Here is a 121,896-nt window from a genome sequence, read left to right on the forward strand (position 1 = left end):
AACAAGAGAGGCCACGACAGTGAGAAGCCCACGCACCGCAATGAAGAGTGGCCCCTGCTCGCCGCAACTAGAGAAAGCCCTTGCACAGAAATGAAGACCCAACACAGCCAAAAATAAATAAATAAATTTATTTTTTAAAAAAAACCCACGGTCTTATTTATTAGCCATATAGCAAAGATTAACTACCTTCTCTTAACTGTATAATTTTTCATCCAAACCAAAGAAACATTCAGCTTAGTCATGAGAAAGGTTAAAAGACGGAAGCTCCTCTTGCCAAGAATGAACAGTAAAATGAATCAAAAAATATTGATTTAATAACAGGAACCGGTGTTCAGGTGGATATGGCTAGAAGTCAAATACAGGAGGACTTCTGTTTATGGGGAGAGCTGCAGCTTCTCTCTCACACCTATTTAGCATCAAGCTGTACGTTAATACAGAAATTTATAAGAGCAAGCCAAAACGGTGACAAGGAAGTCTGTCGGACATAAATTAGCATTGTGTCTCTCATTTTGAAATCAGTGCAAAAAGTAAAGATAAGAATGAAGAGCTAAAGCCTTTTATCAATTAATTCAAGGGCAAACACTTGAAAGGTAACTGGAACGAAGGTGAATCAGTTCTAGGAAGTAAATTGGGAACTCTAGATTTTTTTTTAAGGCATCTCTGTCACTGATTCATTTGTAAAGCGAAGTGGGCTTTCTGCAATTATAGGATGAATGTAACTATGAAATGTTATTATTCAAACAGCAGAGTTTCTGTCCTAGTGACCCAGGACTCTCCCTTGGCTGTATCTGTGCAAAGTCACTGCATCACTCTGGCCAAGTAAATTAACATATCTACATCTCGTTTTGCTTTTCTGTAAAATGTTGGTCTCCCCAGAAGCTTCTGGAAGAATGTATTAGGCAGTAATTGTAAAAAGCTTTGCAATCCTGATATACTAGTTGCATGCTAAGTAATACTGATTACAAATGAAGTATCCTTCAAAAGAAACTTAAGGAAGAAAAGAAACTACTTTGGGGTTCCTCTGAGAATGACTGAGACTCAGAAACTTTGACTCAAATGTTCTTCAGCAGCTAGCGTTCAGGGGAGGAAGCTCTTTTTCAACTCTTTTTAGAAAAATACTTGGGAAAGACAGAATATAAAGGAAATTATTTATACCCTAAATAATGATGCTTCCTACTAATGCCAGTGCATATGCATATATATTTATATATTTTTATATAAAATATAATATTTTTTAAAAATAAGATGATTTTAAGTAAGACTGTATTTTAAACTTTTTTGGAAAATCACCTTCATTCTCTAAGTGATTTTGCTGGTTTTGACCACATTGGGATATGAGAAATTAGTTCAGATAAGTTAGGATTATTATCATAAGAGGAATATCAATATTAATTAAGTCAGTGAGAAAGGTCTACAGAATAGGTTGGGATGGAAGGAGCATGGACTTTGGAGTCAGGCAGACCTGAGTTGGAAAACTGGCTCCGCCTCTTGCTGGCTTTGGACAAATTACTTAACCTCTTGAGTCCCAGTTTTCTTGTCTGTAAAATGAATAGTAATATCTCCTTCTTAGGGCTGCCGTAAGGTTTAGATGAGATTACATTTGAAAAGTACCTTATTCAGAGCCTGGCTGTCCACTAGGCACTTGTAAACAATAACTATTCTCTTTCAACTGAATCCTGTACTTAAACGTGAGCCTAAATGATCCCATTTGAGAAAATCTCAGTTCATTAGCACGTTTACAGAATGGAAGCATATCAAGACTTCCACAACTACAAGTGCTGTAGAAAACTCTTAAGGGATAATTATTCATTTCATGATTGATTTTAAGGTTCTACTAGTACTTCATGAATTTTATACAGGATACCCATTTTATAAGTTTCTCAAAGCAAATATCATTTGGATGTGTATCTGTATGTATATAAATATACACACATATAATAAATATGTATGTTTATTATTCTTTTTTGATAGAAAACCACTGACAGCCTGTGGGATATTTCCTGTATTTTCAGGATGTTAGGGATGAGACATCTGAGCTCTCACCCAGTCTAACTCTTTACAGATGAGAAAACTGAGACCCAGAGAGTTTGAATAACTTGTCAAAAATAACAGAGTGCTAGGATTATGAATAAAACTCACGTCTCTTGATTATCAATCCAATTCTTTTTTTTCTTTTTTTTTTTTTGTGGTACGCGGGCCTCAGTGTTGTGGCCTCTCCCGTTGCGGAGCACAGGCTCCGGACGCACAGGCTCAGCGGCCATGGCTCACGGGCCCAGCCGCTCCGCGGCATGTGGGATCTTCCCGGACCGGGGCATGAACCTGTGTCCCCTGCATCGGCAGGCGGAGTCTCAACCACTGCGCCACCAGGGAAGCCTCAATCCAATTCTTTTAGTGCCTTTATTTTTTATGCTTTTTGAAGTATGATTTACATATTCACAAATTTTAAGTATATAAATTCATGACTTTTGACAAATGAATGCAGTCTACATGTCTACCACAATAAATATAACCATAAACATACCATTCACTGTTTCTTAAACTATTTGTCGTATCTACTCAATATTTTGCAATTAAAGTATGCATATTTATAATTATTAAATCTTTTTTTTTCTTTTTACAATTTAAAGTTATACTGAGGCAGGCGATAGATGGGCCCCCAGAGCAAATGGTTTGAGTTCGTTCCTTGTGGACCGATACTCTGGGCCGGGAATAACAGGACAATTGAGAGAGGAGGCTGGGCCCTGCCCAGATAGAAAATAAGAAACCACATATTCCTCATTCTCGAAGTCAGGAGACCTTCCCGACTACACATGCACAGAAAGGCTCCTTGGAGGTCAAAAGGGGAGGGATGCTAACTGATGTCAACTGATGCTCACTACCCATAGACCTCTTCAGTAGACTCCATCTTGGCTAAGATGTGTGTGCACACATGGGAAAATCCTGAGCTATACCAAATATGGACTTTGAACCAGGCAAATCAAAATGATTGGCCGAAAGAAACCTGGAAGAAATGCCCCATAAAAGTGATTCAAACTGCCACAAGGGTGTGACTCTCTCTCTGAACCCGCCTGTGTGTCTATCCACACGTACAGTGTTTCTTTTTTCCCTAATAAATACTTTACTTGTTTCATTACTTTCTGCCTCTGTGGGAATTCTTTTTCTGCAAAGCTGTAGGGCCAGGGCCTTGTCACAGGTCTAGTGGCTAGGATTCGGTGCTCTCACCACTGCGACCCAACCTCAATCACTGGCGGGAACCGAAACCCTGCTTCAAGCCGCTGCAGGCCTAGGCCACCCAAGATCAATAGGAGTATGTAAAATAAAAGCACACCTTATTCCACTCCCTGTTCTGTTCCCCAGAGTTAGCTCTTAAAAACTATTGTAAAGCCTCAAACAAATACTTTACGTCTTCTTTTTGTTTCCTTTTTTTTTTTTTTTTTTTTGGCCGTACCACATGGCTTGTGGGATCTTAGTTCCCTGACCAGGGACTGAACCCGTGCCCTTGGCAGTGAAAACATGGAGTCCTAAGCACTGGACCGCCAGGGAATTCCCATGTCTTCTTAAGATAAATGATATTGTATTATACAAATTTTGATTAAAAACTTGATTATATCATCTATCATATATACACATATACATACATATATATACACACATAGATACATATCTATTTTGCTCTATTAGCACTAAATATATATCGTTTCCTAAAGAGTAACACTGATTCTCTCATTTATGTCTTTTCTAAGCTCCCATAGCCTGGAAACTTATTTTTCCCTACCTTTCTTTGTCTAAAACAAAGCTCAGTTTGGTTTAAATTTTATATACCAAAGGGAGCACACTGTGCCTAATTATAAAATAATAGTAAATGATTTTTTTCTTTCTTTTGTCTCTTTACTTCCTAAATTACTCTACTTTATATAATCTTCTTTTCAGCAAGTATTTTATTATTCTTTATATTCCCCAAACCTAGAACTGTTGGCAAAATAAATACTTGCTGGTTTTTTTTCCCAGTTTTATTGAGCTCTAATTGGCATACATACTGTGTGAGTTAAAGATGTACAACATAATGATTTGACTTACATACATCATGAAATGATTAGGGGCTTCCCTGGTGGTGCAGTGGTTAAGACTCTGAGATCCCAATGCAGGGGGCCAGGGTTCGAAAACTGGTCAGGGAACTAGATTCCACATGCATGCCGCAACTAAGAGTTGCATGCTACAACTAAAGAGCCCACATGCCATAACTGAGGAGCTCATGTGCTGCAATAAGGAGCTGGTGAGCTGCAACTAAGGAGCTCACCTGCTGCAACTAAGACCTGGCACAACCAAATAAATAAATAAATATTTTAAAAAATTAAATGATTATCACAATAAGTTTAGTAAACATCCATTATCTCATATAGATACAAAATTAAAGAAATAGAAAAAAATGTTTTTCTTTTTTCTTAATGCCTTTAAATAAAACTTAAAAGGCAATACGATACACTGCTGCTTTTTTTTTAAAGTTCCTGATCAGAGATTTTAAGTGTCTCCTTGGCAGGCAGTATGTGTTATACATCTTTGTGTTCACACAGGGCTTAGTAGAGTTCTTGGAAATAGTGAGCGCTCAATACAAAAATTAATGGATTTTTCTTAAGGCTATTAGTGTGTGTGACATTTTCTTTTTTGAAAGGGAGGGATAGTTCAACAAAATTGGATTTTGCTGTATGTAATGGTTGGAAACTACATTAAATTTATGATGACATAAGCAAATGAATAATGAAACAGTTGCTGGAATTTTAAAAAATTACCTGGCATTATATAAAGACTGACTACCGGCATGGATGATACATACTAAAAGTCCCTTTTTCTAAAGAATGAAGATTGTGTTTTTGTACTTAAATGAAACAATTGCCTGAAAATTTCATCACATTTCTTTCCTTATCTGCATTGGGTCTTGGACGGTGTCTCTGTGAGGTCACACATCTTGATGAAAATTGGAAAATAAGGTAACCATCAAAATGTTAACATAATCACAGCATAAATGAAAGAATAAGCACACAGTTGTAACCAGAGAAGGTATACCTATTGACTTGCACAATATTATATTTACCTGGTAAATTTACATAGCTAAGCCATTCTAACTGTTGCAATATTGCACAGTCACTAAAATTCATGGTCTTGAAGATAATGTGGCAACATGGGGGAAAATGTTTGTGTTCTAATATTTCACTAAGAAATCAGTATTCATTGTCAAATAATTTTATAGAAAAGAATTCTGCATAGAAAAAGAGCAAAAAGGAAACATACCAAAATAATAACAGTGGCTATGTTAGGGTAATGGAAGTCTGAGTGCTTCTTTCTTATCTCTAGTTATATTACTTCTGTAACAGAAAACAAATTGACAAGTGCAAAGAAAATGAGTTCTATAAAAGAAAATATAGTAAACATTTGTTATTCATGGCAGCCTCAAATCTGCTCAAACCCCACATCTTATAGTTCCCCATGTGAATTCTATCCTCCTAAAGTAAATTCTAAAATTTAACATTTCATAATCTCCCTAGCCTCTGAGTCTTAGATGAGGTCCTATAACTTAGTTTCTGCCTCTCAGTTGTACCTGTCAGAAACTACCTGTAGTGCAGACAGGGCCCAGACATCCATTCTGCTGGCACAGTTGGCTTCAATGTCGTGGTTCTGGGGTCAGCAGTGGGTATAGTATCTTCCCCATTGCAACAAAGACTGGTGGGTTTGGGGACTGGTGGTAGCTTGGCCTAGAACCTGTTCCTCCAGCTTTTCCCATGATTCCCTGGGCTTTCTAATCTCCCTTCATAAATCCCTTCTCATTTAAATGACCTAGACTTGATTCTTTGTCTATACCTAAGAATGCTAACAGATAGAGGAGGCTAGCAAAAGTAAAATTCACCTAAGAAAAGAAGAAGGGAGCTTCCCGGGTGGCGCAGTGGTTGAGAGTCCACCTGCCGATGCAGGGGACGCGGGTTCATGCCCCGGTCCGGAAGGATCCCACATGCCGCGGAGCGGCTGGGCCCGTGAGCCGTGACCGCTGAGCCTGTGCGTCCGGAGCCTTTGCTCTGCGGTGGGAGAGGCCACAGCGGTGAGAGGCCCGCATACAGCAAAAAAAAAAAAAAAAAGAAAAGAAGAAGGAGGGTTGACATAATTAAAGACAAGATCATTCTGAACTTCAAAAGAACACTGTGATCAAATAAAAGACCTTTTTAGCAGGTAAATGTCATGAGTGTCATTTCCGGGCAAAGCATCTAAGAGCTGGTGTGAGACCCTGTGGCTCTCTCTTGTGCTAGCAGCCATGGGGCCTCATGTTCTGATGATGCAGCTACAAGATATCAGATCTCCCATCAGCCCAGGTACCTGAGAGACTGTGTGGAAGACAGCCCCCCACTGGCCCAGAGAGCACAGCTGATGTGAGCAAGAAATAAATCTCTGTTAGGTGAAGCCACGGAGATTTGAGAGTTAATTTGCTACTATGGCTTAGCCTAGCCTAACCAAACCTGATTAATACACAGTGGTATCAAAAATGGGATGTGTTTAATGATCAAAATAAATAAATACATAATTTTAAAAGCCTTGTATGATTATAGAACATTTTATCTAATGAAAGTAAATCAAATAAAGCATGATTAAGAATTTGTTGTCATTTTTCATCAAGTAAAGATATCTGGGTTTACCTGAAAGTGACAGCAACAAAAATGTCACACACTGTAAAACCCCCTAAATATTTAATGGTCTTAAAAACAACAAATAGGTTATGCATTTCAATTCTCATATTATAAAAAAAATAGAATTTGTGATGCATGTTAATTTTATTAAAATAACCCCCCCAAAAGCAGTATGCAATAATAAAAAAGAAAATCTTATTTACTTACTGTGAAATTTTTGATGTTCTGCAGAGAGAAGTGTGAGAAAATTGCTAACAGGATTTATTGAAATTGCTTCTGGCAAAATTAAAGAGACACGAACGCAACATGCATTGGAACAGATTCATCAGTGTCTGCTTGCTTTTGCAGCCCTTTTCCTTTTCAAGTGTCTGTTTCAGCCTGTACAACAGTAGTTTTTTCTGCTCAGTAGTAAATGACCTTTATTTCATAAAAGGTATGCTATCCTTTCACGTGAAATAGCCACTGACAAGGTTGTTTTCTATCTGTCTATTATAATCAGCACCACCCTGTCTGCACTGAGTGATCCGGGCCACTGGGCCAACTCTGGCAGAAGTCATCATCACAGTTCTGTTGTTTGAATGTTCCCAGTGTTCAAAGGCCCTAATAAATGATCCTTTACTACTTCTTAAAGACTAAAGGGGTTTTGAAAGAGTTGGCTTTGTTTTGTTTTGTTTACAGTACAGAAGATCAAATAAGAGAAAATAGGATTAAAGTAAGAGAGATTTCTATTGGACATAAAGAACTTCCAGACTACCAGAATAAAAAGATACTGGAATGGAGTAATGAGGGAGAATGCCTGGTCTTTTGTCAGGCACATGATTTAAAAAGACTGACTTTCTGGGCTTCCCTGGTGGCGCAGTGGTTGAGAGTCTGCCTGCCGATGCAGGGGACACGGGTTCGTGCCCTGATGCAGGGGACACGGGTTCGTGCCCCGGTCCAGGAAGATCCCACATGCTGCGGAGCAACTGGGCCTGTGAGCCATGGCCGCTGAGCAAAAAAAAAAGACTGACTTTCTAATAAAAGGAAAAATAAACAAATGGGACCTAATCAAACTTACAAGCTTTTGTACAGCAAAGGAAACCATAAACAAAATGAAAAGACAACCTACAGACTGGGAGAAAATATTTGCAGATGATGCGACCAACAAGGGCTTAATTTCTAAAATATAAAAACAGCTCATGCAACTAACTCAATAACAAAAGAATAACAACTCATTTGAAAAATGGGCAGAAGACCTAAATAGACATTTCTCCAAAGAAGACATACAGATGGCCAACAGGCACATGAAAAGATGCTCAACATTGCTAATTATTAGAGAAACGCAAATCAAAACTACCATGAGGTACCACCTCACACTGGTCAGAATGGCCATCATTGCGAAGTCTACAAATAATAGACTTTTAATAATAGTCTACAAATAATAGAGGGCATGGAGGAAAGGGAACACTCTTACACTGTTGGTGGGAATGTAAATTGGTGCAGCCACTATGGAAAACAGTAGGATGGTTCCTCAAAAAACTAAAAATAGCGTTGCCATATGATCCTACAATCCCACTCCTGCACATATTCCAGAGAAAACTATAATTCAAAAGATACATGCACCCCAATGGTCATAGCAGTACTATTTACAATAGCAAAGACATGGAAGCAACCTAAATGTCCATTGACTGGTGAATGGATAAAGAAGATGTGGTACATATATACAATGGAATACGACTCAGCCATGAAGAAGAATTAAATAATGCCATTTACAGCAACATTGATGGACCTAGAGATTATCATACTAAGTGAAGTAAGTCAGAAGGAGAAGGATAAATACTATATATCACTTATATGTGTAATCTAAAATATGACACAAATGAGCTTATCCATGAAACAGAAACAGACTCACAGACATAGAGAACAGATTTATGATTGCCAAGGGTGGGGGGTGGGGGGGAAGGGATGGACTGGGAGTTTGGGCTTAGCAGATGCAAACTATTAAATATAGAATGGATAAACAACAAGGTCCTGCTGTATAGCACAGGGAATTATATTCAATATCCTGAGATAAACCATAATGGAAAAGAATATGAAAAAGAATATATATATGTATAACTGAATCTCTTTGCTGTACAGTAGAAATTAACAGAATACTGTAAATCAACTATACTTCAATAAAATTAAAAAAAAAAGACTAACTTTCTATAGGCAGAAGGCTAGGTCAGATACTCTCTCATAGTCTTTTCCAGTTCTGTGGTTTCATGATTGTTTAAGACTAATATCACAGCAGAATTCTCTTGGCAGGAATTCCCTGGTGGTCCGGTGGTTAGGACTCCACGCTCTCAGTGCCAAGGGCCCAGGTTCAATCCCTGGTTGGAGAAGTAAGATCCTGCAAGCCACATGGTGTGGCCAAAAAAAAAAAAAAAAAAGAATTCTCTTGCCTTCTCTTGCTTTCATTTATACCATTCAGTGTCTCTGTTTGACTGGTATTGCTAGGGTACAGTCTGTCCTTGTTCTCTGGCCAAGTGAACACACACACACACACACACACACCACAGAGGAGGGTCAAATAGTTAACTCAGGTATTCCACAGACAGATTCCAAACTGCATGAGTCTAGTAGAGGAAAGATGTTCACCATTGCCCTCCATATTGATCTGATTCGTCTCTGAGCATGGTCCATGAGCACAGACCTCACTGGTCTGACTTTGATCGTGTACCCGCATGGTTGTCCTTAGCACTGGAAAGTGTCCTCATCGACCCCCTTGTCTCTCATGGCACCATGCCCTTCTCCCCCAACCTCACTGTGCTTTCACTTATTTCTTTTCTCCCCCTTTTCTCCCCACTTTCCCTCTCCAAGAGTGGCCCTTCCCCAACATTAGCAAGTCTTTGGCCTCTTGCTTTGACCTGGAAATTCTCTCAGTCCCTGAGTCCCTGCTTCAGGCTATGAGTAACAATTTCTTTCTTCCACCTGTTCCTGCTGCTGGATGGGAGAAGAGGGAAGGTTTATATCCTGAGGTGAAGATGAGGTCAGAAGGACATGGGCTGGAGAGACTTGTTTTCTATTTCTTTTCTTTCCTCTCTGTGCTTTGGCCATCCTATTTAAAATGCAGACATCTTGCATCAGATGGGTAATCCCCTGCCAATAGCTCTCAACAGGTCCATATATGGGAGTCATATTCTCCTTGCTACTCTAACTTAGGACCTTATCAATCAAACGAGCGCTGCTTTCCTCCCAGTCTTGTGTAACATTGCAAGGTCCTCTTTTATTAACCAGCCTTGCGACTACCCATTGCCCTCTACTAAGAGTTGAAGGAAACGCAATCTCTCCATACGTGTAAGGTCTTATGAAGTTGCAGAGGTCAGCAAACTGTGGGTATGTCTGTGAGCCCAATGCAGCCCACCGCCTGTTTTATAAGTAAAATTTTATTGGACATAGCCATGCCCATTATTGTCTATGACTGCCTTTGCTCTCTAACAGCAAAGTTGAATAGTTACAACAGTGACCTTGTTACCAAACACAAGTTCATGTGCCTGATGCACAGTGAGACAAAATAAACTGAAATGTCAGAGTTTGGAGCAAAGAAAGGTTTATTGCAGGGCCAAGCAAGGAGAACAGATGGCTTATGCTCAAAAATCCTGAATTCCTCGATGGTTTTTGGGGAAAAGTTTTTACAGGCAAAATTCGGGGTAAGGGCTGCATGGTGTGTGACTTTCTTCTGATTTGTTGGTGGTGAGGTAGCAGGGTGGTGCTCCAGGAATCCTGCGCTCAGCCTGAAGTGACCATCCTCTACCTGGATGGGGGCCTTAGTTCTGCAGAAGAAGTCAAAGATATTGTTATGTAAATTCCTTGAGGAGGAACCAGGACCCTGCCACAAGGCTGTACTATTGTTTCTTTCTTTTTTAATTTTTATTTTATATTGGAGCATAGTTGATTAACAATGTTGTGTTAGTTTCAGGTGTTCAGCAAAGTGATTCAGTTATACATATACATGTATCTATTCTTTATCAAATTGTTTTCCCATTTAGATCATTATAGAATATTGGGCAGAGTTCCCTGTGCTATACAGTAGGTCCTTGTTGGTTATCTATTTTAAGTATAGTAATGTGTACATGTCAGTCCCAAACTCCCTAACCATCCCTTCCCACAACTATGGTTTCTTGACTGCTCCTCCCTTGTTTCTGCATCCCCTCCCTTCCCTGATTAACAACTGTTTGAATCTGCCCTTTTGGACTCAGGGAAGGTCAGGGAGGCTGAATGAAACCTATTTCCTACAAACAAAAAAGCAGGGGGGGGACACAGAAAGGATTTGTACCTGGGAGCCCCTCAGGGTCGTGCTCGGTTTCAACCCTATGGTCCACAAAGCCTAAAGTATTTAATATCTGGCTCCTTATAGAAAAGGTTTACCAACCCCTGATACAGTGTATCACACCTAAAAGGAGGACCACTTCAATCAAAACGATTACTCTTAGCTGCTGCTTTTAAGGGTTTTGGGTAGCTTTTTTCTTCTGAATAGGAGACTTAGGCCCTGGAGAAGTTAATCCTTTCATTTTTCTTTCCCTATACCCTGCATGCCTTCATTGTGGCTAAGTGTCATTTTTTAAATGGCAGAATCTATAAAATTAATGTATTTTTGTCACTGCCAAAAATTTAATGTGAAACTTTGGAGTTGCTCTTGACTCCCTCTCCTCAATCCTCTACCCATATCCAACTGGTCACCAAGTTCTACTGCTTCTTCCTCATAAATGTCTTCTACATTAACCCCCCTGTTTCTCTATTCTCAGTACTGTACTCGAAGCCCTTATGTCTCACCCGCACTGTACAATAGCCTCCTACTTACTTTCTTGGCCTCCAAGCCATCCTACCCCAACTAAGTCATTCTCACTATATGTAAAGTGCCCTCCCTCCACTAAATTACTCACCACATGTACAACCTTCCTCAACATGTACTAGTCATGTATACCTCACCACATGTACGCCTCTAATCTCAGAATTGGGCTTCTATATTATTAAATAGCACTACTATTTACCTAGTCACTCAAGCCAGAAACCAAGGAATCATCTTTGATTTGTCATTTTCCTTCATATGCCCCACCTGATTGATCAGCAAGCCCTGTCAGCTCTACCTCCAATAATTTATAGTAATCCTAACAGAGTTAAAGACAGTTCAATTAACATTTATGTTCCCAGGCCCATTTAAGAAACAACTGAAAGGTAAGCAGAAGTCACACAAATAGAGATCAAAATATCTAAGGGCCTAGACTCAGCTAATTATTGTTCTGACTGGCTCTCCGTTTTTATTTCTCATCTCTGCTGTGCCTTCCCTTAGAATGCCAGTTCCATAAATTTCTCTGACATGTGCCCTCTAGGTACATGCAAAACCTGTTTGCCACCTGTAATAACTGTCTGTCCCTGAATCTAACCCATATAACAGTTATTTGAATATTTTGTGCTTATCTTCCTGGTCTTCCCCTCTCAAATTTGTTCAAATTCTTTGTGACCACTTGGTATGATAACCCCAGTCTTCAAAAGATTTTTCCTGTTACTCTTACTGTGGATTCTTCATCTGCTCCTTTTAGAGGAGATCCAGTTTACTCCTGGGTCTGACTTCTTGCAGGAAGCAGGCATTGATTTAGTCAGAGCTCTTACCTCTTTTAATTTGTTTTTTAATAGGCCCAGTCACTACTCCTGAACTAGTAATAATTAAAACATCTTTACCTTTTCTAATACCCTCTTTATAAATAATTAGAACTGAGTAAACTCCCTTTTCCTTTTGTGTATATCCATCCTTGTCTCCAAGAGCTCATGCTGATCTTCCTATATGTCTAGTCTCTTCACTAAGCCCTCATTCTGTTTCTACTATGGACTGAATGTTTTTGCCCTCCCCAAATTCGTGTTATATACTAACACCCAATGAGATGGTATTTGGAGCTAGGGTCTTTGGTATGTGATTAGGTCATGAAGGTGGAGCTCTCATGAGTGGGATTAGTGCCCTTCTAAAAGGGACCCCAGAGAGCTCCCTCGCCCCTTCCACCACATGAGGTTACAGTGAGAAGATGGATGTCTATGAACCAGTAAGCAGACTCTCACAGACACTGAATGTGCCAGTGCCTTGACCTTGGACTTCCCAGCTTCCAGAACTATGAGAAATAAATTTCTATTGTTTATACGCCACTCAGTCTATGGTATTTTGTTTTAGCAGCCTGAACAGACTAAGAGAGTTTCCTAAGAGAAGTTTACTCTCCCTCTAGCTAATCATCTTGTCTCCCTTTGTTTTGATTTCATTCTTTCACTTCCTTTGTTCTTATAGTCTGAACGAAGCATAACTTTCAATTCACCCAATCCCTCCTTGATTTCTTGAGAAAACTTCATTGTTGGAAATGAAAACTCCAGGCACAGGCCTTTTAGGTTTTTTACTACCTAAGAAAGTGGCATATTATCTTTGCCTTAAGAGCGTCCATTCCTATGTATGGGTTTATTAGTAAAATTTACCATTGTTTTATGGGTGAGATTTGCAGTTTGGGTCTCCAAAATCTAAAGCCATGATAGAACTTGTGTAACAAATCCAGAGACACTTGGGGCCACATAGCAGGGCTGATTCTTGAGTCTATGGACAAGCCCTATGAATGTTAGTTGTATCATAATTTTCTCTCTGACCTCAAACCACTATAAAGCGGAACAAAATTCAGACAGCTGATCTAACACTGCCTACCTAGAGCTGGCAATAATAATTTAAAGCCAGAACCTTGTCTAACACCCAAGCCAATATCATCTCTTGACTGGATCATTACAATAGTTCCTAATTCATTTCCCTGCCACCATTGTTACCAAGCAAGGGCTTGCTGCCCAACGTGCATAGAAGCCAATACTATAGCATTGACTTTTGAGAAAAGAAAAAGCTATATTGTGAGGTTGACCAGCAAGGAGATAGGAGGCAGGGCTCTCAAGTCTGTCTCCCCCGTATGGGGTTTGGTCACACTTTTATGAGTTAGGGGAGGAGGGTTGGAATGTGGAAGCACTGGTGGGGATGGTTTGTATTGGAGGGCTTTGGAACTTGGCCATTTATGGTAAGGATGGTAAAGGGTCTTCAGCACCAGATCTTCCTGAACAATGGATCCTTCACTTCTGAAAGTGTTTCTGCATTCAGGTTCTGTTCATGTCCTGGTCCTTTTCTTCCGTGGCGGGGAGAAACTTTGGTTCCTGGTGTTATTTGAGGTAAAAAATTTCCCCTCTGCGCCTTCTTTGGCCACATGACTTACAGTTTTATTCTGTTTCTCTAAAAAAACCTCAGTATCTTGTTAGAAACAGGATAGGGCCAGTTTGGGGCTGGTTCTGCAGTTACACCATTCTAGTGCCCCCCCCCCCGCATAGTTCATCTTCCACATAGCTGCCAGAATGATCTTTTAAAAACTTATATAAGGGGCTTCCCTGGTGGTGCAGTTGTTGAGAGTCCGCCTGCCGATGCAGGGGACACGGGTTCGTGCCCCGGTCTGGGAAGATCCCACATGCCACGGAGCAGCTAGGCCCTTGAGCCATGGCCACTGAGCCTGCGCGTCCGGAACCTGTGCTCAGCAGCAGGAGAGGCCACAACATTGAGAGGCCCACGTACCGGAAAAAAACAAAAAAAACAAAAAAACACAAACTTATATAAGATCAAACAAAGGACACAATCAAGAAAGTGAAAAAATAACTCATAGATGGGAGTTCTCTGGTGGTCCAGTGGTTAGGACTCCATGCTTTCACTGCTGAGGGCCCAGGTTCAATCCCTGTTTGGGGAACTAAGATCCCACAGCCATGCAGTGCAGCTAAAAAACAAAAAAACAAAAAAACAGATAACTCATAGAAAGGCAGAAAGTTTTTGCAAATCATATGTCTGATAAGGACCATGTATCCTGAATATATAAAGAACTCTTACAACTCAACAATAAAAAGACCAATAACCCAATTCTAAAATGGGAAAAGGACATGGATAAACATTTCTCCAAAGCAGATATACAAATAGCCAATAAGCACATGGAATGACTCTCAACATCATTAGTTATTAGGGGAATGCAAAACAAAAAACAAAAAAACAACACATTAAGAGGACATCCCTGGTAACGCAGTGGTTAAGAATCCACCTGCCAATGCAGGGGACACGGGTTCAAGCCCTGGTCCGGAAAGATCCCACATGCTGTGGAACAACTAAGCCCATGTGCCATAACTACTGACCCTGCGCTCTAGAGCCCACGAGCCACAACTACTGAGCCCATGCACCACAACTACTGAAGCCTGCCTGCCTAGAGCCCATGTTCCACAACATGAGAAGCCACCGCAATGAGAAGTCCACACACCACAACGAAGAGTAGCCCCTGTTCACCACAGCTAGAGAAAGCCCACACGCAACAACGAAGACCCAAAGCAGCCAAAAATAAAAATAAATAAAAGTTAAAAAAAAAAAGTGGTGCAGCCACTTTGGAAAATAATTTGGCAGTTCCTCAAAATTTAAACAAAGTTACCATATGACCTAGCAATTCTACAGAAGAGAAAAGAAAGCACATATTCATACAGGTATATACCCAAGAGAAATGAAAGCATATAGTCATATAAAAACTTGTATACAAATATTCATAAAAAACAAAAAGTGAAACAGTCCAAATGTCCATGAATAGATGAATGCACAAAGCGTGGTATATACATACAATGGAACATCATTTTGCCATAAAAAGCAATGAAGTACTATTACATGCTACAACGTGAATGACCTCGAAAACATTATGCTAAGCGAAAGAAGCTAGACACAATAGGCTGTATTATTCCATTTATATTAGGCAAATCCATAGAGACCAAAACCAGACTATTTTTTGTCAAGGGCTGGGGAAAGGGTCAAGGGGAGTAACTGCTAACAGGTACAGGGTTTCCTTTTGGGGTGATGGCAATGTTCTGGAATTAGTGGTAATGGTTGCACTTGTTATGAACTCCTAAAAACCAATGAACTGTACACTTTAAAATGGTAATACATGTTATATATAAATCGTATCTCAATTTTCAAAACACTAATGAGAAAAGAAAAAAGTTGTAGTAGATCATGATCTTCTACTGGTTAAACTCTGCAATGGCTTCCTATAGTACTCAGATAAAATTCAGTCTCCTCACCTTGGCCTACAAGGCCCTATATGATATGATCCCTACCTGCCTCTCTTATCTCATACCCCATCACTCCCTTCACTCCCCGTCTCACACTTACATTACATTCTGGGCTCACTGGCCCTCCCATTCCCAACTTTTCACTTAACCTTCCTCCTGTTTAGAGTATTCTTTGCTTAGGGGTGCTCATGGCTGCCTCTTCCTTGTCATGGAGGTCTCAGATCAATTTCACCTCTTCAGAGAGGCCTCCCTCACCATCCCCATCACTGTCTATCATATTACCATGTATTATTTTCTTCACAGCATGTATCACTGTCTGAAATTGTTTGTTATACACACATTTTCTGAGAGCAGAGATTTTGTCTGCCTTGTTCACTGCTATCAACCAAGTGCTAAGAATAATGCCTGGCACAGAGTAGAGGCTCAAAAAATACATTTTGAATGACCTAATTTGTGAACAATGGAAATTTTGATATTTTGAAGGTACTTGGGGTGCTGAGAGCTTCAACTGATTTTGAAGAGAACCTCAGAAACCCCATTCCTGAACACACTGAGACTACATATATAGCATCTAGGGAGAGCGGTAAGAAACAGGAGGGGTGTGGAAATGTACCTCACCATCATTTCCAAATTACCAAAGATAAAATTTTATAGTTGTGGAAACCATGAAAAAAAAAACTGCCCAAAGTTTATGAAATCAGCTATATAAATCTTGCCACATAATTCATGATTCTGTCTGTTCTCTGAGAGGAGAGTTGAGGCACGCACACACTTGATCTGGGCTCATTGGAGGAGATCAAAGGGAGAATGGCTATGAGGCAGCACGGTGGGGCATCTCTGGGATTGCGGTTCAGCTCAGACTCTGGGCTCGAGCTTTGTTCCTGGGAAGGGGTAGTAATAAAGAACAGAGCCCCCGAAAAGTACAGAACACAAAGTGCGTCTGCTTTGGGGCCCAGGAAGAGGGTAAGCTGGGAGAGACGGGTGGCATAACAACCATTAAGAATGGAATTAAGGGGACTTCCCTGGTGGTCCGGTGGTTAAGACTCCATGCTCCCAATGCAGGGGGCCGGGTTTGATTCCTGGTCAGGGAACTAGATCCCGCATGCCACAACTAAAGACCCCGAAGGCCACAACGAAGACTGGCACAGCCAAATAAATAAATAAATAAGTATAAATATTAAAAAAAAAAAAGAGAGAGAATGGAATCAAGGAGCAACCAAGAATATGCCTGTGCTGGGAGGGAGGGGGATGTCAAGGTAGTGGGAACCAAAGGGCTGACCTCGGAGGGCAAAAGAGGATGCCGGGAACCAGGGAGACACGCACTGAAAGAGACGCCCTACTGTTCTTGAAGGATCTGAGGCCTGGAATTTCTATATTTTGCTGTTGAAGACTGAACCACACGCTGCTGTTTCACGTTTCATCAGTATGACCTAGGGAAATGTGGTTACACATATAACATAGGGAACGGTGCTCATATTCCCTTATCCAAATGAGGAAAATATTCTCTTTTTATTCTGAGATAATCTATGAATCATATACGTGGAATCATTAAGTGGAAGCCACATTAGGGGGAGGACCATCTGCCACTGTATATTTTAGTGAATTTGATCATGAGGTGAAATGCCTCTAACCTAAGCCAGGTGGAAGAAGGATGTAAAGATAATTTAGGTTTAGATTATCAGATGAGGAGAAAAGTTTACTGAGGTAGGAAAGAAAAAGCTTGGAGGGTTGAGAAAGTGAGGTGGCGCAAAGAAATCAAAGGCTGGTTTAGAAACAATAACCAATATTATGAAATGGGAAGAATAGGTTTTTAAGCTTAAAAAGTTAAGGCTTAAAAAAATTTTTTTAATGAAAAAGGTAAGGCTTTATTTTAAATCAGTTTGAACATTTACATGCAAAGTATTGAAAGTAAGTGAAAGTGATTTTTAGAAAGTTTAAATATAAGAAAGGAAGCAGAACATGATGTGGCCCAGCTTGCCCAGACACACTGAGGTAGTACCTAGGGATGACTTCCATCGTGAATTGGATGCATGTCAGGTTATAAGAAGGAACGTACTGCTGGCTTGCACAGATCTGAACTTCCAGAGCAGCCTGCGGGATGGCCTCTGCTGTCAAGCCATCCCGCACACTCTGTCGCCCAGCTAATCTGCCTGAAGTAAGACTTTAATCACTCTAAAGCCTTCACTACCTTCCCATCCATGTCTTACAGACTCTACCCTGAATTCTACCTGGATGTCTAGCCCCACCCTACCTATTTTTTTATTGTTTTTTGCGTTACGCGGGCCTCTCACTGTTGTGGCCTCTCCCATTGCGGAGCACAGGCTCCGGACGTGCAGGCTCAGCGGCCATGGCTCACGGGCCCAGCTGCTCCGCAGCATGTGGGATCTTCCCGGACCGGGGCACGAACCCATGTCCCCTGCATCGGCAGGTGGACTCTCAACCACTGCGCCACCAGGGAAGCCCCCCACCCTACCTATTTAATCTTTGCTTTTAGTTCTCTCCAGAACACATCCCTCTCAAGGCCTGCCTCTCCACTTCCTGCATCTGGGCCTTTGCCTAAGAGGCTGCCTTTGTCTGAAGTGTACACTGTCTCCTGTCTGCCTAGCCACATGCCACCCTTCTGTTAAGGTGGAGCTTACATTTCAGTTCCACCATGGGTCTTTCTTGATGGCCCCTATCTTTGAACTCCTCAAATACAATTACTTAATTACATACTGTCGTGCATTATTCACTATTCTTGTACATGTAGTAGCATCAGGAGCTAGCGGAAAGAGAAGAGAGGAATTAATAACAGAGGGGAGTGAATTCCTCATTTTAGATTCGGATTTGGATGTGGCTGTCAATAAAGGATGGAGGAAGTACAGCAGAGTGATCCCAGAGGCTTTGGTGCAAGAAAGAAAGTAGGGTCAGTTTTAATGAGCCCCTTGCTTTCCCTGTCACTTGGCAATAACATCTTCAGTTTTAAGTTCAGCATCATGAGGAATGAGAAATTTATCTGGATGTTCCAGCTAATGGAAGCTTACCATGCAAATTCTTGGGTTCCACCCTACCTAGTGAATCAGAATCTCCGAGGGTAGGGCCCAGCAATGTGTGTTTTAATCACACTGAAGGTAATTCTGATGCACGGTAACATTAGAGAACCACTGCTTTCGAGCATAAAAACTTGAAAACTACTTGCCTTTTGGAACAGAACAGACAAAATATAAAGTGGTCCTTTCTTGTGGAACCAGAGTCGCCATATGAACACGACTTCTTGCCCAGTGCCGTTGCAACAAGCAGCACACCAAACTAAACACTCAGGCACCACGCTGCCAGGGCAACAGTCCACCTGGTCACCTCATTCAGGCAACCGACTGCACTGCTGTTTGGGTCCACTCAGCCCTGATCATTACTTATAATAATACTGGAGGGATTCTTTCACTTGGGACTTGATAAAAACAATACAAAGGCTAATTGAAGCTGAGTGAACCACAGGATAAAAGAAAATGCATGCCGTTCACTAATTATACCCACACAGTGCTACAGAACAGACACTGTGCAGTGGCATTCTGATGTTATATTCCAATGTCTCCACTAAAGAAGTGGTGGAAATTCTTAGGCAACTCTCAGGAAATGTTTCTGTTCTCAACTGGATTTCAGATTTTACATTATTCAGGCTTTACTGATTCTCTTCTGAATAACTGACTCACTCTGTTCTTGCCACACACCAGTTTGCCCAGGAATGACAGCTGCTTTACAAGTCCTTTAAAAGAATTCTCAAAATCTGCATCTGCAATTGCTCAAAGTTCAGATTGACTGAGATACCTTCCCGGACAATGGCTATGGGGGTGTAGCTTTCCTTGAAAGCATTGTGATGAGCCTGCCACCAGCTTCGCACCGCTGGGAAGTGGCCCCTTTTCCATACTCACAGCTTTGCATCTATCTCTGACCATCATCTCTGTGCTCTGCCTATATCGAGCTTTACGAGATTCATAACCAGTTCAGTGCCTTTTGGGAAGAAATAACTTCCAGATTGAGTCCAAACTGAAGAGGATTTCCTTGGACCCATATGAAAATTTGACAGATGCTGCCAAAATGACTCTCAGAGGGGTTTACCAATGTGCCCCAGAAATGTAGGGGATGCCTGTTTCCCTACAGCCTCACTGGCAGAGACAGAAATTTCTTTTTCCTGTGGATGTCTTAGTGTCCTATGACATCTTCCCATGACAGTCGCCATGAGAAGAACTTAATCATCTTTCTTCAGATGATGCTCCTTCCTCTCGGATGCAATTTTCATTTTCAATTTAGTTCAAAGAATTGAACTGAGAACTTACTTTGAAACTACTCCTCACAAGTATAAAATCACAATGCTGGCTATGATATTTGTAATGACCTCTATTCTTTTTCTGTTTGAAGACGAGTCAAGAAGGAAAAGAACATTTTAAACGATCCTGCCCCTTTTTGTATAATAGAATTTGCGGTCTCACGGTATCTACCTCCATATTCCAAGATTTGTCTTTTTGTTTCTGTTCATAGAAAAGCACTGTTATTTATTGGGAGTCAAAAGTTTCCCTTACCACACAGTACTGTCCTATTCTTAATTTCTAATAACAGCTGAAGTTCAAAAGTTAATCACTAATGCAGAATGTTAATTATAAGGGAAACTGGGCAGAAGAGAGGAGTATATAGGATCCTTCTGTGTTTTGCACTCAATTTTTCTGTAAACCTAAAACTGCTCTAAAAAATAAAATTTGTTAATTGTAAATTACATAAATCAATTTTTATTACTGCTCCATTATTATAATATTTGTGAGATAAGATAAAACCAAATACAACAAACTGTCCATTTCAATTTTAACTCACTACAAATACTTTCCTACCTGAAAATTAAATACCATTAAAAGAAAAAGAATAAAATAAAGTCTATTAATTTTTTAAGGTAAAAAATAGAATGGGCTATGTAACAAAATGCTGTTTTTTAAAAAAAATAAGTTTATTTATTTTATTTTATTTATTTTTGGCTGTGTTGGGTCTTCGTTGCTGTGCGTGGGCTGTCTCTAGTTGCGGCGAGCGGGGGCTACTCTTAGTCGCGGTGCGCGGGCTTCTCATTGTGGTGGCTTGTTGCGGAGCACAGGCTCTAGGCATGCAAGCTTCAGTAGTTGCGGCACACGGTCTCGGTAGTTGTGGCGCACGGGCTTAGTTGCTCCGTGGCGTGTGGGATCTTCCCGGACCAGGGCTCAAACCCGTGTGCCCTGCATTGGCAGGTGGATTCTTAACCACTGCACCACCAGGGAAGCCCCAAAATGCTGTTTTTATCATTGAGAAATACATACACAGAAAACAACAAAACGCATTTTACAAAGACACATACAGAAAGAAGATACTCATTTAATACGTTAGAATGGTGATCTTTGGGGGCAGTGAAAATGGAGGTGGAATATGATGATGAAATGGAATTAATAAGAGAGGGACATTACATGGACCAACAATGATAACATGCCGTGAGCTGAGTATGATCAAATCTGTCCTATGAACTTGAAATTCAGAAAGGAAAAGAAAGTAGTGGTTCTCAGTCTGGGTAGGGAGGTAGAGTTCAGAGAAATTTAAAAAGAACATACATGCTTCAACCCCATTTCTGACCAACTGCATCAGAAACTCCACTTGTGAAGCCCAAGCTTGTGAATTTTGCAAAAGTTCCTGTATTAGCCAGGAACTTTTAGTTACGAAAGTCCAACTCAAGCATAAGCAATAAAAGGGACTGGGTTGGCTCACGTGACTTGGAAGACTGGGAAGTAGTCTAGCTTCAGACACAGATGAATCCAGGAGCACAAGCGATCTCATCATGCCGTCTTTCACTGCTCTCAGTCTCCCCTATTGCAACAGGTTCTCTTTCCATGTGATAGGGACATTTCTGGTCATGTGGTCACCTTTGTTCCCGAGGAGAAGAAGGTGGGGTAAAATGGAGCCCTGTAACTGACAACCCCACAAGGGCCATGGGAAGTGAAGTAGGAGTTCCCCAACAGAAGGGAAAGGCTAAACACACCAAACAAGAGATAATTACCATAATTTCCCAGGCAGTTTAATTTAGAATTATTTGAACGTTCCCTTATAGGGCAGTATGGATCTTCATGACTTAAAAAAAAAATCACTGGAAACATTTTCCAGGCTCGTCATCCTGCCATCCTGGTCTTTTGCTCATCTGGGGTATGCTGCCATGTTCAGTCTGGTCATGAAGATGCCATCATATTCAGTTATACCATGCTTTGTCCCAGGAATACAAAAGCATTCATTTGAACTTGCTGTGTGTCTGGCTTACAGCTCTCCTAAGTGGGCTTGGAATTAAAAAATAAAGATATTTAAGGCACCTGGGTGTTCTGTGCTTTTCCATATGTATTATCTAATTCTCACAATGTAGATGATGAGTCTAAGATGGAGACAGACTGGATAAATTAATGTATCCAAGGTCATTGCATGTAGAAATGAACCCAGGTTTTATAATCTCCAAACCTTATCTCTGTCCAAGGTGCAGTGCTGCACAGGAAGTATTAATAATAACAATTGCTACTATTTATTGAGTCTTTCCTATGTGCCAGGCAATGTTTTGCAAATATTATCTCACATATTCTCACAACAGGCTATGAAGAAATTGTTATAAACTCCATTTTACATATGGGAGAAGTTAAGTAACTGTCCAAATCACATAGCTCTCTGGTGGAGCCAGGACTTAAAACCAAGTACATCTAAGAAAAAGGAAAATTTCAGAAGGTCATAGGCTGCATGATTTCATTTATATAACATTCCTGAAATAACAAAATTGTAGGAGTAGAGAGCAGATTAGTGGCTGCCAGGGGTTAAGGATGGTATAACAGATTATGAAAGAGTAGCACAAGGGAGATCTTTGTGATGATGGAATAATTCTGTACCTTGATTGTGATGGTGGTTACATGAATCTACACGTGATAAAATGACACAGACTTATACACATACATTATACCAATGTCAATTTCCTGATATTGACATTGTACTATAATTACATAAAATGCAACCAATGGTGGGAATAAGGTGAGACCTCTTTGTACTATCTTTCCAACTTCCTGTGAATTTCAAATTTTAAAAAAACTAAAAATTACTTCAAAATTAAAGTTTTTAAAAAGTACACCTGATTCTAAAGCCCATGTCCTTAATTGGTGTCCTATATTATGGTTTCATTATTTGAGGATGAGACTAGCAGTCGAGCAGAGCATAGCACATAAGAAACTGAACATGATTATACAAATGTAAGGTATCATTATCATTTGGTAGCATTAATATGGAAATGTCAGTTCTCCTAGAAGATAACTTCAATATATTTTGCTTCCAGTAAGTCAGAAAGAGAAAGACAAATACCATATGATATCAGTTATATGTGAAATCTAAAATATGACACAAATGAACCTATCTATGAAACAGAAACAGAATCATGGACATGGAGAACAGACTGGTGGTTTTGAAGAGGGAGGAGATTGGGGGAGGGATGGAGTGGAAGGTTGGGGTTAGAAGATGTAAACTTTTATATATAGGATGGATAAACAGCAAGGTCCTACTGTATAGCACAGGGAACTATATTCAATATCCTGTGATAAACCACAATGGGAAAGAATATTTTTAAAAAAGAATATATATCTATGTAAAACGGAATCACTTTGCTGTACAGCAGAAGTTAACACAGCATTGTAAATCGACTGTACTTCAATAAAAAATTTTTTAATTAAAAAAATTTAAAAACATATATTTTTAACATCTTTATTGGAGTATAATTGCTTTACAATGTTGTGTTAGTTTCTGCTGTATAACAAAGTGAATCAGCTATACGTATACATATACATATATCCCCATATTTCCTCCCTCTTGCATTTCCCTCCCACTCTCCCTATCCCACCCCCTAGGTGGTCACAAAGCACCAAGCTTATCTCCGTGTGCTATGCGGCTGCTTCCCACTAGCTATCTATTTTACATTTGGTAGTGTACATATGTCCATGCCACTCTCTCACTTTGTGCCAGCTTACCCTTCCCCCTCCCAATAACCTCAAGTCCATTCTCTAGTAGGTCTGCATCTTTATTCCCGTCTTGCCCCTAGGTTCTTCATGACCATTTTTTTTTTTTTTTTTAGATTCCATATATGTGTGTTAGCATACAGTATTTGTTTTTCTCTTTCTGACTTACTTCACTCTGTATGACCGTCTCTAGGTCGATCCACCTCACTACAAATAACTCAATTTCATTTCTTTTTATGGCTGAGTAATATTCCATTGTATATACGTGCCACATCTTCTTTATCCATTCATCTGTCGATGGACACTTAGGTTGGTTCCATGTCCTGACTATTGTAAATAGTGCTGCAATGAACATTGTGGTACATGACTCTTCTTGAATTATGGTTTTCTCAGGGTATATGCCCAGTAGTGGGATTGCTGGGTCATATGGTAGTTCTATTTTTAGTTTTTTAAGGAACCTCCATACTGTTCTCCATAGTGGTTGTTATCAATTTACATTCCCACCAACAGTGCAAGAGGGTTCCCTTTTCTCCACACCCTCTCCAGCATTTATTGAAAAAACAAATATATTTTGCTTCCAGATTGTTTTTTTAATTAATTTATTTTTGGCTGCGTTGGGTCTTCGTTGCTGCACACAGGCTTTCTCTAGTTGTGGCGAGCGGAGGCTACTCTTTGTTGCAGTGCGTGGGCTTCTCACGGTGGTGGCTTCTTTTGTTGCAGAGCACAGGCTCTAGGCATGCGGATGTCAGTAGTTGGGGCACGTGGGCTCAGTAGTTGTGGCACACAGGCTTAGTTGCTCTGCGGCATGTGGGATCTTCCCAGACCGGGGCTTGAACCCATGTCCCCTGCATTGGCAGGTGGATTCTTAACCACTGTGCCACCAGGGAAGCCCGCTTCCAGATTTGTAATGCATAATCAATCTAGGCATAAAACTTGCTTTGCTCCATATGTGAGTAACCAGACCCAGTTATGCACCTTAGCAAATTTACTTGGCCTCCACCTGTGCCCCTCCCCCTACTTCCGCTACTTGCAATTACTACCACCCCATCTCCTAACATCATCAACTTCTCAGCTTCCCCTGAGGATAAGGGTTGGGCTTCAGCAAGGAGCCCAATAGATAAATTCCTTCCCCTCCCTCCATGGACTGTTCTGAGTCTCAGGGGGTTTTCTTTCCATGCCTTCCTCATTTCTCTTTTTCCCTCACTCTTGCTGCCCTGGGATTGCACCACCAGTGAACCCAGAGTAGGTAAGTTTTGTTTCAGGTTTTGTTTTCTAGGAAAACTGGACTAAGGTAATGTGTGTTGCCAAAAAGTTCTGCTCAAATTAAATTTTGTCAGATTGAACTATATTTTAAATGAATTTAAGGGGATTTTTCTGTTTAAGTTTATTTTAATGGAATGAGAGCCTCTCTGTAATTCATATAAATACATTCTACTATCACAGTCACTTTTTGTAAGGTTAGATTTTTACCTATTAGTTTTTCACAATTAAGTTTATAGGACACAGGCAAATGGCTCATACTAAAACAAACACAGTTTTAAAATGTATACATTTTTAAAGTTTGTAACCAACAGCAACAAGCATTTCCAGTGTGCCCAGATTTTGAATTCTAATACATTCTTTAATAAAAACAATCAAGGCTCCTTAGGGAAATGGCTGATTCTAAAGCTGGGACAGGGAACATACAAGATGAAGCATTCTATTGTGCTCAAAAAACTAAAGAATGGGGCATGTCAAGGACATATGGGAGCCAATGTGAAGGAGCTCCCAAAAACAAACCTGGAAGAATCTGAGAGCAAAAATAACATAGCATTGAATTATAACCCCCAAAATAAATAAATGTTCAGGAGTCCATACTGGTATAAATAAATGACTGAAAAAATGAACAAGAGAAAAAGAGATGTCTTCCTTCTATTAGAATTCCAAACAATTGTTGTAGATACTTCCTCTCAAGGAGGTGGAGCTTACTATCTCTTCCTCCCTTGAGTGTGGGCTGAGTTTAGTCATTTGCTTCCAAGGAGTAGAGTATGATGAAAGGGGGAAAGTTTCTTTATGGTGAAGAAACCTGGCAAACACTACCTAAACTAAATGAGCAAGGTTAACATAACCAGTGATAAGTCATATTGATAGCATATATCCCTGATATGATGTGATGAGAATGGTACTTCACTTCTGTGATCATCCTCTCCAAAGCCCATGACCCCAGTCTAACCACACACACACACACACACACACACACACACACACACACATCAAATTGAGAGGGATGTACAAAGTACCTGACCAGTACTTCTCATCCTCAAAACGGTCAAGGTCATGAAAAATAAAGAAAGCCTAGGGCTTCCCTGGTGGCGCAGTGGTTGAGAGTCCGCCTGCCGATGCAGGGGACACGGTTCGTGCTCCGGTCCGGGAAGATCCCACATGCCGCGGAGCGGCTGGGCCCGTGAGCCATGGCCGCTGAGCCTGCGCGTCCGGAGCCTGTGCTCCGCAACGGGAGAGGCCACAACAGTGAGAGGCCTGCGTACCGCAAAAAAAATAAATAAATAAAATAAAAGAAAGAAAGAAAGAAAGCCTAAAAAATTGTCATAGATCAGAGGAGGCTAAGGAAACATGACTAAATGTAATGTGGTGTCCTGGACGGGATCCTACAACAGAAAAAGACCATTAGTGGGAAAACTAGTGAAATTCAAATAAAGTCTGGAGTTTAGTTCATAGCAATGTATCAGTGTTGGTTTTTTAGTTGTGACAAATGTAGCTTGCTAATGAAGATGTTAACAATAGGGGAAACTGGGTGAGGGGCAGACAGGAGCTCTCTGTACTATCTTGGCAACTTTCTTGTAAATCTCAAACAATTCTAAATTTAAAGTTAAAAAAACCCTAAAACATTCTAACTTACCAGGTACTTATAATGTAATTTAAAAACAGAAACCAGAAAGGAAAAACATTGCATATAGATTTAGCAGGAGAGGAGAAGAAAAGATATTGCTTATATTTCACATGAATTATTATACACTTCTTTTTTAAAAATAGTTCTCTGATGGTGTTACTGGAATATTGTAAATGAAGAGGGAAATCAGAGAAGTAAAGGAGAGCAAGAGGCAAGGTCAGAGATTGGGGTGAAGGCTAAGGAAGCCAGAGTGAGAGGTCAGAGGCTGCTGAGCAGGCATCTCAACCCCGGGGAGCCCACAGGTGAGCTAAGCAAAACAGCCTGCTTCACCTCTTCCCTGGAAACACCTACCTTGCCCCACACTCTAACCCTGTTGGAATTGAGCTCAGCAATGCAGAAAGAGACTTTTTGGTGTCTGAGGGAAGTCATTAAGATCTGGAAATCTCCATATCCCAGATTATCCAGAACTGCCTGGGTCAAAAACTGGATATTGGTGAGGGTGGGGAGAAGCTAAGCGACAGAGGGAAAAAGTCAGCTACAATTCTGTTTGCTCTTTGCCCTGCAGGAGCTCACCATGGTGCTGTCCAGTTTTCTCAGGCACAAGATGTTTTGAAATAGACAAACTGCTTCAGGGCAGAAATAGAGACACAGATGTGGAGAACAAATGTATGGACACCAAGGGGAGAAAGTGGCAGGGTGGAGGGGTGGTGGTGGTGGGATGAATTGGGAGATTGGGATTGACATGTATACACTAATATGTATAAAATGGATAACTAATAAGAACCTGCTGTATAAAAAGTAAATGAAATAAAATTCAAAAAAAAAGAAGTAGACAAACAGCAGCATCGTTTTCCCTTTCATGGGATGGTGGTGCTAATTCATATTCAATAAACTACTTATAAAAATACTCCCACCAATAACACTGATTTTAATTGATTCTTACAGCTTAAGTGACTATAAATTCTACTCTACAGGAAAACATTAAAAAAGAATTTAAAACTTAGCTTATATTTACTTCCATGTTATGAATGAATCATCATATAAAGTTTATAATTTAAACAATCTTAGCTGATTTTATTATATCAACCCACTGGTAGAATAGGTATTATTTCCATTGTATAAATGAGAAAATGTGAGGCTCTGAATAATTAAGTACGTGGTTGGAGGGCATACAACTAGTAAGTAGCTGATCCAGGTTTAGAACCCAAGTCATCTGGCTTCAGTTCTCGACCTGATGCTGGTCACTCCATACTCTCAGCCTGCCTGACACTGCCAGGTCTCTATATAGGCTCAAAACTTCCAGCTTGAATGGGGTGAAGGTAGATTCTGGTACACTTTGGGGATAGGTTGTGCCTCTCACACTGGCAGGTGAGCCTAACCTTGCAGCTCGCAATGTCCTCATCATGTGCTGTCAAGCAATGGGGAATTGGCTTTTTACACAGTCACAGCTTCACAAAACGCACTGAGTTCTAGGAAAGGCAGTGGAGGTTGCTTACATGGCATTTAAAAGTCTCCAATGAAATGATATGTTGATTGAGATTCTGACATTTACTTTAAAATAATCCAGGAGGGGACGGAGGGGAAAGAGGATACCAATGACAAAGGAATGGCCATAAATATGTAGGAAATGGCAGCACATACACATAAGAAATAGGAATGGCCTTATAACATAAACATTGAAGTTTAGGATGGGTACATAAGGCTTCATTATATCATTTCCTCTACTTTCATATGTTTGAAATTTTACAAAGTAAAAAGTTAATAAATTAACAAAGATACAGAAATAAATAACATCAAGACTAGATCCTGGGGGAAAAAATAATTTAAATAAATAAATTGATTAGACTAGACCCTGGGGGGGAAATAAGTATCTCAATTTTGAGGAACATAGCTAATTAGTTAGGGTAAGTTCATTTACTTTATAAATTTATTTATTTATTTATTTTTGGCTGTATTGGGTCTTTGTTGCTGTGCGCAGGCTTTCTCTAGTTGCGGCGAGCGAGGGCTGCTCTTCGTTGTGGTGCGCCGGCTTCTCACTGCGGTGGCTTCTCTTGTTGAGGAGCACAGGCTCCAGTAGTTGTGGCTCACGGGCTCTAGAGCGCAGGCTCAGTATTTGTGGCGCATGGGCTTAGTTGCTCCACAGCATGTGGGATCTTCCCGGACTAGGGCTCAAACTCGTGTCCCCTGCATTGGCGGGTGGATTCTTAACCACCACACCACCAGGGAAGTCCGGTTCACTTATTTTAATGCATAAACTTTAAAAGATAATCACTCAGCAACTAAGCCCGTGTGCCACAACTACTGAACCTGTGCTCTAGAGCCTGCGAGCCACAACTACTGAGCCCACATGCCACAACTACTGAAGCCCCCGCACCTAGAGCCTGTGCTCCCCAACAAGAGAAACCACCACAGTGAGAAGCCCAAGCACTGCAACGAGGAGTAGCCCCCACTCACCGCAACTAGAGAAAGCCCGCACAGAGCAACAAAGGCCCAACACAGCCACACAACCACAAAAAAGGTAATCACTCAAACACAATAGAAGTTTATTTCTCTGTAACAAAATTGTTGTTCAGGGGAGTGTTGCAGCCTGGAGGGGTAGAAAAGTGAAAGGGGGTAGAGAATGCTCTGTGAAGTCATTCAGGGACTCAGTGAGGCAGTGGTTCTGCCATCTTCAACATGTGGCTTCCAAGTTCCCTCCACTTGTCACCATATTGGCCCATGAGAAGGAGGAAAGTACTGCAATACCCACTCTCTTGAAAGCACAGTCCAGAAAGGCACATACTACTTCTGCTGCATTCCATTAACAAGAGCTTAGCCACATGAAACACTTAGCTGCAAGGGAGGCTGGACATTGTGGCACCATAGTTACAGCCTCTTTGGAAGAAAGAACAAATTTTGGTGGAAAACTAGCTGTCTTTGCCACAACAATCTAGTAGACTTAGCCATTAACATTGGCAGAGACCAATTTATCATAAAGCTTATGAGATTCAAACTTCTGGGCTTCTCACTTGCATAGGCCTCTTCCAAGCCCCTGTGAGGGGCCTGCATTAGTTACCAATTTCTGTATAACAAAGTACTCCAAAACTTATCAGCTTAAAACAATAACCTTATTATTTCACACAGATTCTGGGTCTGGAATCAGGGAGCAGTTTTCTGGGTGATTCTGGCTCAGAATATCTCATGAAGTTGTAGCCAAGTCTGTAGTTATTTAAAGGCTTGACCAGGGCTGGAGGATCCCCTTCCAAGATGGCTCACTCACATGGCTGTGGGCTGGAGGCCTTAGTTTCTCACCACATGGGCTTCTCCACAGGGCTACCTGAGGGTTCTCACAGCATGGTAGCTGGGCTCCCCAGAGTGAACAATCCAAGAGAGAGGTAGAAGTCATAATGTCTTTTATAACCTAGCCTCCAAAGTGACATCACTTCTACTATATTCTATAGATTATATTGGTCTCACAGACCAATCTCAGTACGGTATTGGAGAGGAATTACACAAGGGCATGGATACCAGGACATAGGAATGATTGGGGGAAATCTTCATAATGGGAAGCTGGCTACCACTAGGCCCCCAGCAGTGTGTTCACATGTTCTTGTAACATTTGCAAAAGTAAGATATTTTTATATTCTTTCTTTTAATGAGCCCCACCCCCACCTCCATTATATAAGTTTTTGGCCCCATGAAGCACGAATCCTTTTCTTATGTGACCTTGCTTGAAACTTTAAACATCATTTTAGAATTTGGTGAAACTATTCCACAAACCAAAGTCATAATAACTAAATTCTGAAGGAAATGAAGTAATTTTTCAAAATGTGTTTGTTTTTATTACTATTAATTTTACCTAGTTTGTGCACTGCTGATTTATTATCAATGCTAGACGAGAAGTTAGGAGATCTGGATTCCAATCCAGATTCTACCTCTGACAAATTGTGTGACCTCCTTTGGATAAGACGCAGCCTGCTTTTTAAGCTGGCTTTTTTTTTTTTTTCCTTTTGTCAGTACAGTGAGGGTTGCATTAACTAATCCATACAGGTACTTCCATCCAGCTCTTTAAAAGTTTATGATTTAATGATGTCTCTCTATGCCACACATTCCTCATCCCTAAAAAGGGACGACAGTATTTACTTCATAGAGTTGTCGTGATGATTAAATGAGATAGCCTACGTAAGGTACCTGGAATATGCCTGGCAAGCAGTGCATGCTCAATAAATATTAGTCATTTTTATTATCTTATGCCTGAAAGCTAACCAACCTCAGGAAGCCTATTTTGAGTATGCTTTTATACTATCACAGTAAGTTCAGTTTTCATCTCAGATGATAGTATACATTTTTATAAGTTAGCAAAAGGTAATGTAAAGTAATATCAAGGATGTGGAACAGCTGGAACTGCCATACATTTACTGATGGGAGTATAAACTGGTATGACTTTGGCAAAGTATTTGAAAATATAACCACTTAAGCTGAACTTATGCATATCCTATGACACAGCAAATCCTCTTCTGGCTATACACCCAACAAAATTAGTGCTTATGTCCACCAACAGACATATATAAGACTATTTATAATAGCTTTATTCGTAACAGTCTTGAAACTTGAAATAAACCCAAAATGTCCTCAATAGTAGAATGGATAAAGTACAATACAGTCATACAATGGGATGAGTATAGCGGTGAAAAAGAACGAAACTCACCAAGATGATGTTGAGAAAAAGAAGCTACTTCATTATGTGGAGTTCAAAATCTGGCAAACAAATCTGTGGTGATAAGAGGTCGGAAGCAATTACCTTTGAGAGGATGCTGACTGGCAGAGGCAGTGAGCGAGCCTTCTGGTCTGCTGGAAATGTCCTACATGTTGATCTGAGTATTGGTTACACTGGCATATACATATATAAAAATCAGGGCTTCCCTGGTGGCGCAGTGGTTGAGAGTCTACCTGCCGATGCAGGGGACACGGGTTCGTGCCCCAGTCCGGGAAGATCCCACATGCCGCGGAGCGGCTGCTCCTGTGAGCCATGGCCACTGAGCCTATGCGTCCGGAGCCTGTGCTCCGCAACGGGAGAGGCCACAACAGTGAGAGGCCCGCATACCGCAAAAAAAAAAAAAAAAAAAAAAAAAAAAATCAATCAAGCTTTAGATTTAAGATTTGTACATTTTTGGGAGGTTCCCTGGTGGTGCAGTGGTTGAGAGTCCACCTGCCGATGGAGGGGACTTGAGTTCGTGCCCCGGTCTGGGAGGATACCACATGCTGCGGAGCGGCTGGGCCCGTGAGCCATGGCCGCTGAGCCTGCGCGTCCGGAGCCTGTGCTCCGCAACGGGAGAGGCCACGACAATGAGAGGCCTGCATACCGCAAAAAAGAAAAAAAAAAAAAAATTGTACATTTTATTGTAAGTTGTACCTCAATAAAACATTTTGTTAAGTTGGTATAGAAAAACATACTGCTGGTATCCTCAACGTAGGAAAACAGGCTTGGTCATGATTTAGATTTATGCAACTCTGTTTCATTTTGGCTAAATCTTTGACAATTATGGTCATTAGGCAGTCATTAATGAATAATTAATCATTTATTACTCCCCTATCATTTACTACCTTATTAATTGTGGCAACTGTTCATTCATTTCACAAATATTTAAGTGCTGAGTACTCTGCTAGGTGATGGGGCCACCAACAATGAACAAAAGAGACATAGTTCTTGCCTCCACAGGGTGAGGTGTATTGGGGCAAAACAGAAAAGTAAATCAGGAATTACAATTGCTTGTCACAAATGTATTATGGGGATGTAGAAGGTATCTCCTGCTACTGGAGAACAAAGCAGGGGCAACAACCCAGAAGGGAAAGATCTACTGAAGAAAATAATATCTAAGTTGAATTCAGTGCCTTTAGAGTAGGAGTAGCATGCTGTTCCCCAGGCCAAAGAGAACATGGCATATCCTAGGACCTGGGCGAAGTTGAGTAGGGCTGAACACAAAGTGTGCTGGAAAGGAAGCAAGGGTTGCAATAAATGATGCTGGAGAAGCCAACCCATGGAAGACCTTGCAAGCCCTGAGAAGGTGGTTAAGATGTTATTTATTCTATGGATAGGGAAGACATGACGTGGCATGTGTTCTGGATGTAGCAGTCTGTCTTCAGTGTGAAGAATGAACTAGAAGAAGGAAGAGACTGGTTAGGAGGCTGTTGCAGTAAACTAGGCTGGAGGTGATGGAGCCTAAAACTAAGGCAGTAGAGGTCAGAGATGTTTCGGAAGTAGAAGTTGTAGGACTTGAAGTATGGTTGGTTAAGCACAGACGAGTGAAGAGTGAAGGTTGACACCCAGTTTCTGGCTTGAGTGCTCCTGTTGACAGTGGTGCCATTGCCCAGGGTAGGGAATATAATAAAGAAGTAGTTTGCTAGCTTGAGGGATTTTGATGAGGTGAGAAGAGGAAGCTAATGAGTTCTGTTTTGTCTACTTATGTTTAAGGTGCTTTTGAGTCACTGAGGTAGAGATACTCAGATTGCACCTGGTGCTGAGGAGAGGTCACTGTCCTAAAGAAATAAATTTGCGGGGATTCCCTGGTGGCGCAGTGGTTAAGAATTTGCCTGCCAATGCACAGATACAGGTTCAATCCCTGGTCTGGGAAGATCCCACATGCTGTGGAGCAGCTAAGCCCATGCGCCACAGCTACTGAGCCTGTGCTCTAGAGCCCGTGAGCCACAACTACTGAGCCCACGTGCCACAACTACTGAAACCCACGCACCTAGAGCCCGTGCTGCACAACAAGAGAAGCCACCGCAAGAAGTCCGCGCACCACAACGAAGAGTAGACCCCACTCGCCGCAACTAGAGAAAGCCGCGGACAGCAACAAAGACCCAACACAGCCATAAATAAATAAATAAATAAAATAAATAAATTTATTAAAAAGAAGAAGTCAGCATTGTACAGGAATTTTTTTTTTAATTTAATTTTATTTATTTTTTTATACAGCAGGTTCTTATTAGTCACCAATTTTATACACATCAGTGTATACATGTCAATCCCAATCTCCCAATTCATCCCACCACCACCCCCACCACCCGCCGCTTTCCCCCCTTGGTGTCCATACGTTTGTTCTCTACATCTGTGTCTCAATTTCTGCCCCGCGAACCGGTTCATCTTGTACAGGAATTAATTAAAGCTGTGAGAGTCGGGAAAATCTAAAATCACCCCTGAATAAAACGTAGAGTAAGAAGAGGAGCAGATGTGGTGTAGAACACTGAGGGATACACATCTAGACAATCAGCAGCAGAGATAGAAGGCCCCTCGGAAAACACTGAGGAGAAATGGAGAAAAAGTAAGGAAACCAGATTGTATACACAGAAGCTAAACCAGATTGTATACACAGAAGCTAGAGGGAGATTTTTCTAGAACTGTTAGGTAGGCAACAGGGTCAAATGCTTCCAAGAGGTTACATCAGGGAAGTCTTGGTGATCTTAACAAATGCAGTAGCAGGGAAGGTAGATGCCAGATTTCAGTGGCTGAGGACTGAATGGGAGGTGAGGGGGTTATTGTGTCTGAATCTCAAACACTCACCCCTTCTCTGAAATTGGGGAATCCTACTGCCCTTGCATTGACTAGTTTAGTACCATCATATTAGAGTACTAATTTTAGACAACAGAGTACACTCCCACTAGGTTAAGCAGAAAAGGATTTATTAAAGAGTATTGGTTAGTTTACAGGATGTCTGGGAAGGCTAAGGAACCACCCTTGGTTTTTGCACAGTCGTTGACAGCACAGCCAGGGGAAAGGCCCGGCCACATCATGGGAACTTTCCAGCAGATATGTCCTCGCTGCCATCACCTGCTGCTTGCTACCCATGAACCTAGGATCTGGTCACTAGAACCTCTACAACAGCCGCAGCAGAAGAAACAAAAGCCTCTACATCTGTGCTTGCCAGAAGAACCATGTGGCCTCTGCCTTGTGATGCTCACTTCTGCATGCCAAGTCTGTCAAGGGTACATCTGCCCGGCAGAATCACGCGTAACCCTTGCTACACTTCATGAGAGTCTCGGAAATACAGTCTTCAGCTTTTCAGGTGCTGAAGCCCAGGAAAGCATGCTACAATGAATTGAAAAGGTATGGAATGATTCAATCAGTAATATTGTCACTGTCCATCCCTTTGGCTATTCAGAAACAGTTCATCCTTCTCCCCACACTTAAAATTTCAAACCACAAATTGCAACAACATGCTCCTTCCTTTCCTAATGCAGTGATTTCTTGTACAAAAGAAGTTACATTCGTTCTCTCCCTTCAAGATACAGAATCTCATCAATAACTTCATTCATCTTTGGTTAATGTTTTTCCTCCTCTGGTTAAGTTACAACTCAGTATTGATATCCTGAAATCTATGGACTAAACTGTGAAGCTAACCACAAAATTAAAAGGTCAAGGGTAAAAAGAACATAGCAAGGAAGAAAATAAGGGTAGCTTCTACAGGCCACGAGGCTGTAATGGGCGATTATAACTTTCTTCTGCCCCTATTTAGTCTATGCTCCCTTTGCTCTCAGCCAGAAGCTTAAGTGGTTGGAGTCATTTACCTGATGAGATGACCCAAACCTTCTTTCCTGGAAGGTCTGAGCTTTTTATGACGCTGACGTACAGATTCCTGAGGTTTTCCATTGGCTTTTGCCACTAGGCATGGTAGTAATAGGAGGTAAGGATGCCCTAGGTCCTAGATTTGCTCCTCCTTGCCTTCATTGTATAGCAGAAACCCTATTTCCCCTTTAAATCAAAATCAAGCGCCCCAGCCAATACATGTAATCTCCCCACCTTGTTCACGATGCATGAGGAATCCAAAAAGACCAGGTGCCAGTCTCAACCTCTAGTTCAATGAAACCACTTTTGTGTCTCCTAAGGGACTCATTCCTCCCGTGGATAAGAAGACTGTCAGAGCAGCAGGGACAGAAAGCAAAAATTTTGGGAGTGGGTCAGTAGATTTATTGGTGGGAGGTGTCACTCCCACTTCACATACATGGGTTTCTGGACCCGTGTATTGTGGACATGGAAGATACGCATTTATTGCATCCTAACTGATAGCATCATACCTCCACAAAATGTTGTTTCCCAGCTGTTACCTTAACTAGATCTCCCAAAGGACTCTCTACCTTTCTGAAAGTCCATCCACTTCTAAGTGATGGGATACATAATAAGATCAGTGAATCCCAGCCATATTCTACTTCATTCATCAATAAACAAATTCCCTGGTCAGAAGCAATGGCTAATGGGATACCACAACAATGAATTAGGTACTTAGTAGGACTAGAGATAATGACGCAAATAAAAATTTGGCATTCAGGGAAAGTAAACCTATATCTATAGTAAATACATATTTACAGCGAGGAAGTATTGCTGTCCTCTCCATGATGGAAGCAGCCTATGTAATCAATCTGCCGCTAGACGGCTGGTTGATATCCCAGTGTTGGAGCTGGCTCAGGGCTCAGTTACTGATCGCTGCTGCAGGTACATTAGGTACTCAGAAGGTGAAGTAGCCCACTCAACCCCATTGGAGGAAGCTGATGTTGAACCTATGCATAATCTCCTTCCCTGCTGCTACAGAGCCTTTAAAAATGAACAAACAGATGCCTGGAGAAAGGCCATTTTGTCCACCTAATTATTGAGAACCTTCTCTGTAGGAGTCCTTGACAAGAATCCACATGGGACACAGTTATTCTCATACTCTGGGCAGAATCTAAAGATGTCCATTCATGCACTTCCTTCCTCAAATCTCCTTGTCAACAACTTTCAATCTTGTTTTTTCCATGACCTGACTTAGCACATGAATCAATATAGATCCATACCTCAGAACATCTCCTTCCATACAAAATGGACCACGAGATGTTCCTTGTAAAACTCACACATCTGCATCTGCTCGGCAGAAAGAAGCTTGTTACCTGAGAAAATCTTGATGATGATTTCTTTTTCCCTGTGAAGGGGAGGCAAGGTCATCTGCTAAAAGTGAGGAAGAAAGTGACAGAATCAGAGATATGAGGAATTCAAAAGTTTTAAAATAGGGAGAGAGCCATTTGGAAAACAAAGAAACGATTTGGGAGCAGTTTTGAAGGTGTCAAATTACATAGTTATGTGATTTTTCTCCAGAAGCCCTACTGTAAGCCACTGAGAAGCAAAAACCACCACAGTGGACAGGTACAACATGTTTACTGAAACTTCAAGACTATCCATTCACCTGTGTTTAAATAGAATTCCTGGGACTTCCCTGGCGGTCCAGTGGTTAGGACTCTGAACTTCCACTGCAGGGGGCAGGGGTTCACTCCCTGGTCGAGGAACTAAGATACCGCAAGCCGCTCAGCGCAGCCCAAAAATAAAAGTAAAAGTAAAAAATAAATAAATAGAATTCCTAGTTCACAAAATCATTTTACCAGTTCTGACTAAATCAGGGTTATTATTTACATATTAGCTTTTTAATAGCAGCTTTTGTCGATTAAGGCATAAGAGTATGTATAAAAATTATTTTTCCAAATAAGGATTATTTGGAATAATCATCTTTTAAAATCTGTAAAATCAATTGATAACAACGGTTGCCTCTGGGAAGGGGAATTAGGTGGCTGAAAGATGAGAGGGAAAAGAGATTTACTTATCCCTTTGTAGCTTTTTTGTAAAAAAAACAAAACATTCCCGAGAAATCATTGCTTTCCTGGAATATCTTGTCTTTTTAAGTCTTTTCTTTCCTCCTGGTAGTTCAGAGACTTCTAATGTTGATTTAGAGGTGAATAAAAGCGAAGGCAGGGCCGGTGCTGTGTGTTGGGCCATAACCCTCCACGGTCCACCGGGGCTTCATCTCACCCGGACAACAGCCATTTGCTCATCCCTGCCTGTCTGTCTATAAACAACAAGAATTTGAATAATTGCATGTTATTTACTTGTTTCTCTGTAAGAAGGACCTGGAGATGTGTATAATCAAGGATTTCTGAGAAGGGCTTGAGGCTGAGAATTACGAAGAACAATCTTCATTTAGGCTATTTCAAAATATTAAAATCAATAGATGAGCAAAGAAATAAAAACTGCAGGGGCTCCCCTGGTGGCACGGTGGTTAAGAATCCGCCTGCCAATGCAGGGGACACAGTTTCTAGCCCTGGTCCGGGAAGATCCCACATGCCGCAGAGCAACTAAGCCCGTGTGCCACAACTACTGAGCCCACGAGCCACAACTACTGAAGCCCACGCGCCTAGAGCCTGTGCTCCACCACAAGAGAAGCCACCACAATGAGGAGCCCGTGCACCACAACGGAGAGTAGCCCCCGCTTGCCACAACTAGAGAAAGCCTGTGCACAGCAACGAAGGCCCAGTGCAGCCGCAAATAAATAAATAGATAAAAATTAAAAAAAAAAAGAAATAAAAAATGCAAAAACTTCAACGAACTTAGAGGTTGCCAAAATCTAGCTCTGAGCTTCCTGGAGGCCAGAGCAAAAAAAGAAATACTTTTTCATTTTTTTAATTGAAGTATAGTTGATTTACAATGTTGTGTTCATTTTAGGTGTACAGCAAAGTGATTCCATGTATATATATATGTATATATATATATATATTCCATTTATACATATAATATATATATATATTCTTTTTCAGATTCTTTTCCATTATAGGTTATTACAAGATATTGAAATAGTTCCCTGTGCTATACAGTAGGTCCTTGTTGTTTATCTATTTTGTATATAGTAGTTTGTGTCTGATAATCCCAAACTCCTAATATATCCCTCCCCCCTTCCCCTTCCGTGACCATAAGTTGTTTTCTATGTCTATGAGTCTGTTTCTGTTTTTTTTTTTGTTAACATCTTTATTGGGGTATAATTGCTTTACAATGGTGTGTTAGTTTCTGCTTTATAACAAAGTGAATCAGTTATACATATAAATATGTTCCCATATCTCTTCCCTCTTGCGTCTCCCTCCCTCCCACCCTCCCTATGTTCCTGTTTTATAAATAAGTTCATTTGTACCATTTTTAGATTCCACATATAGGTGATATCATGTGGTGTTTGTCTTTCTCGGTCTAACTTGCTTCACTTAGTATGGTAGTCTCTATGTCCATCCACATTGCTGCAAATGGCATTATTTTGTTCATTTTTGTGGCTGAGTGGTGTTCTATTGTGTGTATGTGCCGCATCTTTTTTGTCCATTCATCTGTCATTGGACATTTGGGTTGCTTCTATGTCTTGACTGTTGTGAATGGTGCTGCTATGAACATGGGGGTGTATGTATCTTTTCAAATTAGAGTTTTCTCCAGATATGTGCCCAGGGGTGGGATCACTGGATCATATGGTAGCTTTACTTTTGGTGTTTTGGGGAACCTCCATGCTGTTTCCCATAGTGGCTGTACCAATTTACATTCCCAGAAAAATAATTTTTGTATTTAATTTGCATTTGGAATAAAATGGAAGATGACTGTTTTTGCAAAAAAAAAGAAATTCTTTTTTTTTTTAATATTTATTTAGCTGCGCTCGGTCTTAGTGGCTGCGTGCTGGATCTTCGTTGGGGCATGCGGGATCTTTTTTAGTTGTGGCATGCGGGATCTAGTTCCCTGACCAGGGATCAAACCTGGGCCCTCTGCATTGGGAGCATGGAGTCTTAACCACTGGGCCACCAAGGAAGTCCCTTCCTTTGCAGCTTTTGAATTGATACCAATTCATAAAAATACCTCTATAGTCCCTCAGTATGTCCAGCCTCACCAGATACAAGTACAGTTCTCTAGAGGGCTGGATTTTCATCGGAGACTTGACTGGGAAAAGATCTGCTTCTACACTTACATGGTTGTTAGCGGCATCCAGTTCCGCTCCGGATGTCAGACTGAGATCCTCAATTGCTTGCTAGCTGTTGGCTGGAGACTGCCCTCATTTCCTTGCTACGTGGTCCTCTCCTTAGGGAAACTCACAACACAGCATCTTGCTTCTTTAAAGCCAGCAAGAGAAAGTCTCAGCAAGACGGATATTATAATCTTAGTAAGTAATCACATCCATGTAACCAAGTACATCCCATCACCTTTGCTGCGTTCTATTGATTAGATGCAAGTCATAGGTCCCACCCACACTCACAGGAAAGGGATTGCACAAGGACATGAATAGCAGGAGGTAGAGATCATGGGGCCACCTTAGAGTCTGTCCTGTATCACAGAACATGGCTTCAGGATAAAAACTAGGGGGAGGTGTCACAGGGGTGCCCAAGGGATCTGTTAGGACCATTTTAGTGAATATTTTTCAAATGACCTGGAAAAGAGGAAAAATAACAAAATTTGCCAGTTTTCCAATGGAAATAACTTTCTAGAGAGTGAGATGTCATGACATTGGGAATAAGGAAAGACTGGTCAATGGAAATCACAAGCAACAACGGTAGCAGCATCATTGGCAAGCAACATGGGGACTTACATCTGAGAACCGTGACACAGAAGCAATAATGGAAACAGTCTAGTGGAGTCTATCAGCAAGACAAGGTGCCTGCCTTAAGGAGTGTCAGGTAGTGCTGCCCCAAGAGGTCAGCAGTGGTGGAGGAAAACATGCTGGTCAACGCCACAGCAGGACAGCAATGGGGGTGTGGTGAAGATTCTTTTCTCAGAGATTGAAGGGAATTCCCTGGCAGTCCAGTGGTTAGGACTCCACACTTTCACTGTCAAGGGCACGAGTGAGAGACTCTGATTGCTTTAAAAGAGAGAGAAAGAGAAAAAAACATTTGTATTCCATTTAATTCAGGGGTATTTGTCATGGGCAAAAACTAAGTAGGTCATAGTATATGGTGGTCAATGCTCAGAAAAGATAACCAACTGATTAATTTCTTACAGACCAAATTAATTAAATATGCACTTTAATATCAAAAATCCCATAATCTAAAGCTAAACTATATTGTGTTTTATGAGTATTTGCCCTCATTTGTGTTCAAAAAATATTTATTGGGCAGTTATTATGCTAGGAAGTGCTCTAGATGCTTGGAATACAATGTGAACAAAGACAAGTGAGGTCTCTGCTCTCGTGGGGCCTATAATAGTGGGAAAGATGAGCATTGAATGAATAGTTACACAAATAGCCATATAACTATTACTGATGACTGCTATAAATGGCAAGAATAGAGTGCTTTGAGAAAAATATAACACGGAGATACAATCTGGCCTGTAGGATCAGGATTGAAGGAAAAGTGACATTCAAACTAAGACCTGAATGATTGGTTTCCCTTGCAAGAGGAGGAGAAAGAGCAGGACAGCAGAGGAAACAACATGTAAGAAGGCCCTGGGAGGGAAGGAGTTGAGATGTACTAGAGGATGAGGGAGGCCAGTATGACTGGGACATGGTGACTAGAGCTCAAAATGACAGTAGCATCATGTAGCACCTGGACAGTAAGCATTTTAAAATTTTATCTTAAGGGCAACAAGAAGCCACTGAAAGATTTTGCAAGCCAAAAAAATGACTGCTATGGTCTGAATGTTTGTGTCCCTCCTCAAATTCATATGTTGAATCCTAACCCCCAAAGATCATGGTGTTAGGAGGCAGAGACTTTAGGAGGTGATTAGGTCATGAGGGCTGAGCCAACATGAATGGAATTAGTGCTCTTATAAAAGAGGCTCCAGAGAGATCTTTAGCCCTTCAACAATGTGAGGACACAGCAAGCAGTAGTCCACCCACACTGAATCTGCTGGAGCCTTGATCTTGGTCTTCCCAGCCCCCAGAACTGTGAGCAATAAATTTCTGTTGTTTATAAGCTACCGGTCTGTGGTATTTTGTTATAGCAGCCGTAACAGACTAAGAAAAATGCCATAACATGATCTCCCTTTAAACTGTCACTCCCATAGCTATTGAAGATTGGACTGGAGAAGGGGCAAGTGTGAACACAGAGTGGCCAGTGAGAAAGCTTTTCGGTTGTCCAGAGAGATACAACAGTGGCTTGGACCAGGGCAATGACAGTGCAGATGGAGAGAAGGGGACAAATTCAACACATATTTTGAAGGTAGAAAGATCACTTATTGGACGTGAAGTACCCTTCACAGGGAGATGGAGTTTTCAAGCATGACAACCATGTTTCAGGCATGAGCAACTGGGTGGACAAAGTTACCATTTACTGATAAAAGGAACGCCAAGATGTGCATAGATTTGGGGAGAAGTTGAAAAGGCTTCAGTTAAAAGATGTGAGATGGGGCTTCCCTGGTGGCGCAGTGGTTGAGAGTCCGCCTGCCGATGCAGGGGACACGGGTTCGTGCCCCGGTCCGGGAAGATCCCACATGCCGCGGAGCGGCTGGGCCCGTGAGCCGTGGCTGCTGAGCCTGCACGTCTGGAGCCTGTGCTCCGCAACGGGAGAGGCCACAACAGTGAGAGGCCCGCGTACCGCAAAAAAAAAAAAAAAAAAAAGTGAGATGTTCCCTTCACCAATGGTAGTAATAATAATAATAAGATTGTAATGATTAGGTAAGAACTGAGCCACATGATTTTTCCTTTTCAAAATAAAATATGCCTTAAGAGTTAGGAGGTAGAATATTTATATGCTGCAGAAGCAGACCAGGATGTTACAGAACAACCTTTGGATTTTGAACAACTTATTTCTGAATGGAAATGCTAATGACATTATCTTAGGTTGGCAATATCCCATAATCAACTCTAGCAAGTTAGTTCTAAGCAGACTGAGCACCCCCCAGTTGACCAATCTTACCCTTGCTGATATAGTAGCTCCCAGAAAGTAAAACCTTTGGAACTAGGACCAAACAACTCTTTCAGAGTTTGTAGAACACAAATTAAAATCATGAATGACCAAACATTTCTCTTCTGAATATGAGAGAACATTTCTGAGCTCTCGTCCAACTACCTGAGGATAGCAGGAGACCGTTTCTCTAAGTGAGAATAAAGCTTATTCTGCCAGCATTATTATAATGTGTCACTGCCAAGTGATGCCCATATTGTGAAAGTATTTTCTGTGTTAACATTTCAAAAAATTGATTTGTTCAAGTGTGTTTTGCTTTTCCATGTTGGTTGGCCTGTCAAGTCAAACATTGTGAGGCTGCTAGAAACAGCACTGTGTCTTATTCAACTTTGAGCCATAGATGATGTTCCATGAATGTTTGCTGGGTAAAGAAATGAACGTTTATTGTGTGGAATGTAAAAAAAATGCAGAAATATGATAAGTGAATTCAATATAGATAAGTGTTAAGATAAATGCATTGGAAGAAAATAGCTCAGATCGCACTAATGAAATACTAGGTTCTGAGCTATCAAAATACAACCCAAAAAAAAAAAAATCTAGAACATAAATAACTGGTTTATGGAAAATATCTATTCTGTGTTTCTCTAGGATAGCAGCTTAAAGCAATGAACTGTAAACAGAGACTCCATTCACCATGATTTTAGAAATGTAGTATTCGGATATCAAAAACAAACAGGCATTGACCATAAAGAGACAATTTTTTATGTGAAAAAAAATCAGACAGCAGTGCATACAAAGTTTCACACTTACAACTGGTTTATAAAAATAGAAAGTGGACTTATTTTGTAATACATCTGTCTCTTTGGAAACTTCTGTCAAAGATAATAATTACTTTAAACAGTCATTCAAATTCTGTGATATTGAGGGAGGAAGACTATTTCATAAAATATAAATTAAAAGGAATTGGTTCAAATCTCTGATGAATGATTCACTTATAACCATTTGTTTCCATAGTTTGGTTTCTTTAGCATGGTTAAATTGTAACCTACCTGGTACCTATTCAGTGATCCACAACAGAGCACTCTAATTTTTATTGTGCAATCATTTATAAACCTTGGATTGTAGCCACTTTACATGTAAACACCACCAATGATGACTCTTAGGAAACCAGTGCTATGTGGTTCTTTCCAACAGTGCTGAAGCTATAGCCCAACATGGTTTTTTTTCGTCCTTAAAGACTAAGATTGAGTTACAAAAGGATTAATTCACCACCTGCTCTTCAACTTTAGCTTCAGAAACTGTTGTGTTTTTCAGAGAGAAACGAAGATTGGGGAGCAGGTCTGGGAGGAAGATTTCGTTTATTACTGGATAAACTAACGTTTGATTTTCTTTGCGTATTTTTACCACATGCATGTATTATCATACGATAACCGCAAAGCCACAATTTTTTTCAAGTTAGCTACCTTTTAAAAAACTACGTAAGTAATAGTTGTTGTTGTTCAATCTCTGCTTTCCCCAAAGTTCCATAGAACTTACTGATATTCTTGCTATAAAATTCTCTATTATATTATGTAAAAAACAAAGCTGAACCTCTACATAGTCAATCGGAGCAAGTTAATTCTCTGTATTCCCAGGATCATGATACCAAAAATAAACTGAACTCTTCAAAATTCAAGGCTCTTTTAAGCAAATGTTTTGATCCCAATCCCAACAACTTTTTGTTGAAGCTGCTCATAGGAAATGAAACGAGCTGAGATGAATTGAGTTGGATTGTCTTTTATTTCTTAACCTCAAGCTCCAATCAACGTGCTGTAAGCAGAGGAAATGCATTAAAAAAAAAAAAAAAGACTGAGAATCTGGACAAGTATTGACGGGATTCAGTCACTGGGTAAGAAAGGACTGGCTGGCTGTGTCAGCCACTGACGTTAAGGTGATAGGAAGCAAAGCACGTTGAAGTCACCTGGGGTCCAGGGTCCAAATTCACCCTGGAAATGAGCCCCAGATAAATTAGCTAATGTTATCTGTGCTCATCTGTGGCTCAGTTGTATTAGTAAGTTAACTTATTAAAGAATAGTGGGCAAAGAGACTAGATCACCTCCATGTCCTTTCTTGGTGAGGTAGGCCCACTTAGGGCTCCAAAGTTCAAGTCCGCAATTGCTTTGGAGAAGTCAAAATCAGAACCTAGGGCTTCTCTGTTCACCAAAATCGGGTTTAAAAAAAAATGTTTTCTTTCTCCTTCAGCTCTATGTTGGTTCAAAAATATGGAACCAGTTATGGAGAAAAATACTTTGCTGACAAAGCCATCCTTTTTCCTTTAAGACTTTTCAACATTCATCTAGCCTGATGTTTTTGTGCAAAAAAAAAAAAAAAAAAAAAAATTTAGGCGTTAGGAAGGTTTTCCAGGATGATCTACACTAAAATACACAGCCTTTGCACATAGTCCAAATTTCTCTCTAATTAACCTTAAGATTTCATATTTGTGGTTTTCAGCGAGGGTGGGACAGGCTTGACCTGTGTACTATAGTTTGGAAAATATACCACGGTGATTTGAATATATCAAGTTGGTACCTATCCAACTCTAGTGGACACATTCACACACAAGCACAAAAGCCAGGGTCTCTGTCAGTACATCTCAGATTTTATCCCATTGCATTCCAGTGCCTTCTCACAGTAGAACAACTCATCCATCAACTGAACAGATTTTATCAAGCTTAATTTTCTTGGCAAGCTTAGTTTTCTTGGATTGTATTAGGAAAACAGTAGTCATATTCAATACACTTTTTAAAATTACACATGCTGTCCCATCATGAGAATAATTGTTCTGAGTTTACCATTCAATTCCTCTGCTAACACACCCTTTCATTAAGTATATTCCTCACACCTTTATGATGGCAAAATTCCAAATTCATAATAATGCAATGTGACATTACAAAAGATTGCTCTAATACATTTTGGGTGAGTTTCTACATAAATATAATGTCTCCATAATATATTGTGACATTTGCTGCCACTTGTTAAATTCACTTTTATGGTTTTGGCTTCCAAAAAAATTGTATTCGCTTTTCACGAAAATCCCACGTAGTAAGGCACCACAGAATTTGGATTGAAACTATAGAGTCTGAGATTTAAATGATAATTCTCTACTGAATCAGCCACAAAATTATAAAGTGAAATTTTCATATTTTATTTAAAGTAATCATCTTTATTAAAATCATTCGACATTTATTATTTTAAATTATTTCAAAGCCACTTTGAAAAGTACAGTCGGCACTTGAATAACACTGGGGGTAAAGAGTGCCAACTCTCTGCAAAGTTGAAAACCTGCGTATAGTCAGCCCTCCATTTAATTCGTTCCTCTGTATCCGCAGTTGTGCATTCTCCAACTGAACAAACTAGGGATGGGGTAGTACTGTACTATTTACTATTGAAAAAACTCCGTGTATGAATGGACCCATGAAGTTCAAACCCATGTTGTTGAAGGGCCAATTGTAAAGAAATTCCACACCTTTATTAATAAACCTGCCACGGGAAGTCTGTGGTGTGATCCTCAATGCACGAACCCTGGAGCCAGGCTGTAGAGTGGGAACCTAGCTTCTGCTATTTTAATTTCTATTTTTTTCTTGAGTTCTATCACTTCCATTTTGAATTCTAATTTATTTTGCTCTTTTATTTCTTATATATGTATTTTTAATGTATTTTACCTCATTTTGGAATAATATAGTATTTCAGATCTGCTTATTGAGTATGTCTTTCTGACGTGCTTTTAATGTCTGCATGAATGTTATTTTACTCCTTATTCTTTTTCCTTATAATAACTTTGTATAGCATCAGATCTTGATATTTTCTTGTTGCTCATTTTTATATGAATTTAGTTTTATTGAATTTTAAGAAGAAAGCTTTGTTCAGATAACTTTTATAACTTTGTTCAAAATAGGGCAGCTTGCTTTCAGATGTTTCCTGATTGTTCTCCTTTCCCACATTAGTCTAGACCTTTTTTTCCTTTTTTTTTTTAATTGAAGTACAGTTGATTTATAATACTGTGTTAGTTTCAGGTGTACAGTAAAGTGATTCAGTTATATATATATATTTCAGATTATTTTCCATTATAGTTTATTACAAGATATTGAATATATTTCCCTGTGCTATACAGTAAATCCTTGTTGCTTATCTATTTTATGTATAGTAGTTTATATCTGTTAATGCCAAATTCCTAATTGATCCCTCCTCCCACTTTCCCCTTTGGTAACCGTATGTTTGTTTTCTATGTCTGTGAGTCTGTTTCTGTTTTGCATATATATTCATTTGTATTATTCTCTAGATTCCACAAATATGTGATATCATAGAGTATTTGTCTTTGTCTGACTTACTTCAGTAAGTATAATAATCCCCAGGTCCATCCACATTGCTGCAAATGGCAAAATTTCATTCTTTTTTATGGCTGATAGTCCATTGTATGTATATATACACCACATCTTCTTAAGCCAGTCATCTGTTAAGGGGCACTTGGGTTGCTTCCATGTCTTGGCTATTGTAAATAGTGCTGCTATGAACATTGGGATACATGTATCTTTTCAAATTAGAGTTTTCATTTTTTTTCTGGATGTATACCCAAGAGGGGAATTGCGGCATCATATGATAGCTCTATTATCAGTTTTTTAAGGAACCTCCATACTGTTCTCCACAGTGACTGCACCAATTTACTTTCCCACTGACAGTGTAAGAGGGTTCCCTTTTCTCCACACACTCTTTAGCATTTATTATTTGTAGACTTTTTGATGATGCCATTCTGACCAGTGTGAAGTGACACCTCATTGTGGTTTTGATTTGCATTTCTCTAATAGTTAGACATGTGGAGCATCTTTTCATGTGCCTGTTGGCCATCGGTATGTCTTCTTTGGAGAAATGTCTATTTAGGTCTTCTGCCCATTTTTGGATTGGGTTGTTTGTTTTTTTGATATTGAGTTGTATGAGATGTTTGTATATTTTGGATATTAGCCCCTTGTCGGTTGCATCATTTGCAAATGTTTTCTCCCATTCAGTAGGTTGTCTTTGTTTTGTTGATGATTTCCTTTGCTGTGCAAAAGCTTTTAAGTTTGATTCGGTTCCATTCATTTATTTTTGTTTTTATTTCTTTTGCCTTGGGAGACTGACCTAAGAAAATATTGCTACAATTTATGTCAGAGAATATTTTGCCTATGTTCTTTACTAGGAGTTTTATGGTGTCATGTCTTATATTTAGCGGACTTTCTCTTTCTTGACTGTGCCTGTCCTGCTAGATTTTTTTTTTTTTTTTTTTTTTCCGGTACGCGGGCCTCATACTGTTGTGGCCTCTCCCGTTGCAGAGCACAGGCTCCGGACACGCAGGCTCAGCGGCCATGGCTCACGGGCCTAGCTGGCCCGCGGCATTTGGGATCCTCCTGGACCGGGGCACTAACCCGTGTCACCTGCATCGGCAGGCGGACTCTCAACCACTGCGCCAGCGGGGAAGCCCCTGCTAGATTTTGATTATGCTTCCAATCATTTATGTTCAGTGTGAAGCCCCAGCCTTGAGGCAAAACTAATGCGTCAGGTTTTTTCTTTTTGTTTATTTATTTATTTATTTATGGTTGCGTTGGCCTTCGTTGCTGTGCGCGGGCTTCTCATCATGGTGGCGTCTCTTGTTGTGGAGCATGGGCTCTAGGCACGCGGGCTTTAGTAGTTGTGGCACGCAGGCTCAGTAGTTGTGGCTCATGGGCTCTAGAGCACAGGCTCAGTAGTTGTGGTGCACGGGCTTAGTTGCTCTGTGGCATGTGAGATCTTCCCAGACCAGGGCTCAAACCTGTGTCCCCTGCATTGGCAGGTGGATTCTTAACCACTGCACCACCAGGGAAGCCCCTAATGGGTCAGTTTTGAGAATTAATGGGATTACAACACTCTGGCCTGTGGGCCTTACCTTGAGATCCTCAGTTTCCTAGCCACCTACTAGCTGTGTGACCTTGGACAAAAATTGCTGTACCTTTCTATGCCTCCATTTCTCCTTTCATAAGATGAAAAAAGTAATAGGATGATCAGTTTTCATTCAAGGTGGTTAACACATTGACACCCAGGGATCACTTTTTGAATGTTTGGTTAATAAGTAAAATATCTATTTGCTCCTTCTTTATGAACTCATCTTCAAGTTGTAGAAGATCTGAGGTCATCCGATCACAACTATCCAAAATCCCCAGTGCTTCAAGGAGTCTATTCATGGTCTAGCCATAGTTAAAGCTTTAATTTACCCACTCAACATACCTCACACCATTTGGGTTATTAATAAAAGATTCAAGAGAAAGGAAAACTGCTCAATGTCATCCTACTGAGGACACAAATGCCCTTACTTTGGTGTTGAGTCATTTCTTGTTACATTTTTTTCATTTTTTTCTTCCCTAGGCTCTCTAGAAACTTGAAGGTAACTTTATTTGTACATAATCAAATAGGACTTCTCAACACCTGGTACTTGAGCAAAAGGGGCAAACGATCTTTTTAGAATGGCCCTGGAGAAACGTTTCTTAAAAGTCCAGAGCATTTTTTTAGATGTTTCTGAAGTTTTCATTTTTTATAGCTTATGATTTACTGCTGAAAATTTGTATGATCTATAGTAAGACTGTGCCATTTCTTTAACCTGTTGGATCATATGTTTTCCCTTTTAAGCAACGTTGTTTTAAAACTTATGAATACAAAAAAGGCTAATCAACCAGATTTTTGGAATTCAAGTTGCCAAAAAGCATTTTTCTACATCAACCTAGGATTTATCTACAAAAATATGACCCCAAAAAAGGGTGTGTGGAGGAACTCATGACAACTAAATGTAATGTGTGGTCCTGGTTTGAATCCTGGACCAGAAAAATGTTTTCTTCTTTTTCTATAATTATTGGGAATTGATGAAATTTAAATAATGTCTATAGAGAGCAATATTGTATCAATTTTCCTGATTTAGATAATCACGCTGTGATTGTATAAAAGAATGAACACAAAACATCTGGGGAAAGAGGCATCATGCCTGCAACTTAGTCTTGAAGAGTTCAGAAAAAAGAGAGGATGTGAAAGCAAATGTGGTAAAATGTTAACATTTGGGGACTCTGGGTGAAGGGTATAGAGGAATTTTTTGTACTGTTCTCTTATAAGTTAGTGAAAGTCTGAAACTGTTTCAAAATAAAAAGGATTTTTAAAAGTTGGGGGGTTAAGGGCAGAAAGATAGTAAGATTAATGTTGGTAGGGGCATTTTGAGCATTTACAGTATCCCTGAATGTTGCATGTGGAAACAAAAACCTTATTTTAATAGAAAAGTTGGGGGCTTAGAATGCCTCAAATACCTTGACTAGGATTCCAGAACAAAGTCGCTCCCCAAAAGTATTCACTTCGATAGGTGCACTGATATTTGAGTCAGTAAACTGCCGTTCCATATTAGCTGAATCAGTGATATCCTAGTGAGCTAATAACTCAGGCTAAGGTCATTAGAAATAGCAGGCAGGCACTATCAGATTGGCAGACATGAAGCTGAGTTATTACGCTCAGCTAGCATGTGGAGCAACGATGGTGCTTGTAATCTGTTGTGGGATTTAGATTGGTATAATCTGGTATAATCTTTTTTAAGGAGCAATCGGGTAGTATGTATCACATTTTAAATGTTCATACCCTTTGACTCAGCAATTTTACTTCTAGAAATTTATCCTAAGGAAATAGTGGGGTAAGTGAACAAAGATGTATATTCAAGGATGTTCACTCTGTCACAGTAAAGAACAGGAGACCTTATGTGTCCATCAGTAGGAGATTAAATAAATAATGGTTAATCCATACAAGAAAACATTCTTCAGCCATCACAAAGTATGAGATAACTGACAAGGAGCAATATCTCTAATACATTAAATAAAAAGTAGGTTGCAGAATAGTATGTATAATATGATCCTATGTATATTTGCATTACTTATTTACATTTAAAGTAGAAATATTACATAGGCATTTATTTTTAAAGAGTGAAGAAACATATGCCAAAAAGCATATGGTAGGTAGAGCGTTAGAAGTGTATACATTGCATTATCCATGGCAGACTCTGTAATTTTCAAGTCCCAGTGCAAAATGAAAAGGGGGAGCCTCTCAATAAAAAAAATTAAGAATTTCAAGATAGTGACAGCAATCATTAAGGCAAATGTGGGGCCCTTCTACGTGCAGAGCCCAATGTGACTATATAGGTCACATGTCCATGAAGCTGGCCCTTCATATACACTGTACTATACACTTAGATATATACTGCACTATACTATACATTACACTACAAAGTATATGCTAAGATATACAATACACTAAGTGGTAGTGTATGGAAGGGTGGGTGGAAATATACATGTTGTCTATCCACTCCATCCACCTCTTTGTTATTTTGGGTATTATAATAAGGGCAATACTTTGTGATAAGGGCAATTCAGAGTATGTTTAAATTATTCCTAAAAGGAGCTAGCATGTTAAGGGTGCCAAGATTAACAATTTGCCAGTGTACCCTTTAGATCACTTTGCATGCCACAAGAGTGCCTCCAAGAGGACTGCCACAGATTCAATGAGGAGAGATGTGCATCTCTCAAGAGAAATGTCTGTGGCAAATCTGAATTACTTGTAAAGAGGTTCCACTTTAATGGCTATCAGGACAGATAAATGATGAGTGATTTTTTTCTTCTTGGCATGTGGCAAGTAGAAGGAAAAAAAGAACAAAAACTATAAACACGAATTTCCTATCTCTAGAAATTAAGTAGCTCTTCTAGGCTGTCTGGGTATCCATAAATATTTTTCTACTGCTCTAATTGTTCTTTTTATTTTTGGCTGCATTGGGTATTCGTTGCTGTGTGCGGGCTTTCTCTAGCTGCAGAGAGCGGGGGCTACTCTTTGTTGCAGTGCACAGGCTTCTCCTTGTGGTGGCTTCTCTTGTTGTGGAGCACAGGCTCTAGGCGCGCGTGCTTCAGTAGTTGCAGTACGTGGGCTCAGTAGTTGCGGTGCGCAGGCCCTAAGGCACGCAGGCTTCAGTAGTTGTGGCGGCGGTCTCAGTAGTTGTGGCGCTCAGGCTCAGTAGTGGCGCACGGGCTTAGTTGCTCCATGGCATGTGGGATCTTCCCAGACCGGGGATCGAACCCACGTCCCCTGCATTGGCAGGCAGATTCTTAACCACTGTGCCACCAGGGAAGTCCCTCTAATGGTTCTGTGATAGACGTGAATTAACCAAATAATAGTATGGCTAGTCATTAGTTGACTGTCTACAAGCTAAATGCTCCTCTGATACTTCTCTTTATAAGTAGAACTAAAAACCTGGGAAGTCTAATTTGGGATCAGCATGGTAGCTTATGTTCTGTCATGTAGGACATCAAGGTTTGATCAGGCAGATCCTAGGGATGTAGCCAAAAAGGCAAGAGGATAAGATATTCTAATATCTAACAGGTTTTAAATATGATGGTCTAACACTAACCAGGCCCTGATTCTCAATAGTTTTTATAGGGCCTAATGAGTGAGGGTTGGGATAAGCATGTAGGTGAAAGGACAAGGATTTCCAGGGTTCAACCAAGTGGGGAAGAGGTGAGAAAAACATTAAAAGATTTGTTAAAGATTTTATCTTGAAGTCCATCATAAGGTAACTAAGTCTAACTGACACACCAGGAGTTCCAGACCTTTGACTCTGTAGGCATCTGGAAAATTTGTTGAAACTATTAGAGAAGTTTTCCAAGAGACTTCAGGGTTTTGTATAAAATAGTGACAGAACTATAAATAGAAAGCTGATAAATCCTATGAGGTGTTATGTATTTCAAGGCTAATTTCTATGTCTTGAATGTGTTCAATCTTGTACTATTTTTAAATTCATTTTCTAGAATTATATGTGTATACATGGTACCATGTGTCACATCTAATTTATGCTCAGTAATAGGGAAAAACAACTAATAAATACATCAGAGTTCTACTTATATGTGATTCTCCAAGGCAGTCAATTGTTTTAGGGCATCAGTTCTGTCTTCATTAAAGTTATTAAAATCACTCGTATTCATGAGAATTAATTTTCACCCATCTGACTAGCACTACTATTCTCAAATTTCAAAAAAGGACCCATAATCCAGGTGTAAGACATTACTGAAGGTGGGAATCTATCATTTTCACAAATTAAAAAAAAAAAAGAGCTCCATTAATGCATCTGCCCTTTTTTGGTCTATAGATATTTAACTGCTTTGATCTTAAATATTACAATGACTTTTTCTTTTAAATGATATTATATACACACATGTGTTTGACATGAAGAAATTTCTAATGATATCCTCTGAACACTGAATGGGTTATGATTTAAGAAACATTGAATTCCCCATTAATGAATGTGTTGCCCTTGATGAGAATGTTGAAGTGAGAATTCAAGCACAAAGTAGGTGGTTGAACTAGTTAACACGTGTGCTCTTTTCCAACTCTGAGACATCATGAACGTGAAACAATTCTTACAGGTCTTGAACAGGGCAGAAGATGGTCACAGGGAGATGGGAAAGGAGGCAAATAAGAGAGACACCATGAAGATATCCTATTAATTCTATACCATCTGTTCCTGATTGTACATGGAATGGCAGGAGAAAAGGATGAAGAATCAATAACACTTAATGTTTTCAGCTCAAGAAACTAAGTAGAGTAGCACCATTAAGAGAAATGAGAAAGGATTAAGAATTAACAAGTTTTCCTTTTTTCATTGTTTTGATTGTGAAGGAATCCCCTTGAACAGGGTGACTAAAAGTAAAATTAACTCTGCATTTCTGTTTTGTTTGTTGGTATCAGAGACCGTTCTAGGAGACCAGTCAAGATGTGGCAGGAGAACCCATTCCTGACTGGACCTGCGAGGGTGTGGCCCCGAGGAGGCGGCTATAGAGGAAAACCTGGCAAACAGGCTAGAATTCAGGAGCCGAGGAAGAACAGTTAATGGAGACATGCTCTGCCTCTTTGCAGATTGACTCAGGAACTGGGACTGGCCTGAGCCTTCAAGGAGCTAGGCAAGTGGCAGAGGATATGAGATTTAACCTAACAACAAGGAACTCAGAATAGACTTTACAGGCTCAAGGGAGCTAATCTTTTAGAAGAATGTCATCAATGGTATCCGAGAAAACTCAAGGGAAAAACTGGAGGCAGAAAGGGGACTCAGGAAAGTACTGCATCAATCTATTCAGAAAGTAACATGGAATTGGATATTACTGGCCTGTAAATTCTATCCTTGAAACATTAATTATATGGTACATTTTTCGAGTAAGAGTCATATAACCGTTATTTTATATTTGCAGTACTTTGAAAATTTACATGACATATTATCATCTATTACTGTGATGCTTAATTATACTTATTTAACTCTATCCTTACCTTAGGCTGAAACCACCTTAAATGGGATGGCAGGCCAGATCTAGTAGTTCTCAAAGTATGTTCCAGGAACCAGTACAAGCAGCATCAAGTGAGCACTTGTTAGAAATTCAAATCTTTAGATGCTATCCCAGACCTACTGAATCACAGACTCTGCGGATGGAGTCTACCAATTGGGGTTTTACGTCTTGCAAGTGGTTCTAAAACACTCTAAGGTTTGACAACCACTTCTTCAGGCATTTCAGACTTAGACCTCTTTAGAGCCTGTTTAGGAAAAAAATACTCTTCTGTTTTCTGTCAACTCACAGCACTGCTCTCACTTCAGATCACCAAATGTGTGATTTTTTTTCCCACACCAAACAATTCTGCCACACCAGCTGGGTGACCTACATTTAAACTGAGTTCTGACACTACCTGGAGATAGTGTCAGATTCAACAGGTTAAAGTCTTGTGGGACTGAGCCCCACTCCCTGACATCAGTCACCAGTTGCAAGTTCAAGTTGTTACCTGTGCTTCTGACCTATAAGCAGTAAATTGGGGGTTCATATAACCCCGTCCTGGGGCTTGATTAATTTGCTAGAGCAGCTCACACAACTCAAGAAAACAGTTTACTTACTGGATTGCCAGTTTATTATAAAAGAATATAACTCAGGAACAGCCAGGTGGAAGAGGTACATAGGGTTCAGTATGGGGAAAGGGCTCAGCTTCCATGCCCTGTCTAGGCTCACTACCCTCTCAGCACCTCCATGTATTCACCAACATGGAAGCTCTTCAAACCAGTTGGTTTTGGGTTTTTATGGAGGCTTCATTAGCCACTGATTCAACCTCCAGTCCCTCTCCCCTCACCAGAGGTCCCTATCCTTAGGAGCTTTCCGAAAGTCATCATATTAACATAAACTCAGAGGTGGTTGAAAGGATACCTGTTTCATCCTGGAGCTATTTCAGAAGCTGAGAAGGAAAGGTATCCCTATAACCCTTATTGCTTAGGAAACTACAAAGGTTTTAGGAATTATGTGCCAAAACTGTGGAGGAAGACCAAATATATATTTTTTAAATCACAATATCATTGTGGTCTGGCAGAGATTTTTGTTAAAAACCAGCGAGGTGGGAATTCCCTGGTAATCCAGTGGTTAGGACTCTGTGCTTTGACTGCTGAGGGCCTGGGTCCAATCCGAGGCCAAAAAAAAAAAAAAAAAACCAGGGAGGCAAAATGGTTTTTTTGTCTGTTCAGGCTGCTATAACAAAATGTCATAGACTGGGTAGCTTACTTATAAACAACAGAAATTTATTTCTCACAGTTCTGGAAGCTGGGAAGTCCAAGATCAAGGTGATGGCCAATTCAATGTCTAGTGAGAAGCTGCTAGTGAGAAGCTGCTTCCTCATAGACCATAGTCTTCTCACTGTAATCTCATTTGGCAGAAGGGATGAGAGAGCTCCCTGGGGCCTCTTTTATAGGGGAACTTAATCCCATTCATCATGACCTAATCACCCCCAAAGGCCCCACCTCCAAACACTATCACATTGGGGATGAGGTTTCAACATATGAATTTTGCAGGGGCACAAACATTCAGCCCATAACAATGGCTAACTATAAATAGTGGGGGTTTGCAGCTGGTCAGGCCTGGAGTCAAACTGGGGCTCCAGTACTTATTAGTTGTATAGGATCTTGAGCGAGTTGCTTAGCCTTTCTGAACCTCAGATTCCTCAAACAGAAAATAGAAACAATAATATCTACCTTGAGAGGTTACTATGAACTCTGAAGTCTATGTACCTAGATGGTAATCAGGAGTGCTGACTCTGGTGTCAGACCCAGTTCAAATGCCAGCTCTTCTATTGACTGTGTGATCTTGGGAAAATTACTAAACCTCTCTGTGTTTCAGATTTCTCATCTGTAAAGTGAGTAATAATATACTTTCTTCATAGGGTTGTTGTGAGGATTCAATGAGTCAATATTGTCAATGGCTTAGAAGACTGCCTGCCCCATAACTGCTCAATAATTATGTTTATAATAATAGAAATACAAATAACAACACTGATAATAATAAAATATATCACACAGATAGAATACCTAGACCTAGAATATGGTAGATATTAAATATTTGGTAGCAATTATTATTATTATTACTATTATTAAAAATTTCTTGGCTTCACTGCATGGCTTATGGAATCTTAGTTCCCCAACCTGGACCCTTGGCAGTGAAAGCGCCAAGTCCTAAACACTGGACCCCAGGGAATTCCCAGTAGCAATTATTATTGTTGTCATTATAAAATTCTCAACAAGCATAGGGTTATTAGAGGCTCCAGTATATAGGCACCCCCTGATACTTTCATATAGTCTTTACATTCTAATGACTCCCGTCCCCTATGAATAAGCTCTATGGATTATATCAAAATCAATTTTCTAGTTTTGATAGTGTACTATAGTTACTCAAGATGCTACCATGGGAGGAGATGGAGCTGAGTAAAGGATATATAGAACCTTCCTGTACATTTTTTATTTTTTTGGAAATGCCTGTGAATCTGTAATTATTAAAAAATAAAAAGTAAAGAAGAAAAAAAAAAAGATAGGGGTAGGGAGCTTGCCTGAAGTGAGATCTACTGGGGCAAGAGGTTGGGCCCATTTCCTTATTTCTCAGCCCCTAGAATCCTAACATTCCTCTTTACCAGTTTGGGCTACTGGAAGCCATGGGAGCCTGACTAGTGAGAGCTAGCCCAGGTTCCCATAACATTAGGTAAGATATGAATTTGCAGAATCTCTGCTACATGGAATTTTACACGTAAGGAACACTGTACTTTGTCACTTCCTCACCTAGCACAGTTCCTGGTGCATGGTGGCAAAGACAAGAAAAGTGCTCCTCCCACCCAAAGTTGTAACTCCAAATACAGCATTTTCCTCATAGAACTATTGCCACATATTGTCACTAGGTTCTATGACATTCATATAAGTACTTTATAGATTAAATAAGCCCTTGTGGGTTAACTTGAACACCTACTCACTAGTCATGACCATGCTTTTATGCACACATTTCAAAGAACTAATCTTCAAGCAAACTTTTGAAATACCACCCATTTGTAAGTCACTATACTTACAAACTGGTGCTATTAATACAAAATTTTTAAATTGAAGAGGGATAGTGACTCTTCTCAATTCACTGATTTCAAGTTTCCAAATGGTGTTCTGCTTAGCACTGTCTCAAAGTTCCCACTCCCCGCACCCGCCAAGTTCTAAACTTGTTAGACCAAGGAAAGTTTTTGTGTTCGTTTGTTTTGTTTTAAGGAATACTTACTAACATCTAGATCTGGGGAACTCTCTGTTTGAGAAACACTGCTCTAAGTCATATGATCAGTCTCTCCTTGGCTATTTGGTTTAAGTGGATCCTTCTGTGCTGTTTGCTATTTAAAAATTAAAATTGAAGAGTATACTTATCCTTTAATTTTTTCAATATTTAGGTCCAAATAAAAAGCAAGTGAAGGAGGCTTCCCTGGTGGCACAGTGGTTAAGAATTCACCTGCCAATGCAGGGGACACAGGTTTGTGCCCCGGTCCAGGAAGATCCCACATGCCGCGGAGCAACTAAGCCTGTGCGCCACAACTACTGAGCCTGCGCTCTAGAGCCTGTGAGCCACAACTACTGAGACTGTGAGCCACAACTACTAAAGCCCACGTGCCACAACTACTGAGCCTGTACTCTAGAGCCTGCGAGCCACAACTACTGAAGCCCACGCGCCTAGAGCCCATGCTCCGTAACAAAGAGAGGCCACCGTAATGAGAAGCCCGCGCACCGCAATGAAGGATAGGCCCCACTCGCCGCAACTAGAGAAAGCCCGCACACAGCAACAAGACCCAACGCAGCCAAAAATAAATAAATAAATAAATTTTAAAAATTAAAAAAAAAAGCAAGTGAAAAAAGTTTTAGAAAATCTATGGATGTTTGCCTGGTGGCAATACAAATAGATATTTACCAATAATCAATGATTTGTACACAAGAATTATGAGTATTTCTCCAATTAATTAGTCAAAACTAAGCTTAAAAAAAAAAACTAAGTTAAAAGAAAAACTGGTGGCTCATCTCTCTCAGTCAGATTATTATCAACAACTATGCTTTTAATCTCTTACCATTCCAAGACTTGAGTCAAAATAAGAAGTAATTTTTTCCAGGCTCCCCAAAAGTCTGAAAAATCCTGGCAATAAAGAGGAATAAATAAAGTCCTCCACTCCCTGATCAGTTCTGTTTTCCTAAGAAAATAAAAGCATATTAACAAAGGTCCAATGTTTTTTTCTCTCTAAAAAAAAACACAAAAAACCACTCAACTATAAAAAATAGAAATTACACTTTAGTTAAGATTTAACAACACATAAAACTGCTTCTTGTTTCAGTAGATACTGCCTAGAGTTTTGCTCAAGAAATCACTCATAATTCCCCAAACAGTAACACAAACTGTAAGATCCATATTCTAGATTAAAGAGGGGTTCCACAATCTTCAAGTTAATGTATGTATCATGAGAATACTCCAAACTGCTTAAATGAAATAATGTTCAATTATAATTATTTTTGAAATTACATTTGATCAACTAAAACCCTGTATAAAGCTTCACAAATCCTCTCACAAGTCTCTCCTGCAGAAATAAATTTCTTTATTCAGAAAGTGACTCTAAGAGAATTTCATGACACATTGAAAGCTAGCATCTGCATAATATTTTAGACTTTTCTTATACCAAAATAATAACAAGTCAGGATATTATGTACCTGCTGTTGAATATCCTGTTTAAAATAGGTCTCATGTATAAGTCTTACAGTGTTTGGTTATAAATATATTTCATAATACACACAAAAAATTGTTAAATAGTCTGTGTTGAAATGGTATTGATGGCTGCATTACTATTTCCTTAGTTCAGCAAATTAAATTTCTGACACCTCCTAACTAAGAACTACCATATCTTGCCAATTAGATTGCCGATCTGCATTTAGATCTATTACCAACTTCCCGGAAAAAAAATGTACTCCTTTTATATAAATTGTGTATCTTCTATCTGGAAAGAACTGGAGCTACAGACACTAAACATGTAAAGTGAGTGGCAATGGGTAATGATAATTTCAAATGAAAAATTTAGGCCAGCAAACAGACTACCTGAGCATTATAATTAAGGACAATTGTTCGTTTTAGAAAAGTGTGTCACGACTCCTTCTAAACGTGTGTGTGTGTGTGTGTGTGTGGGGTTGCCCTGAAGCCTATGTCTGATCTACCCCCTGAACTTTAACCCTGGAGTGAGCATGATACCAGATTAAGAATTATTACAAGGAACCCAGTGTAGATTAGAAGCTGTACTAACTCAGTCAACATTTTTAATCAAGAAGTGTTAGCTTGTCTTTTAACTTATGAAACATACACTCACAGCAGCTTAGATTCAGGTCCTGCCTTTGATAAGTCACTGAGTGTACACTACCATGCCAAGTACTAGGTGTCGGGTATATATAGAAAAAAAAAACAAATATGGCCCTTGACTTCAGAGAGCTTATTGTGTAGAGAGGGAGAGAGACCTTAGACAGACATTAAACAAGTATTAAAAACCGAAATTACAAGTTGTGGTTATTTCCGGTTTGTATTGCATCTCTCTTAGTGGATAACTGTTATCACACCCTTCTTTTAGGAGTACGATATTCTAAACTGAATTTTCTTATCCTAAACTCACTTTGAAGACATCAGTGCTACAGTGTGCATTGTTACTTCTAATTGAAGTGAGATTCTTTGGGGAATAAAGATTTATAATGAACATCATTTTAAACTTAGAATCGGCACTGAATTTACATTCAAGTGAACGTTCAGTGTGAATTATTTCCAGGTACAGCTTCTGTTTGCCTAGGCAGCTCAAAGCATACAAAGTATTGAGGACTTTAAAGGTATTATACTCATTTTAAACGTTTTATCTCTGCACGTTCTACCCCAAACAATATACCGGTAAGGAAGTGGGAGGGACCAGGTGTAAAAGTTCCCAAAGTAGTTTGAATAAGGGTCTCTTCCCCCTAACTCGCCAAATTTAAACACACCCAAAGCTTCTAAACACGGCGCTTTCCTTCCGACTCCAATTGCTCCTGCATATTTGAGGAGCTATTAGTTGGATTTAAATATATTTTTAAACCATTTCCTTCTCCCGCTTTCTAAAACATTTTAGTACGTTCTTTGTAGCTTGTGTTATTTCTGCCTCTGGTAATAACATTTCTGGTAGAGATGTATATCTTCGGAACTCATTTCCTTTCTCAACAGAGTTACAATATTACATTTCCTATGCCAGGTGCCACGGTCCCCGCCTTCCATAAGTTAGTACTCTGTGGCCGAGGAGCTCCTTTAACTTTCTAAGACGAAATATCCAGGGGGTGGTATCGTCACAGGATCATCAGCGCTGCCCAAGTTCCCACCTGTTGCGAGACTTGGTTAGAGAGGATGAATCAGATTCGTCTAAAACGTCCTTTGCCTCTTCGACCCACTGTCCCTCCCGCTTTCCGCTGCGCCTCCCGAACGCACGTCACTCCTTCCAGTCCAAGCCCCGAAGCCGGGCCCCCAGAGAGCAGAGACCCCTGCCAGGGTAGGGAGCTCGGTTGAGAGGAGGGGGTTGTCCCGACCCGAGATGGAGCAGAGGCGCAGATCCCACTTCCTGTAAAGCCAGCGGAACTCGCAAACAGTGCTCTGGAAGAGAAGGTTCACCGAAGAAGAAAAGAACGTACTTTAAGTGGGCTTCGACCCCGGACCCCAGACGTCTGGGGTGGGCCGCATATGAGCAAACCAACTCGTTCCCTGGCGTCTCCTTCCCCTTCCCCTTCCCGCCTCTAATTCTCTTTCGCTTCCTCTCCGTTGCTCCGGGGGCACGTGGTCCCTCCCGGCTCTGCCCCCGCCGCGCCCCTCCCCTCCGGGGCCAGGCCCCGGCCCCGGCCCCGGCCCCTTCCTCCCAGCGTCGCCCGCTTTCCCTTTCCGTTCGCTCTTCCGCCCCCGCTCTCCATCGTTCTTTCTGATTGGTTGAACGCACCGGAGTCTGGTTGGCCAATCGGCGAGCTGGGCTGGCGGCGATGGGCGTGGCCGCGGCGCCGGGGCCCTCAGATCGAGGCTTCCTCCCCCTCGCAGCCGGCAGCACATTCCGCCGCCGTTGCCGCCGCCCGGCCAGGCAGTTGTCTTAGCGGGAGCTGCGGTCGCGCTGGGGTTAGGGCGGGGGGGGGGGGAGGGAAACGGGCGGGGAGACGAGGAGAAGGCCGCGGCGGAGGCAGGTGAGAGGAGGAAGGAAGCGACGCCGCGGCGGGCACAGCAGCTCAGGCGGCGGCCCGGTTCCTGGGAGTGTCGGTGCGGCGTGGTGGTTGGGGCGGATCCCGCGGGGCCCGGGCGGGGGAAGGAGTCACCGGCCCGGCCATGGCGGACAACGAGAAACTGGACAACCAACGGCTCAAGAATTTCAAGAACAAAGGCCGTGACTTGGAGGTAAACTCGGGGGCGCCGGAGGGGTGGGGGCTGTGGGCCTCGGGTCGATCTACGCCGGGACTCGGAGTGTGGGGAGTAGGGGCGGGAGCCGCCGCCGGGCCGCGGGGGAATGGCGCTGGGGGCCGGCCCGTCCGTGACGCCTGTGCTAACGCGCCGGGAAGTTTGTGTCGGGCCTGGTCCGCCTCCGCCGGGGAGCGAGGTGCCGGGGTACCGCCGGCGCGGCCTAGGCCTGCCCCGAGGAGCCGGCCCGGCTCGGGTGCGAGGGGCTGGGCCGCGCGGCGGGGAGGCCGGGCGCGGCGAGTGCGGAGGAGGCGTGTGTGTGCCGCGCTGCCAGGGCCGGCCTGCGGCCCCCATCCCGGTAGCGGCGGAGATTCCGGCTCTCGTTCCCCCACCGACGTCGGGCGCCGCGGGCAGGAGGGCGGTGGGAGGTGGAGGGGGGGACTAGCGTGTGGCGACCGAGTGAGTCTCGGAACTTCCTCAGTGAGGCCCGAGTCGTCTCCACTTAAAGGCATTTTCTTTGGTCTTCCCGACTCCCGCTTTACCCCTGCCTCCCCCCAGTATTCCAAACTACAGGAGTCAACTTCTCCGTTGAAAAAAAACACCCCCGGCGTGAGATGCCATCCTGGTGATGCTAACAGTGCCTTCCAGCGGCCTGTGTTTTACTATGGATATAGCTGATTCAAGATGTGGCTCACGGTGTGCCCTCTTCCAGGCAAAGGATACCCCTTATTTCAGCTTGTTCACAAATCTCTTTACCCCCTCCTGAGAGACCACCAGCTGCGTTCTTACATATAGAGTCCAAAGCGTTATACAAAGCTGTCATCCTCTAGTCTGCAGTATCCTTTCCCTCCACCTGCCGGTGGTGGTGGTAGCGGGGGATGGGGTGGGCCGTGGAGTGGCACCATCACGTTTTATTATTTGAAAAGGGTGAAAAGCAACCTTCATTATCTTAAGTAACAGCTGCCCCTGAGGTTCTTAGGCTACATAAGGTGTGTGGGTTAAGCACACACCCACATCACAGATTTTTAATAGAAGACTTCTTCCCTTCAGGTTTAGGCGTCTAGGTAAATAGGGGTTTTTGTTTGTTTCTGTTTTCCATTCTGCATCTGAATCAGGAGGTTAGCTTTTAAGAGAAAGTGGTCAAGTAGTATTTTTTATGTTGTTTCTTTGTACTTTTTTATACTGAGATCTTCAAGTTCCCATCATCTGTTTCTGAACTTTGAGCATTTGCTTGACTGAGATAGTAACTGTCTTTTGGACTTTCCACAAAGCCATTTACTTTCCAAGGCAGTTAGTGCTGTCTTAGTGGGTTTCCTAGTTTGAGGGACTATTTCCTAGTTGAAGTGAAATTTCAGCATCTTTATTGAGATAATTCATATGCTATAGAAATTGCCATTTAAATGTAGAACTTACGACTTTTATTAAGTTTACCTAGTTGTGTAATGATGTGATTAAACATTTTTTTGACCAGTATTAATATTTAAAATGAGGGAAAAAATCACAAATTACAAAAGCTAAAAACATAAATACCACAAAGTTACAAACGTCCAGAGAAATAGCAGTTAAATGCTTGACAGTCCTTCTGATCCTTTTCCCCTCTACATTTCTGGCTGCGCTTTTTTTTTTTTTTTAACATCTTCGCTGAGATGTAATTCAGATACCATACAGTTCACCCATTTGAAGTGGCTTTTGGTGTTTTCACATAGTTGTGCAGCCGTCAGTACAGTCAGTCTTAGGACATTTTCATCACCCCCAAAAGAAACCCAAACTCACTAGCAGTCACTCTTTGTCTTTTTAGATATGCCTATTCTGGATATTTCATATAAATGGAGTTATACAATATGTGATCTTTTGTGACTTGCTTCTTTTAGGTAGCATAATGTTTTCAAGGTTCATACACTCTGTAACTAGAATGTATTAGTGCTTCATTCGTTTTTATAGCTGAATATTCCAGTGTGTGGATATACTACATTTTGTTTATTCATTCATCATTTGATAGACTTTTGCATTGTTTCCACTTTTTAACTATTACGCATAATGCTGCTCTGAACATTCATCTACACATTTTTGTGTAGACCTGTGTTTTCATTTCTCTTTGCTTATACACCTAGGTGTGGAATTAGTGGGTCATATGGTAACTTTATTTATTTATTAAACATCTTTATTGGAGTATAATTGCTTTACAATGTTGTGTTAGTTTCTGCTGTATAACAAAGTGAATCGGCTATATGTATACATATATCCCCATATCCCCTCCCTCTTGCATCTCCCTCCCACCCTCCCTATCCCACCCCTCTAGGTCGTCACAAAACACATATGGTAACTTTATGTGGAGTTGCCAAACTATTTTCAGGTGATCCTTATTTTTTGAATTGATGTTTCCCCTTACTGTGTATCTCTTATTATTTTAGTCAAAATAAGATTGTGTTGATTCTATATTAGAACAATATTATGATATGTGACTTTTTAAAAAATAATTATAAATACACATTAGGTAAAATTTTTTTGAGAAGTTCATTGTGCCTTATGGGCATCCTTGTGACTTTGATAACCCTGTGTGTGCATTAGGAATATGAATATTTTCACATTTCCACATAAGGAAATGGAATATGACTTTAAGGGAAAGTCATACTCTCTCCTCACTTGTGATTTATTCTGTCACATATGCCTGCAATGAGATAGAAACATCTTTTATTATCCTTAGAGAACACTAGAAGGCCTATTTTGTGTATCTATTCATACATATATGCCTGTGTCCCTCAAAATACTAATTATGCCCATTTCCTCCTCCCTCAAAATATGGTTTCTGTATTGTGCTACAACAAATTCTAAGAAAATATTGCTTTTTGGTTGATCTTACAGTGACATGTTTCATTGGAAGGTCTTTGAAAAGAAGTATGGACCAGTGCTGTCCAGTGAAATTTTATTTAATCCGGTGTATCCAAAATACCATTTCAACATGTAATCAGTGTAAAAAAATTTAATGAGATGTTTCATGTTCTTCTTTTCATACTAGTCTTCAAAATCTGGTCTGTCTTTTACACTTACAGTGTATCTCAATTTGGGCTAGCTACATTTCAGGTTCTTAATAGCTGCATATGGCTAGTGGCTACCTTATTGGATAGCACGGATATAGAGGATAGCATGAGATAATTAGAACATTTCTTGGTTTGATCTAACATTGTTTGATTCCAAATTATGATGAGTACAGAGTCTTAAGAGTTTAGTTTAATCTAATCTCTTAACTGTGTGTGACTTTGGGAGAATCAGTTAGTCTTAGGGTTCTTTTATCTGTAAAACTAGAGGTCCTTGACATCTGCTTCATGAGTGTTGTGAAGATTAATAGGTTAATGTTAGGAAGATGCCTGGCAATTCTCTGAGCATTTATCACCTTCAGCTTTTCTTAGGGGGAGGAAGGAGATTTAATAGGATTCAGTGGAACTGATTCTCTTAACTCCCTTATTTGCAGTTGGCTCTTTGTTTTTTCTCTTTGTGCATATATAAGTTATGTTGAACTTAAAATTAATGGGAACATTTTTAATGTAGAGAGATGTAATTGCTCATTGAAGGGCAGTTTGGTCACAGGGAATTAGTGACCCTTGTAAAGTCAGAATTTCTAAGTGTTGGAATTGAAACTGATACCATAGCCTTCAGTCTGATAGTTATTCCTGTGTTAACATTCTACCATTCTGGCTCCTCCAAAATATGGTCATGCTAACTTCTTGAAAGATAAAAGCATTAAAGAAGTTATATGTCAGTATCCATTTAAAATAACTTGTAGGAACTGTCAGATGACATTCAGGGTGTGGTTCCTTTTGTGCAGTGTGGTAGAGGATCATCATTATTAGTTTGAGATAGTAACCATAGCTGGGTATGCACAGTGCAACACAGGACATGGGTAGTGACCAAATTTCAAATTAAAAAAATGTGTCAGAATAAAGCAAATTAATCTCATCTAGCTTATGTTTTAAAAGTAGAGGGGGAATTCTCTCATAGACTTAATAATAAACCTGCATAATTTTTATAGAAGTTCTGAGGTTATCCAGGATTGAATAGAGCATAAGTTATGTTAGAAAAATAATTAGATCTTATAAAAACACTACTTTAAGAAAAATACTTACCCTAAAAAATAAAAGAATACTAAAATGCTACATAATTGGAAACTTGTCATTGTCCACAGAGCATCAAATATGAAGTCAGCTTGAACTTCAGGAAAAAATAGTTGCTTGGTTGGCAAGAGTTTAATAAATTGATCAGCTGTTTTATTGTTTAGAAATGGCCTTGGTGATTTGTTAAACTGTACAGGGTGAAAAACATTGTTAAGCTATTAAGTCTTGTTAACTTTTAGAGACTGACCTCTCTCATCACAAATCTTGGAACATATTTACTATACTTAAAATAACCACTGTCTAATTTTTCATATAATAGTCCAAGCATGTGACAATATGAAATATCTGATAGAAATATAGTTGGGAATTAAATAATTGTTTTTGTGCTTCCTTTCAGCTTTCCTAGTTTATGAGGCAACCCATTTCAGAATTGCTTCATTGATAATTTTCTTAGAGATATCAAGATGTCATTTTTCATAGAGACTAGTATGTCACATGTGCATGTAACAAGATTGGGAAGAGTTGTAGGAGTGATTTAGCTTTAAAAGAATGAAACAACTTTAGGAAAAATGTGTAGGTAATTTTTAAACATTGATCTCTTATATCTGATAGTGGTTGTGGGTCCTTAAGATATTTTTAAATGTTTGCTAGAGCAGCATTCATCTACTTGAGGCCTATAATGGTGAAATGAGAGCGTGTCAAGTCTAACCTTGAACAATGATTGTGGTACTCACTGGTTTAGTTTTGGAACAGAGCAGAAGTCTGATTAAAGGGAACTAACTTCTTGAGCATCTACTGTATTTGCTTTTAATTGTATTCTCATTTCTCTCAGTCATGTAAGTAGGAAGTATTATTATGTAAAGAAAAAAATTCTAGAGTTAAGTGACATAATAGCATAACATTCAAGGGAATGGTCTTAACTCAGGAATGTCAAAGTGAAGTCAATACTATTTGTACTGTACTATATTACCTCCCTTTAACTTCTCTCAGCCTTAATACAGATCTCAAAGTTGATTAAAAGGCTATATGTGAAAGCACCTAGCATAGTACATGGGGTATAATAGGCATTCAGTAAGTGTTGTTTCCTCTTTTTTTTTTAAACCAGAGATCTTTTTGGAAATGGTGTTTTATTTGTGGACTTTAAACTAGAGAACACAATCTATTTACTTACTGTGCTTTCCATTTAGGTTTAATAAGACAGGGATGAGGGAGACTCCTTCCTTCCACAGATAAAATGAAAACAATCTTTATATTGGCACCTACTAAATAAGGATAATATATATGTGCTTGTTATGGTCTTAGTTCAGAAATTTTCAGAGCTTTGGGGCTCAAGACCCATTTATACGGTTAAAAATAAGGACCCTCAAAAAGCTTTATTTGGGGGACTTCCCTGGTGGCACAGTGGTTAAGAGTCCGCCTGCCAATGCAGGGGACACGGGTTCGAGCCCTGGTCCGGGAAGATCCCACATGCCACGGAGCAACAAAGCCCGTGCACCACAGCTACTGAGCCTGTGCTCTAGAGCCTGCGAGCCACAACTACTGAGCCTGCGTGCCACAACTAATGAAGCCTGCGTGCCTAGAGCCCGTGCTCTGCAACAAGAGAAGCCACCGCAGTGAGAAGCCCATGCACCACAACAAAGGGTAGCCCCTGCTGGCTGCAACTAGAGAAAGCCCACGTGCAGCAACGAAGACGCAATGCAGCCAAAAGTAAATAAATGTATTTAAAAAAAAATTTTTTTTAAAGCTTTATTTGGGGGTTTCTATTAATATCAATTTTTACCATTTTAGAAACTAAAAGTAAGAATTTTAAAAAATATTAACTCAAAAATAACACTAATAAAGCTGTTTTTTTAAAAAATAAATTTATTTATTTATTTTTGGCTGCTTTGGGTCTTCGTTGCTGTGCGCGCGTGGCGAGTAGGGGCTATTCTTTGTTGTGGTGTGCGGGCTTCTCATTGCGGTGGCTTCTCATTGTGGAGCATGGGCTCTAGGCACACAGGCTTCAGTAGTTGTGGCACACGGGCTCAGTAGTTGTGGCTCGTGAGCTCTAGAGCACAGACTCAGTAGTTGTGGTGCATGGGCTTAATTGTAGCACAGCATGTGGGATCTTCCCGGATCAGGGCTCGAACTCATGTCCCCTGCCTTGGCAGGTGATTCTTAACCACTGCGTTACCAGGGAGGTCCCAAAGCTGTTTCATATAAACATAAATTTCTAACCGAAGATAACTTATTTTTCAAAACCCAAAAAATTTGGTGAGAAGAGTGGCCATGTTTAACATTTTTTTGAGTCTCTTTAATGTTTGGCTCAAGTAAAGAGCTGAATTCTCATATCTGTTTCTTTTTTTTTTCTTTTTTAGATGTATTTCATTTACTTATTTTTTGGCTGCGTTGGGTCTTCTGTTGCTGTGTACGAGCTTTCTCTAGTTCCCGCGAGCGGGGGCTACTCTTCATTGTAGTGCGAGGGCTTCTCATTGCGGTGGCTTCTCCTGTTGCGGAGCACAGGCTCCAGGCACACAGGCTTCAGTAGTTGTGGCACACGGGCTTTGTTGCTATGCAGCATGTGGAATCTTCCCGGACCAGGGCTCGAACCTGTGTCCCCTGCATTGGCAGGCGGATTCTTAACCACTGTGCCACCAGGGAAGCCCCCTCATATCATATCTATTTCTGAATTCAATCTTTTGGTATGTTCTTTTGGTTGAAGTATATGAGGAACATCCAATTTCACACAGTAGGCAGTTGGAAAAGGGAGGAACGTTTAATAGCCTTTTCAGATAATTAAGGAAATTATTCTTTGATATACCATATCATACCATATATACCAAAACTCCAGAAATAACACTTTCTTAAAAGTTAGTTGCATTGTGGAATCTGAAGCCATATTAGTAAACTTTTCTTACTTTGTTACATTAAAATTCATTGGTCTGTCTTGCACTTGGACATGGCTGATTTTATAACATCATGTATTGGTCATTTGGAAAATATTAGTTCACTGAGTTGTGTAGATCTTCCGAATGCTGACACATTTATTTTACAATGAAAATTCACAATTATTAGCATTGCCACGTAGCTCATCAGAAAAATCTTAAATATTGGTAATCTGTCAAGCTCACAGTGGTAGATACAAATTTTCCAAAATTCTTATCTTCACTTGAAAGCTCAAATTTTGTCATTAGCAAGAAATACTTTAAGTTGTTTTCCTTGAAGCCATAAGTTCACTTTGCTCATTTTTGTGAAAACATCTGCCAGACACTTTCTGAATAGCCATAATTTGTCTCTCAGTTGTTCTTTCAAGTAAAAGTGATGTTCCATGAAAAAAGTGGCTAGTTCAATTAGCAACTTAAACAGTCCCACAAATACTTTTTCCTGAAACAGTCATCCTGCTGCAGAAGGGGGTATGCTGTAGAAATGGTTTATGTGTAATCCCCATTTCATCACAAAATTTTAGAAAGAAAAGGCCTTTTTTTTTTTTTTTTTTGTGTGGTACGCAGGCCTCTCACTGCTGTGGCCTCTCCCGTTGTGGAGCACAGGCTCTGGATGCGCAGGCTCAGCGGCCATGGCTCACGGGCCCAGCCGCTCCGCAGCACGTGGGATCTTCCCGGACCCAGGGCACGAACCCGTGTCCCCTGCATCGGCAGGTGGACTCTCAACCACTGCGCCACCAGGGAAGCCCAAAAGGCCGGTTTTTAATAAAAGTAATTTTTTTTACTGTTTCATCAAGGACATTATTCTTTTTTCTTAACATTTTTTTCTCTTTTTAAAAAATTTATTTTGTTTATTTTTGGCTGCGTTGGGTCTTTGTTGCTGTGCATGGGCTTTCTCTAGTTGCAGCGAGCGGCAGCTACTTTTCGTTGCGGTGCGCGGGATTCTCATTGCAGTGACTTCTCTTGTTGTGGAGCACGGGCTCTAGGTGCACGAGCATCAGTAGTTGTGGCACGCGGGCTCTAGAGCACAGGCTCAATAGTTGTGGCGCACGGGCTTAGTTGCTTTGCAGGATGTGGGATCTTCCCGGACCAGGGCTTGAACCCGTGTCCCCTGCATTGGCAGGAGGATTCTTAAGCACTACACCACCAGGGAAGCCCCTCATTAAGGACATTCTTCAGTGAACGGTCTTTTTTTCTTTTTAACTGAAACACAATGACTATTATTACAGCTTGGTGACATTGCCTTAATTCATGGTAAAGCACCAGCGGCTTTACCCATTGCAGTGCAGTACAGTGCAAATGTTAACATAATAAAAAAAAAATTAGTAGCAGTAATTTAAGAAAATAGTTTTGACCATGTGGACCCTCTGAAAAGGTCTCAGTGTCCCCACAGGGGCCCACTGACCACACTTTGAGAATCACTGTCTGTGTTATTATTGTTGCTTCTGTTATAGGTGATTGTCACTTTTAATTAATAAAAGACTCTTGAAGGGCTTTACAGTATCACAGTTAAATAACATGGACTATGGAGTCACGCCTGGATTTGAACCCTAGTTCCTCTATTTAATAGTTATGGAAGTTAACTTAATCTCTTTAAACTACTTAAATGCTTAATAGTGCATGGCATATAGTGCAGGTAGAGTGAATGGTGGCTGTTTTTATTTCTACCAACTTGCTTCATCATACATTACATCCAGATAACCCCCTGTGTTCCCTGTCAGATTAACATTTTGTTTGCAGTTCCTTTTGTACCACTGTGCACCGTAATTCACATCACATCACATGAATTGGAGAAGGCTTCTTTTTCCCTTCATTAGCACTCAAGTGAAAGCCTACTTTCTCCTGCATGCTTAACGAAATTGTCACAAAATTACCAGTTTCTGACTTCATTTCTCTAATCCTGTGTTGTAAGTAGGTTAGTAAATACTTTATGAAGATTTTGTAACTGTTGTCCTGTAAGACTGTAAATTTAACCAGAAAATAGCTCTGATTCACATTATTTGGTACACGTAATGAAAAGTGGTTTAAGGCCATAGACATTTACTGGTACTACAAGATTAGCTTGATTATTTACAATGCTAAACTGTTTTCTGTTACTGTTTATTTACTGTTAGGACAAAATTTGATTAGCTATCACTTTTACCCTAAATTTAATTTACATTGAACTTAATGTAAATTACATTTTCAATAATGGTGTATTTTGGCAAACCTGAAATTTCTTTAAATTTGCATTAACAAAAGTCAGAATCCTAAGATAATGTGGTGTTTCATAATTTGGTGATAGACATATTTTTAATATTAGAAAGCAAATTATGTTCTGTCTCAGTTTCTAGTTCTTTAAATGAAAGCTTTAGTTGCCCAGTATCTACTCGTAATACTTGTTTCAGTTTTTACAGCATGTATGGTTCCTTAAAGTAAGTGTTATGTGAATTTAGTTACAGTAGTTGTATCCTGAAGGCCCTACAGCTAGTCTCTACCTGGTTGTATTAAATGACCCTAACCTTTTTGCCACCCATCCTGCCTATTCCCCTGTTCCTCTTTAGCCACTTTCAGCTGTTGCAGGTCCAGAAAAGAAAAAAGCAAAATAAAGTCTTAAGATTTTTGAATAATTGTTACATTACTCTTGGTTCTTTAGTAATTATGAAACCCAATATTTTCTGTCTTTGTTTAGAATAGTGGCCTTAAATACCATAAACTTTTTCCATAATGTTGATATTAAAAGTTAGGTCTGATAGCTTTAGGCTGAAAGAGCTGATTTTTTAATATTATACAGTTTTGTTTTGGGGAACAGAAACCCAGCTAAAATTAGTTAAAGCAAAGTGGGGGAATCTGGCTCTCATAACCCAGTAAGTTCAAAGACATAGCTCACATTATAAGAGTTCTAATGAAAGTCTAGGGAGGACTCTGATTGATCAAGATTTGATTGCATACTTACGCCTGAATTAATCACTGTGGGCAGAGGAATGTGGTTCTGTGATTGGCCAGCACAAAGTCATGTGCCATAGGCCAGCTGTTTGTGTGTGGGGGTTGCTTTTGTTGGGGGAGGGTGTTGGTACCTCCACTTAAAACACAGGTTTCTCAAAAGAATGAGGGGTCTGTCTGTTAGAGTAAGAAGAACGGAAGAAAAAGCCTATTGAAGACAAAAGTATAAAGCACTACCATCCAATACAGATGTAGAATGGTTTCTTATTTTGCCTTTGACTATTATGTAGAGGTGTTCACAGGTATAGCTACAGAATTGAGTTCATTGTTGATCAACTGTTTTCTCAAACGTCTTATATCAGAGTCTTCACACTTTTTTCTCTTAATTTCTTGAATAAGTTTTCCCAATTCCCTTTTGTTCTCCAGCTTTAAAATGGTATTGTCTTTAAATTATGACAAAGCTTATTTAGGACCAATAAACAAATAAAATGTATGATCCAACAGCATTAGTCATTAAGCTGAAAACCATAATGAGATACCACTTCACACCTACTAGCATAGCTGTAAGCAAAAAGATAGACAATAACAGGTGTTGATGAGGATGTGGAGAAAGTGGAACCCTCATATATGGCTGATGAGAATGTAAAATGGTGCAGCCACTTTGGAATGCAGTTTGGCAGTTCCTTAAAAAGTTAAAGGGTTAATATGTGACCCAGCAGTTCCACTCCTAGGTATAAAACCCAAAAGAATTGAAAACAAGTGTCTGCACAAAAACTTGTACATGAATGTTCATAGTAGCATTATCTAAAATAGGCAAAACATGGAAACAACCCAAATGTCCATCAACTGATGAATTGATAAACAAAACCTGGATATGCATACAGTGGGATATTATTCTACCATAAAAAGGAATGAAGTACTGCTACATGCTACTACATGGATGAACCTTGAAAAAATGCTAAGAAGCCAGTCACAAAAGTTCACATATTCTGTAATTACATTTATACGAAATGTCCAGGATAGGCAAATACAAAGAGACAAAGTTGATCAGTGGTTGCCAAGGCCTTGGGACAAGGGGCACATGGGGACTGGCTGCTAATAGGTATAGGGCTTTTTGTGGTGAAGAATATGATCTGGAATTGGATGGTGGTGATTGATGTGCAACTTTGTGAATATACTAAAAATGACAGAATTTTACACTTTAAATGAGTGAATTGTATAGTATGTGAATTATATCTCACTAAAGTTGTAGCTTAATTAAGAGAAATAAGTAGGGCTTGTGGCAACTTTCTACTACCTAAGGGTCACAGGTGAACTCTTGGCAGCTCTTTTTCACTCACTTTTCATCTATCCTTCCCTGTATTGAATTCATTTGTTCAGCAAGTAATTACTCAGTTTCTGTGTCTGAGCTTCTGTTGTAAGCAGTGAGGCTAGAGCAATGAATAACACAGGCTAAATTCCTATTCTCATCGTTTTACATTCTAGAAGGTCAAGATTTCTCAGATCCCTGCTGTAAACTGACCCTGTGGTGATATTTAACCACTGTGAGCTAGTGTTGTAGTAGATCCCTTATCTTTCTTTCCTAAAGTCAAATTTATAATAAATAACATACCTTAAATTTGAAAGGAAAGGATATCCTAAATGTTTGGCATCCAATAACTCTTCCCTTAAGATTTGTGGAAAAGGTTGATTATTAGAATGAGAAGACCTAGGATTGCATCTCATCAGCTATATGCCATCAGGAAAGCTTTATAATAATTTTTTTAGCCTCAATTTCTGTAAAATTAAAATCCCACTTTAGTGGATACTTTCTTTGATTAAGCTTTTAAAAATGCAAGGAATAGGGACTTCCTTGGCGGTCCAGTGGTTAGGACTTGGCGCTTTCACTGCAGAGAGGCCTGGGTTCAGTCCCTGGTCGGGGAATTAAGATCCCACAAGCTGCGCTACGTGGCCAAAAAAAAAAAAAAAAGAGAGAGAGAGAATGCAAGGAACACCCTTATTCAGACTATGTCAAATAAGGGTGGGGTGTTAGGAACATTAAGGAACCAGTTCTCACATTATCCCAGATATTTCAGGTAGGAGTATCTTGGTAGGAATTCATGGATCTTTGCTCTACTGCTCTGCCAGCCACTAATTCAGCTACTAAATTTTATTTTTCCTGGGTACTGACTCTCTTAGTCTTTATATAATTTTCGTGTTGAATTACTGAGAGAATCTGCTTATGCTGATAAGCTCTGCCCAAACTGAGGCAGATTGTTTTTACTGCTGGCCTGTTTATGGATTGGCTTTTCCCCTTCACCTCCTCCACCAGTCAGCTGTGGTGTGGGGAAGGGGGGTGTCACATAAGTAACATCCTTTGCTGGCTTTGCAGCAACATCCCTGGAAAGAGAAGTTTCTCTATGATAAGGTTGTAAGTATGACGTTATTTAGTCAATGTCACTCCATTCTTACTTTTCTGTTCGCTTTGTACTCACTGTTAAAATCTGGGGCAAATCATTATTACCTCATCTCTACAGTGGTTGCCTTATTTCTGCTATTGCTCTGCTCTAATTCATAAAATAACCAGCGTGGTTCTTTTAAAAAATAAGTAAATCATATCAACGCTCCTCCTCTGCTTCACTTGCATCCCACCACATTTAGCTTTCAAACTCCTTACTGAGACCTTTAAGGCCTTGCCAAATCTTGTCCCTGTCTCCTTCTCCTACCTCTCTCACTTATTATCTCCTTTATACTATGCTCTCACTCATCTTCTTTTAATTCCTCTAACTCTAACACATTAATAGCCCTCTCCAGGCCTTTCACACATGCTGCTCTGTCAGAATGCCCTTCCCACTCCCTTTATCTTCATCCCCTTTCCTTCGCCTGCCTGGTTATTTCTCATCTTTTGAATCTTCAATATCATTTACTTAGAGGCCATCCCTGAAGAGGCTAGTTGAAAGTTAAATCCCCCTGTTGTTTTCCTTGAGAATACGTATCATAATTTGTTAGTGTATTTACTCAATGTTAAATTCTCCCATCAGACTATAAGCTCCCTGAGAGTATGAACCTTGTCTATTTTGTATACCACTCTATTCTTAATTCTTGTCACAGAGCCTGGCAGATAAGTGGCACTTAAATAAATACTTGTGGAAATCAAATGCAACTTTAAAAAAGAAAAAAAAAAAGAGAGTCATGTACTCTGATTAGAATTAGTGACTAAATCAAATTTTTCAAATAAAGTTAATTTTTCTCTCTTTTTAAAAATATTTATTTATTTTGGCTGCACTGGATCTTCGTTGCGGCACGTGGGATCTACATTGCAGCATGTGGGCTTCTTAGTTGCGGCATGCCGGCTTCTTAGTTGTGGCATGCATGTAGAATCTAGTTCCCGGACCAGAGATCAAACCTGGCCCCCCTGTATTGGGAGCTCAGAGTCTTACCCACTGGACCACCAGGAAAGTCCCAAGTTAATTTTTTTCTCTTGAAATAGTAATGGCATGGTAATTGTAGAAATTTTTTAGAAAAATGGAAAAATAAAATAATCCTCCATAATCTTACTGCTGTTAATCTTTTGGAATGTTTCCTTTTTCTTGTGTACATTTTGAAATATATTTGGACTTAATTTGGGTTCTAATGAGAATAACTCATAGTAGAATATAGCAGAGTTTCTTAAGTTTGGCACTATTGACATCTTGGGCCAGATAATTCTTTGTTGTGGGAAACTTCCCTTTGTGTTGTAGGATGTTTAGTAGCATCCCTTGCCTCTGCCCATTTGATTCCAGTAGCATGTCTGTCCCCTTCCCCCCAAGTTGTAAAAACCAAAATTGTCTCCAGAAATTACCAAATGTCCCCTGAGTGGCAAAATCACCCTGGGTGAGAACCATTGGGACGCAGTCTTGTGGGATATAAAATTAACCAACACTAACAAGGAACAACCTGAAAAGGAAATTGAGAGGCATACCCATTTACAGTAACATCAAAAGGAATATAATACTTAGGAATAAAACTAACCAATGAGAAGAAAAACTTTTACACTGAAAACTGTAAAATGTTGCTGAAAGAAATTAAAGGGGACACAAATAAATGGAAAGACATACTGTGTTCATGGATAGAAAGACTTATTATTGTTAAATGACTGTACTACCCAAAGTGATCTACAGATTTAATGCAAATCTACGGATTTATCAAAATCTCAGTGGTATTATTTGTAGAAATAGAAAAATCCATCTAAAATTCATGTGGAATCTCAATGGGCCCCAAATAGTCAAAAGTAATCTTGAAAAAGAAGATAAAGTTGGAGGTCTCATACTTCCTGATTTTAAAACTTAGTACAAAGCTACAGTAATGAAAACTGTGATACTTGCATAAAGTCAGACATATAGACCAATGGAATAGAATGGGGAGCCCAGAAATAAACCCTAGCATGTATGGGCAAATTATTTTTGGTGAGAGTGCCAAGACCATTCAGTGGTAAAAGGACAGTCTTTTCAACAAATGGTACTGGGAATATTTGATATCCACAAGCAAAAGAATGAAGTTGGACCCTAACCTAATACCATATACAAAAATTAACTCAAAATGTATCAAGAGCCTAAATATAAGACACAACAATAAAACTCTTAAGAAGAAAACGTAGGACAAAGGCTTCATGACATGAAACTAGCAGTGATTTCTTGGATATGACACCAAAAGCATAGGTGACAAAAGAGAAAATAGGTAAATTGGACTACATCAAACGTTAAGATTTCTGTACATAAAAGGACCCAGTCAACATTGTGAAAAGGCAACTGGCGGAATGGGAGAAAATACTTGCACATCTAATATGTGGTTAACATCCAGAATATATAAAGAACTCCTACAACTCAATAACAAAAAAATAAACCTCTATTTTAAAATGGGCAAAGGATTTGAATAAACATATCTCCAAAGAAGTTATACAAGTGGCCAACAAGCATATGAAAAGGTGTTCAACATTACTAGTTATTGAGGAAATGCAGATCAGAACCACAATGGGATACCACCTCATACCCATTAGAATGACTACTGAAAAAACAAAATCAAAAAAAAAAAAAAAAAAGACCCCAGAAAATAACAAGCGTTTATGAAGATGTGGAGAAATTGGTACCATGGTACAGTGTTGGTGAGGATGCAAAATTGTTCAGCCATTATGGAAAATGGTATGGTGATTCCTCAAAAAATTAAAAATAGAATTACCATATGACCCAGCAACTCCACTCCTGGGTTCGGAATATACCCAAAAGAATTGAAAAGGACTTGAAAGAGGTATTTGTACCCTTAATAGTCATAGCAGCATTATCTGCAGTAGTCAAAAGGTGGAAGCAAGCCAAGTGTCCTTCAGTGGGTGAATGGACAAATAAAATGTGGTATATGCATGCAATGGAATATTCTGACTTAAGAAGAAAGGAAATTCTGGCACATTACAATGTGGGTGAAACTTGAAGCCATTATGCTAAGTCACAAAAAGCAAAAATTGTACAATTCCACCTATATTAGGTACCTAGAATAGCAAAATTCATAGAAACAGAAAGTAGTGTAATGGTTGCCCCGGGGGAAGGGGAAATAGGGAGTTGATGTTTAATAGGTTATAGGGTTTCAGTTTATTGAGATGAAAAGAGTTTTGGACATTGGGTGCACAAAAATGCAAATGTACTGAACTCTTCACTTAAGAATTATTACGATGGCAAATTTTACATTTTTTAATAAAAATTTTTTAGTTAGAAATGGTTATGATAGTATGTTTTATGTCGTGTATTTTACCACAGTTTAAAAAAAGAAAAGAAAAAACACTTGACAACCAATGTTAGTGAGGATGTGGAGCAAGGGGAAGTCTCATTCATTGCTGGTGGGAATACAAATTGGTACAGCCACGTTGAAAGGCAGTTTGGCAAGGTTTCTTACTCTTACCATACAATTCATTAATCACACTCTTTGGTTTTTATGCAAATGAAGGTAAGTAAACTATGATACATTGAGACAATGGAATATTATTCAGCACTAAGAAAAAATGTTCTATCAAACTATTAAAAGACATGGAAGAAGCTTAAATATATACTACTAAATGAAAGATGCCAATCTAAAAAGGCCACCTCCTGTATGATTCCAGCTGTATGACATTCTGGAAAAGGCAAAAGTGTAGAGACAGTGAAAGATCAGTGGTTTCCAGAGACTGTAGGCAGAGTACAGAGGATTTTTAGGGCAGTGAAACTAATCTGTATGATACTATAATAATGGTAGATACATGTTATTTTACATTTGTCAAAACCTGTAGAATGTACCCTAATGTAAACTATGGACTTTGGGTGATAGTGATGTGTCATAGGTTTGTCATTTGTAACAAAGGTACCACACTAGTACAGAATGTTGATAGTGGAGGAGGGGCGAGGAATACATGGGAACTCTGTACTTTCTGTTCAGTTTTTCTGTGGGCTTAAAACTGCTCTAAAGTTTACTTTTCAAAAAGGTGTGTATGGCATGATATTATTCATATTAAATGTTAAATGTATTAAAACTATTACAGATGTGTTGATATACAGTCAAAACACTCATGAGAATTCAGAAAAATGGTTGCTTCTGGGAAGGCAAAAGGGGAAAGGGAGTGGAGAGGGTTGAGGTTGGAATGAGGTTTCAGCAGTATCTGTAATACTTAGAAATTCTTATTTCTTTAAAAAATAAAGCAAATGGGACAAAATAGTGATATTTATTGATACATGAGTATCTTATGATTTTCTCTACTTTTTTGTATATTTGACATTTCAAAAAATAATTTCATACTTATAGAAGTGGTTAATTTGGGAATATATATGTTGAAATGTAGTCTACTTCATTGACTGCATTGATGGAGGGGGAACCATTATTTACACAAATTTAGTCTTGTCCTGAAATATACGACCTACTCGGAAATAAGACTGCTTGTAGAGTGGCTTAAGGGAACAGGGAAGGGCTAGAGAGTGGGGTTTGTTTTCATTTGGAGAAATCTGTGTTGTGTAGATAACAGAGCTCACCTTTGGTTCTGTAACTTATTCAGGTACAGTACTGTAGCACAGTAAATAACATGTGGGTTAGAAGCTTTGAGTCTTGGGTAGTATTTTTCAGCTTATTAAGTGTCCAAGGATGGGAATAAACGGTAACAGAAACAGACCAGAATTCATAGTAGATTTGGGGTGGGGGTATTGTTTCTGTGATGACAAGCCATATTAAATTATAAAGTAAATATACAGTAATCTGATGGTTCTCAGTCCTCATCTTATTTGACCTGTCAGTACCATTTGACATAGTTAATTATGTATTCTTCCTTGAAAAGTAATTTTTTTTCACTTGATTCCAGCTTTGCACAGATTCCTATTGTCTTCTGTCTCACTGTTACTTCTTAGTTTTCTGCCCCTTAATATTTAAAGTGCCTGAAGTTATGCTCACTCTGTAGATAATCTTATCAAATCATCTGGTTTTAAATGCGATTTATACACAGCCAGCTTTCTAAGTTGATATTTTTAGTCCTAACCTCTTCCTTGAAACCTAGGCTCAAACTGACGTCTTGACTCATTTTGATTCATTATAATTATATTAAACTTAGCATGTTCAAAAGTCATATTACTCCCCAAACCTGCTCATCATTCAGTCTGCCCATCTCAGTAAATGGTAGTTCCATCTTTCACTTAACTTGGACCAAAAACCTTCCATTCCTCATTGTTTCCTCTCTTTCACAGTCTTATCTAGCCCATTAATTAGCACATTTTGTAGATTCAATCTTCGGAATATATCAATCTTCAGAATCTGCATCTCATTATGTCCCCTGCTATCACTCTGCTCCTAACTATTATCTCTAATTTGGACTACTACAGTTATGTTGTATTCCCAACACAGCAGCTGGAATGATTCTGTTTTAAGTCAGAATATGATGTCTCATTTGCTCAGAACCCATCAGTGGCTTTCTATCGCACTAAGAGTAAATGCCAAAATCTTTACAGTGGCCATCCATTTCCTTCTCCTCTGTTCATTGCATGTCAGCCACCTGGACTCTGCCTTTCCTCTTCTCTTATGTCTGGTCCTTTTTTACTTGCTAATTCCTCTGCCTTGAATACTTTCTGTCAAATTACCAGCATGGCTTGCTTACTTATCTTAAGGTCTTTACTTAAAAATATCCCTCTTCTTGGGACTTTCCTGGTGGTTCAGTGGTTAAGACTCCGTGCTCCCAATGCAGCGGCCCCAGGTTCAATCCCTGGTCAGGGAACTAGATCCTGCACGCTGCAACTAAGACCTGGAGGAGCCAAATAAATAAATAAATATTTTTTAAACATTTTTTTTAAAGTTAAAAAAAAATCCACTTTCTTGGCTTTATATTTTTTCTAATATTTGTCACTATCTAACATACTATATATTTTAGTTTTTTTTTTTTTTTTTTTTTTTTTTTTTTTTTTTTTTACAGTACGTGGCCTCTGACTGTTGTGGCCTCTCCCGTTGCGGAGCACAGGCTCTGGACGCGCAGGCTCAGCGGCCATGGCTCACGGGCCCAGCCGCTCTGTGGCATGTGGGATCCTCCCGGACCAGGGCACGAACCTGTGTCCCCTGCATCGGCAGGCGGACTCTCAACCACTGTGCCATCAGGGAAGCCCTATATTTTAGTTTTATTTATTGTCTTTCCCCACACTAGGTTCTGTGAAGTCAGAGATTTTTATCCTTTTGTTCCCTGCTGTGTCCTTAACACTGAGAACAGTTTATGGTATATAATGATCAGTAAACATTTGTTGGGTGAATTACTGGCTTTTTGTGTAGATGTACACATCTGTTTAGTATGTGAGCATAATTAGCGTTAATGCTTCTCAAATGGTGTTTTAGTAAAGCAATTCAGTGATTTACCTTTTAATGAAGTTTTTCTGTTGCCATTGTGAAAGTCTTTGAACATAAGTTCACAAAGAAAAATAAATATTTTGAAAATACTGAGGAAAAAGAAGGAAAAGTGGCTTATTTGAAGAGATATGCAACAGAAGGAGACCTAGAATGAAAAGGTAGTATGGTCTAGTATAAAGAACATTGGTCTGGGGCCAGGATAATCTGAGCCTTGGACAAGTCACTATAAAATGAGATAGTTTAAATGATTTCTATTTTTTCCAGTTTACAAAATCCTACAATGATATTTGTGTAGATTTTTCTGTAACAAAACCATGAATTTGAATTGATTATATTCATAAAAAGTACATACAAGGAAAATATTCCTTAATCTCCTGCCTTTCATGTTTTATTTTAATATGATCTTGTTTTGTAAATGGAAAAAATAATTGGTTTTCTCATGTGAGAATGCACCAAATAAACAGAGATAGCAGATTTCTTTAGCAGTGTTGACTTGGGTTCTGTTGACTTCCTTAACTTGGTTGAATCTCATTTGGTTTCTTGTTCTTCATAATTTTTCCCAATGTCTTTCCCGTATGTTTTCTTCAACTTGTTATTCAGTCAGTTCCTGAAATTGTATTTCTTCTATGAAGTACTCAAAACCTTTGAAGAGAAATGATCACTCTTGCCAGGATTTGATCAGTCTCATTCTAAAAAAGAAGGGAGTACCTTCCCTTTTGCTCATATAAAATTCAAACATGCATTGTTTGGTATAACAGGTGTCTCTATGTGTTGTCCTTAATCACTTTCTATGTGATTCTGAAAGTTCACCTTGCAGCATTTCCCATCTTTGAGAGGGTTGGTTATGTGTCTCACCAAACTTATGGTCATTTCTTAACCTTTTTTCTTTCCCTACCAAACACCTCCTCCTTGCCAGCAGCACGCATGCACAGACACACATACACACAGAGTTCATTTGTTTGGTAATAATCTCTGTTACCAAATCTATTGAAAGCTCAATGATTTCCATGTCCTTTTGGCATTTGCAGCATAATTTAAGGCCAGAAAAAAACCTGCAAAATGTGAAAACACAGAGCAGCTATGCCAGAGCCATACAATATCTTTTCATTGTTTACAATCTTGAGCTATGGCTTTCTCAGTATTCTTAGCATAGAAGTTATTGCCATGGGTAGTAACTTGTACTAATGGCAATTTTAAATATTTTTGTGACTTTGTTTTTTGAAGTTGATAACATTGATAAAATTTTTGAGACATAAAAGATGTTAGAATCCCTTCACTCTACAGATGAAGGAATTAATGCCCATAAACATGGTAACTTGACTAAGATTACAGTAATAAAAGGTAGAGCTGGGACTAGTAGCCATATACCAGTAGTTTAGCCATATGGTAGTACCCATCTTGGGGGAGACATGTATGTATTCTGTATTTTCTCCTCTGTTATGTGTGTGTGTATATACACCTCTTGTACAATATAGGTGAATATAGAAAACTTAGGAAATTTAACTTTTTCCTTTTCTTCTTACCTTTGTTTTCTAACTTTTCCAAATAGATATGTATAACTTTTGAATTTAATGTATTTCCCTATTGTTTGAATATTGATTAGATAGTGAAACTCTACTGTAATGCCATTCCTTAGAGTTAACAACTATTAACAGTTTCTAACATTTTTGTGATTTTTATCTTTTTTTTTTAATTTATTTTTTGGCTGCATTGGGTTTTCGTTGCTGTGTGTGGGCTTTATCTAGTTGAAGTGAGCAGGGACTACTCTTCATTGCAGTGTGCGGGCTTCTTATTGTGGTGGCTTCTCTTGTTGCGGAGCACGGGCCCTAGAGCACGTGGGCTTCAGTAGTTGTGGCTCATGGGCTCTAAAGTGCAGGGTCGGTAGTTTTGGCGCACGGGCTTAGTTGCTCCACGACATGTGGGATCTTCCTGGACCAGGGCTTGAACCTGTGTCCCCAGCATTGGCAGGCGGACTCTTAACCACTGTGCCACCAGGGAAGTCCCTTTGTGATTTTTACAAAAGTACATTCATGTAATTTAATAATTTTAATAAGTTAAATTTCAATGCTTATAATTTACATGTGGATTATTTTAAAGTATGGTATCTGTAGATTCGAAGTATTTCTTAAAACTTGTCCAAAAGCTTGCAAAGGTTAAATCTGGCCTCCTACAGTGAATTTACTTTTTGTTTTTTGTTTTTTTTTTTTTTTTGCGGTATGTGGGCCTCTCACTGTCGTGGCCTCTCTCGTTGCGGGGCACAGGCTCCGGACACGCAGGCTCAGTGGCCATGGCTCACGGGCCTAGCCACTCCGCAGCATGTGGGATCTTCCCGGACCAGGGCATGAACCCGTGTCCCCTGCATCGGCAGGTGGACTCTCAACCACTGTGCCACCAGGGAAGCCTGTGAATTTACTTTTAAACTTATACTCAACCTCCATTCATCTTTTTACTTGTCAGAGATAAGAACTTGATTCTACTTATGAAGACTTTTGTCTATCACTAGTAGTGCTAATTAGAACTTTTCTCTCCTACTGCTGCTATTAATAAATATTATTGCTGAGAAATAAATCCACAGTTTGAGCAAGCATATAACGTTAAGCATTTAACATTAAGCATTTTTTTATTGTCATAAATGTGAAGTTGGAATTTATTTGCTAATCACCTGCAATTTAACAACATATATGCTATTTGGCAAAGGCATAAATAAGCACCATAATGACTGCTGCTGGAGAGATCAACAAGTGGAGATGAGAGGAGGGAGAAATAGGTAAAGAATGGGAAAACAGACTTTTATAGATATTTATTTTTAGCATTTGGTTTACCATATTTATTGGATTAAACAGCTGTTGTACTTATGTTTAGGATGCAATGGTTATATAGGTTGAAAACACTAGTAACTCACTTTTAATTCTCTCTTTTTGTATATGTTCTATCTGCTACCTGAAATGCCTGTCTCTAACTGAATTTCCATTCAGTCTTAAAGATTCAGCTTATATTTCATCAGCTTATATTTCATCTTTATTACATAGTGTCTCTGCTGTTAAGATTAGTATGCACATTATAACACATTACATATATTTAAATGAATAAAGTCAAGTAACATATTTGGAATGGTGTTTGACACCCAGTGTTTGCTAAGTGTTAGGCCTTATTACTATTTTATTAAATTGTATTTTTTTGTCATAAGAGTACTACCTCCTTAAGGCCATGGATATGCTATTCTGGTCCATCCTTGTATTTCTTATGATTGGCAAGTAGGTATTGCCAATATAATAAATATTTGAATACTTGAGTGTGTGCTTTTTAGCAGGCTGTAAGTAGTAATACAGTAGTAATCCACATTGAGGGGAGGATTTGTGTGTGTGTGTGTGTGTGTGTGTAACTTTTTAAAAACTGCTTTATTGAGATATAGTTTACTTTGCATAAAATTCACACATTTTAAGTATACAATTAAATGATTTTTAGCCAATTTTCAGAGTTGTGGTAATATTACTAAATACCAATTTTAAAATATAGCTCATTACTTCACAAAAGGTCTTATGCCTGATAAATTTTTTTATTCTTTTGCTTTTTTGTGCTATTACCCAAGTATCAGTATTCCTAAGGTAAAAATGACAGGCTGGATGAAATAAAATCAAAGTATTATATCCCTTACCTTTGAATGACTAACTTTAGAATTTTCTTTAAATGTTTTTCTCTAGTAAGACTTACTGAGTCCTTACTGATCTAAACTCTAACTTTTTACTCAAGAAAATTTAAACCATTCAGTTTCATACAGTATATTATTACATCATCATATCTTAAATTAATCGTTTCTAAAGTTTTAAAGAAAACAGTATATTATATGGATAAAAAGTGACTTAGAAATTAACTAGCCATAAGTTGGAAAGAAAGTACTCTACTTTTCACCCCATTGGAGCAGAGAAAGTAATCCCTAGAACCTAGCACAGTAATGGGTACATAGTAATTATTTGTTAATTTTAAAAACTACATAACTATTAAATGGAAATGCCATTCTGTGTTCTGTAAGATTCACTTGTTTGAATTTTTTGACAATTTCTTGTTCCCTTTTGCCTGAGTTTAGAACTTTGAAGCTGTATCACAAGCAAAGAAATGTAAAAATTCTGGATGATCAGAGCAGCCTGAACTCTACTGTTTATTGGGGGTGGGGGGCTGGAGGCGGGCACCCTCTATAGCCTTTGTTTTTTAGATGGTCTTTGGCCTATAAATAAGCCTTTGGCTAGTTTGGCAGCCTTTTGGAATTCTGATTGACAGCTTACTGTATCAGTTAAGTCATGCGAATCCAGAACTATTTTATTTGTATGTAGTATGTAAAAACCCAGCTCTTTAAGATAAGTTAAGATTTAGAAAAAGAAGTCTTGTGTATCCCTTTCATGAGACCTCAGAGAAATAAAAGTCCTTCTTGATTCGAGATGGGGTTGTGATTTGAAAATGTCTAAATATCTAATACCACTTTTAAGACACTTTGTTTTTTGCAATAAAAAACATGGGTAAATGCTGCCAGGTTGTTGTGTAGGATATCTTTCTATCTAACTATTTCATTCAATCTTCTCTTTACCTTGGAGGTAACAGCTTTCTCTCAAGAGAAGAAAACTCTTTCTTGCTCTATTGTAAAGAGGTTGTCAGTTCTTTTATTTTGCAAATGTTTCTGTGGAGAGTAATAGCCCAAAGCTTATGTCACAGCAACTACAGTGCTAAATTGTTTTGACAAATCCTTTATTAAGAGTTTCAAATTATCAGAAACTAATTTAATAAGTAAGATGTACAAAAATGGGAAAAATGTGTGTAAATAAATATTTAGGTCAATATATAGCAGTTGTTTAGGATTTATTAATAGTTTGCTTTATTAAGAAGTTAAAGCCCATTCATTGTACATTAATCCTACTTTTTTAGATGGGATTACAGACTAGACTAGAAATAATCTCTGTCCCTCAAAAGTCTACCTTTTTACTGAACAAATCTTTTAAGTAGTACATTTTGCAGATTTTATTTTCTGTGAGAAACAGGACATAGTTTTATGTTATTGTTTATTTGAGTTATTTATTGTTTTTGTATTGTGATACAGCGAAAGCGCATTGTCTTGATAATAGTACTCTATATTGTACAAGAACCATAGGCTCTAAAATTGGCTTGAACTCTATTTGACTTTAAGACTTGTGGAGACAATATGGCATAGTGGTTAATTGGCTTTGTATGAGACTCTGAATTCTAATCCTGGCTGTCCCACTTCTAGCCATGTAGCCTTGGCCAAGTAGTTTAACTTCTCTAAACCTCAGTGTCCTCACTTGTCAAAGTAAAAATATTTCTTCTTACTTCTTAAAGGCTGTAATGATTAAACTATGGTGAATATTGAAACTCTTGTTGTAATACTTGTCTACTTATTTTTATTCATTTTGCAGCCTATCTTATTAGTATTTTTTAATTGTCTTGGTATTTTTATTTTATTTTAATATTTATTATTTATTTATTTAGGCTGCACCGGGTCTTAGTTGCAACATCAGCCTTCTTAGTTGCAGCATGCAGGCTTCTTAGTTGCAGAATGCATGCAGGATCTGGTTCCCTGACCAGGGATCGAACCCTGGCCCCCTGCATTGGGAGTTTGGAGTCCATTTTCTTAGCAGTTGCTGTATAGTGTATTAGAAGAGGCCTTGAAGAGAGAATTTCCAGTGCATTAGAGGAATAGCAAAGTTAGTGAGGATACAGCAGAATGAATTGAGAGAGTGATAGGAGCTGAGATCTTAGAGGTGGTAACCGGGGATGGGGGGTGGGGTGAGGGGGTGAGGTGGGAAGACTTAAGCCATTATAATGACTGGGCATTTACTCCAGAGTGGAGAGCCAGTGGATGGTTTTGAAGAGGGGAGTAACATGACCTGATTGACTTTTTAGAAAGGAGTTCTAAAAAGGAGAAAGGAGTTCTTTGCTGAGTCCTTATTCCCATGGAGTCTATGGGTGGAATTCAGGAGGTCCTGGGAACTTAGAAAAAAATTAATTACATCTTTGTTTTCACTAACTTCTAACTGAAACAGTATTCCCTTCAGTTAATAATGTAGCCAATAAACCTCAGTAGTTATTAAAGTTACCTGTGATTTTTGTCACCACCAATAAAAATCAGATTATTGTTGCAAAATGTGTTTCATCTAATATCCAGTGCAATGGGCTTTCTCTAGTTGCAGCGAGCGAGGGCTACTCTTCATTGTGGTGGCTTCTCTTGTTGCGGAGCACAGGCTCTAGGCTCACAGGCTTCAGTAGTTGTGGCACCTGGGCTCTAGAATGCAGGCATAGTAGTTGTGGCACACGGGCTTAGTTGTTCCACGGCATGTGGGATCTTCCCAGACCAGGGCTCGAACCCGTGTTCACTGCATTGTCAGGTGGGTTCTTAACCACTGCACCACCAGGGAAGTCCTCTATGTTAGGTAACTTTAAAATGAGAAAAACACTTTAAAAAACAGAATGGTTACAGTATGTGGTAGAATAATTAATGTGCTTCTTAGGAAGAATGAAATAGATCTGCCTATACCACCATGGAAGATCTTTAAGATCTTTAATTAAATAAACAAAAATAAGGTGAAGATCAGAATAAGTAGATAAGTGTGTCAAAATCATAGTAAATCTAACAATGTTTACCTTTAGAGAAAGAAACTGTGAATGGGCAGGAAGGTTCTCTCCCCTTCCCCCATCCCCCCTTGTTTAAAGCAGTTGCATTTACTAACCTTATACATATATTAGTTTTTAAATAGGGAGTTCATATGGGGGGTGAGATTACCTTGTATATATATTACTTTTTAAATAGGAAGTTCATATAGGGGGTGAGATTATGGGTTCTTTTATTCTTTGTACCTTTGTGTTTTTAATAATTCTTATGTTACAGTTTAAAATTTTTATGATATATCCAATATTATAGCTCCATTAATAATTTCAGTGATGTTCAGTATTTGAGAATGTGAATATGAAATGAAGATAGGAAATCATCTATATAATATAACCTTTATTATGAGTAAAATATGACTATGTATATATATGAGTAGAAGAAAAGATAAGGGGATGTACATCAAAATGTTAATATCAGTTTTCTCTGGCTGATGGAATTTGAGGTGATTTTTTAAAAAATAATTTTCTTTAATTTCTTGTAGACTATGAGAAGACAACGAAATGAAGTTGTAGTTGAATTAAGGAAGGTGAGCCTGATTAATATTGGGTCCTTTCAAGCATAATTCTAACAACCTTACAGCATATAGAGAAATTAGCAAATGTATATTAATCTCAGGTGCTTAATTGGCATTTCTTTTTCTTTTGAAAATGGAAAGATTGACTAAATTTGACAAGCTATTGAAGTTGACAAGATACAGTTTGTCCACTATCCAAATATAGAGATAAACACATTATCAAATGATTTTTTCTTCTGTAATTTTAAATGATTTATATAAAATATATGTCATACTAAATAGTTCTGCTATTTACAGTAGTAATTACTCCATAAAAGGAACTTGGTACTTAAAAATTTCATCAACTTTTCAAGTATTAAAGTAGGTTAGTTGAGAATATATTTTTAAGTTTGTCACAAACATTTTTAGTGAAATTCAAGTGGCCCTTCAGTTTTGTAAGGTATTGTTGATTTCTGTCTGATTTTGAACTGCGCAACTTTTGCTTTGACTTTGTTTTTAGGTGATAAAGAGAAGCTCCCAGATGATGTATAAAATGGTTTAGTACTTTTAAATAAATATGTATGTTTGGTTCTGGCTTAAACTATACACTATCTTTTTAAATCAAATTATTTTGTTTTTTAGTTTATTTTTACATTGTTCACGGTTCATTAAAAATGTAATATTTGGGGTTTGGGGCTCAAATTAGTGTTGCTTAAGTGTTTAATTCACAATTTGGTTTAATTTTCTGCATTTGCATTTTACTTTTAAAAGTCACTTCATGTTTTTTTGTAGGCACAGGACTGCCTAACCTTCGTATGAAAGTATTTAGCTTTTTAAAAATTAACTGAAGTTTTTTTTTTTTTTAAAGAATAAAAGAGATGAACATCTCTTAAAGAGAAGGAATGTACCACATGAAGATATCTGTGAAGACTCTGACATAGATGGTGATTATAGAGTGGTAAGTAATTGTTATTCTGGTAATTTAAAAATACCAGTGAAAAATTTTTACATAAATATAGAATTACAAGGTGATTTTTTTAACTTAGTTTTCTCTAACTTTTTTCCCAGCAAAATACCTCTCTAGAAGCTATTGTTCAAGTAAGTTGAGTTTCCCCCCCTTTTCATTTGTATTTCTTGGACTTAACAACTAATTACTGTGTATCTGCATCAAAAATTGTTTTGTTTTTTATAGAATGCTTCAAGTGATAACCAAGGAATTCAGTTAAGTGCAGTTCAAGCTGCTAGGTAAGTTAAATTTTAAGGACATATTTTGTAACTTACACAGGAGTTCTCTTTTGGGTTTTCACTATATAGTAGTCCTGTTTCTTATATTAACTTTGATGACAATAAAGATTAGTCATAGACCAACTGAATTTATTTTCAAAATTATTCTCTGATTTAGAGTATTAAAATTAGCAGTTTTCTAAACTCACTAATACATTGAGGCTTTAGTGTGGCTAATAGGTACAAATGCCAGGGAAAAGTTGATTTGACAGGGTATTGCTATAGACTAATAGAAAAACATTATTTATAAAGCTTTTTACCTTTTACTGATTAATAGGTATTTAATTTTATTAAAATTCAGATTCATCAAATCCTACTCAGGTAGCTAATTCTTCTCACAGTCCTCATATTGATCAAACAATGAATTGAATTAAAGCTTACTGTAGCAGTGTACAGGGAAGTACACATTAAGATTTAGGGCTACAGAGACTCCCACTTCTCAGTCAGTGTAAGAATATTTAGTTATTTTTGCACATTGTTATAAAACCTATGCACTCATATTTTAAGGGAAAACCAAAAACTTTTTACTGAGACATTTGTATTAATACATAGCTCAGGGAAGACATGGTTGTATCATAGTACAATATAGTGGTTTCTTTTTTTTTTAATTTTATTTATTTTTGGCTGCATTGGGTCTTTGTTGCTGTGTGCGGGCTTTCTCTAGTTGCGGTGAGCAGGGGCTACTCTTCATTGCAGTGCTCAGGCTTCTCATCACGGTGGCTTCTCTTGTTGCAGAGCACAGGCTCTAGGGCGCGTGGGCTTCAGTAGTTGTGGCACATGGGCTCAGTAGTTGTGGCTCGTGGGCTCTAGAGCACAGGCTCAGTAGTTGTGGCGCATGGGCTTAGTTGCTCCGCAGCATGTGAGATCTTCCTGGACCAGGGCTCGAACCCGTGCCTCCTGCATTGGCAGGCGGATTCTTAACCACTGCACCATCAGGGAAGCCCTTTGTTTTTTTATAAATAAAAGAATACCACCCTATGTTGTAATTGTAGGAAAGAAACACTTAAGCAAGAAATTGATTCTAGTTACAGAATTTTAAAGTGAAAAAAAAACTTCACAGTTTTATGTAATATCTTATCTAGTGCATGAGTCCCTTTTATGTTTATTAGACTTTCTTACTTTTGCATATTCACTTTAAATGGCCTAGAACACATACGGAAATTATAGAATTAAATGTTGCCCACCACAGGTAGAAGAACTTCTTAGAGAGAACTTTGCTATGTAGGAAGAAAATCACAGAAGTTTTCACATCTCAGAATGGCAAATTAATGTAATAGGAAGAATGATTAAGAAATTGATACATTATGCTCACCATTGTCAGAGTTGATTATAGTATTGGAGCAGCTCTTCTCAACATGAGTTCTGTAAGATAATTAAAGCCCTAAGGCAGGGGATCTCAAAATATAGTGTGTGGATCCCTAGGAGAGCCTGGGATAACTTGAGGAGGTATTATTTTCACAATAATAATAAGACTTTATTTGCCTTTTTTGTTGTTGTTTTTACTGTGTTAACATTCACATGGATGTTGCAAAAGCAACTGTGGGTAAACTACTGGCACTTTAGCACAGAGCAAGACAGTGTCACCAAACTGATGATACATTGTAGATATTATATGCGCCATTTTACAAAGAAAGAGGGACATTTCTCTTTAAGAATGTCCTCAGTGAAGTAATAAAAAATAATTTCTTTTATTAAATTTGAAACCTTGATTAAGAAAGACTGGGTTGGGCTTCCCTGGTGGCGCAGTGGTTGAGAGTCTGCCTGTCGATGCAGGGGACACGAGTTCGTGCCCCGGTCTGGGAAGATCCCACATGCCGTGGAGCGGCTGGGCCCGTGAGCCATGGCCACTGAGCCTGCGCATCCGGAGCCTGTGCTCTGCAACGGGAGAGGCCACAACAGTGAGAGGCCTGTGTACCGCAAAAAAAAGAAAAAAGAAAAAGAAAGACTGGGTTTATTTCCTGTGTTGTGCAAAGAATCGTACCATTTATTACAGAAAATACTGTGAAGAAGCATGTGGAAAAATTCTTGCTTTGTAAGAAGTTTAGAACCTAATCGGGAAGGCAAAACTATATTAAAAATAGTGATGCTCAACAGCGAATGTAGCCATATGCCGTGTATATATTCTCGGAATTCAGAGAGGGTATTTTGAAAACATTTAACTTGAAAAGGTAGAGTTTGAATAGGCAAAAAAGAGAGCATTCCAAGTGTGGGGAATAGGATTTGAAGGGCCTAGAAATTAGACTGAAATGGTCGGACAGACAACTGACCTGTTGTTGAATTACAGAGAATAAGATTAGTAGATAAATAAGATGGAGCTAGTTTGTGGAGTGTTATAAAAAACTCAGTCAAGGAGTTTACACTGATAGGGTAGTAAATTAGCAGCCATCACTTGGTTTATATAGGGGAATAATCTGATTAAAGTTGCTTAAACATTGTCTTCATATAGTAGTGCAGGGGATTCAGATGGGTGACGAGTTGTGTTAGGCCACATTTAGGATTTGTCAGCTAAAACTGCAGTCTGCCATATGTGTAAATGGGCACTAGGTATTGTTTTACTCTCTAAGCTCCATGAGAGCAAGGATGTGTCTGTCTTATTCACCTTAGTATCTCCAATATCTCTCTGGATATTTTCCTATGTATTGCTGTGTTTATTTCATTTCCTTTAGTTGTTGAGATGAGAATGTTGTTGAGCTTTTATGACCTTTGATTTGGTATATAGAGTAGGATGAAGAACTGGACACTAGTATCAGCTATAAACTTGTACCAGCATCCTATCTGCTTTTGTCCTAACTTAAAAAAAAATGGTTCATGTCTTACCATTTTTTCCTAATTATTAGTAATCTCTGTAAATTTATAAATTAATTTATAATAGAGAAAAGGTTGCATTATGTAAATTTAAAAAGTAGCTTCCAGGGAGAGTATTTGTGCCAAATATTCAGTTTATTGTAATATATCAAATGTGAATTTGAATTTAATTATATGTCATTAAGTTCACAAGGGGTATGTTTATATCTCTTATAGGAAGCTTTTGTCCAGTGATCGAAATCCACCAATTGATGACTTAATAAAATCTGGAATATTGCCTATTTTAGTCCATTGTCTTGAAAGAGATGACAAGTAAGTACATTATTTTAAGAAATAATTTAGGATGTATCCTTTGCAGAAGATAAGATTTTCTCGTAGTTAGTTTGGTCTTTAAAGAAAAAAAAAGGGGGCTATAAGGTGGAGTTGAGAAGCCAAAGTAAAAAACAGTGTAAGGAATGTTTACACCAAGAGAGGAAAGTAAAGACCAAACGGGAACTTGCGAATGATATATTTAACTTTTAAGCTTTGAAAATTGGCAAGAACTAGTTTAGCCAGATAGGTACTTGAGAAAACTGTTTGGGTAATAATGTGCAGGTATCTTAATAAAGAGTTCTTACTAAAAATAAGGACACCTGAGGAGGTTGTATGCTTTTTATACTGAAGAGATATTTTAAATAGTCATTGGAAGTTTAAAAAAAAGTACTGGGTGCATAGATCTTTTGAATAAAAATATGTAATACTTTTAAAATGCTAGGGGGAGGAGTGGTTGGTGGATATTTGGGCCAATGTAGAAATTCCTGCTGTTTAAAATTATTTGTTTTTTGTAGTCCTTCTTTACAGTTTGAAGCTGCATGGGCTTTGACAAACATTGCGTCTGGAACCTCTGAACAAACTCAAGCAGTAGTTCAGTCCAGTAAGTTGGTTATTAAGAGACAAAATTGTGATTTTCAAAAAAAAGTTAATTAAACTCAATGCTTTTCCTAAAAGAATAGAGCTATTTATACTATAAAGTAATTAAGTATTTTGAATTCAGTAACAAATAAGGTAGTTGAAATAGGCCAACTCAGGTATGTTACTTTGATCATCTTGTCCCATTGACTGACATTTTCTATTTCCAAAAATTCATTTGATTCTAAATCTGAAAACATTTTGTAATTATAGTAGTAGTTACATTATTGTGTTTATAGGACATTAGAGAAATAAAGGTGTTTTTCCTGTTGCCATACTACCTGTTGGACACTGTTAATGAGATGTCCATTATACATTTTAAAGAAATCTTCTTTTATAAAGTGGTCCTACTTTAGAGAATGGCTTGAAATTTTTTTTTCATTGTTATTATAGGATTGGTTGTTTTTTATGTTCCAAGAAATGTAAGTGGGAAATAATTATTGAAAGTAATAACTTGAATTATTTTCATAAGTACTATTTGATTCTTCTACTAAACAAAGAAATTAATAATTTTAAAGAAGGTACTTTCAGAATCCCCTTCAAATATGTAAGCAGTATACTTGTCTAATAAGCCTGTTAAAATCTTAAGCACTGTCAAGATTTTGAAAGGGAACAAAAGTGTTATCCAGTGAGGATTTTATTATATAGACACTTGTATTATAATATTACATAGAAAAGATAATTTCCTTAAATTATAATAAAACTGATTAATTTTGGGTTCAGGTGATTTTGGGGTTTGGTTTTTTTGGTTTTGCTTTGTATAGTTGACTGTTCAGTTAATTTTATGATCTCAAGACAATGTCTTAATCCCTCTTCTTTTCTCTTTTGTGTTCCTTAAAGATTAGAAAGAGGCTTAGAATTTGTTTTAACACTGCTAGTCTGTCTTAATATACCAAAAGTAATGGATAAATGAATTACTTTTTACTATAAGTAAGCATGATTGAGCTACATGTACTCAAATAGCATTTTTCAGAGCAATATCAGAGGGAAGAAAAGAAATAGAAGAATCATTTGTTCAGTGCAGTATTATTCTGTTAAACATCTCTTTGTTTTTCCTTGTGTTAAGCAACAGAATCATTTTCTGATTCAAAAGGTCTCACGTGGCACAGGAATCACTGGCCTGGCTAAAGACCCATATGATGTTATTTTAAATTTCTATATTCAAAAGTTATTTTAATAATTGAAGTTTTTTTCAAATTTGAAGCTAATGCTAATCTATAAGGAATTAATTTCTTGAAATTGGAATTAAATCCGGTTTTAACTGTGAATGAAATTTTATCAGCTTAATTTGACATTTGTCTGTGTGTTAAAACTGTCACTTTGATGATGAATAGTCTGCTAGCTGGAAATTTTCCACTACCATTATTCTAATGAAAATCATTTAATGAAGATATATTTTAAATATATATATATATATATGTGTATATATATATATTTTTTTTTTTTTTTTGCTGTACGCGGGCCTCTCACTGCTGTGGCCTCTCCCGTTGCGGAGCACAGGCTCTGGACGCGCAGACTCAGCGGCCATGGCTCACGGGCCCAGCCGCTCCGTGGCATGTGGGATCTTCCCAGACCGGGGCACGAACCCATGTCCCCTGTGTCGGCAGGCGGACTCTCAACCACTACGCCACCAGGGAAGCCCTTAAATATATTTTTGATAGGTTTCTTTCTTTTGGGATTTCAGCAAAGAAACAAGTTTGATTTTTGGTTTAGATTATAGTGTTTTCAACCTTTTTCCTTTCAATTTTATTGAAATATAATTGATATATAACAGTATCTTCAAATTTAAATGATAGCTTATGTTTTCCTCCTTCAGATGCTGTTCCACTTTTCCTGAGGCTTCTCCATTCACCCCATCAAAATGTCTGTGAGCAAGCAGTGTGGGCATTGGGAAATATCATAGGTTTGTCTAAAACTTGTAATACTAGTCCAACAATCATTGTTATCATGTACTGTGTAATAAAAATGACTACTAGTAGTTGAAAAGAAAAAGCAATTTGCCTTTTTTAGTACTAGTTTTTATGAACTAGTTTACAGAAATTACAGCTGTTTAAGTATAAACCCATAGTAAACAGAATGAACATTTTTGTTGCTTGTGATACCAGTATATCTCTTTGTATATAGTCAGCTCTTAATTATTTGAATAATTATGAAATATGTATGTGATTTAGGTATTTTCCTCTTTCTCCTTTATTATGTTGGTCCATTTTATTCCTCAACTCTCTTACTATCCTAGGAAATATTAAGAAAAAAGGAGGAGGCAAAACATAAACCAAAATTTTTCTCTGTAATAGCAGTTCTGAGAAGAATCTAAATTGAAATTTTTTATATCTCTTGTGGATTTTAGTGCAATGAAGTATAGTAATGTTATCCACTGTCATCATGAGGTCATCATCATACATGTGGTATCTGTACCTTATAGGCAGTCTCATTAAATGTTGACCACCGTGATTGCCATACCTTCAGGTTTTTTCTGATAAATAATTGTAGGAAGAATAATTAAAGACAATTCCAGTATTTCAAGAATTTGTTTTTTAACTACAACCTAACTTCACCCAAACTCAAAAATTCAAAAATCTATCCTCCAGTGGAGAATGGAAAAAATCTGCAGTCTGAACTGTATTGTGTACCATGATGTTAAAAGTTACTTTTGCCACAGATTTTTTTATTTTTGCATAGAAGTAATCAGTTTTGCTCTGATATACCTCCTCTTTATTACCCTTTTGGGGGCCAAGATGGAAGGTAAGGTATGGTTAGTGCTCCACAATTGCGAGTTTTCAAATGGGAGAATTTCCCTATAAACTGTTCTTGGCATATGGTATATTACTGTTAGGAATGCTATCGTTTGTATATCCAGAGTCTCTCACTTTTATACCAAATTGTAGATTTAGAACTATTAGTACAACATCTTGATCTTTGGCTTTTAATTCCAGTGACATTTTAGAATTAATTAGAATACATGGTTGCAAAAAGAACAAGCATTTTATCTTCAGATACCACAGTGCAGGGCAAAGTGTTTTCACTTACGGAATGTAATACTTCAGTGTGGCTTTCATACTACAAATTATAGTGATACTCTAGATAGAGGAAATTAAATTTGGCACTTTTCTCTGGGGCAGTGATTCTCAAACTCTAGCCTGTTATCAAAATTATATTAAGGGCTTGTTAAAACAGAATCCTGGACCCACAGAGTTTCTGTTTCAACAGATTTGGAATAGGGCCCCAAAATCACTATGGGAACCACTGATCTAGGGGTATTGGTTCCCTCTCCCCTGCCTTTTTGAGACATAGTTTCTAAGTGTATAGAGTAATTTATAGTTAATACTCTCTATGCTTTGATATTAGATCATCAGTATAAATTCTACAAATATTTTCTCTGTAATGGTATTTCAATATATCTCTTTTTATAACGTGAAAGTTTCTTAAACTTAGAGTACCATTGAGAGAGAAGAGAAAAAGCAAGAATTCTGTGTTCACAAAGTACTTTAAAGCCTTACTGAGGCTTTTAGATGGCATAAAAACATTTTAGATGGCATAAAAACATTTTAGGGTGAACAGCATATAAACCTGAATACATGAATAATGTGCAAAAAAATCTTAGTACCTTATCTTGCTTCTCTTGGCTCAAAGAACTAGGTTATTATTGTCTAAAACTTTCACATAAAACAAAATAGTGTACTTGGTTCAAATACAGGAAGTAGCATATTGAACCCAGTGCTTTACGTTTTCTGAGTTGCTTATTGTATTGAATTAATAAATCCTTCTTCCTACAGGTGATGGGCCACAGTGTAGAGATTATGTCATAAGTCTTGGAGTTGTGAAACCTTTACTTTCCTTCATAAGTCCATCTATTCCTATAACATTCTTAAGAAATGTTACTTGGGTTATGGTCAACTTATGTCGCCACAAAGACCCACCCCCCCCAATGGAAACCATTCAGGAGGTAACAAGTATTTTTGTTTTCCTTTAAAGTAAAGTAGATACCATTATGTGTATATTTTTATCTGTGTATATTTTAAAATCTATATATTTCTCTCTTCAGATTCTTCCAGCTCTTTGTGTTTTAATTCATCACACAGACGTAAATGTGAGTAAATGCTTCCCGTCATATATTTTTATATGTATATATGGTTAGGGCTTATCCCTATGACACAGGGGAGAAAATGACATTATGTCAGTGCACTCTATCAAATGTTTTCATTTCAGGAGCTGCAATACATAGTTTGGTATTTATATTTTCTCTGTGTTTACCCATATCACAGTATGAAATTTCAGTGAAGAAATCAAGCCTTTTATTTTGGTCTGGGCAGTAATGTATGTGCATATATTATATATTAGTGTTGTGAAAACTGGCATTGGAAGTTCTTAAAGTTGCCAGTTAGTAATCTCTCTCACTAAGATTTTATCTTTGATTGTTCATGAGCTTCTTATGAAAGCTCATTTTGACAGCTGGCCATTGAGAGAACACTTACACCTAGTGGTATTATTTTTCGAAAGGTAAAAAAGAGAAATATTTGTGCCTTTATGCATGGGTTTGTATTCATATACCATTCTTACACCAAACCATGAATATCAGTTGCTCTTTAATTTCATTTTTACTCTATTAATTCATTTATAATGACTTTGGTAATGGCTTCACTTGGTGTAGAGATAATTGAGTGTACAAACAAAAAGGAAACAAATCAGTGCAGACTAGATTTTAAACATAATAAATATATCCTACTCATACTAACACAGAGAGCAAAGGAGAAAGCAACTCAGGAAGTATGAATGAGTGGGAAACTGCCATAACTGCTTATAAATTCAGTCTAGCCTTTATTGTATTAGAAGAGCTAGGAATATAATGGGTAAAAGAAAATCACATGGATAAAACTCATAGTAACAATCAGAACCTTGTGTAGTTCTTTAAAAACACAGTTTGGTATGATCACTGTCTGACAAGCTGCTTCATTCCTTCACAGTTTCTAGGGTATTAATACCCTTTTGCCAGGATCTCTGTAAAGATATGGAGCAAATTAAAGTTAGAATTATACTACATCAAGCAGTGACATAATGTGCTTGATTTATTCATTAGATGAACATGATCTTTGTCCTAAAGATATTTTTTCTAGCTCCAGATAGTCTAGGGTGTTTAAAAAACAAACAAGCAAAAACAAATTTTGGTTTTGGCTTATTATAGCCAAATTCTTTTTTTTTTTTTTTTTTTTTTTTGCGGTATGCGGGCCTCTCACTGTTTTGGCCTCTCCCATTGCGGAGCACAGGCTCTGGATGCGCAGGCTCAGCGGCCATGGCTCACAAATTCTTTGATTAAATTAGTTTTTTGTATTTTACTTTTATTAAAAGATTTCCAAAGAAAGATTAATCTCAAAGTTTACAACTCTTCTGGAAAACTAGACATCTTGGTTGACCTTATTCAGAGATGTATTGTGTTCTTTCCACTTGTTTACCCCAATCCATTTGAGATTGTAACTGTTTTTCTTGCTCTTGATATATCTTGAATTTCTCAAGCCAGTTTGCATTGTTCTTTTTTAGTAGCATTAGTAATATTGTTTACTAAACAATAATGTTTACTAAAAATGAAATCTTCTTAGGTTAACACTTAGGAGCAAGTTCTTAAATCAGGCCATCAAAGAAATAAAAAAAATAAAATAACGAAACTGCTTCCACAAACCATAAGTGAAACATTGAAATTACACTCTGGTTGTAATTAGTAAACTTATCATAGACTTTGCTGACACAAAAAGTACATATGAGATCAGGTCTGATTTAAATTATGATTTTGATGTGAGCATACTAATGACATGTTTAGTATTGGGCCTTTTTAAAAAATATATCTGGATTTTACATACAGTCATGCACAAAGTAACTTGAAGTTTTTTTGCCTATGTCAGCAAATTTTGGCAAAAAAAAAAGTTACTTTTGTAAGTTGAAATTTAGTTGTCTCACATATTTTGATACCACTTTATGTGTGTGAATTTTTCATTTGGTGTCTTCTTTTTACGTTAAAAATATCCATAGTGCTTTCTTGAATTTCTGAAAGGAAAAATGGCAAAGTGCTATTTTCTTCTAGGAGCTTCTTGGATGTTTTAAACATATCATTGATTTAGAATTTAAAGATTTCAGACTTCTCTGGTTTGTCTTTTGACACAGAGTTCATATTCCAGAAAAGCTTTCGGAAGTAAAAGTTTCAGGCACAATTATTTAATACTGTGTCTTTGTCAGTAATTGTATTATTTAGCAGTTTAACAGTTGTTTGTCATTCTTCGTTTTGGCCATAACTTCTAATTAGGACTTCACATACAAAGAAAGAAGAAACACAATGGCCTGTTGCACTTTGAAATATAATCATTATAAGTTAATTACAGAGGCTTTTTTTTTTTAAGTACTTTTGGCACCTGATGTAAATTATAGTTTTGCTTGGTTGGTTGGTTTTTTGGGGGTTTTTTGTTTGTTGTTGTTTTTTTTTTTTTAAACTAGAACATGTTTTTTGATTATAGATCTCACAAGTTGACCTATGGTTGCTTTTAATGTCTTGATCTGCAGCTGTGGGAGATTCCTATTTGGGAAGTTGCCTCTGGTTTTATAAGGCAAAGCATACTGGTTGGAAAAGATGAAAGTACTATAATCCTAATACTGGAGTATTGGCTTTAGACCTACCAACATGGTATTGATGCAAGAACACCTTGAATATATTCACCTAGCCCAGATGCTTTGAACCACCTTGTATGTTGGATACATATACTCTTTCCAACTACATGCGTTTATCACAATGTCCTTGGACCTAGTATCCCTCAATCTGAGCATTCGGGAAAGAGAATGTCTTTTTCTCATATTTTATGTGCTATGTAGTGTGTTTGTATCTTTGTGAGTTAAGAGTGGATACCAATCTGTGAGCAAGATCATAATTAACCTAAATATCCTAAATATGGCTAGAAGATAAGATGCACACACTTGATATAGACGTTCATAGATGACAATGCTTAATATAATAGAGAAGATTGATTCCAGTGAATTTAGGTGAGAGAAAAGGGAAGAAAGAAGATAGTAGAACAATCATAGGTTAGTCCATATGGTTAAGAATTTTTGAAATGAGAAAATATTCAAAGACTATTTGAATTCTTTTTATTCATTAGATATTGGTAGATACGGTCTGGGCCCTCTCTTACCTTACTGATGCTGGCAACGAACAGATACAGATGGTAATAGACTCTGGAATAGTCCCTCATTTGGTTCCTCTGCTCAGCCACCAGGAAGTTAAGGTTCAGGTGAGTTTTTTATTGATAAAAGCATGTCACTGTGTGCTTTAAGTGTGACATTTGAACATGGGTAATGTCAATAGTGTAAAGTATTTTTTTAGCCTAATAACAACATATCTGTGATGAAAAGAGTGAGTTATTATATCCCCATTTTAAAGATGGAGAAAATGAGATAGATTACTACAAGAACCTCCTCCTCCCCACCCCCCAAACCTCCCCAAAAAAGCCAAGTTGACTTCTTTGTAAATTACTGATTTCTAACGCAGACCAGGGCAGTTCATATAGCAACTTGGATAGCATCTGAAACAAGTACTGATTATTTTTCCTACTTTTCCTATTTTTCTTCTTCCACTCTCCTGCTCCTTCCCCCACCCCCCTCCCCCCAACAGCTGTCCTTTTTTATTCTCCTTCACTGCACCTGGCAAGTTTAGTTAATGCTTAGCTTCACTGGCACTGTGATAAAGGCTTTGTACTGAAATGTGCTGCTTAGGGGTTTCCTAAATTGTCTTCTCTCAGTTATTTAAAATTTTTTTCTTTAATTTTGTTTTGTTTTATTATTTTAAAATCCTTCCATGTAAATATTTATCCCAAAGAATCTGCATCTAGAAAGAGCCAAAAAAGAGAAGGTGAGAAGTTCACACAAATATTATAAGCAGTAGCTGTCAAACTACGGTGGTAAAGGGAGATGCAGCAAGCAGCAAGCTCTCCCTGTCCTTCTGAGGTAAATAGCATGCTTTAATCTTAGAATGACTAAGAGCCTATAAAGCACAATAATAGCATAAGGAAAACTGTTAACCTGATTCACTATTTCTCAACCATGGCTGGACAATAAAATCAGCAGTGGGAAGCCTAAAGAAAAAAATTAGTGTATTTCCCTTGCTCTACTCCTGGAAATACTGTTTCAGTAAATCTGGATATTTCCTAGAAACCTGGGCTTTAAAAAGCTCTTTAGGTTATATTCATGTACTGTCAAAATGGAGACTCACTGCTATAAAATTTAAAGCACTTTAAAGAAAAGAGGGAACACTTAGCTAAATTCAGAAGAATTGATTATAGAATAAGTTGTCATTTAGGGTTATTTGTGGTTTATTTTAAATATTCCTACTAGATTCTTATGAAGTTTGCATTTCTTAAGTGTGGTACTTATGTCTTGGTATAGGTTTTTGGTTTGCATTTTGTTTTTGTTTTTTTCAGAATGCATCTTCAGTTTTAATACTGGACTTTATTGAGAAAATAGGGCTTGGACTTTCACTTGAGCCAGCTCTCAAGGAAAGTTATGTTCTGTACTTTACCTGGTAACTAATAGAGATTTTTTAAAACTTTTTCAACTTTCATGCCATAATTTAGGAACATAGAAAGAATAATGTAATGAACTATGTAGATTTCCTCTATAGCTCTACTTCCCCACCAAATTATTTTGACACATATTCCAGATATCTAATTTCACTCAGGTTGCATCTCTAAAAAGTAAGGCTATTTTTTTTTAACATATCCACCATACCAATAATTAGAGCACTTTAGGAAACCGTAATGTTAAAATCCAATCAGTATCTGAATTTTACTTATTGCCTCATTTTTTTTTTTCACAATTTGACCAAATCAGTATTCAAACAAGGTCAACACATTGCATGTGGTAGCTATGTCTTTATGTTTCTGTTACTCTACAACTTTCTTCTCCTTTTTTTCTTTCCCATGTTAAATTTACTTGTTAAAGAAGCTAGGCCACAACAAAACGTTTTTGAAAGAAGTTGAACAAGACCTAAATTAGTGGAAAGACATCCATGTTCGTGGATTGGAAGATTCAGTATTATTAGGATGGCAGTACTTCCCAAATTTATCTACAGATTAAATGCAATTCCTGTTAAAATCCATATGGAAATGCAATGGACCCAGAAATAACCAAAACAATCTTGAAAAAGAACCAAGTTTGGGGACTTCTCACTTCAAAACTTGACTACAAAGCTAGAGAAAACAAAACTTTGTGATTCTAGCATAAGGATAGACGTATTGATCAGTGAAATAGAATCAAGAGTCTAGAAATAAACTTACACATTTTTGATCAATTGATTTTCAACAAGGGTGCCAAGAAAATTCAGTGAGCAAAGAATAGTCTTTTCAGCAAATGGTGCTGAGGCTACTGGATATCCATATGTAAAAGAATGAAGTTGGAACCCTACTTCACACCATATTTTTAAAAAATTAACTCAAAATGAATCAAACAGCTTAATGTCACATTCAGAAGTATAAACCTCTTAGAAGAAAACACAGGCATAAATCTTCATAACCTCAGATTAGGCAGTAGTTTCTTAGATATGACACCACAAGCAACTAAGGAAAAAATAGATAAATTGGACTTCCAAAATTAAAAACTTCTAAGGAAACAATCAAGAAAGTGAAAAGACAACCTACAGAATGGAAGAGAATGTTTGCAAATCATATATATGAAAAGGTATTAGTGTCCAAAATACATAAAGAACTCTTAAAACTCAACAAAAAAAAAAGACAACCCAATTTTAATATTTATTTATTTGGTTGTGCTGGGTCTTAGTTGCAGCAAGTGGGCTCCTTAGTTGTGGCATGTGGGCTCTTAGTTGCGGCTCGAGGGCTCCTTAGTTGTGGCATGCGTGTGGGGTCTAGTTCCCGACCAGGGATCAAACCCAGGCCCCCTGCATTGGGAGCGTGGAGTCTTAACCACTGCACCACCAGGGAGGTTCCAGCAACCTAATTTTAAATGGTTTAAAAATTTTAATGTTCTCCAAAGAAGGCATACAGATGGTCCATAAGCACATACGAAGATGTTCAACATCCTTAGTCATTAAGGCAAAGCAAATCAAAGCCACAGTGAAGTACCATTTTATACCCACCAGGATGGTATAATCAAAAAGACAGTAACAAGTGTTGGCAAGGATGTAGAGAAAGTATAATCCTCATACATTGCTGGTAGGAATGTAAAATGGTACGGCCTCTTTGGAATATAGTTTGACAGTACCTGGAAAAGTTAGACGTAGAGTTATTATATGACCCAGCAATTCCATTTCCAGGTATATACCCAAGGGAACTGAAAACATATTCCCACAAAAGCTTTTGTATTATCTTATTTTCTTTATGGCCATAATTACTATCTAAAATTATCCTTCATACTTACTTGTTTATTGGCTGTTTCCTCTTACAATAATGGAAGCTCCATAGGAGATGGGTTTATGTCTGTCCTATTCACTCCTCTGTTCCTAAATCAGTATCTGACACAACTTGCTCAAAAAGGATAGGTAGGCATGAATGCATAAAGATATCTTTCATAACCTGGGGCTTCCCTGGTGGCGCAGTGGTTAAGAATCCGCCTGCCAATGCAGGGCACATGGGTTCGAGCCCTGGTGCGGGAAGATCCCACATGCCGCAGAGCAACTAAGCCCGTGCGCCACAACTGCTGAGCCTGCGCTGTAGAGCCCATGAGCCACAACTGCTGAGCCCACATGACACAACTACTGAAGCCCATGCACCTAGAGCCTGCGCTCCGGACAAGAGAAGCCACCGCAGTGAGAAGCCCACGCAGCAATGAAGAGTAGCCCCCGCTCCCTGCAACTAGAGAAAGCCCGCGCATAGCAGTGAAGACCCAATGCAGCCAAAAATAAATAAAACAAATTTATATAAAATATATATATATATCTTTCATAACCTGCCTAACATACCTTTGTGGTAATAAGTGATTCATATAGAACAACATCTCATTAAATCTTTTTATGTTTCAGACAGCAGCACTTCGAGCTGTGGGCAACATTGTTACTGGAACTGATGAGCAAACACAAGTAGTTTTGAACTGTGATGCTCTTTCACACTTCCCCGCACTTCTGACACATCCCAAAGAGAAAATTAATAAAGTAAGTATTTTTAAATACTATTTAATAATTAGCATATAAAGTAGCCATTTTCATTTGCAAAATTAGAGACTCAAGTGTCTTTAATACCGTTTATTAACATAAACTGTCATTTAGACATTAAGAGAAAGTATTTTACTCTTTATGACATGGATTGGTACATGATTTTCCATATATAAAACCGATTGTAAACAGTGCACATTTGGCTCTCTTGGAAATGATGAAATAGAGATAATTGGGTGTTGAATGTTGTATGATTGGAAGATTTTAATACGTAAGTTAAGTAATCTAAGTTTAATATTTTTTAGCTATTTGATAGAGTGTGTGTGCATGTGTGTGTGCTTGTGGAGGCTATGAAAAGGGGGCACTGACTGGTGATGCTGACGTTGGAGTGCATCTGAGGCTGTTGTAGAAATACATGGGTTGTTGATTACAACATTGCCGATGATTATAACCCAAGAACAGCTCACCTAAGTAGCCTAGCACCCTAAAATCTCTAACAGGTTCATTAAACATGATCCTGTGATCTGATCCAAAAGAGCCTACTGCACACTAGGAGTAAAACTTGTTTACTACTTTTTTAAAATAGAGAAAATGTTTCCCTTTAGTAAATTCATATGTTTAATAAGTTTATTAACTTTGGTAAATTATAGCAATATCCTACATAGGACATTAGGCAGATATTTTGTCTTATTTCATTCTGTGTTTTTAGTATGCATTTATTGTCTATGAAAAAAAAAAGACTTGTAATCAACTTGGTAGAAGTAGCACATTGTGGTGTAAAGGGTAGCATAAAAAGATCATTAAGGTAGACCAATAAAGCTGTCAAACATCTGGTTCCACTTTACCTCTTGAGAGAGATGGTGCAATGAATGACTATTACAAATAAGTATACTAAAACAATCCACTATTTCAGTTTTTGTGTCTCCATTATCATGAATAATTGAGAGATTTATCTACTTTGGCTACGACTCAATCAGAAGAGAGAATAAATAAAGCACGCTATGTGAGGAGGATGCTGAATCTCCTTTACAATTGTTTTAGGATTTGTATTTGTATTGCAGCTCATCAGTTCCTTAGTATTTGTTCACCCAAGCTTCTTTTGAGTCTTAGTGTTTGGGAACATTGCTTTCAAGAATTTTTTAGAAGGGTTAGTTCATTATAACTTAGACTTGGGTCATTAGCAATTTGTCCAAAGAAAAATATGGAAAGGGGATAGAGGAATTCATATTCCTAGATTTTTTATTATGGAACATACTCCATAAAATCATTTGGACGTTGTAGTGAATGTGCTTTTTCCTAGTTCAGCTGCAGATTTTATTTTTTAATGAGAAATATTGAAAGGATCTTGTTCTACAGGAAGCAGTGTGGTTCCTCTCTAACATCACCGCAGGAAATCAGCAGCAGGTTCAGGCAGTAATTGATGCCAATCTTGTACCAATGATAATACACCTTTTGGATAAGGTAAGAAAGTCATCTTGTATGTTCTGTGTAAGAGGAAAAGAATTATATGAATATATATTTTTCTGTTTAATTACAACCTATACAATGGCATGAGTAGTACAGTAAAATAGTATTAATATTAAAACGTTCAAGCATTTTTTATATACAAGAAATAGTTCCTTTTAGAAACCCCTGGCCCTTTTTCTATATCATTCTTTTGTCAAAATTACCATTATACTGAAGTTTATTAAAAATTCATATTACTACTACTGACTATAAATGCTCACATATTGTACCAAGCACTTTACATATATTACTTTATTTCTTTATTACTGTAACTCTGTGAGGTTAAGAATTATTCCCATTTGACAGATGAAGAAACTATGGTATAGACAAATAAATTGCCCAAGATCAAACAGCAAGTAAGTGTGCTATTTTATACGCCATATCATTGCATGCTTACATTAATGTTTGGGAAAGAGACAGTTTAAAGTGTCCACTCACAGCATGAGGATTTTTTTCTCAACACTGATCTGTTAATTAAAGAGAGGATATCTCGATCTTCTTTTCTTCCATGTTTCCTACAAACTGGTAGTAGAGGCTAATTTCCTATAAACTGGTAGATCGGGTTCAGTCATGCACTAATGATTCACATGAGGAGAAACATTCTATCTGTTTGTCCTACATTTAGTGATATTTAGATTAAGTCAGCTCAGATGTTATCAGCCTGTTCCAGCCAATTATTATAAAGTTATTCATCATTCTTTCACATAATGGTTTTTCGGCAGTCATGATGATCATTACCTAGATCACTTATTATACTAGGAACTGCAAAATGATGACTTTGTAATTCTGCCATTCTTTATGTATTAGCCATGATTCTTCAATAAAGAAGAAAAAAGAGCTTTTCCCTATCAACTGTTGGTTTACTCTAAAACATATTTCATATAGGAAAGGCAAGACAAATGTTTGATCCCTGCTCATTATCACTGTTTTTAGAATGACATGGTTCCCTAATGACCTCAAAAGGAGACGAGTGTAAAGTTTTTAGTGTCATTAAGGAAATTATGGATTTACATATGTGTATATTTTTTATATAAGTTTTAGTCCTTTGTAGCTATTCTTTCTGACGTTCAGGTTGTCCCTGACCAATGGGAACCTCTTAAATTTGGTGCCTATGTCTTTTTTACATCACTGCAGTAGTTTTTGAGAGCTTCCTACCTTTTGGATGTGATATGATTCCCAGGCTTACCTCGTATATTTCCTGATCTACGCCTGGAATTAACTATTTTCCAGGGTGTCGTGGTTCCTTTTTGTAGCAAATGGTATTTAAAGATCATAGTTCAGGTACTAAGGATAATCATTGCTATAAGGTTGTCATGGTATGTAGGCTTGAATGAACAAAATAGGTGACTTTTTTTTTTTAAGAAAGTGAAAAATATGCATATTGTAATTTTATGAACATGAGATTCATAAAAAACAAATCATGAATGAAAGGAAGCTATCAGATATTACTGGGTATTTAAGATAGCAGTGTTTTTATTTTTACTTCTTCGATTTTATATTTTTATCTCTTTTATGCTGGAAATCTTCCAAAAACATGAACATAATTATTTGAGTTATATTTTGAGATATATAATATAAAATCTATCAAAATAACAAGACTACATTGACACTAACAACATGATTACTCCACTTTTGAGATTTCCTTGAGGACTTTTTTGTCTTTAGGATGTATTCTATCAATGATGTACTTTAAAATAATGTCACTTGAAATAATTCCTGTTATGTGTGGTTAACATATACAGCTTGATATACAGTTAGGTTATTTCTGTTTGTTTTTTCTTTGGGGGAATTACTTTAGGTTTTGTTTTTTATTTTTATTTTTTTATTTTTGGCCACACTGTGTGGCTTGTGGGATCTTAGTTCGCCAACCAGGGATAGAACCTGGGCCCTCAGCAGTGAGAGCACGGAGTCCTAACCACTGGACCACCAGGGAATTCCCTCGTTTTTTATTTTGTTGTGGTTATATGAAGCATTTATAGTTTCCAAGTAAAAAATATGTACTTTGTTTTCAAGGTATGTACACAGAGGTCTAACTTCTGTTTCTGTCCATTCCTCCCTGTTCTTTCCCTTCCTTTACAGATGATCATTTTTATTAGTTTTTGGTTTATTCGTCTATTGTTTATACTTTAAATATAAGGAAATGCCTATGTAAAGTTTTTTTCCATGTTTTTTGCCAGGTTGTATTTAGGATTACTGGATCTACAAATAGACACATATGTAAATTTGCTATATAATGCCCATCCACCTCTAGAAAGATTGTCCCGTTTTACACTCCTGCCAGTCTCACCAACACATATTTGGGATTTCTCAATCTGATAAATAAGAGTAGATATCCCACTGCAGTTTTTCTTTTTTTGAAGTATAATTGATTTACAATGTTGTGTTAATCCACTTCAGTTTTAATTTTCATTCTTATTTACGTATTCTTTTCTTAATACATCCTAAGCATTTTTCCAAGTTGCTAGTCATCTTAACATTAGTGGCTGGTTATTATTTTATTATTTAGATTTGCTATAATTAGTTATTCCTCTGTTGTTTAAGTTGCTTTTACTTTCTGACTCTTATGTGCTGCTAAGACATTATATGGAAAGATACATAATATTACTTTGTTTTGAATTATTTGCTTGGTAAATTCTGAAAGGTGAGATTACTAAATCATATATATGACTTTTTAAATGAATTTTAAATTTACTTTATCAATTTATATTTGAAAGACAATATATGAGGGTAATGGCTTTATGACAGTCTCATTAATGGTGGGTATTTTCATTTTTAAAACTTTGTGTTTAAAAGGATACCTTACCCTGACATTTCTTTGATTAAAGTACAATTGTATATTTCCTTTTTTTTTTGACTGATTTTATTTAATCATTGACTTCATTTAATCTGATATTACTGAACAGCAATATCAAGTCAATTTGTTGCCGGGAAAGTTCACAAAAAGGAATCTCCATTTGTTTAGGGTAATTTGAGTTCAAAGCCTTATCTTTATTATATGTATATAGAAAGGCTAGAAGAAAACCTAGGGGAATAAGCAGTTGAAAAATCATTTCAGAAAACACCTTTTCCAGTTTACCCTATATTGCAATTTGTATTCTTTACTTTGCTTTTACAGGGAGATTTTGGCACTCAGAAAGAAGCTGCATGGGCCATAAGTAACTTAACAATTAGCGGAAGGAAAGATCAAGTAAGTTCAGCTCTTATTTATTTCTCAAAACTGGTAAAATAACAGTACCAATAATTCTAAGATTTAGATTTTAGTAAATCATAATTTAAGATAATAGCAAGATAACAGGCATTCTGTGATACATAAAAGTGTCACCTTGACTTCCTTTAGTTATATTTCGTAGATGTGTTTTCTTTCCAGCTTCTTGGCCTACAAGAATTTTCTAATCCGTGGTAAGATGAAGCACTTACGGTCAGGGTTGTTTTTTTTGTTTTTTAACAGTGTTAAGAAAAAAACAAGACTTTTTAGGTTAATAGGGCAGAATGAAACTGCCTCACAGATTCTCCTTACAAATGAACAACAACAAAAATTATCTGGCAGCAAACCAAACAAGGAACTAAACTCAGCCAGAAAGCTGGGACTAAGAACTACGGTGAACAATGTGAGGTGCCTAGGGCATAAAATATAAAGAGGCACTTACTCTCACAGTTGTGCAGGTGACAAAGCTTAACATTATGCCAACTGGCGAAAGAAAATGAGTTTTAAAGGTCCCAGGTATGGGGGACTTCCCTGGTGGTCCAGTGGTAAAGAATCCTCCTTACAATGCAGGGGACATGTGTTCGATGCACTACAGCTACACGATGTAGTTGCACTACAACTACTGAGCTCATGTACCTCAATTAGAGAGCCTGCTGCAAACTCTGAGCCCGCGCGCTCTGGAACGCGCACGCCACAACTAGAGAAGAGAAAACCCACATACCGCAGCTAAGACCCGCGCAGCCAAAACTAAATTAAAAAAAAAAAAAGTCCCAAATATGTTTCACAGACAAGTGAAAAAGGATGAATTTGGAGCTGATAATTGTCACAAATAAGGTACAGACTGGTGGTGACCAGTGAATCCACTCAAATATGAATACAGAGTAGAATATAAATACAATACATGGAAATAACTAAATAGAAAAATGATAGAAGAATATTTTGCAAATTTTATGGAACCAATAGAATAGCAGATTGAGAGGTGGCCAGGTATATATGAGTGCTAAATGTTATAGCAAAGAGAGGATGCTCTCAAATTGAACAATTACAGTTTTAAAAAAATAATCATCCAGCCTCTCAACTGATTTCATAATTTCTTAATGTTAGAAAGGATCTCTGAAGGAAGTACTCCTTATGGCAAAGAAATGTGTCATATGAACTTGAGTGATTCCTTCATTTTCACTTTAGTTTTTTTTCTAAGTTCATGTAAAATTAACATACTACATTAAAAAGAAAAGAAGGTTAGATTAATGTAGTCTAACTTATCATGTGAGAGGTGAGGTCATATTTCCATATTCAAGATTTTAAAGTCAAAATTATTACAGTGAGGACTTCCCTGGTGGTGCTGTGGTTAAGAATCCGCCTGCCAATGCAGGGGACATGGATTCGAGCCCTGGTCCGGGAAGATCCCACATACCATGGAGCAGCTAAGCCCGTGCGCCACAACTACTGAGCCTGTGCTCTAGAGCCCGTGAGCCACAACTACTGAGTCCGGGTGCTACAACTACTGAAGCCCACGTGCCTAGAGCCCGTGCTCCACAACAAGAGAAGCCCACGCACTGCAACTAGAGAAAGTCTGCATGCAGCAACGAAGACCCAACACAGCTAGCTAGCTAGCTAGATAGTAATGAAAATTAAAAAAAAAAAAAATTATTCCAGTGAGATAATAGGGTGCACGCATGAAGTTCACTTAACACTTATCATATCATGGTATTTTCATTCTTCAGGTGGCCTACCTAATCCAACAAAATGTTATCCCACCTTTTTGCAATTTGCTGACTGTAAAAGATGCACAAGTTGTGCAAGTAGTACTCGATGGACTAAGTAATATATTAAAAATGGCTGAAGATGAGGCAGAAACCATAGCCAATCTTATAGAAGAATGTGGAGGTAAGTTTATTATAAGCTATTGATATTATTCCACATTTTAATGTTCTTTTTGTAACTACTTTTATTTTCTAACTAATACAGCACTTCTGTATTTTTCTGTCTTAGATAATCAAGTAATAGAATAAAGTAAATACTGTATTCTATATGTACAGTCCTGCTCAGCTTCTTGCATATGCTTAGGTAACTGAATTGTTGCCATATATTGAACAGGCACTGTGCTAAGGTACTGGGAAGACGGTGGTAAACAAGACACAGTCCTTTCCCTCAAGGCATGTAGTCTAGTCGTGGAGATAAATATGAACTGATTTAATGTGCTAATTACCCTAATAGAAATGTACAACAAAAGGAAATACCCTAATCCATCCTGGAAGAAGCAGGAAGTGACACCTGAGCTGGATTTTGAGAGATGAATAAGGATTAATAAAGTAAAAAGGGATGAAAGGTGTTCCAGGCAGAAATAACACCATGAGCAAAGTCTGAGGTGAGAAATAGCATTCAGCAAATTATAAGTAGTTTAGTGTTGCTGAATCACAAAATATGAGGTAGAAACTGCCAAAAGACAAGGCTGCAGACTTAGCCATTGACCAGGCCCCTGCAGTCTTAGAAGCTTTGTAGCACAGCAGATACTTTAGGGCAGTGGTTCCCAAATCTGGCAGTGTACCAGAGCCACCAGGAAGATAAACAACATGTCTTAGCTTTCAACCCTTAGGATTAACATGTAGACAGAACATGGAAGTCTCAGATATGGCTGTGGAATAACATGTAAATGTTATCAACCTGAATAAGCATAAAAGTAAAGATCTTTCTGATGGAAGTTGAGAAGTAAATGAAAGGAGGGAGAGGTAACTAGGAGTAGGAGAACCAGTATCTTCAGCTTCCTTAGTAGAGTTCAGAGGCTTGAAAATTAATAAGAAGTAAGTATTTTTAAAGTTATTAAAGTGACAAATAGAACAGCAACAAAAAATGCATAACTATCAAGTTGGGAACAGGACATGGGGAATACTGTTAGGGAAATAATTAGAAAGAGAGTACCAGAAAAATTAAAAGCAGGAATTGTTAAAAATTTTTCCTACTTGTATGTTTTTTTCTTTTACCATATAAACATTTTAATTATTAAAAATTTATTCTTATATATTAAAATAAAAATATAGATCTTGAGCATTGCCTACTTCACTGGAGGCGAGCCCTAGGAATATGTATCTTATAAACTTCCCAAAGGATTCTGCTGTAGGGTATGACAAGCCATTGGAAGATTTTACCTAGTGAATTGATGTATTTAAATGGAGCCATGGATATGAGGGGAATGGAACCATTTAGAGACAAGCAGGAAACCACCTAGGTGGTTTCTATATATTATGTTGAGGCCACAATAAATGAAGGCAGTGATAATAGAGAAAAGGGGGAGATGACAAGATTCAAGAAACGGATAGACTTTAAGATTTTTGAGATTTGATTATAGAGTATTGAGGGTAAGGGGAATTTATTAGTCTGTCTCTCAGATTTCAAACTGTTGTTGATTATCACCAATAAGAATACAGTATAATAAACAGCGTAAATGAAGAATGGCAAAGAACAAATTGTGTTTTGGATAGTTTGAGTTTTAGATACCTGTTGAAATATCCTTGTGGAATTATCATACATGTTTAAGATTTTCAACATCTGAAGCTCAGAAAAGAAATGAAGCCATAGAGTTATAAGTCCTCAGCCTATATGTAGTAGTTAAACTTTTTCATGGAAGGGCCCCATAAAGAGAATGTGAAAAGTGAGAAACATGCCCATAACAACTCCTCCACTTAAAGAATAGATAAAGGAAGAACACTCATGAAAGGGCAATTTCACTTTAATTCAGAGGCCTTAAAAGTAATTATTACTCCTGTAAAGCAAAACAATATCCAGTTTGCATATCAATAGGTTAAGTTAATATATTCTGCCTATGATTTAATAAATTTATTAATATTTACAGGGAAAATTCCCTTTTCCCCTGAAATACTGTGGTTGATCTTGATCATTTTTCATTATACTTGAATAGCTGTCTTAACATTCATATTTATTAATCACGAGTACTTAAAAGTTCTTTTCCTAAATGCTCACTAGAAAAACTTGGCAGATGCTACAAAGTAGAAGGAATTTGCTTTTAACTTTTTTTTTCCTTGCATCTTTGGGGATGTGTGTGTGTGTGTGTGTGTGTTTTTGGCCATGCCACATGGCTTGTGGGATCTCAGTTCCCCAACCAGGGATTGAATCCGGTCCCACACAGCAGTGAAAGCCCAGAGTCCTAACCACCTGGCCACCAGGGATCTCCCAGCTTTTAACTTTTAACAAAGCAATTTTACATGTTATTACTCTTTATAAACACTGATGTGTATAGTTATTCTGCTGAGTAAATAGATGTCCCATTGCTTATGTTTATATGTAGTTAGATACTCAGATAATTTTTTAAAGATAAATATGCTATATCTTTGTGCATAAAACCTTTTTATTTATAAGATTCACCTTTAGAATAGATTCCTCAAAATTGGATTTTGTGTTCCCAAGATTATTGTAACTTTTTTTGTCACTGCTTTTTAAATATTACCATTATTTCACTTCATAAAATTTCTTACAGGACTGGAGAAAATTGAACAACTTCAAAATCATGAAAATGAAGACATCTACAAATTGGCCTATGAGATCATTGATCAGTTCTTCTCTTCAGATGATGTATTTAATAATTTTATAATTTTCTTAGTTTTATGTATAAGCATAAGTCTGGATGAAATGTAAGCTAGGACGTATATGTATGTATTTGGGGGGAATGGAATTGAAATAGATATATGACAGTAATGTTACTTATTTCAGAAGTACAAATATTTCAGTATTTTAAAGTCCTTCAAGGTATTAAAAAGTAGTACTAGCTCTAATGGCAAGAAAAAAAAAAAAGAATTTTTGACAGTGGATAAATCAGGCTTTATTTTCCCTTGATGTCTTTATAAACAAAACAGTGAAGCCTAGTATATCCTATAATAAATCCATTATGACAATAATTAATCTGTATTTGAATATATTGTCACTGTTATTTTTAGTTGGTCACCAAAAACTAATACAAAGATAAATAGATAAAATGAAAAAAATATCAAGAAATATAATTATTTCTTAATAATATATATATTACTATATAATGTAAGGTATAGTCCAGAAGAGTATCTTCAGATTGTCAGTATATGGTAATTGAAATTAAAGAATTATTTTTAGTATCACCTCTTTGGGAAAGTTAAATCTAAAATTAAAGCAGTTGTTTCTTAGAAAATTATAGTGATTATAGATAGAACCACCAGTGGATCTCTTGAATTATTTTCTCAACTTTTCAAAAAAAAAATGGAATGTTATTAAATATTTTGTTAAGCATGCATGATTTGAACATTAACTTGACAAGGACAATACTAAAGAAGAATTACAGATTATCAAGCTAAGTCCTATTTAAAATATATTAGTAGTTGAAAAGCATACTTTTTTAAAGGTAGTTTTTGTCACATGTCTTAAAGTTGGGTTTTTAGAAGTCCTAATTGATAATTAGGTATACATAAAGCCTTATGATTTCTGATACTTCAACGTGCAGGTCTTGTTTACTCTGTTGCATCATGAAAAGAATAATAAAGATGATGTGCCTATTTATAGGAACTACACTATAGGTGCATAATTTTGTGGAATTTCAACGTTTAGATATAAAGCATATAGAAAGAATATTATACATTTTTAGCAGAACTATTATTTTACTACTTTAAGCTCAAAAGTCATTTGTCTCCAATTGCTATTAAAAGATAAACCAAAGAATACACTTACTCTCCAAAAGTGGTAGCATTACAGTGAGTATACTCTGAGATGTAGGACCATTTCCAATATATTACTTCTCTTTCATTCTTTCAGAAGATACACGTTTTGCATATTCTCTTAAGTTTCCTCTCTTTTTGGCATCTCTTAAGAAAAAGCCTTTATAAAGTGTTTCAGGTTTCTAAAGGGGTGGTAGGACAGTGTTGGCACCTATCATCTCCCATACTTTTTTTTTTTTTAATTTACTAATTTATTTATTTTTGGCTGTGTTGGGTCTTTGTTACGGTGTGTGGGCTTCTCATTGCGGTGGCGTCTCTTGTTGTGGAGCACGGGCTCTAGAGCGCAGGCTCAGTAGTTGTGGCGCATGGGCGTAGTTGCTCTGCGGCATGTGGGATCTTCCGGGACCAGGGCTCGAACCCGTGTCCCCTGCATTGGCAGGTGGATTCTTAGCCACTGCGTCACCAGGGAAGCCCTCCCATACTTTTTAAATGGAAATAGTACTACAATGCTATTTTTTTAAACTAATTATCACCTTCTTTTTCCTTTTTTCCCTTAGATTGATGAAGATCCTAGTCTTGTTCCAGAGGCAATACAAGGTGGAACATTTGGTTTCAATTCATCTGCCAATGTACCAACAGAAGGGTTCCAGTTTTAGAAAGATGTTGTGGAAGTTAGGTACAATGCAGCACTGAGATATATATATATATACACATATATATAAAAAGGTTTGATCCATCAAGCTTGGCTCATGGGATCTGCTGCTGCATTAAATCGGGAAAGAAAATGTGAAGATTTCATTTGGAATCACAGAAAATGCCCAAATGAGGTCAAGATGGCGAGTGGGTGCGAGTGAGAATGAGTGGCAAAATGTAATGAAAACTTTACATGAATGCTTATTTAGGTTGTTCAGAGTAAAAGGGCTACAGGTCACAGATATTCAGTGCCTGAGGAGGAACATTGACATTATATCAGCTGAGGGGAAAGTGCAGTAATGTCATCTTCAAGCCTTATAAGCATAAAAGAGAATAGGATGCCCATATAAGTCAAAGGAAAATGAGCCCAGGCCTTGCTATGAAGCAGTGTGTGAATGGACAATGTTGAATGAATGTCTGGCTCAGTGATAGAGAGCCAGGTTCATCTTTGAAATCTAGGGCTCTTCATTCATGAAGCAGACTCCTAGTCCTGGAGTGACTGTGTACGAGAGTATGGTTGTGGTGCTGTATGTGAACGCATGCAAGCTTGATTTGCCTTCAGGGGGCTGATAACAAACCTAGTAAATCATCAAAGTGAGATCATAAGTGTTACTGTACACTGGACATGAAAACAAAGACCAGTTCAGCAGCAGACATTGGTGTACTCTGCAGCCTGTGTTTTCTATTTCCCTTCTTCCCTTTTCCCACCCCTCCTTTTTTTTTCCCCCTCTTTTTTTTTTGTGGGTTTTTTTTTTTTTTTTTTAGTTTTTTTTTTGTTTTGTTTTTTTTGTTTTTTTTTGTGGGGTTTTTGTTTTGTTTTTAGTTTTTATTTACTTTACCTAGTATGGCTTTTTAGTTGCTTCTCAAGTCAGAAAACTTTCAGGAAGGTTTCCCTGTGCATTTGCACCAGATGAATGTTTGATGCTATGAAAAGCTTTCCATATCATCAAAACTAATTTGTGTAGATTTTTGCATGAAAAAAAACCATAAATTTCCCTCAAAATAGACTGTGTTGCAGTACACAAGTTACCATAATAGTATAAAACAGTAAAATGTGCTTTAAAAAGCCATCCTTTTCATTTTCAGAGATAACATAAAGATCTTTGCATGAGGTAAATCTACAGCCTAGTTCATTTTTAGATTTTGTTGAGTCCTGTAAAGAAGAAGAAGAAAAAAGTTTCAGTTGTGGTAGAATACCGTGCTGTGTTTAAATGTTACTTGTTTTCAAACTTTGTTTTCTATGAAAATGATATGGAAACTTCTAAAATGGAATTTGGTGCATATGTACTGCTGAATAAAGACCGATGAAGAGGTTTGAGTAGATGTACAAATCAAGTAATGGTTTGAACACCTTTAATAATATGCCTAATCTGTTCAGTTGTTTTAGAATCTTTTTATCTTAGATGTAGGCAGCCATGAACAATCTATTTTGAGCCACTTTAGGGAGAAAACTTTGTATTTTTAAAACTTGCATAAAAGTTATGCAAGTGGTTTTTATAAATTGGAATAATGCCTCAGTTTCGAGGTTATGCACACTAAATTAAATGTGACATAAATTAATTTGTACAAAAAGAACTCTTTATAAGGTGGCTCATTGTAGGAAATCCTGTGCCTTCCCCTTTGAGCACAAGTGTTGCATGAACAACAGTTTGCTATAAGAAACATACCAGATTAGCCACCATTAGCATCTATATCTACTTTGTGTTTAAAAATCAACTGGTAATTCTGAAACACTGTAGAATGGATAAAAATTATTTTGTGATCATAACTCTTTGTTGAACTAGAGTATTTTTGCAGCATTCCTTGTCATCAGAAACATGGTTAAAGTTTAAAACTAGAAGCAGCAGAAAACTAGCTTGTAAAATTTATCCAAGTAGAGTGCAGGCTAGGCTGTCTTGGGGAGATAAACATTAAAACTCAAAGCAATGTTTTACATGGGGCGTGTGTGTGTGCTGTGTGGATTTTTTCATATATTAGTGTAAAGTTAGAGTAACTCAGTGGCTTATGTTTGCTTGTCTTTCATAAGCTTTTGATATAGACCCAACATTACAGAAGAAATTTCTTAAGTTATTTAATTTCGGTATAGATGTATTAATATTCTGACTGAATTTGTTCAGGTGACACCATCTTTGCTTCTACTTTCTCCCTGTCCAAACCAAGCTTTTGACCTTCCTTCACCCCTCCAGCAAAATGGACTGAGAGAGACAACTTGAGCTATATTTTAAGTATTTCTGTAACTACAACATATGGTTCCAAATAGATTGCATACAAAGCATGGTTTTTACAAATGGCTTAAGTTACCAGAAGGTGAACATAATAGTACTTTGCATAATTCATGTTTCTTAGTAAACAAAAACCTGGTTCAAAGTAAGCCAGTGAGGTTATAATAGGCCAAGTGATTTTATAGAATAATTTTCTTACAGATGCAGGACTCATGGCAGCTTGCTTATTCAAGGCCTGCAGGAGAATCTGATCTCAGAGAAGGCCCTAAGCTCTCTTTTAAAGGGCTCGCCTGATTAAATCAGGCCCACCCATTATAATCTGCCTTTTTTTTTTTTTTTTTGCGGTATGCGGGCCTCTCACTGTTGTGGCCTCTCCCGTTGTGGAGCACAGGCTCCGGACGCGCAGGCTCAGCGGCCACGGCTCATGGGCCTGGCCGTTTCGCGGCATGTGGGATCTTCCTGGACCGGGGCACGAACCCGTGTCCCCTGCATTGGCAGGCGGACTCTCAACCACTGCGCCACCAGGGAAGCCCTATAATCTCCCTTTTGATTGACCCAAAGCCAAACTGATTAGTACCTTAATTATACCTGCAACATCCCTTTCTCTTTGCCTTATACCATAGCCTAATCACAGAATGATATCCATCATATTCACGTATCCTGCCAACACTTGAGTAAAGGGGATTATAAAGGGTATGTACACCAGGGAATCTTGAGAACCATCTTAGAGTTCCTATATCACAAAGAAATACTAGTATTTAGAGCTGGAGCAGTTTAGAAGTGATAAGTAATATATTGCAAACTTATTTTTAGATGAAGTTTACCTGTGAGAATCTATTGAGAACTTTGCACCGGCTTCCTTCCAAAATGCATATACATACAGTTTTAGGGGTTCTGTGGGAGTCTGAATTTCAGAATATGAATGAACTGTCCCAGTCCCCCGCTTCAGATGATAGAGTTGTGAAGAAGTGACTTGATCAAGGCCAGACAGCTACTAAGGGCTAGAGAAGACCCAGATTGTACCTCCCATACCATTGGAAGCTATGCTTTCAATTACTGTTCTAAAACTGAGTTCATTTAAATTTGTGAGCCAATGCAAAAAAATGTTTATGCAGCTTTTCATATCTGTATTTTGAGGAATGGCTAACACTAATTCTTATAGAAGCTTGTGAGTTTTGAAATTACAGTTGACCCTTGAACAGTATGGACTTTGCAGGCCCACTTAAATGCCATTTTTTTTTTTTCACTAAATACTACAGGGTCAACTGTACTTTAAATCATCTTTAGATTACTTGTGATACCTAATACAGTGTAAATGCCATGTAAATAATTGTTAAGTACAATCTAAGTGCTGTGTAGCTAGTCCCTTGAACAAAGCTGGGGTTAGGGGTGCTGGCCCTCTGCACAGTCAAAAATCAAAAATCCTCATATCCGTGGTTCCACATCCAAGGATTCAACCAGCCACAGATCATGTAGTACTGTAGCACATATTTAGTGAAAAAAGTCCATGTATAAGTGAACCCAAGCGGTTCAAACCCATGTTGTTCAAGGGTCCACTGTATTTGATTTCTTTGAGTTTCCAAAAATTGAACTTTCATTGTGGATATTAAGAAGGTGAACTATAAACAGGCCAATTTAGCTTGAATCAAAAGAAGTTACCAGTTAACTCCTGAGGTTTAATGGATTATTTACTTCCTAAACTTGACATTTTAAACATTTAAGGAGAAAATGGTTTTTCTTTTTAACAAACACATTAATGAAGTGTATACTCTTTAAAAATATAAGTAATGAAATTATGCACATATGCCTTTAAATAAAATCAGAGTGCACATTTGTAGTCTTATTGTAATGAGTTAATTCCTAAGTTAAAGGAAGACGGAAAAAGCGAAGATTTGTAAAGTCTGTATTCCAGTGTGATCAGAAGCAGCTGAACTGTAGTGTCACATTGCATATTAACTATCATGTCAATAATATACAGGAAGGTAGATTGAATGTTTTTTCTCAAGATACAACTAAGCAGTTCCATTAATTTTGAATATTCTAAATTCAGGCCCTTTAGGTGACAAATTTGGTTCAGAATGTCCATGCCAGGATGTACTGTTTATAAAATTGACTTGACAGCTGCTACTTGGCGTATAAGAGCAGCTGAGTGTGAAGGAAAGTAAATACCGCCCTGCACATTTCTGATTTACCTCTTGCCAGAGGCCTGCACTCCTGTCTTTTTTTCTTTTTTAAAAAAAATTAATTAATTTATCTTTGGCTGCATTGGGTCTTCGTTGCTGGGCGCAGGCTTTCTCTAGTTGTGGCAAGCGGGGGGATACTCTTAGTTGTGGTGTGCGGGCTTCTTATTGTGGTGGCTTCTCGTTGCAGAGCACGGGCTCTAGGCACGTGGGCTTCAGTAGTTGTGGCATGCGGGCTCAATAGTTGTGGCACACGGGCTCAGTAGTTGTGGCACGTGGGCTTCAGTAGTTGTGGCACGCGGGCTCAGTAGTTGTGGCTCATGGGCTCTAGAGCGCAGGCTCAGTAGTTGTGGCGCACGGGCTTAGTTGCTCCGCGGCATGTGGGATCTTCCCGGACCAGGGCTCAAACCCGTGTCCCCTGCATTGGCAGGTGGATTCTTAACCACTGCGCCACCAGGGAAGTCCCTGCACTCCTCTCTTATCACTTACATTGTTGGCCCAATTTCTACCTTCTCTCCACAAGTTTTGCATCTTTGCAGCTCTAACTGTGCTTACTCCAGGTTAACTTAGTTTTTCCAGACTGTCAGTTCTTCCAGTTTTATTCTTCGTGAAGAAAATTTTTTATAACCTTTTCATTTCTTTCTTTTATTCTTCAAGCATGAATCCTGCTTCCATATCATTCGTTCAGTGTCCCATCCTCTCTCGTCCTCTGGATTTTGAGCATTCTGAGCCACCTTTCCCCCATACTTTCTACATGGTTACCTTTTTACTGATTTTGTAATTGGATACTATAATGCTAATATCCAACACTTGGACTCAGCTTAGGAGGGTATTTCTCTTATCTTAAAAAAAACAAAAAACAGGGAAACCGCTGGCGGTCCAGTGGTTAAGACTCCACGCTTCCAGTGCAGGGCGCACAGGTTCCGTTGCCAGCCGGAGCACTAAGATCCCACATGCCACACAGCCAAAAGTCATTTTGGCTCATAGTTGTGGGGTTGGGAAGAAATCGACATACCCTTAGTCTCTCCTGCCTTACTGCCGTACTTCTTGTTTCTCAGGGGTTATCCCCTCTGTTCAACTCATTAACATAAAATTTATCTATTAACCTATTATGGGTATTTTCTATCTCCTACCATTTCCCTTTGTACTTGCCAGTGTGCTCCCTCCATAAACAAATTACATACTGCCTCAAATCTAGTAGCTCCCAGTGTGATCTACAAGATGCCCAGCCTATGTAACCATATAACTGATGCAGAGAAACTGGGTTTTATCTTTTTTTTTTTTCCCCCTTTGAACCTGTTTAAGATGGTTATAGGAAAGCTGTTAAGGAGCTGTGAAGGTACCTAAATCGTAACTTTGTTCCAGTTTGAGTCAACTAGTGATGTACTGAAAAGTTTGTTTCCCTGTTTTCTCTATCCCCGGGTAACTCTTGCCGTTCTTCCCAGCTGCAGAGAGTAAAGAAAGCTAGAGGTAGCAGATAGGAAGTGTCTTGTTTGGATCCTGAATTCTCAACCACTTTACATACCTTGAACATTCCAGATATCTGTCTCCTTCAGGAAGCCAAATATATACAGTACCGTCTACTACCCTTGCCATCCCCATTAGCTGTCACTTTGCAGTGTGTGTTTTACACAGATGGTAATTTTTCAGTCTGTAGAGTCTGTTCAGTCACTGCTCTATCACATCTGCATTTTAGTCTTTCCACTAAATTGTAAGCTTCTTAAGGGCCAAAGTCAGCAAATAAACAAAGCTCTGTAAACCCTATGAAAGTGCCATGAGTTCTGTAGACGCTCAAAGGTTTGTGATTACAATACAACCTCTCACATGAACTGATAGTAGTGACTATTTCTAAAACTCTTCAATTTGGAATTTTTCAGTTTGCCTCATTGCATCTGAAGTTTAGAATGCTTTCTGTAGGAAGGCATTCATTGCCAGATGAATGCTCATTTCTTTGTTTTCTTTTTTCACTTTTGATATTTACCCAATGTCAGATCTGGATATCTGACACTCACAGGATATTGCAATGCATTGTCATGTGTCTTTCAAATACCAGCTTTCCATAATATAAAGCAGGGGGTAACCTAATATATAATACTATTGATGCAATTAATTTTTGAAATGTGTGATTTATTGAAATATCTGTATCATAATAGTGTTTTTACAAAGAAAGTATCCAAACCATAAAGGTAACTGATTACTGTTTTAGTCTATAGTATGAAATTATTAGAATGCTTTTTGGTTATTGATGTTGCAGTGCTCTTTGATTAAAATAATTACATAAGCTTTCTTCTACCAGACTAGTAATTATACAAATTTTTAGGTGCTAGAAATAATTAGGAACAAGCCCAAGGAACTCCCTCAGTTTTATCTAGTCCTGATCTAAACAGTTCTGATAATCACCATGGTGTTTACTCATTTTTTCCTGTTCAGTGTTGCAGAGGCTTTAAGAGCAAATTCATACAGTGGCCCCTTTGATAGAGTTTCTGGCTTCATATCCTAGCTCTGCCACTTAACTCCTGTGGAACCTTGTAAAGTTACTTTAGGTGCTTCTGGTTCTTCATCTGAAAAATGGAAAATGTAGTAATGCCTACCCAGTGGGTTATTTTGTGGTTTAAATGAGTTAATTCATGTAAAGCACTCAGAATAATCCTACGTAAATAATAAGCACAGCAGCTAGGAGAATTTCCCTTTAACTTTTGCTGGAAATAAAGGCAGAAGCCTTATTTTTTACATTTAACAAATACCTGAGAACCCATGTTGGGCTAGGCATTAAGTCAGGAGTTAGAGTATGAAGCCAATTAAAATGTGTACTTGCTCTCAATTTAGTTTACTGAGGGAAAGACAGTCAAATGGATACATTAAAAGAAGTAAGTACAGTGACAGGTGTACGTGGTACCTTTGGTAAACCGCAATGTTTGGGGACTGCATCAGAGCATTTGATGGAGCATACAAAAAATTTAGACTTACTATCTCTAAATTCATTATCTCCAACTTAAGACTTCGTTTGGCTATTCAGACTTTAATTTTTTTTCAAATCCTAACCCTCAATTTCTCCCTCATTCTTAGTAGATTACCCTTCCTATTTTAGGGGCAGGGAGGTGGCAAAGAGAAACTATATGAGAGAAACTTCCTCAG

At 38.3% G+C, this 121,896-nt stretch overlaps 1 protein-coding gene across 1 annotated transcript; it reads left to right on the forward strand.

The window, feature by feature from the left end:
* The first annotated feature begins 60,910 nt into the window (after positions 1-60,910).
* Positions 60,911-116,293, forward strand: KPNA4 (karyopherin subunit alpha 4). Its single transcript, XM_082839900.1, has 17 exons — positions 60,911-61,135; positions 87,083-87,127; positions 87,963-88,052; positions 88,163-88,192; positions 88,287-88,339; positions 91,400-91,495; positions 92,011-92,096; positions 93,948-94,034; positions 95,905-96,074; positions 96,174-96,218; positions 99,265-99,396; positions 103,134-103,262; positions 104,619-104,723; positions 107,884-107,955; positions 109,698-109,860; positions 112,466-112,560; positions 114,224-116,293. Exons 1-17 carry the CDS (start codon positions 61,067-61,069, stop codon positions 114,320-114,322), a joined length of 1,566 nt encoding a protein of 521 aa, XP_082696026.1. The 5' UTR covers positions 60,911-61,066; the 3' UTR covers positions 114,323-116,293.
* The last annotated feature ends 5,603 nt before the right edge of the window (positions 116,294-121,896 follow it).

The sequence above is a fragment of the Leucopleurus acutus genome (assembly GCF_964270905.1).
Source record: "Leucopleurus acutus genome assembly, chromosome: 5".
Lineage (NCBI taxonomy): Eukaryota > Metazoa > Chordata > Mammalia > Artiodactyla > Delphinidae > Leucopleurus > Leucopleurus acutus.

Bases quoted from the DNA above. Each gene is read 5' to 3' on its own strand.
- KPNA4 (XM_082839900.1), top strand. From the start codon at position 61,067: ATGGCGGACAACGAGAAACTGGACAACCAACGGCTCAAGAATTTCAAG. The intron at 88,340-91,399 runs GTAAGTTAAATT...TATCTCTTATAG, and splicing joins AGTGCAGTTCAAGCTGCTAG to GAAGCTTTTGTCCAGTGATC. The intron at 91,496-92,010 runs GTAAGTACATTA...TGTTTTTTGTAG, and splicing joins TGTCTTGAAAGAGATGACAA to TCCTTCTTTACAGTTTGAAG.